The sequence below is a fragment of the Sprattus sprattus genome (assembly GCF_963457725.1).
Source record: "Sprattus sprattus genome assembly, chromosome: 10".
In the NCBI taxonomy this organism is placed as follows: Eukaryota; Metazoa; Chordata; class Actinopteri; order Clupeiformes; family Clupeidae; genus Sprattus; species Sprattus sprattus.
In genome coordinates this window covers 16,876,486-17,020,664 of record NC_137908.1, presented here as the reverse complement: position 1 = coordinate 17,020,664, position 144,179 = coordinate 16,876,486, and the positions used below count along the sequence as shown (strand labels likewise).

The following is a 144,179-nucleotide window of genomic DNA, read 5'->3' as shown; positions in this document are numbered from 1 at the left end:
AGGTCATTGGAGCAACCTGAACAATACAGACAACAATAAAACAGAAGATGGTGCTTTACATGTTACATAACCGTTACATGGTCGCCGGAAACCGCTACACCTTCAACTCCCTTTTCAAGAGGTGTTTATTGTTATTCTGCAAATGTTGTTTACCCTTTTGAATGTCAGGAAATAGCAATCCTTTATACAGCAAAAACTTTTTATATATATAGCATCCACACTATTGTGCTTGTCTGCTTCCCATGTTGTTTGTACCCATTTGTCCATGGATACAATGGTCCAATTCCATGGATGTCTTTATACCAGGGAAGCTGTTTTGCAATGAGGAGTGGGTGAGGGCACTACCGTTCAAAGCACAAAAGTTTTAGACTTTCCAGGTCAGTGCCCTGTAAAAAACCTTCTGGGTATTTAGCACATAATGGGGGGAGGGCTTAAGACTGAGTGGGTGTCTTGCTGGGAATAGCTGTACTTCTTCTCATTGTGATGATGTCAAAAGGACAGGCAGTATAACAAACCTTAGTGCATTCTGCCGACACGTGACCCTTAAATGCCTCAATGAAGTCCAATCAAATTTCCATCCCAATACTATTGGAAGGTAATTGCATGAATCAGTCCAAGCAAAACATTTATATTTAAATCATTGCAGAAATATTTAGTATACTCCTTACATGAGCAGAGGTCTATTAACAAGCCATAATATTGTATCTAAATCAGTTGAGCAGGTGTCTTCATACCTCAAAATGTACAGACTTTGTTTCTTTGTCAAACACTGTTAAATTAAATTCAAAATTTTAATTGCTCTGTGATTGAAATGGCAGAAATGATGCTTTAGCAAGATATACAATGAAAGTGATATAAATAACTACACCAACTAAATTGTAGTCTCCTCTACACTTTCTCAGTCATAACTAGTTCAAAACCAAGCAAGTTCAAACTTGTTTGTCGTAGTTACCACACCCTAACGAATATTGTTAGACTATAAAATGATTTCAACCTACCTCTTCTTGTACCATTTTGAGGCTATCTCGACTTTCCAGTCTAGCCACCAGAACCAAATGAAGCTCTTCAACTTTATACAGCATCACAGAAACATCAATGTCTTAATAACCCTCCCACAAGACTTGCACAATAAAGTAGAATACTTACAGCAGCTTGTTGTGTCCATGAATGAAAGAGTCGGCCACTTCAGCTGTCCCACTGCTTTATTTTTCGAAAGAGGACTAAACAGACAATGTGTACTGCTGTGCTTCCTTAAGCCACTTCTCAGTCTGACGCTCTGTGCATCTGTTCTCTCAGCAGGACTTCCAGTATTTATGCAGGCAGGTTGGGGGGAAAGGGGTGTGACCCAACTCACCCCAGTCTCATGACTTTGTGGTCATTGTAATGAGTTTTATTTTATAAACATATGCTCTACAGCACCGTGCCAGCCCTTGCCCACAGCTTACTGTCTTTAAGTGTAGATGATCCATTTGGCTGATAACAAAGAAATATTGTTCTAATGTGGTCGTTTTTAAAGTATCCGCAAAATCCACAAGTTTATGTGAGTAAATATTTGCAATGGCATTTTTAGAAAATTGGTCCTTTAGCCACCTGCATGCGGATTCTGCCGTACCAAATCTAACCGCTTTTGAACAGCCACCCTCTTGAACAACTTGACGAATGAGCCCCTCAAGTCTTGTCAGTGAAAAAAACTGCACTTTAAATTAGCTTGGTCGAGTCAGTGTAGAACAGAAAGGAAATTGCCTGTGTGCTAAAGGGATTCTAGAGTATATCAAAAGCCATTCTATGCTACAAAAATGTAGACTGTGATCTCATAGATTGATAGGGTTCCTATCATGAAACAGGGTATTCTGTATAAGCAGTGGGAATTGCTAAGAACTAAAACAGTATATAATATCAGTGACTATCCATATTGAAAAAGACAACTGGCTAACAACACACTTTGCCACCCAGAGGAATGGTTCTCAAAGACTATTTTAAGGTCATGCCATGTAAGAGAAAACTGCTATCCTTGGCCGTTGAAAAGCCATGGTTCTAGGAAGCACTAAGAAGGGAAAAAAAACATGTGGCACTGTCTCCTGGAAAAAAGGAAAATATGAGCCAATAAGCAGAAAATTGCATGCTACCAGTGAGTGAGGCTTTTCAATAAGGCAGCCACTAATTATGACGTGTGTTTGTTCTTTTTTTGGATTCACAGACCTGGTGCCTTCTAAGGCAGGGTATTTTATTCATTATAGCCTGCACTTTTCTGCTGCATCACATGTTCTGAGGGGTTAGGCAAGTGAAGAGCCCTGGAATGTATATCCCAGCAGACGGCCGGCCACAGGGTGGGTCTTGGTGTTAAGCGGGCGCTTTTCAAGTCTTGCCTCCCCGCCACTGTTCAGGGCAGTTCCCAGAAGAGCGTGAGCACCGGGGGTGATGTTCCAGACCACCATCCCTGATCACTGCTGCTTTGATGTACAACGCACATGTCAGAGTGAAGACTGTTTCCAACTGACCCAGAAAAAAACCTGACTTGCAAACTGAGAAAAGGGGGGCAAAACACTGCACAACTGAGAAGGGATTGAGTAGCTTTTCAACAGTCATGCTTTCAATTTGGCTTATTGTAAGGGAAGAGTCAAACAAAGATGTTACCACACGGGCAATAAAATATGCACAAAGCAAGAAAATACATTAAACTAATTGTAGTTTTTATTATTTATAAATGTTCTTTTACATTTACACAAAACTTCAGTCAGCAAATAAACCAGTCGCATAAAATGAAAATCAGTTTTAGGCAGGATTGCTTACATTCAATATCAATGGTATACTGATTTAGATATTAAACACAAATACAAATAAATATGTAGATACAGCAGTTTTACATTATAAGTATAAAAGATAGTGTAAGGCACACTGAGTGCCAGTTGTTGAGATATTCAGACAGCATTGATTGTTTGACCCCCTGGATTTGGGTTCCATTTTTTGTTTTGCTCTAACTTTAAACAACGGTTCCATGACTGACTTCTTCCGACCAGGGTCACAGTGCCCCACTCCTTTTCGCCCCATGGCCACCTTTTTTTTAAGTGTAAATTCTCGATGTTAAAGGTGCCTTTTATCAAAGTTGCTTGACAGTGAGCAATTTATCAGTCCATCACTGCCTCAAAATCACCCACATTTTTTAAAATTCCCACAGCAAATTCAGTCACTTTTAGCTGCAACATCAAAACAACAACAACAAATCTGTGCGAGACCCTGGTCTGAATGTACTCTGGTGGTCCTCTTGCTTTTCACTGGGTCATTCCCTCTGTGTTGTGGGCTCAGGTATGTCCATGCATGTCACCAACATATTTGAAAAGAATACCTGCAATATGGTCATCAGTGCCATCTTTCATATAGGATTCAGCCCACTGGACTTAATCAGTGTTCCAGGAACTGATGGGTTAGTTGTGATTGAAATAAAAGGTGTTAAACAAACCAGAATATGTTTTATATTTTAGATTCTTCAAAGTAGCCACCTTTTGCTTTGATGACAGCTTTGCAGTCTTGGCACTCTCTCAATCAGATTCATGAGGCAGTCCCCTCGAATGGTTTTAAATTAGCAGGTGTGCCTTTTATTTGTGGAATTTCTTGCCTTCTTAATGTGTTTGGGACCATCAGTTGTGTTGTGAAGAGGTAGGGTTGGTACACAGTGAATAGTCCTGTTATTACTACTACTACGACTAATGTATTAATGATCCATATTAGGGAAAGAACCACTCAACTAAGTAAAGAGAAACAACAGTCCATCATTACTTCAAGTAGGTCAGCCTATCTAAAAAATGTAAAGAACTTTGGAAGTGCAGTCATGCAGTCACGAAAACCATCAAACACTAAGATGAAACTGGCTCTCACGAGGACCGCCCCAGGAAAGGAAGACCAAGAGTTACCTCTGCTGCAGAGGATAAGTTCATTAGTTACCAGCTTCAGAAACAGCGAATTAACAGCACCTCAGATCAGAGCCCACATAAGAGTTCAAATAGCCAACACATCTCAACATTAACTGTTCAGAGGAGACTGCGTGAATTAGGCCTTCATGGTCGCATTTCTGCAAAAACTCCACTACTGATGAACAACAACAAGAGAATTGCTGCATCCAAGAAACAGACATTGGACCCTTGGAAATCTGTACTTGGGCTGATCCCAAAAGTCATCTTCGTGCCATCCCATCTGGTTTGAGCTTAGTGGAACCATCATTTGTTTTTCAACAAGACAATGACCCAAACAAACACATACAGGATATGTAATGCCAAGAATGTGCAATGATGTCATTAAATCAAAAGGTGGCTACTTTGAATAAGTATAAAACTTTCTGTTTTTTTTTTGTTTACTACATAATTCCATTTCTGTCATAGTTTCAAAGTCTTCAGTAATCTAATGTAGAAAATAATAAAAATAAAGAAAAACCATTGAATGAGAAGGGGTATCAAAACGTTTGACTGGTAAAATAAAATAAGTAAAAAGTATATAAATACTCTCCCCAAACACTTTCCAATTCCATGATTGCTAGTAGTAAGATAATTAGTAGTTAAATCTGTATATAGGCTTTATTCTTAAAAGGTGGTCCAAGGGGGGGATAGCTGTGACTTTGATCAGAAGAGGTGCAAAAGGGTTGGTTTCTGAAGTTAGGTCACCATTCCAAATGTCCAAAAATGTAATCGAAATCCATAGCGGTCAACAATCCAACCTCTCTTTCTTTGCCTGTATTTCCACCTAAATGTCTCTTAGTAAAAAACACACACTGGTAACTAGGCCTACTTCTTTCAATACGAAACTTCTTCTCATTCAACTCACGCAACTGCTGCTACTACCTACTAGCCTAATAATATCAAGTCCTTGCTTTGCGACTGCCAAATCCAAAATAGGTGTGGAAAGAATAATGCTACTGTTCTGACCATTTTATTATGTGAAATTCTACAGTATCAAAACTAGAAAAAAGGTGCATCAATCCGGTGTACATGAAAACAAAAGTTCCCGCCTAGTGCCACTCTACATATGGCCACCGCTCATTGACAAATACTGTACAAAACAGTGCTAAAATTAGCGCCTGCGCATTACCTAGGCCCGAGTCTCCGATACAAGATGGCGGAGACGGTGGGGAGGGAGAGGCGGAGGCGGGTCCGGATTGAATAGTGCAAAGCCTATACAGGATTCCCGACAAACCTCAGTAAGGTAAGGGAATTATCCATGTAATTAGTAAAATAAGGGTATGTACATGTGGCGGAATGTACAGGGTATCACACTATTATATCAAATGCTGCACGTCGGCCCAATGCACAATAAAAATAAACAATAATCTGTGTAGGGGGCGCAGCAGCTTTGACTGGAGAGCGCGCGCCATCTTGTCTAGTGTTTCCCGAAACCAAAGTGCGCGCCTAAAATTGTGTATGCGTTAGCTCGGAAAGAGGGCTTCAACTGTACTTCCTGAGATACAAATTCAAGATTTGACCTAACATATATGTACTACTATTGTTTTTGATCATTTCTATGTAAAATTATCCCAGACTTAACCAGTATCTTCTCGAATTTTACCTGATATTCTGCGTATCCCCAGCCCAGGTTCGGCGGTGCTGCTGGTGGCTTTGTTGTGTAGCGCAGCTACCCAACGTTTTCCCCTCCTCCTTCGTGTTTGTTTTCGGGCGGCTCGATCTGGGGTGGGCGGTATAGCAGGCGCATGCGTGTCCTCTCTGTGCTCATTTGAGTTGTAAACGACGACAAAGACAGAAAACATTCACCGCAAATTTCGATTATAATGTTCGTCATGTAACCACAAATAAGAGATAATTTCCCATACCTTTGAATGACCCTTCACATTACTTGGTACCTTATGGCGGACCAGATCAAATAGCTAAAATCATACTATCTAGCCTGCTGGTTAGCAAGCTAGTTAGCGAGCTGCGAGAACGTTTGTTTGGCTAGCTGGCTGTGTAATCCTCAGTCTGACGTTAGCCAGGATATGCAGTTTTGACGGACAACTGACTCATTCAAATAGCAAATACTGACGCTGGGTTCAACTGTCAGTTTCAATGTTCAGTTTTTCTGTCACATTTGATTAACACGTTCAGCTGGAGAAGAAACTGATGTTAAAACGTTAACCTACAATGTTTTATATCGTACACATACGAGATATAGTGGCTATCCATAAAGTCACACGGAATTAGTGTTGTGAATGAAAGAGCTAACGCCGCGTCTAAAGATATGTTGTATAGGAGAATGCGCCTGTCAATTGTCACTTTGTATGAATGATGGAATAAATACACGGGTTATAAATGTCATGGTTTGATTATCATTTACCCTCTTTAATGGCTGGGTAATGTTACCCAGGTCAAAGAGCTTCTTTAAAATGAGATGTGTCATTTCAGGGCAGGACATATGAGGAGAAATGACAAGCGAAAATCACAACACAGTGAAGGCGGGGGAGTCAGCAGTAGTGATGTCTCCCACTGGGTCCTCATCTCAGGGGCCACCACTCCTGCCCTCAACCAGCAAACCAACCCAAGAGTTACCTGGTATGTTAGTGCAAAATTACACTGAAGCACAAGTTTCTAGAGAGGGATAGAATATAGACTGATCAAGATGCTGTGGCTATTGGTTATTGTGTGTTTGAATCCCTAGTATACTATGTTATATGCAACTACATAATTAGATTAACTGTAACTACTGGGTTTGTAGCTTTCTCCTCACCTACTCTTCCAGACTAGTTGCAGTGTTCCTTAACTTAATTCAGAAGTCATTAATACGTGATGTGAAATGTGATGTGTACAGATAGCTTGTGCTTAAAATGACATCCAAATATGATTATCTTCTTAGATGAACTGATTCAGGCTGGTTGGTCAAAATGTTGGAGCAAGAGAGAGAACCGGCCATACTACTTCAATCGCTTCACCAACCAGTCGTTGTGGGAGGTGCCTGTTCTTGGGCAGCATGATGTTATTGTGAGTAAAGGAAGAAGGATGTTCTTGCCCAGTCACCCCCACCTCACCCAGCATGTTGTTTTCACAACTGCATCCTCTTGGGCTATTTCCCTAACCTGACCTACATTTAATGTTTTATACTGATGTGTACAGACAGGCCTCATGGAGGACTTAATTGTTTATTTCTGCCTCTGTAGTCTGACCCCCTGGGTTTGAATGCAGCCCCAGCCTCTGAAGAGGCGGCAGGTGCTGCTGGAGGGGCCGGCGATGCAAGCATGGGTAACGGCCAGCGCAAGAGACGCCCTTCAGAGGAGGCTGCTTTAGGGGGTCCGAACAGCTTCAAGCGGCCCAAGGTGAGGCTCAGCATTAGATTGTTCCGTTGTTTTTTTTTAAATTATTATTTGATTCAGTGCTGCACCTAAATCTTGTGAAGGCCAACAGTATGAATGTCTTTTTTTCATTTTTTATTTGTTTGACTTTTCATGATCTTTAGGTGGACATCCCTGCAACTCCAACCACACCTACAATTCCCATATCACCCAGCACTCCAGGTGCCAAACCATGGAACTCCTCTTCAGAGGACAAGCAGGCACAACCTGCTACAACTACTCCCACTCCTGCGCTTGTGCTTGCACCTGCACCTGGAACTGCTCCTGGAACGGCACCTGCTCCAGCTCCCACCCCATACCGTCCATCTGTGTAAGTACCACCACCACTTCAGCCGCTCCCCCTTTGCAGTAGCACCACCCCCTAGCCATTCAAATGCCAAACCTGTTTAGTAGAATATACCTCAGACATTTTCATAAGTCAACATCACTCAAGGCCTTCATTTATCAGAAGTGGTCTGTGTAATGTGTAACTGGAGGACAGAAGGTACTCTCTAGCAAGTGATTCAGTATGGTGTCTATGTGCAGAGTGTACTGGGACCTGGATATCCAGACCAATGCAGTGATCCGAGAGCGAGCCCCGGCAGACTACCTGCCACCCCATCCGGAGATTGAGATGCAGCGTGCCACGCTCACCACCAAGCTTCGGCAGCACTACCATGAGCTCTGCTCTCAGCGGGAAGGTGAGCACAGTCACAGTTTTCTCTCTGTAATGTCAATAGGATATGCTTGTAAAAAAAAAAAAAAAGAAGTTTGTGATCTGACCACTTGTTGTGATGTAATGGAATCATTCTGCCAGGCACTCTGTAATGCTGAAACCTAAAATAATACATTTTTAAAAGCAGTGAAGTTTGTCATTGCTCAGTTACTAAGTTGTATAGTACTGGAATTGAAATAAATAATAAAAAAAAGCAGTTTGCCATTTTTGAAGGATCAATTGTCTAGATTTATAATTGCCAACATAACCGCAACATTAATGCTAGTTATAGCAGCTTATGAAGATGAAGCAGTGCATAAGGAGATGACCGCTCAACTGCTTGTTCTCAACTCCTGTCCGTAAGAAAAGGTTCCTTGTTTTTAAGAAAACTGATGAAGTCTTACGTTTGTCACAGGTATCGAGCCTCCCCGTGAGTCTTTTAATCGATGGATGTTAGAACGGAAGGTGGCGGACAAAGGTGTCGATCCCCTGCTGCCTAGTGAGTGTGACCCAATCATCTCGCCGTCCATGTTCCGGGAAATCATGAACGACATCCCCATCAGGTGAGCGGTCTCCGTCTCTGTGTAGGTCTGTTTAATCTGTCATAGAAACTTCTTGGCTGATGGGGCAAGACGATGATCCTGCTGTACTCCTCTGTTCGCCAGTGAATACTCTTCACAGTAGTCAACCAAACAAGTCCATGGGTTAAACCAGATGATCTGCAATCCATTGGTTTAAATAAAAAATAGATTTCCTTAACATCCAAATAAACAATCAACCGGTTAGCATTACAGGCATACCAGAAAGCTGAGAATAAATTAATCTAAGGGTAAAAGAATCTTTCTTATAGCCAAGACAAGGTCAAGAGAAGCAGACAAGCAACTTTGAGACCCTTGGATCATTTATAGGACTGAGCATGAGCAGTATGTTATTGTGGTGGGATCACTTTGGTGAGGGGATAAAACACGAACATTAGACAAACAATTCCCTCAAAACAAGAAGAGAAAAACAAACATTGCAAGACCTTTCCCCTCAAAGAAAACATAGACTTCGTCCACACAGAGAATGTGGCACCAAAAGGGGACACTGACACCATGCCTCTTGGAGTAAACTATCATGATGACGACAATTAATGATAACATGCTGATACACCTTCATTCCATAAACATGTGTAATGCATCAAAACCCAGAAGGTATTACAATGACCTTAAACCACAAACAAAGAAGAGGTTAGACAGGACAGTGGTACTCGGACACACACACACACACATACATACATACATACACACACCTGCTTTACTGATATGTAATTTTACCTTTATAATCAAACATAACAATTTATGTCATTAATAAATCCTCCTTTTTCTCATCACTGCTTTAAGATGCAATTTAGCAAATGTCTGTATGAAGGTACTAGTGAAATGAAATAGCACCAGGAGATGGTATTGGTATACGGCCATATTTTGTCCACGTCTTGTCTGCTTCATGCTGTGTTTTTGCTTACAAAGCCGTGATTGCTTTGTATTGTGACAGAAGTGTGTTTAAGTGAAGTTGTGTGTTGTAGTTAATATGTAATCAAACACAACTCTCAAGAAAGGTAAGAGCTATCTATACCCTTCTAAGTGTCTCTCTTGTGTGGTCGACAGGCTAGCTCGGATTAAATACAAAGAAGAAGCCAGGAAGCTCCTGTTCAAGTATGCTGAAGCTGCAAAGAAAATGATCGACTCAAGGTACATTAACAGTGCCCCTGCACCTTGAAAATACCACTTAGTCTATTGAAATTAACTGAAAATTATTTTAAGTTATAACACGGGTAGATGAAATCAAGCATTCTGAGAGTGAGTTCCGGGGTGTGCCTTAATCGGCGATATAGTAACTGTACGACCTGTTTACATCTACCTGAGCGTTCCGTATCAGTGCGCACTCAAAAAAAAAATTCGAACCAAGATGGCGGCGTGTTGGAAGCCTGTTAGTGAAAAATCTTTCATGTGAATTAAGCTATCTACACAACTTTTTATATGTCTACATTGACTCGGGTAGTTGTTAATGTGCTACACGTATGTTGTAGAGTATTGTAGGTCTTGACTTAAGCTCTCGAATATTAGTTGTAGGTTGTTGCTATCGCTTAGACGAAAAATCCATTGAAACACATAGTAGCTAGCTAGCCTCGCTGCTAATAGGTATAACGTTGCTCTCACACGCCTCCCTCAGAGTTAGTGGCGATATACAAATCAATATAAACAAATATTAACAAAGTTGAAAGTGTCCCATTGTCGTTTTTGTTAATTTAATGGCAACTTTATAAAATGAGCAATGTGAATGAATAAAATGGTGCGAGATCAATGTCGATCTCCTAGCTAATCATCAACAAACTTGGTTCTAGTCTAGGCGAACAGACGTGACGTTCCTTCCCAATGCTGTTTGTCTGTTGCATAGCAACAGCCACACAAAGGGGGACTATTTTCTCTAGGCTACTGAAATGCGATCCACAATGTTTGGTGGCTACAACTTTTTTTGTACTGAAAGGCAGCTTACTGTTTATAACTTAAGGTACTCGAGTCAGTATTGTATTGTCAATAATGTACTTGTTCGAGGGTTTGCCGGCCCTCCGCTGCGCGTCGGGCCTAACAACACCCTGCAACAGTACTGCCTCTCGAACCTTATTGCTTAATTGTAGACAGCTGATTGTTGTAATGGAATTCTGGAAAGTCATGAAAATGTGGGAACCCCACATTGGAGTTTTTGCCAGCTCTCATATTCACTTGGTGCTCAGTGTGAAGGTTACTGGACACCGTGGTAATGCGTGCAATTTTGCCAGCTAGGCACAAAAGGTGCTGCTGGTCTGTAATGTTGCAAGACTTATTTATCTGGCTGGTCAGTCTCCTAGTGTGAATTATAGTTTCTGGCTGTGTCTTGACCCACCACATAATATGAATAGTCACATTTTTTTTTGTATGACCTTCATATATGTTAGACTTCTACTTTTCTAACATTGTTTTTGCATCAGGAATGCCACACCAGAGAGCAGGAAAGTGGTGAAATGGAATGTGGAGGACACCATGAACTGGCTAAGGAGAGACATGTCAGCAAGCAAAGATGACTACATGGTATCTCAAGCATGACCTTTTAACCGTAGTTATATGCATACATACTAAGAATATATGTGAACTATACTACTAAATCTGTAAAGGTAAACTGTATTTTTATCTCTGTATTTAAGAAGCAATCTTAATCTCTTTCTTTCAGGACCGCCTCGATCACTTACGGAAACAGTGTGGGCCCCATGTGACAGCAGTTGCCAAGGACTCTGTGGAGGGGATCTGCACCAAGATCTACCACATCTCGGCAGAGTATGTGCGGCGCTTGCGCCAGATTCACCTCAACCTCCTGAAAGACTGCAACATCACAGGTCTGTAAAGCACTCTGGAGCTTGGCCACGGCACTCTCCCTATGTAGAAGGGTTCGGACATATCTGTGTCTAACCCCAAAAAGACCTTTACTGTATTAGTGAAATTCTGTACATCATGTCTGTAGCCTCAGAGATTAAAGTTGTTACCTAATGTGAGTCTCTTTTTAGTGGGAGATGGTATCACCAGGCTTTGAATACCGTCTGTGACTTAACATTTTTTTGTCAGTTTTACAAAAGCCTTGTCCACATTTACATATGCATCAGGTCATCTAATACATTATACACTACCAAAGCTGCACTTGGCCATTGTGGAAATACACCTACACCGAATACACCATGAGCTTTGTGCTCCAGAACAGTTCAGTTTTAGGGGCAAACATTTCAGTTGGACCACTACTACCTCTTCTGTCAGACTGCGATCCAGGGTCAGTCCCTAAGCGGGTCAGAACCCAAGTGTGGACTCGCTCACTCATGCTTGACCCACTGCTCTGCCCTCGCTCTAGTGGACGGTGCAGAGACTCCAGACGTGCAGGACCGACTGGTCTACTGCTATCCCATCAGGTTGAACCTCGCCTCGCCGCCCCAGCCCCGCGTAGAGCTGCACTTTGAGAACGACGTTGCGTGCCTACGCTTCAAGGGTGAAATGGTGAAAGTCAGCCGCAGCTACTTCAGCAAACTGGTAAGGATGACTCCTGAAATGGGCAAAGAACGAGGTACAGGTGTTTGGCTCGCCTTCATGTCGGTTTAAATGCATGCATTGGTTATTACAGGTAATGTAACCATAATGTCTTTGTGGTTCCTCTATTAGGAGCTTCTTTATCGGTACAGCTGTATTGATGACACGAGGTTTGAGAAGTTCCTGTCGCGTGTGTGGTGCCTTATAAAGCGATACCAGGTAACCAGCACCCACCCGTCTTTCATAGTAATCTTGTGAATGTGACCAGTTGCAGAAGCTCATACTGTTATACCTCCTTTGTTAACTTACCCATCTGATAATTGCAACAGAAGAGGCCAGCTGCATCGTCATTTTAGTCAGAAAATATAACCTGAATGAAATGACCTTACACGTGAAACTCCACATGGGATTTGCTTGTTGCAGGTGATGTTTGGCTCTGGTGTGAATGAAGGCACTGGTCTGCAGGGGGCTCTTCCTGTTCCAGTGTTTGAGGCGCTCAACAAGCAGTTTGGTGTCACTTTCGAGTGTTTTGCATCGCCGCTCAACTCTTACTTCAAGCAGTTCTGCTCGGCCTTCCCTGACATTGATGGCTTCTTTGGATCCAGGGGGTAGGTGGCCTATTGGTAAAGTTTGTTTGCAGACCAAAGCTTCAACTGGCAGATGATAGAACTAAAGCTGTCTGTTTGCTTTTTTTAGACCTTTTCTGAGCTTTTCTCCAGCCAGTGGGTCATTTGAGGCAAATCCCCCATTCTGTGAGGAGCTGATGGACGCAATGGTGAAACACTTTGAGGTAAAAATTACCTTTCTTTCTTATGACTGTGTGAAGGGTTGTTGCAAGCTTTTGCGAAATTTGACTTGGTATGATTCCATTAAATAGTTTCACGTGTACAGTTATGTATAATGATTTGCTGTCCCCAGTGCAATGCTTTTTAGCTGTTCCTAATGTGGGATATCTATCCATTGATTGCATTTTCATGAAGTATATCACACTCTTGCTCCCTTCTGATCTCCACAGGATCTGCTTGAGCGCTCCAGTGAGCCCTTGTCCTTCATCATCTTTGTGCCGGAGTGGCGTGACCCCCCAACCCCCGCCCTCACACGCATGGAGGCCAGTCAGTTCCTGCGGCACCAGATCAACGTGCCTGCCTTCGAGCATGAGTACCGGAGCGGCTCCCAACACATCTGCAAGAAGTAAGTCAGCACAGTGCCGGAAATGATCACTTCTGATTCCACACAAACAAAACCTACCAGCTGAGTTACATCAGGGTGCAACAGGGCAGGATCCTTAACTGGGTGGAACTTTTCTATTTGCCCCTATGTGGTATATGGTTTTTCCGGTGTCACAGTTCCTTTTTGCTGATATACATTTTCATATATCTTTTCAGTTGGCTAGTTATTTTGCTTTGTTGGTTTAATCTTCTAAATGTGTTGGTGCATTTGAGTTACTTGTAAATGTAAAAGTATTGCGTCTGACTGTTGCAGAGACGAGATGAGCTACAAGGCCGTCCATGGAACTGCAGTGCTCTTCCTTCAGAATGCAGCCGGCTTTGCTAAGTGGGAGCCCACCGCTGAGCGCATCCAGGAGCTCATGTCTGCCTACCAGGTCTCCACCCGCCCACTTGCCTCCCCAGGAACGTCCTCCTCTTCTTCCTCGAGCGGAGGTGGCAGTGGGGATAAAGACTCCAAGGCAGGGCCTGAGCGATCTGTGAGCCTGGATATACCAGGCAGCCAAGAAAACAGCAGTCCACCAGAGAAGACCACACCAGATGCAGCAAGTGTTTAAACAGAGGACGATTTGGAAGTAGTGAGGAATCATGTGTTGGGGGGTGTGTGTGTGTGTGTGTGTGTGTGTGTGCGTGCGTGCGTGCGTGCGTGCGTGCGTGCGTGCGTGCGTGCGTGTGTGTGAGATTGAGAGGTGCAACTCTGGAGTGCTGCTGAAGGAGTTTGTTATCGGGACTGAGTCTCAATTCATTAGCACTATGGGGGGAGTCTAAGATACATGTTTACTTTCTCTGCCTCTACTATTTAATATAAGTTGGATTGAGTTACAATTTTATTATTGTCTTTTTTTAATAACGTAGTTGTCTATGGTGTTGGTTGGCATTACAGTTGTTTTAGATTCTGATCTGTCATTCTGGTAATTGTTCCTTTTCTATACTTGCTGACGTTGCAAGTTTCACTGGCTGAATTTAGGCGAAAAAATCCTTCTGTAGAAGGAAGAATTTTTTGTTTTTTTTGTTTGTTTGTGTGTGTTTCAGTTGCCTTTTAAGGCAACAGAAGGGAGACGTACAAACCCTTGATTTTTGGCAGCTATGTTTTTGTAACCCCCGCCCCCCTCCTCAAGTGTGGAGGAGTAACATCGGTTAAGCCTTGTACACATCACATCCCTGTAGAACAATAGACTCTTACATTGTGCATAACTTAGCCGGTCTACATGCAACAGAGACATTGTGCATTACTTAACCGGTCTACATGCAAGGCGGTGCTCTCTGTCCCCGTCTCCAGCAAATAACTGGATTTAACCTTGTGTGAGGAATTCATGTTTCGTCTCATGGACAACCTCTTGAGATGAGAAGTCCTTTTCACTGCAGCTCTTGGGGGGGGGGGGGGGGGGGGGGGGGGTTCAGGAGGGCAGCCCCCGCTGAATGATCAAGTCCAGATTCGCAGCTCTCCATAGTGTCCAGGAGCATCAGGGTGGGGTGAGAATTTTTGTTCTCCTCACGCGCCTTTCAGGATGCAGTAGAGCAGCTTGTCTTCTGAGTTTCTTGTTTTTGTTGGGATGGCCTGGTGGAGAAAGCTTGCTCACACAGAGATGAACTATCAACAGAATGCTTGACTCAGTCTTTAACCCGTTAGTACTGATGTAGAGGGTCAGAACACCCTCCACCCCCAGCATGTCCACCAATGGCTCACTTTGATGAGCACTGAACATCACCCCCACTCCCACCCCACCTTAGGACACGGTTGCCCCATCTAAATACATTAAATACCTGGATCCAAGTGAGATAACAATCAGACTGTATGTAAAGACAGGATACACATGGACTTAACAAAAACTTAACAGCCAGTTGTTTTGGTTTGAATAAGTTGCATGTACCATTGAGGAAGGTAAGTAGTCTTTCACCCCCATCCCATTTCTGTTGTGTCTGCTTGTTTGGGCTGTGATCACCTTCTGTCTGATTTGGCAGTCACTGTCTGAGAGGGTGAACTCTGGTAGGGCAGTTGCCGATATTTAGTGCACCACTTTTTGTCATTCATGTATCCTTCTTTTCAAAATCAGTCTCAGACAAGGAATTGCCTGTAAATATATAGAAACTAAGAAAACCCCCATGATGCAGGACAATTTGTTTGACCTAACATTTGTCAATCAGGAAAATTTGATAATCTCTCAATTATCCCTACAGTAATTGAAGCCATTTTAGACCAGGAAATATTGCCATCTAATGGACAAGAAACTAATAACAATACATTACAGTTTAAAGTTGTTGTAGCCATTTTTATTTTATTATACCATGCAATTTGGTATAGGAATATACCAACACAATTTTCATAATTAATTTGCCCTTTACCGAAACCCTCCTGTTTATAAAAATACAGTATATACATTTGTCTGTGTGTTACATACTGATTTTTAAGCAGTAGTCCTGAATATAGATGAATACACACAGATGAGTCCCTTAGTGAGGTGCAGGAAGTTCTCAATGCTTCTTATGATTTTAAAGTTTTTATGGATTGCATGCCTAAAAACCCTATAAACATACATTTCAATTTTGACTATTGCAAACCACTTGCTGAATGGACTTGCTCTCAAGTGTGATTCTTGCCTGTTGCTGCATACAAAGTAATATTTGTAAAATATTTGCAGATTCATCCCTAAAAATAGGCTTTCTGTGTGATCCATTGAGTCTACCTCTTGGTGAATCTTAGTTGTCTCAAGTTGTGTTGGGACCAGCCACACCTGAAGGGGGCATGATATCCTGTTAGACCTCATTAAAAAATATATTACATTTTAGTTTCACATTGATAGATATATGATAATAAGGCCTATAGTTTTATCCTATTTTTAAGTTGATTCTTTGTTAATTTTTAAATAACAGCATACATTAAGGCTTAAAATAATTTATGACGATTATTTTGTTACATTATTTGATTTTATTTGAAATGTTTACACCTGTTTGAGATTAGAGCGCATCACTAGGCAGCGTAATGAATGTAAAAAAATTAAAGCAAAGCAGAAGGTCAAACTGCGTAAAGGATTTGAAAATATATACAGTATATATAAATATATACATACATATTCTGTTTGGCGCAATATAAAGTGTTGTAGATTCTCTTCTTGATATTCAGTTTGGCTTTGTTATTGTAATTAGTGATGACACTACAATGACTGCGTCTCATGGTAGCCCAAACACCCATAAAATGAGCTTAGATCTGTAGCCTCACAATGTCCCCCCATCCACACTCTTTGTATATAATCATAGTGAAGGTTTCCTTCTCAGTTTTCTTCCACAGTTAAATGTCATGGTCTCCATAAGCCAGTGGCTTTGGTATAGGCCAACGTGTCCATGCAGTTGACATTGTGCTGTTCTTGTTTGACTCATGAACAGAAGTTGTAGTTGTAACCTCTGACTCTTGAGGGCAGTAACCTCAGTTGTCAAGATTCTTTGTTTGAGCGTTGAGCACCTGTTGGATTAAGATCCCTGTGTGCTTCTGTCACCAGCAAAAAGAGACTGTAGATATTGTACAGGAAATTGGTATGAAGTATGTGTTATATTTCTCTATGCCACACAGTTGTAATGAGCTCTTTTGAAAATCTAAATGTATTTTTGTCGTGTCTCCATGCTTTTTTATTTGTTTAAATGTTTTCATTTTTTTTTTTCATTTTTTAACAAGAATCTGTTTATAAATTATACAGTTTATGAAACAGATCACATTTTAATCTAAACCAAAGTGTTATTAAAAGAAGAATTTATCTTGTAAGTACACATAGAATTATGTATGATTTGCATCAGTAATGCACAAGGTGTAACTGGCAAAAGTACCCCTTGAGTTTATTTTTGTAATTTGCTTTTTTGTGTTCTATCAAAAGTTATGTTTTTTGGAATTGATTGTGCATGAACTGATATTTTCACAATCTAATATTATTAAATGTATGTATTAAATTAGCTCATTGACTTTGTTTTACTTAGTCATTTTTCTTAAGAATTTTATTTTCATACATTTTCAGATGTCTCTGACTTTACCTGATTTGTTTACCCTTACTTTCATTTAATGTGTAGATCTGGATACCAAGAATGTTTTTATTAATGTACTTCCAATGGGCAAATATAAGGTGAATGTAGATGCTGCGTATTGGTGTTCCATTTGGTTTAAAAAAAATAACATTTTATTTGATCTCCCTTGTTTTCTGAGTAGATGAACAATGTTATGACATTCTTTTGATCTGAATCAAGACACATACCTCCACATCCGCTCCTAGTTAAATGTGCGTACCATGTAGGCTAACCTTCTCTGCCTTTCTAATAAATTCACCTGCAATAATGTAATTGTCAAGCTCGTCATACAAAGCTATACACAGCGTTCTGTGTATATCTTAAAATGTCGAAAATCACCAAATATATAAAGCCTACCATTTAAAACCCCTTAAATGAGGTGACTTCCCATTTTTATTTTATTTTTTGATGAGCAAGACCCTACAAAGATGGCCGCTTGACCTGTCTACATGACTGCGTCATTTCGACACGCCCAGTTTCTACGATTTCGAGTTGTTGAACCATTTTCACACCCCGTTACACCAGGTGGCACTGTAATAACGAATTGAATGATTCAATGAGCCACAACATCAGGCACGCTAAAAGACTGAATGAAATTCTCATAGACATTGATGCAATTCTTTGTAGCTAGCACAGCACAACCATCGAGGTTATTTTATGGAACACCACCCCCAACAAGTTGTCAGTGTGATGCGGAGGCGGATTACTTTTTGTGTTGCATTTCTTGTTTGGCCAAATAAGTCGTAGCGTCGTCTGTACGACAGACATAGACATTAGATGTTTTAATTAAAATGTGTTTGAGTTGTAAAATATTTAGGGTTCAGCAACTGTATGCGTTCAAGCAACCTTACCTGCTTTAGCCAGGCAGATAACTTAGCTAACGTTAGCTAGCCTAGGGTATCTTACGTGAAACGTCAAATCGATCGATTTTTTTTAGGCCGACACTGGTGCTTCCGTGAAGACAGAAGAAGACATTGGTCATCTTGTCCTAATAAGTGAAGTGTTCCTGGGTTATCACGTAAGTGTTGTTTTGGAAATGGGTGCTCACCGAAACGAAGGGCGCAGCAGAGATTGGCTTCAACAAGATGCTACAGAACAACAGGTACAATCAATGGTAAGTGGCAGCGTGACCAGCAATTTTACAAGCATTCGTGGCGGTTGCATATATGTAGTTTTGCATTCATTGTTGGTCACATAGAATGTCATATTTAATGGCCCATATATATCAATGTAGGTGGCCGACGACAACGCTTTGCAATGGTCTGCTTAGTCGAAACCTAGGCTATAAATGCGTTCCGAAGGTTTTTAGCTGAAGTACAGAGTCTTGCTTTAGTCGAGTGTACCGGATGGCGTAAATAACTTTCTCTGTGTAGCCAACAGTTTTTGTTGCCTTTGAAAAAAATACCTACGCTTTTGAAGTATTTGGTAGTTTCTTCTACATGACAGCCTATGATGCACATGTCTACCTGTAATGTTTCCTGAATAAGACGTTGTTAAACGTTTTAGATGATGCCCATGGATACTGATTGAAAAATGTGTACATTCTGTTGAGCGTTTGTCCTAGCTTTCTATATAACAGCAGTAGCAAGGCAAATGTTAACAAGGTGTGTCACATGACCCATGGAGCCTAAGGTTGTTTCTTTCCCTGACTTGATTTTAGAATCCATGGAATATAATGATAAAGCACAGACAGGTTCACCGCAGAGGTCGACGGTCGCAAATGACTGTAAGGTATGTTTACGAAATGAGTTTCACAACATTAATAGATGTGGTGAGGTGGCAACATCAGTGATGGAAATATATATACATTTTCAATACTTGGAACATTTAGCCCTTTACCTATTCAATAACCTATGGTTTGAAAGTGAACTCCTATTCACAGGGTTTCAGACCCTTCACATAGAAAACATCAAATAACCTGGCCCTGTCACATCCAACCAATCAATACAATAGGTTGGCTATCAGCCCAGTCCAGCACAAACCTCTCCCTGAAGATGTCACAAAATCTCACATGAAGTTGTGTCATGGGATTAGTCATCTAAACTTCCATCGCAGAATGGATAGGCTACTAATGTGTCTGTGTGCTTATGGCCAGTCATTATTTGGATTGCACGTTTGATTTATTGTCTTGAAGCTGCAGCATCAGAAGGCATAGGATTTTGAGTTTTCAGACTGTGTCCCATCCACAGTAAGGCCATCCACATGGCCTTGAATCAGTTACATCCTCAAAGCTTTGAACCCCTTCAAAAGTTTTTTGGTCCCCTGAAGTATTTGGTTAGTACTTGGTTGATTTGGAAGGGCCTACCTTTGTGATTGTTGCTTATCCAGTCCCGGTTTAGTTTGATGCCCAAGGTCTAATTCTCATCAGATTAGTTTTCCATTCAGTCATTTCCACAGTTATTGTGTGCACCCGCTTTGCAGGTGTAGGAGCAAGGGATTGCACACCAAGAAAAGATGAATATTCCATGTTTGTTTAAAAGACAAGGTCTTCTGAACCTCTCACATTGTATAAATAAGTGAAAGTGGCCTTTGACTGATTGGAAGACTGAGGAGAACAACAATCAGATCCATTTGTGGTTAGGTTTATAGTCATTGGTCCATGGTAAAAGTGTTTTTTAACGGCCTTCGGCCTACAGAAATATCCTGCTCCATCAGATTAAAACAGTTCAAGACTCAAAATATATTACAACCAGGTAGATTTAAATAACAATTATGCATAGCCATACAAATGCTGCTTTATGTAAATCCTAACAAATTATTCAAGCATATTTAATGGTAGCCACATAGGTTCAGTGCTATGCAGCGAGTAAACATCACTCCCTGACAGTCTAAGAGACATGCTACCGTCAGACGCTAGCACCCATGGGTTTTAGCCATGCTAGCCTTGCTAGCCGCCTCACATACTGAGGTTGCAAGTCCAGTGCGGGACTGTGCTCCCTGCCTTATATGATGTGATCCACAGCCTTTGAAACCCACTTTATGGCTTTTACACTATGTAGGTTCTGAAGTTCTAATTTGTTTATTGTCTGTCTTTACATTGTGCATGTGGGGTATAAAGTCATCATACACACAATTTTGGTATTGTGGCGCTCACATGGGCTTTTAGAGAAATGGCCGGAAAATGAAAATTTGTCTTTTTCTCATGCTTGAGGGTAATATTATTTGAAATGTTCCCCTTTGATACTGCTGTACTCTCTGTATACTATTATGAACATCGTGGGACTGGGCCCCAAAAATGTTACCAGACATTAACAGCTGACATAAACTAAATGCACGCAGTTCAAAGACACAGGGTTAGAAATGTTGACCTCGAACACTAAATAATAGAGACTAAACTGTTGTTGGGGTATAAAACTGTGGTCATGCCATTTTGTAACCCAATGCCACTAATTTTCAGGTCACTGGTGTTGTTAGTAGCATGCCTTTTTTTTACTTTGAAACCACACTCAGTGGCTTTCCTTCTCTTCAGTCATAAGTAAAAGGCTTGTATGCCTTGAACTGAAATAGAATGAAATAAAGAGGTCTTTGCTTACCCTGTTGACCTTTTATGTTGTGTTTTGACCTTTGGGAAAACAATGGGCTCTGTTGCACATATATTTTAATGAAAATTGTAAAGTTAATTCTGCGTTGCTGATGTGCTGTTGTTTGTAGTTACACTGATCCAGTCATATCCATGGATCTCCTGAGAACTGTTCTGCAGCCCAGCTTCAATGAGGACATTTTGGGGGTTTTCAGGAAATATATGAAGGTCAGTGGATGTTTAAGTAAATACAATGTAATTATCATTCCATCATAAGTGAACATGGAGAATACCATGTTCTGGTGTGAACAATGTCAGTTAGGTTTCTCTTACAGTGCCGTAAAGTTACAGCAACAGTTCTACATTGAGAGTTTTTTTTAAATTTTGTCATTTTAGTTCTGCCGACAGTAATAGTTTTGTTTTAGCTCCAGCAACAGCATCTACTTTCACTAATATAATACCTGTTGAATTTGGTGGATTCAAGTAGTTTGGAACTCAATAGCCCTTTCCTATTCCCTGAACTGAGAAATGTCGGAGAAAGCAAGCTGAAATGTACTGCTGTTCACCATTTACGCAAAATTCTCTCATTGGCTTTCACTAGATGTGCCAAATGTCTTGTTTCAGCTTGTTCAGAGGCTATAGTGAATATTGTTTTGCCTGGCTATTGTGCAAATCTGCTGGTTTATGGCTAACAGAAGACCACTGTGTCTCTCAGTTTTTTGAAAAGGCAGCCAGTAATGTAAAGGAAAACATTGGTGAAGAGGTCCAGACCGATCAGCTGATCAAGGAGGCTTGCAGAAATTGTCTCGAACATGTAAGAGTACATTTAAACCCTTTAAAAATAAAAATAAAGGAATGATGCATTTGAATATCATGTGAACAGAATTCTTGATTTATATTCTGACTTTATATAGGCAAAGCGTCTCTTTCCTGAAGGAGAGAAAACAGCCAGTAGACCAGGCGTTGAGCCCCCAGTCAAGGTGATCTTTGAGGATAATTTAGCACATTTGAGAAATGTTTGGAGCCGTCTCTTTTGACATTTGACAAATTGTTGCTAATGCTGGGTAATTAGCTTCCATTATAAGCGTCAACCAAGTGTTCCTTCTGCTATATTATAAGGGGAAGCTTATTCGTTGATTGTCTGTGGTTCATCACTACTGATGCAGTAGATGGAGATTAAGATCCTATATTGAAGGAAACACATTTCAAACACTGCTCTGGGTTCAGTAGAAGTATGCATATATTTATAATTCTTTTTTTTAATTTGTATTATTATTATTATTAATTATTATCATCCAATTACATTTAGAGAGCTAGACAGATGGAGGATGATTCTAGTCAGAGGGGAAGTCCTGTACCGAAAAAGGTAGATAATCTCATTACCAGTTCTCTTATACTCATAGATCTCATGTTGGACTTTATATTCATTATGAGGTATTCACATGGACCTTTTTGTTTATAGCGGAAAGGGCGCCCCCCAGGACCTGCCATCCCCTACGATAGACCAGTCCAGTTCAGCACCCCGTAAGTGTGTCCATGATGTCCTTTATGTTTTTTTGCCCTGAGAAAGCTTTTAAGTTTTATGGAATTTCCATCACTGGCTATTTTAACAGCAGACCAATGGGATCTTTGACCTTTGTTTTGTTTTAGAGCCAAACCCAAGGCGTCTGAGGCCATCAAGCGGGAAGGACCAAAGGTTAGTTCTCCGTCAAACATGGATTCACTTTTTATGAATGATCTTGCGTCATAATTACAATGCTTCTGCTGTCTGACTATAACATCCTTGTCACCAACGTTTACAGTGGGATCCTTCAAGATTAGATGAGAAAAGCACATTTGTTTTAGGATCAAGAGCAAACAAGTAGGTTCAAATTGAGACTATAAAATGGAGGAGGTGATGTAAATTTTTCCTTTTTATTTGAGTTTATTTCCTTTTATTTTTCTCCAGGGCTTTAGGGATGGGTGGCACAAGGGGAAGGATTTACATCAAACATGCAGACCTTTTTAAGGTAGGAACTTTTAAGAATGTCATTAAACATCATGTTAAATAACTGATCCTTCAATTGTGATAAAACCTGAAGTTGAACCTTAGGCCAAGTTTACACAGAGCCTAGATTCACTGAATCGGGTTCATTTTTCACACAAATCGAATCTTTTATTTGCGTAAGGATGGATCCTGGTAACGAGAGATTTGCGTAAGGACTAACCCACCCGATTGGGATGAACCGGCTGTAGTACATACCCCATGCCTGAAAGAACGTGAAAAAACGTAGAAGAAGACAGGAGGACACGGGTAAACAGCCAGTAGACAAGCTACAATTAGCAACGTTTAGCCTAACCGCATAGCATACATTTAATCTGCACAGTAATACATTATGGTGGTTAATAAAATCAGTGGTCAGAGCAGACTATAGGTTATGCGAAAATGAATTCTATTTTCTATTGCCTGATAATAAAGAGTTTGGAAAAGTGCAACATGACATGTCTGTCATCTCATTTCCCATTCTACATTCATTTATGAACAAAAAAGCTAATTAAATCGCTGGCCAATTTATATATGTGGTCATGAAAGTTATGGTACGTCTGAATAAAAAGAATTAGATCAAGATAGGAGGCTAAACAAAAATCAGTAGGCTGGATTAATGAGAGTGAGTTCGAAACACACCATGAGTGAGATGTAAAGAGACAACAAGTGTAATATATATTGGTTGGAGATCACGATTTGTGATCACGAGGGACAATGACATCATCAGGTTGCGTGAATCCGTGCACACGAACACCAGCCCCCGTACCGATTCAAATCTACTCACTTTCTACCCCCGATTCGAATAGTTGCAGATACCGTGTGCGGATAGAGAGTGTTAGTCTAAATGATAGGGCTATCTGTATTAGTTTCAGCTCGGACACAGACAAACTCGACTCCGTGTAAACTAGGCTTTAATTTATGCAGAGCTATCTGGCAGTGAAGATTTTTTTATGTATCCACCCTGTTTGTTACAGTGTTTTTTGATGGATAATACATTGCATGTTGCATGTACACTGTCAAACTGGAGAGATTCAAACATCTCAACAAACAATGCTAACCTATGAGTGAACATATGCTGTGCATTGCAGTATGCTGCAGATGCCCAAGATAAGCACTGGCTTGCAGAGAAACAGCATATGAAGGCCACCGGCGGGAAAATGGTGAGACAGTCATTGGTTGTGTGTGTGTGTGTGTGTGTGTGTGTGTGTGTGTGTGTGTGTGTGTTTCTTTTATCTTTTTGCACTGAAGTAAACCCCTCATTGTAAACCTCTCAAATGAATGCCATCCTTGTGTTTTCAATTATTGAAGGCCTACCTCCTTATTGAAGAGGATGTTCAAGGCCTTGCCATCAGTGATGACTATAAGTATGCAATTTTAAACACCTTTGATAACTTGTTTCATAAATACTGGTTTTGTCATTTCTCAGTTGCTATTGAACAAGCATAACAGTGCCTATTAATGTTGTCTATCAATCATTAGAGATTGTCCTGACCTGAAGATGGATGAGTTGAAGCCATTTGCAGTGCCTATATGGATGATTGAAAAGATGCAGAAAGCAATGGACGGCCAGAGGTCAGAAAAGAACGAAACTCTGGGCTGATAGTCACAAATAAGAAATAGCTTGACAACTAGCTTTCACATTTATTACAATCATAGTGCATTTTCCCAAGGCTAGATCTCATAGCGGAATTGCGTAGTCTCCTATTCAGTCAGTCTCCTGACTGGCTGATAACCCATAGAGAGACTCATGGCATTTTTTAAATAAATGTGGGCTATAAGAAATGACTTGCATTTTGTCAGCTGTTGTTCTCGTTGCTGTAATGATTGCTATAATGTAGTTTTTGTCACAGATATAACATATATTCTACATTTGCCTGTGTGCATTATTAGGAAAAACACAGGAAGGCACTTATTTTATTATGACAGTAGATTAAAGTTCCTCAGGTACCATGTCAGATTAGGGTGTCACTTTAATAACAATATTTGACCGCAATTTAATCAGGCAGCCACTTCTGAACTTGGTAGTATTAACTTGCACAGTTGCCCTTACACAAGTCCAGTAACTGTAGGAATATGTGTGAGTGTGCTTGTGTGTTATTTTGCTTGCCAGTGCTTTATTCATCTTGTGTATTTCATTAGTTTTACCAACATCAGGCATCACCTGTTGTATTACCTTACTGTATTTTTTAAGTTTAATGCTGAATATGTTGAACAGTTTTTCCGCTCACGGTTTTCTTTTTCAAACCTTTATTTTAGACATTCACACAGGTGTGTATGTGAATTCACTCTGTAAGTTCTTCTATTCATGTCTATGCAGTTATCTGTTGCTCACGTACGAAAAGGGAATTTTATACTTGCATTAGTCCCTAGCACTGTTAAAATGTCCAAAGCTGATGTTACGAAATGACTGGAAACAGTGTTCTTTCTTTTCTCAAACAAATGTTTCAGTGTAGACTATTTTGTGTTTTGGAATGTAATTTGGAGACCTGCTTAATAGTTTTATGAATACCTTTACAAATACAAATTGTAAAAAAAAAAAAAGAGAGAAAGAGAGAGGGAGAAGTACCAGATGTTTTGTTTCAAAAGATTGTTTTGCAATTACTATTAAATGTTTTTGTTTTATATTACCAGCAGTCATTCTGTCTTATTATCTTAATGGATATGAAACATACATTGTGGTTTATGTGAATTCAGGAACCACCACCACCAAGCCCAAAGCATTATGGGGCCAACAAATCACAGTCATGTCAGTCACGTCATCGCACAGGAGTGTGCAGTACCCTTCCAAGCTACAGTGATCTGGCATCAAATTCAGGCCGCAAGGCAGACTGTAGAGACAACCATGAGGTATTTCTAGACCTCGCTTATTCCGTTGTATCGATATGCAGCATGTCTATATTTAAGGAATTCAAAGCATGTAGTGTCATCACTCATTTATCTACTCCCATACGATATCAGCATGTGTTTGGTACATGATCACTTTAAACGGACTATTGCAATGCAATTTGAACTTACTAACTGGCTTGTAATATGAACATATAGCCACAGTTTACACCAAGTTCTGATGTCCTACTTCAAGCTTTTCTCAGTTGCTTCGGTACATTTCTCGGATAAGAATTACAATTTTCAAAACTCTTTAACCTCCACATCATCAATTCACTTGTGCACATCATAAAAGCAATTTATCATGCTTTTGCACATTCATGCAAAAGGCTATGTACAATCATCTGCTGATTAGTCTAGGTATCTGTGTAAGTATCAAGTCACTAGTTATTTAGATTGATTAGGATAGCTTAGATTTGTTGAAATTGAAAACTGCATTTTCGGGTGCCTGATAACATTTGGTCGACCCAGCATCCTCTACGCTCATACTGCAGACGTTACATTTAGTGTTTGTTTGGGTCTTATGTAAAGTAATTATAGCCAAAGGTGATGACGCAGGTGTACTTGTCATGGTGTACTGTAGTAGTGCTTGTACTGTCAATAGTGGCCGCGCGCATCAGATGCGTTCAGGTTTACGGGTGGTGAAAGAGGAGGGAATTACATCCAGCTCGTCAGACCATGTTAATGCTCTAAAAAACGAAATAAACATCGTTCGAGAAGTCCCAAAATCTTGAGTCCAAGTCAAGAGTCTTTTGAGGACGAGTCTCAAGTCAAGTCACCGTGTGTTTTAGAACATCATCTAGTGCAGTGTTTCCCAAACATCATGTATGTACCAGATGTACCACCATTTTATCAAACATTTATCATACAACTATAAAACATTTAATTTTCCTCAATGTAATCTTTCAGTAGGCCTAATCCATCACCTGTTTAAATACTTAAGTATGAGCATTGCTGTCCCGTAACTACAGATAGAACAACAAGTTAAAACATCACTTGGAAAACAAGAATATTTTACTTGCTCAAACTGATGCCAACTGACAAACCCTATATAATTGTGCTGTTAGATTATATAACATTTAATTACACTTAGAATAATGTTAGAGCTAATGGGACACACACATGTAGCCAGTATTTCGCTATAGTATTGTACAAGCGGAGGGGTATTTTGGGATGTAAATTTGGTTTTCCTTTCCATAGACAAAGTAGTCGTAGTCCTTTCCATGATAGGTGTAGAAGGCATGGGTGAGAGGAACCAATTCTATGGTCTGCCGCTGTGAAGAGATTTACACACACATTTACACTTATTCACACCACTCTGGATTCTAAAAATAAGCATTCTGCTGTGAACACCGGGTGTTATTATTACTTATTGTCCTCTTATAGTCTAAGCACTGTCATGAAATAGCTTAAGCTCACTTGAAATCCGTACTGAGGTCTGTGAATGTTCCCTTTTAACACATGAAACACGTGCATAAATAACACTAAAACAAGAAAAAAGATTATATCTGCATTTAGAGATCCAAACCCCCATTTTTTTCATAAATTACACAAATAGGCACCAGTACCCCTTCAGCCTCAGAAAGGATCTGGTGTGTTAAAGTTTTTATCTTTTAGTGGCATCTAGTGGTGAGGTTGCTGAATTGCAACCAGCTGAATACCCTTCCCCTTTCAAGCATGTGCGAGGACCTGCAGTGTCCATTAAATGCCATACAAATGCGAATCTCAAGCCAGTGTTTTGGTTTGTCCATTTTGGGCTACTAAAGAAACATGGCGGTGCAACATGGCGGACTCTGTGGAAGGCCACCCACTCCTTATGTAGATACAAAAGGGTCATTCTAAGCTAACGAAAACACAACTAATTGTTGCTAAAGGTAAATGATACACTATACAATACAATTCAATATACAAACAAAATTATGAATACTAAATTCTATATCTACTAATAGATGCCACTAAAAACTACACCCTGTACCTTTAAGAGCTCACCTGCTGTAGGATACGGCTGATGGAGGAGAACTTGCTTATGTGCCCCTCAATCCCTTTCTTAGACATCTCACAAATCTCCTGGTCAGGGAAGCCCACGATGGGATAGACCTGAAAGCACAGTTCCATCACACTCCGTAAACAGAGACAGACGTCACTTTATACAAACCAAACTGACTTAGACTTGAAATTACGCCTTGAGTGAAACAAATTAATTGTATGACAATGCAATTTTACTTCGTACAAATTACAAATTGTGTCATGTGCTTTTTAATGAAGGGACACAAGGAAGAACGACAAATTACCAAAAGGTTTTCATCTTCAAAAAAGTTATCTCCAGACACTTTCTCAAAATTCTTCAGTGGAAACTCAGGCAGCTTGTCTGGGATGAACGCCATGACTTGGTTCTTCCTGGAGGAAGGCATTACATTCATTGCGGCAGTTATTACCTCCAAATTTCGTTGTATGCAAATTAGTGCTGTCAAACGATTAAAATATTTAATCACGATTAATCGCATTTTTGTCATAGTTAACTCAAAATGAATCGCGATTAATTGCACATTTATTAATCGCAAATTTGTTTCTATTCTAAATGTCCCTTCAATCATTTTTTTTTTGAATGCTCTTATCAACATGGAAAAGTGGATTGGCTTGCTTTATGCAATGTTTTATTTTATTAAAAAACAACATTGTCAAACAGGGCGGTACAAAATAAAATGATAAAGTGCACATTTCAGATAAACAAGGACTCAGCCTATAGTGCAGTTAAACCATGGCTTAATATTTTCTTTTTTTCAAGTTTGCTGTGAACATAGAAGTCAGGCCTCTTATTTCAAAAACAATGATCCTTAACAGTTAGGTTACCAATAAAAGGTAAGCCTACTACTTCTGTGCTTTCAGCCAACAGCCTGTTAACATTTTCAGACAACGGTGAAACTCGCTTTTTTTGTACACCACAACTTTTAAAGGTCAATTTTCTATTCAGAAGCTTTTTATCATCCATTTCGCGGTATCGCACTCAACATTCACTCAAACGTAACGTTAGCCTACTACACAGTTTGGGAGAACCAAAAGAATGTTAATCTAAACCTTTTTTTTTTTTACAACGCGTTAATCGTGCGATAAAAAAATTGACGGCGTTAAAATGGGCTTGCGTTAACGCCGTTAATAACACGTTAAACTGACAGCACTAATGCAAATACAATGACAATAAAGGCTTTTCTATTCTATTTCTATTCTATTAATGTCATTAATTAAAGAACATACGTTTTTTAAATCACCTAAATCCCATTAGTGAGTGAATATGTGTAACAGAGAGCCTCACCAGGTGACCGTCAGCTGGATGAAGTGTAAAAGGTTCCTTTGCCCTTGGCAGGTGGGACACACTTTAATACCACGACCGTGACACTGAGTACACCTAAAATAGAAAAAAGTATGACATAAATATGATACATTTAATTGCAGTTGTTGTAACAGTGATCGCTGTACTATAATATACCAGATTTCTAAACGTATGTTTTTTGATTTGCAATTTGTCTTCTCAGTGAAAGAAGTTATCAAGTAGCAGCACCCACGAGGGACTGTCACTGAACCTTACACAGCTGTGATCTGGTTGAAGTGGCTAGTTGAAAGGGGCTTGCTACTGTTCATCATAAATTCATCGTAACCTCAAGTCTTAGCTTTTACTTCGCTTTCATATAGTTCTTTAAAGTAAGGGTAGGTGCAAAGCAACTAAGAAATTAAAGCTGTTAGCAAACTACCAGGTCAAAAATGTCATAATGTTAACAAATAATAACAACATGGACATGACACTTTTCAACTAGACTATGTGGCTGAAATTACCTGACCAGTTACATGAAATGTGTTTTTAAGGTTGTTCAAGGGACTGGCATTTGTACCTTTTGTGTCCACGGCCAGCACATAAAGTGCACATTCTTCGGTTCTTCCCAGCACCCCTCCTACCATGACCGTGACAATGCAAACAGCGCACCTGAATAACAAACACATTACTTATGAACTACTTTGGGTTTGGCATTCTACATTTAGTCAACTACAACACTTGATTGATTGATCCCAAAACCTGTTTGCCTCTTTTTACAAGACTCACTGACTGAGGAGGAAAGCTTAATGCTAGAATGCTAAAGAGAGATGGAAAGAGAAAGGAAGGATTACATTATTCTCACCTTTCCTCGGGAGTGACAACGTGAGCAGCGCACACTCCCAGCACACTGACATCGATAGCACCCCTAAAATCAGTCAAAAGACTTGAAAGAATAATATATATATAGAATATATAGACTAGGACTCGAATGTCCAGACTAAACAAACTAACAACCTGGAAACACACTCATAATTCCTAAATTAATCATGAACATGAATAAAATCCTAATTTGATAACTGTAATAGTTATTAATTGCAGTATTTAAAAATTATTAAGAACTAACATTGAATACATTTGATATTCATTTAGATGTTTTATGTTCATATAAAACCATTATGTGTCAATGTATCGTCTCCACTACACTTAAAACACCAATGTGTTAGTTCACATTAAGAATTAAGACATTTAAATATTTAAAAAAGTTCAGTCATTGAAAAAGACAAGAGAAGACCTAGAGTCATACCTTAATAACAGCGGAGTGTGGCACCCTGACTTTGAGGATCACATCTGTATACTTCTGAGGATACTCCACCTGGACTTCCCATGGTGGTGGGCTCATGCCATTCTGAGGCCCATCCACATACTGGCCTGTGTGAAAGACAAACCCAGCTCACTTATGTTCTTCCGTTAACAACTAGAGTTGAGTAAAGTCTGTGTGGTCACCATGCTCTCCTAGTCATTCCAATTGTGTACAGCAAGAAGTGGAATCCATGAATCCACTTATTCTTGTTTGAGCAGGTGGTGTAACATTGTACTTCTGCCAAAATGCGCAAAAACAAATGAAACATTAAGTATTACTGAAGTGCACATTCTGTCATCCCTTCTTTACTGATGTCAGTTCATCAAGTTACAAGTAACAAGTCTTTTTATTGTCAGATGCACAGAGTCAAAGTGTGCACTGGAATTCTTAGGACAAGGCACCGCACGACAACCTACCATAACATAACATAACATAGTACAACATAACGTAACATGCCATACATTCTGTACAAGTACTCTGAACATAATTTACATGTAATAAACATATAAGAACAGTTCAGTTATAATATTAATCTAAAATATAGTCTTTGCCACTCTGGTCCCCACCTATTGATACTACAATACCCTTTGTGCTCTTTCAGTAGCATAATGAACTGCCGGTGCAGCTGAAGAGTCAAAACATCAAGATCAAGTTGTGCTTTTTTTTGCCAATTTTTAAATATTATTCAGATGTTATTTTTATGTTTTTGAGCTGGATAGCATGAAATTCAAAGCAAAATAGTGTTGTCAAAGCAAAGAAACAAAGAAAAACATTGAATCAGAAAGTATACAATCATACAACATAGGAATCATGAACACTCTCTCTCTCTCTCTCTCTCTCTCTCTCTCTCTCTCTCAGTATGGATAACAGTACCAGAATATGGCTCTGACTCCCAGGCGCTCGATCTGGACTCTGTGTACGTTTCCAAACGGTACTAGAATAGAGACAATAGAGTAACATGACCAGCAGTCCAAAGGCATGCCTTGACTCACAGACACATGAGGAAATCATAACTTATATGATGGCCAAGCAAAGCAGCTCTACTCAAATCTACTGAAATGCATGCAACTAAGGGCAGGATATGTATAGTCTACCTGTGATATCTTGACATGCTTTTGTGGAACTGCATTAGACAGCAATATTTAATCTTTTGTTTTGTTTCCATTTTAAAGATTTAACTTAATGTTTTACATAATTACAATATATCGAGGAATCGTCTATAGGGTAACATCGCAAACTCTATCATTGGGAAAGAACAGACTACAGTGAGTAGATGTTGCATCTACCCTGTATACTGTTAATGGCCTGAGGTCCTTGAAGACTAGGTGTTTGGCCGGCTTGCTGCTGTAGCTCCACTTCTTCTCTACAAACTGCAGGAGAGCTTCACGGGCCACATCCTCTGACACGGTTGGCAACCTTCAGACATCAAACATGCAGTATTAGCATCAGGACACCCTGATGGAAACAGCCTCTGGAGTATGGCTGTGATCTGGAGTGGGTATGCCTGATGCATGCAGGGTCAAGGCTGTATCCATTATAGATTCAGCTGCTGCTGTTGACATCACGCAACATCTGGTACATGTACTCAATAAGCTTGGCATTCAAGAAAACGTGATGCGTCTCCATATGCCGCAATAGTTTTGACGGCTTCATAGCTTCAGTTGACAGTAATGTTGAACACACGAAACACAGTGGTACCTCCTCACCTGCTCTGTCTATCATCACTGTAAATCCGTATTTGATTCCTCATTGTCTTTTCTTTTCCTTTGTTGACTTTGTTTCCCTGTACTCTGTGAAGGTGTACCTTTGTCGTGGCAGCCTGTCTCTCTCCTCACTAAAAACCGATCCATTTGTGCTTCTGACCAGCTAACTCACGTTAGAACGAAATGTTAGCTAATGTTTAGTCGTTCACCAAAAGTATTACTTTTCCGACTAAACTTCAAAAGCACTCAGAGGCTAACTGCAGATGCTTGTCAACTTCGCGCACGCAAGACTGTACGTTATTAATAATATGCGTATGACATATCAACGCAATGCATTAACATCAGAGAAGCACAGGCTACCATAGACTGGAAAGGTGCAAGGCTACATTCTGTCAGCATGAATCTTCTTTATATTATTTTTGACATATTTTTCTTATTTCAGACATTTTCAAGAGTAATCTGGAAATGCGTTGAAATATCAAAGCAAATAAAAAAAAATCAATGGTGAGCTGATCAACAGCCGCGGACCCCCGGTTGAAAACCCCTTGGCTAGTTGAACAAACAAATTCAACAGGAGGCATCTACACGTAAGATACGTTAGGTACATCGCAACGAAGTTACGCCTAAAACGGGCGTTACCGTGTACATCGGTCCCTAAATGTCAAACTGTAAATGTAAGTACTGTAAAATGAGAACAGAAATATGAGATATAAATAATCACTATTAGGTGTTTGCTCAGGGACCGAGGCTTTGAGAGACGAACTATAATTACCTCACATTGGGGACGAAAGCATTCTGATTGCTGTCTGGAAGAGCATAGGGAGGTGGAGGATGGTAATTCTCATCAGGATTTTCTGAGAGGAAGATTTTAAAATATCAGTATAAGCTCAAATATATATTCAGGAATAACTATACAACTCATCATGCTAAACTGGAGAGTGCAGATGCTGAAATCTGAATTCATATCATTTCAGAAAGTACTGATAAATGTCTGGAAAATGGGAGGATTAAGGTACAATTGGCGCAATACTCCCGTGGAATATAATACTTGATGGATCCCCTATCTTTTATAAAACGGCTGTAAAGCCAGGCAGAACTGAGGGTTAGTCCTTACCTCCTCCTTTGGAGTCTTCATAACCCGTCACGCAATCAAACCAGCCAGGTGGGGGCGCTGATGGGCCCTCCTCAGGAATGCTAGGGTCAATCACCACTGTGGCATAAAAAGAAACACCAGTTACAACAAGTAATTAGCTTACAGATATCAGAATTAATAGCAATTAGTCTAAAGCTAATCAAGCTACAGAACACCAGGAAGCTATACAGCGCCTCTATGGCCCTATTAAATGCACTGAACATGTCACAGATGATTCACATTCTCTAAATCTCACCCTTCCAGTGCCATGTTTGTGGTACTGGACCCAAAGCAAAGGAGTATGTGAAATATAATACAATATCAGAGAACAGCAAAGAGGCCAAATCCAACCCAGTACATGAGTCAATAGCGTGCTTTTCAAACTCCTGCTCATTTGAATGGGCCAGAGAGGAAACCTATAAATACTACTTATGGAGAGCATGTTATGCCAACACACACAATGCTGTGAGCTGGGGATAAAAATACCCAGTGCGAAGGAGTTCCCCTCAGCTAAGATTTATCGTCAGATTGAGCGCCTTATGAAGACAGAAGAACGCAGGAACATAAACAGCATTACGAACACAATGCGAGTCAAACTCATTGATGCATTGAGTAGATTAGGGTGCTACCATCACAACCTGGTTACGAATAACACTTCACACAAACAACCTGTTGCTGACCGCTTCTCAACTGAACTCAACTGAAGTCTAGAACAGGCCTTGCTATCACTTCAAAGTCCACATTCATCTGCGTTGAGAAGGGATCTTAAAAGGGGAGGACTTCAGTCACTAGCCGATAAAACTTTCATCAGAGGGTTCTTAGTAGATACTTTAAGAGAACTCTGTAAAAGTTCACCTGAATCAAGTGGCCAATGCCACAGTGTACTATACGTGCATTAGTAAATGTTTATAACATCTTACAATGCTTTATGACATTGTTGACATAATACTGTTAAATAAGTCTTTTTTATGACTTGTTAGACCAGTGATGTTATGAAAAAGCAGGTATCCTTTTACATGGAAGGTTTTTCCACTGCTTCCTGTAGATCTCACGCTGCTGAGCCTGACCAAATATAATACTCTCTAATACGGGCGGTCAATATATATACATACACCTTCACCAGCAATAGCAGTGTCTATCACCATTAGGGCTGGATATTGGCACAGATGTGATTCCATGTATGTATTCCATGTATGTATCACAAGCTAACAATTCGATTCAAACCTATTCCATTAATTTCAATTCAATATCGATTCTATAGGAATGAGATATGAAACACTACATAGCACCCTTACATATTCGGAGAGATCTAATAAAGCTCTAAAGGGAACACAAATTCACAAAGGCGGAGCCACTGGAAACAAATTGTGAAAACCACTAAAGAAAAGGATTGTATATCGTATTTGAGGCACACATGGGTGTAGTTGCTCTCAAAAACAAAACCAACCTGTCTCTTTCATAACCCAAAAATGACTAACCAGGCATTAGACTGAAAAGGCACGCTAAAACAATGATCAGGTTACTTTCAATTAAAGATATGTGTCAAATTCAAAAAACACTTTTGAATGTAACATGTGCAATGAACATTGGCAAAGAACACAACATGAAATTGTGTATAACAAAAAAATGCATATGGCCTTAAAGTTCAATGCATACATTCTACAGATTAATGTAAAATCAGAGAATTGCAAAAAAAATTATTAATTGAAAAAACTATATTTTTGCACATCCCTGATTGTCATTAGCTGAGATCAGCCCAAAACATGCATTATATAATTAAATTCTGTTTAGATCACTAGGCGCCATGCAGCAACATTCCCTCAACATTGTCAACTCCAGATGCATCAAATGTTCTTAACCATCCAAATCTGCTCTGATGAGTCCTACTTTATCATAAATTGGAGGCGTGTGGCCAGTTGTTTGTTATTAGCATAAGTAACGCTTGGTAAGAATACTCTGCACAGTCGTTAAAAATGATCTCTTTCCTAAAAGAAAAATAAAGAAAATCTTGGTGAATCATAGGTTAATCAATGGGTACTAACTAAATAAGAACAAATCGTGGATGCAAACAAAAGTAAGAGGACATTTGTTTGTATATGGCTTCCTGCATGAGGCCCATTGTCACAAATGTACCATAAAGGTGTTCCACTGGTCACCTAAAGGTGTATGAGGTTTAACTCTGCTGACCTTAGCAGATATGTGCAAAATCCAGAGGGAACAATACTTCTTGTGGTCCATACCGTGTACTACCACTTCATAAACCATTTGTTATTGTGGTTTGTCCAGACTATGTGGCACTATAGAGTAACAATGGGGGTAGTATAAAAATAAAATTCAGGACCCTGGAGAGAAGAGTCCCTCATGAATATGCTAGGGCCCTTGCACAATGGTTGCTGATGACAGTGGCAAAGAAATAACATACTCCACAGTTAAAGGTAGGGTTTTTTAATTGTAATCCAATGCACTTTTTGTCAAATCTAGGGAATTGCTCCTTGTGGTTATCTAGCCATCTGTTCAGTATGTGTGCTTTAAAATTAAAATAAAAACTCTGTTTATACGTACACAGTCCCGGCTCTGTAAATGGGTGTGATTTGATTGTCTGTTGAGCTCAAATATTGACAACCTTTTACCAGAATCATGGACTTTAGAAGGGTGTGAGGCTTACTCTCCTGACCTAGGCAGAGCTGTGCAAAAGGCAGAGGGAACAATACTACACTAGCCCATACCGTGCATGCACTACCACATCAGAACAAATTTTGTTAAGGGGGTTCGTCCAGACTATGTGGCACTGTACAGTTACAATGGGGAGGGTATGAAAATAAGACTCTGGAGAGAAAAGTCCCTCATAAATATGCTACGGCACTTTGGCTACCTGCTGCACAATAGCCGCTAATGACCTGGGCAAAGAAATAACATACTCCACAATTAAGTATTAAGGTGGGGTGTCCTCTATGGGATGTGAAGTGAAACATGCTCTTATTGCACCCAAATGCAAAAAAAAGGCTGTGCTTTGGTTTGGATTAGCAGGGTCTACTTAGTTTGCATGGTAATACAATGCCACTGAGCTATGCATGTAAAAGCCAGAGCTCACAAATTTGCCTGAAAAGATGCCACAACAGCACATAATGTATGATGGGTAATGTGTTTACTTCAAGAGGTTGTGTATCCCTAAGGGTATTACCTACCCCTAAACCTCTTCTGATCTCTTGTACTAAGCACATTCTCATGAAGCCAATGCCTGATGTAGGTGCACAGTGCTTGCTGTGGCCAAATAATGTGATCTCCACATGCCCTGCAAACTAGTGCATATAGTATAAGAGCTTTAAAAACTGGCCTATTCATTTAACCTCACAATCACCTTGTACAGCTGAAGGACTCGTTTAAACTTTCTGGATTTTGAAGAAACAAATGACAGAAATATTTAAACGATACAGAAATACCATACTGCATCAATGTATATCCTACAGGCATGAGTCATTTTTTTGGTCTGCTACTTGCTAGACTGCACAGTAAGCGTAGGTCCCTGAGTGAAGTCCATATCAACATAAACTCCATACGATTTCAAATGAGTTAAATCACTACTGGGAGGGTACAATTAAATGTACAATATACAGCAACACTTGACTGTTCCTTTATTAATAATACATGCAGGTGACGCGCTTTCCAGATTATATTCCGGTTTTAAATCATGCGTCAAACACTACATTTATGGTGCAAGTAACAATAACTCAACTTTACTGTATCTCTAGGATGCATAACGTTAACCAAACACTCTCAAAGTGCTGACTATGCTATATCGCTGCGAAATACTTAGCTAGCCATGGTAATCCGAATCAGTACCAAAACATAAACTAACTAACGGTGTGTTACTATGCAACGACACTTCAAATGTTTGAAACCATTGAGTCCGAAATAACATCACGTGGTTGATTTTCATATTGAACCGTAGACCTCCTCACCATGAAGTGGAACCAGGCTTTCAGCTGGCTGGCCGCCTACACACTCAAGAATATCAACTAACCTGATTCACAATGAAGTATTGCAACTTACCAAAATCTTCCTTTTCGTCCATAGCTTCCCAGTGATGTGTGATCAGTGCATTCGGTTGGAAAGCTTCTCTTTAAACTTTAACCTCAGAAAAAAAACTCCCTCTTGCGTAAAAAGAATGTGAGTCGACCACGCCCAGCTCGGACAAAATGTCTTTATTCGCAACATTGTGCAGCCCGTTGCTCTTGGGTCAGAATGAAGGCGTGTAGGCAAACACATTTAAATACATGTTCATACTTGCCATAAAGCATAGTTAATGTTAGTCTTAAATGCTCGCGTTCCAATGATCTGTTGATCTATTCGCCAAAGACACGCACTGCTAACACCTCCGCCCCAACACAAAAACACATACCAAATGAGATTATAAGTATATTTTATTGAATGTTGAAGAGTAGTACAACCCCAGATTTACATCAATAATAGATGGGTGTACATGTGAAAAAGTAGAATAAAATTATACGTATATTTTATGGAATGCCCAATTTCAATTGTAACTGTAATATCAAAACATGGCAGGCTATAACTTTTCAATTCAGCAGCAGAGTTTACACTTGCCTATGTAAACAAAGGTGCAACAGTACAAATACAGCAATAGTAGATCTACAGGGATAAGTCCTGTACAACAGCGCTGATAGCAGAAGGCCATTGGACCACTGGGGGCAGAGCTGGCAGTCCGTGGCCCTTTTGCACATCAGTTTTCGGACAGTCCACTGGCGAGTTTGGTCACTCGTTTAAAACATTTTTCTTTACTCATTTATACTCCTTCAGTAATTTTCACTAACCTTTAACAGATGTTACCAATGCCTAACATAAATTCTTAATTGTTCACCTTGAGAGCCTTCTAGAACCATGAACTTCTTTTGTTTAGTGGCTGATATTTTAAATAGACCACCAAGGACATGATTAAGAAATTCCAGGAATTGCTAGTATTTTTTGCTATCTTCTTAATATCCACGCCCAGATAAACCATAGAGTATTGTGGTCAGAGAGCGGACCAGAAGTGGCACACCTCCAGTGGAATTCCGACCAAAATCCACCGTTTGACCGCTAATGCTTGTTATCCCAGATCCCAAACAAAATGTAAAACATAAATGTCCTTTACTCCTATCTGTCCATTTCACAATTTTACATTTCTAAGTTACATATTTGTGAAAGTCGTTAGTCTGCAGAAACAAGGCTATATATAAACATTACATAAGACGTAACTCCATGACACATGCACCCACATGTTGCAAAAAGCAGAACCTAATGGATACCTCTGAAGTAGTTCATTGTCACACGTAAGGATTATTTCTCTTTTTTATGAGATGGAGCAGCAGCATTTGGCTGGGTAGTCTTTGGCGTAGACCATGTGGTCGGCCCCGTACACAAAGTAGATGTGAGTTTTGTCCCTCCAGGTGAAGTGCACTCTGGTGACAGGGATCAGCTCAATGGTCTGCCTCTAAGGAGGTGAAAACACTAGGTCAAAAACGAATTTTCAAACATATACTGTACATACTACAAATAAACATTTACATCTACATTTACAGATACATGCATATCTTTAAATGTTAAATATACAAGTACAAAAGTAAAAGATGTTTTAAAAGCAACAACCCTCTACCGCAACCATACCGCAACCATACTTGTTAGTCAGATTGGCTGCCACTGTCAGGTTGTTTCATGGCTTATCCTTACATTTTTACATAACAGCAGTTAACAATTCAGAGCTTGTAATTTTGTTTTAATATTTCAAAACAGGTTTTAAATTAAATGTCCGTACACAAACAAAACAAAAAAAAACATAAAAAAAGCTGATCAGTTTCCTTTCATGAAAAAGCTAAGCAGTTTCCTTTCATGAAATGTCCTAAATGAATTTTCCTCTTACAAAAAACTGTCACCTGATGATTGCTGTAGTTGCTCATTCAAACAAAAAAAAAAACATAAAAATGCTGATCAGTTTCCTTTCATGAAAAAGCTAATCAGTTTCCTTTCGTGAAATGTCCTAAATGAATTTTCCTCTTACAAACAACTGTCACCTGATGATTACTGTAGTTGCTCATTCACCCCGTGACAGGTGTTAAGTGATAAGTGCTTTGCTGACCTCTTGGAACAACTCATGGAGGACTTTGTTGCTCACCTATTACAGGTGGGATTCTCTCTCTCTCTCTCTCTCTCTCTCTCTCTCTCTCTGAACCCAGGGGAAAGCTTAAGGGATGTACTCATTTGTCTCAAAAAAGCAAAACTGCACCAAATACTCATGGCTGCAGATTGTACTTGTATCTGCTGCAGGTAAAGTACCTGTCACAGGTGTTTACCTTTCATAGGATGTGGAAAGTGGTGAACTGGGGAGCAGAACGGTAAGAATGTACTGAAAGTACTAAACCCGCGGCTGATTGCGTAATCAACGTATGTCACCATCCTCTCCACTGTAATGTGTGATGCCACTACTGAATTGTATAAATCATGGGTGAAATTCAGTGGAATCATGGAACCCCTGACTGACATTAAAAGGAATTCAAAGATTATCGATCAGGAAAAAGATAATATACTGTATATGCTAATAAGGTGTAATAAAAGTGATAATACAGGGCAAAAATGAGTAGTATAGCAGGATCCTTCACGTAGAGAAGTGGATGAAGTGAAACAGTGATGGCAAGAGCTAAATATGCTAAAAAAGTAAAGGTTGCTTTTAACATGGTACAAATAAGCAAAACATGTGCTCACAATACTGATTCCATTGTTTCTGGATTCCATTGTTTCTCCTACACACATAATCTAGAGTGCAATGGATTACACCTGCTTTTAAAAGGTAGAAAAATGACACCGCAAAACAGACGTGTGCTGTCTCCAGCAGTATTCATACTTTCAACAGAATAAGTAAATCAACCGTTCCTTGCGCTTCTCCTCCCATAGTTTTGCTTAAAACTCCCATATTTCCCATGACCGCCCACAATTGCATTTGCAGAAGTCAAAAGAGCTCAACTTGTCATTCTGCACTCCTGCAGGAGGTGTAATGTTTGTTTTGCCATGTGTGATCTATTCATACATACCATAACGTGTTAGTATGGCTGCCCCTAGGAGTAACGTTTACCTGTTGAAGGTAAGGTTCCTGTCAGAAGTGTTTACCTGTTGGAGGATGCGGCAGGTGGTGGAGAACTGCGAGTGGTGCTCCTGCACGGCTTGTTTAGATGCAGCATTCACTGCCCCATCTGGGAAACTTTCCACTGGGTACACCTGTCACCATCAAAAATATACTTACTTATTTTTGTTTATATAGTCAATGAATAAATATATCTTTTCATTATAAATCTGACAGTAAAGAAATACCAGAAAGCATGTAAATTAAAATAATAAAAACTGCGTTTTCTAATATAGGAGTGTTGGTATCTGTTTTTTTAATCACATTTAATTGATTGTATTTTCTATGTTCTCTGAAGTAAGGAATGAATGTATTTAAATTAACGTATTGATTTATTTTCACAAGAAGAAACTATCTCCGTTCTCACCCGCTGGTTCATGTCAGTGAAGAGCATCTCCCCCGCTGCATCTTGGAGCATATCTACAGGAAATCCAGAGCGCTTGTCTACCACATGCACACTGATGTGGTTCTTCCTGTGGACAAATGAAAACAAACATGCTTCAAAGACTATAAAAGATTGTTTCCCAATTAAAAAAAAGAGGTTTTCTCAAGACTCCACTTCCACTCTGACCCAACAAACTCCGCCAAGCACATTCCCAAACACTGGAACGCCAGCAGTTGGATTCAGAATTCTTGGAGAATTAACCGTCATTCACCCTATAGTAATGTCCATAACACTATTGCTGTTAAATGGCTGTTGGAGTTTGTTGGAGAAGTGTGAATTGACCTTATGAGTAATCCCTCTAAAGGAACTGTTATCATACCATTTGACTGTGAGCTTTAGGAAGCACAGGAGCTGGCCTTTGCCTTGACAGTTGGGACACTGTAGTGAGCCGGCACCACGACATGGACTGCACCTGTGAATGAACAAAAAAAGTTGATTCCGAGACAAATTATTGATCAATTAAATTAAGAGAAATTAACTTCAAACACAAACAATGTAATTGTTAACAGCTGGTGTGCACTAGATGCTGAACAAGGTGTCGAACCACATGTCAGTCACTACCTTCACAAACAAAATTAAAAATTAAACAATAGAACTGTGCTGTAACCAATCTAATATGAAATGTTTTGACACAAGCTAACACAGGCGAGAGGGAGTATTTCTCCTACTGGACTCGTCCAGATCCTCTGCAAACGGAGCATCTGTTGTCGGAATGGTCTCTGCCTGATCCACTGCAAGGACTGCACTGAATCTGAGGCAAGGAGAGCACGTTTACATTTCTCGTAAAATAAAACCCGAAAGCACCTATTGCACAACTTCAAGCCTCTGACAAAATCACATGGGTTACAGAAACAATTTAAAGCACTCACCTGTCCTGATGTAACACATTTGTTACAGGGGGATTTTCCCAAAGTCAAACACTGGTTACAGCCCTGAAATAGAATTGCAGTCCTGATTAAAATACACCTACATCACCCTACAAAGAGTCATGTGCCCATGGCCAAAGTTTTACAGAAGAAGATTGAATATACCCTTTATCATATTATGCAAAAATAATATGTTCCGCAGATTGTAGAAAAGTATCCTGTTGTGAATTTAGTTTCACAATTTCAGTTGAGTGAACAATAATATCAAAATGAATATTTATTGAAATGAATACAGACATCACAGACATCTATATTATGCTATGGGTGCTTAGGGCTGATATTTTGCAGACTCTTTACCTTGATAGAGGATGAATGGGGGACACGAACATCTCTTTGGCAGTCCTGAAACATGGCAGGAATGGGCACAGGTAAGTCCCATGGTCCTGGTGCCACACCACTAAAGCCATCCACAGGCTGGCCTGAGAGGAGGTGCAGAGGTGGACAAACTCAATATGGCATCACATCACACCCAAGGCTTCATTCATTTACGTATACTACATACTAAACCAGTTAGAGATGGATTCGTTCAATTTGGATTTCATCTCCATCAGCAACACAGTAACCAATAATCATCATCATCATCATCACTGCCACCATCTTCATCATTGTTGTTTGAACACTGCACAACAGCATGTGTATGTGACATGCAAACAAAACAATGAATTGCTGCCTGGCCTTTAGGAGGGTTTCATCCATTTATGCTTGCATAGCTGTGTGCATATGGTGCGCATAGCCTACAAGAAATCAGTGTCCACGTACTCATGGACTGAACTCTATTTTCAGATTGAAACAGGCTCAGCATTTACCGTTGTAAGGCTCACTGGCCCACTCTGTAGATCTGGATTCAGTAAAGGTGTCTAGACGATACTGTTGGAGAAAGAGAAAGACTGATGTTAGTGTAAAACCTCTGCCAACCCCAGATGCCAACTACCCAGGGAATTAGCATGGATCTGCCTGGAGTAAGGAGACAACAGTATGAAGAAAACTCATTGACTATAACAGCCTTTTTGCTCAGACCCACCCCAACTACTACTATTTCCCTGTACTCTCAGCCAAAGACATTTATACCTCCTTCAAGCCTCACCTTTAGGCGAAATTTAGGTTGGTTTCATGAATTCATTCTTAACACTATTTGTTTCTGCCCACACTACTCAACATGTCACCATGGTAGTCTTCAGGCCGACATATTAAGCCATGTCTGACTACAAGAGACTACAGTCCCAGGTACTCCAACATGGCATAAGGAATTCCCACAGCTTACCCACCCTGTAAGTGTTGAGGGAGTGCAGCTCTGAGAAGACCATCTCTTTGGCTGGCTTACGACTGTAGCAGCACCTGCTGGCCACATACTCAACCAGTGCCTCTCTGGCAAGCTCCTCACTGATGGATGGAATTCTGGTCAAAACACAATGACAGTAGCACCACTTAGTGGACAAACCGGAGTAAACAGGCTATTACTAATTACAAGTAACAAATACATTATGTCTGACTGTTTTTTTCAATACAATTAAACAGACATGGTTGTCTTTTTGGAAAGGTGTACAATCAGTCCATGTGAGCTATTGTATTACGAGAAAATATGACTCGAAGGCCTGATGAAGTGCAATAACGGTTCCAGTCTAGTTTGCCAGGTGGGCATGTTGGAGGTTCAAGTAGAAGATGAACAGCAGGAAATATTTTCCAACATCACATTATTTCCTGATACCTCTAATTCCCCTAAAACATGTGTACTTACTGGGCACTTCCTCTGCTCTCCTGGCACTTTTGTCCAATTGACAGTATATATTTCTTACAGCTTACTTCATAGGTCTCTTAAAGGAACCGTGTATAGATTTCAGTGGCATCGATTGGTGATGTTGCTGAATTGCAACCAGCTAAATACCCTTCCTTAACAAGTGTGTGAATACCTAAGTTGGCCGTCAAATGCCATAACAACGCGAAAAGCCACTCTCAGGCAGTGTTTTGGTTTGTCTGTTGTTTGTCAAGTGAATACATGCAAATGTATCAAACTCACTCCCAGTGGGGTGCATGGGGTCTGTTTGGCCGGTGAGGGCTGTCTGCGTATGGCGGTGGCAGGTCTGAAAAATATCAGTGCATAAATCCTAAAGGGTGCTTATCAAACCCACCCTCAATCCATATCCTCATCAGTGTTATATTCTCAGTAATACATGTACTTAGACCAATGCAATGCACCTATTGACCAATTACACAGTAATTACAGGATTGCAATGATTCATGGTAGAATAATAGGACTGAAAAAGGATAGTTCAAGTCGTCCTACCTTTGGCAACACCCCCTACACCACTTTCAGGAAATGTGTTCACCTCATCGGCTGGAGGCGCTGTAGCTCCAAACAAATCTTTTTTTTTTTTTTTTTTTTTACATCAGAAAGAGGTAAGAAGCAGGATACAAGGTGATCGTAATGCATTCACAAAAACATGTTTTGCGAATAAACTCGTTAATTTAGAAAAACAGGACATTTTCATAAGTAAATGTAGTCTAAAAACTTCCACACGATTCACTTTTAATTACTTAGGCACACTTACCTTCTTTTGTTACAATTAAATGTCCTTGCACACCCTCTCTGGTTCATCTTGGTCACTGTCAAAGAAACAAGAACCAAAACAGGAATCTTACCTTATTCTTGCACTTGTAGGCTATTAAACTGTAGCCTAAATCTACACAATAAGACAGTTTTACAGTAGGCCTAAGCATATCCAACTACATTTCTAACATTTTAACACCTCAATTGGCGCCTGTTCATAGAACGATGAATCTTAAAGATTGTCAATGTTTTCCCAAAGTAAACATTTAGAAGGCCTAATATGCTGAAATGATAATCGTTTTCGGCTCACCTAAGTAAATGAAGTGTATCCATTCTCCCCCGTGCCTTTGGATGGATACAATGATAACGTTACTCGACTAAGAACTTTTCAGTTTTCAGTTTCGATTACCTCACTCTGTTCGTACAAAACGAAACCGTAGGGATCAGTTCGTTTTAGGTCAGTGTAGGCTACTCTCCGAGCGTTACTACACATTTATCGAAAGTGAATGTAACATCGATAATCGCGTGCACACACATGTTAAAAAAAACACACACACACACACAAACTCAAACCTACTGGAAGGGCGCATGTTGTGTTGGTCATTTCTTTACTGTATCTGTTGTTATTGTTGGAAAGATTTGTTGTAAGGTTCCTTATTTATGGAAAGCCAAAAATGACATAATTAAAAATAAATACATATGTAAAAATGTGAGTCATAAATAAATAAAATGACTAAAAATGCACCAAAGAAAAGCATTAGAAAAAATATATCATGCAGTTATGTGAATGGAAATGGAAAATGAGTCCTTTTTATTTACTGTTACATTTATTTACGCTTACATTTATTCCCAAATACATTTCTTCCTCCTTTTATTTTTCTATTTATTTACACATTTTTTACCGTACTATTTCCCGTACCGTATTTATTTCTTCTCGCGCCTTTTTACATTTCTTTCTCCTACATTTACATTTCTGGCTGCATTTATTTCTGGCTGCATTTATTTCCGTATTCATTCTTGTCTCAGTATGCAAATGAGGTGGGCTATCATTGGCCAGCGCACCGTGTCGCTCATTGGTCTCGCTAGGCCTCTGGCCTAAGTGTTGGTGAGAACTGAGAAGCTGTATGGAGAGATCGGAAGAGATTGAAAGCTATTTTGATGCTATTTGAATCACAATTTTTTTTTAATGAATCCACCGATCACTTGGAGTATGGTGGCGAGGGAGCTTCGAGGCTTCGCAGAGATGGCTGAGCGTAATAGGATGTCTATGCGGCTGAGACCTTGACTCCAGATTTCTTACCCTGCTCGCTCGCTACAATACGCCATACTCAAACGAAGATGCCCGCTACCTGTTGTGCAGTGGGATGTAGCAACAAAATAGGGGACGTAAACGTCTCATTTTATAGCTTTGGTGTATAGTACTTTCATTGTAGATGCACGACAGTTCATTTCCACGAGGGATCAATAAAGAGACTATCTATCAACTTTTTGAGAAAGTTAAAGAGCTGCACACATTGCATTAGAGTTATTACAATCCTCACGTTATGTGTGGCCTGATTTCATGGGTTTGGGTGACAAATCCAGCGATTTTTTTCTCACTTGTCATAAGGGGGAATATTGTGTTGACAAAGCTCTGCAAAAGCTATCACGTCCTCGGTTGTAACCGAGCTGACGAGAGCGGACAAGGATCTCAACTGCTGATGTGCACTGGTTGTGGTTAACTTGCTTAGCTTCTGTTAGCTAAACTAACGGTGCACTGTTTAACTTGGTTAGCTTCCGTTAGCTAAACTAACTGTGCACTGCTTAGCTTCCGTTAGCTAAACAAACTGAACCATGGCAAGCAAAACGATAAACCTCATACGTTAAGGTTGACAGCTTGGGTATGATCAGTGTGTGTGAAGGTGACTAACGTGAGTTAGCTGGTTAGCTTGCATAGCTTTGGTTATAAGAATACAGAGCTAGGGGAGAGTGGGGTAAGCAGCTCGACCAATGAGAGAGACGGTGCGCTGGCCAATGATAGCCCACCTCATTTGCATACTGAGACAAGAATGAATACGGAAATAAATGCAGCCAGAAATAAATGCAGCCAGAAATGTAAATGTAGGAGAAAGAAATGTAAAAAGGCGCGAGAAGAAATAAATACGGTACGGGAAATAGTACGGTAAAAAATGTGTAAATAAATAGAAAAATGAAAGGAGGAAGAAATGTATTTGGGAATAAATGTAAGCGTAAATAAATGTAACAGTAAATAAAAAGGACTCATTTTCCATTTCCATTCACATAACTGCATGATATATTTTTTCTAATGCTTTTCTTTGGTGCATTTTTAGTCATTTTATTTATTTATGACTCACATTTTTACATATGTATTTATTTTTAATTATGTCATTTTTGGCTTTCCATACTTATTAGCCTATGAAGTTCAAATTCAAGGTTGCTCTATACTAGCATGACTACACACATTGGCCACAGAGTAAAATGATCATTTATAGCACCTAACTGCAAACTAATGATGGTTAACTTTATAATTACATTCAATTTAACATTGCTTTGAAATAATTGAGCTAACCTTTCACAACTGTCCTTTCACAACCTTTCACAACTGTATTAATTCCATCTGTTATCTGTTCTTTTCAACTTTCCTTTCTCCCTGGCCTCTCCATCCTCACGCCGAAATCACATTTTTACACTGGCACGTTGTGTGATCTGACTGAGCTGCGTCCATTTAGAGGTGGTCTGACTGCTCGAACTTGAACTCACAAAGAGGGCCTGCTGACACACATCAGATTTCAGATTCTGGTAGGCCAGGGGTTTTCAACTGGTTTTGTCCCAGGGACCACCATTCTGACTAGAAAGTAATCCGCGGCCCACTGATGTGCCTGCGCGCTCGCGTGTGTGCGTTCGTTCGTGCATGTGTGGGGAGAGGGGAGACGTGTCAGTGTAATATCTGGGCATGGTGAAGTCCACACAGCCTGTCTATTCGTGGCGAAATGGTAGGGAGCGACAGTCTCATATAATTATCTTGCCCTATACTTATTCTTCAAAAAAAAAAATGCTCTCACACAGGTAGTTTGAAAGTTTGCAAAATACACCTCATTGCTTTTGCAGCAAGCTCTGGAAATTCGGTCTGGCAACTTATCCAGAACTTAGCACAGGCTGACTGGATAGGTGCAAGGCTACATTCTGTCAGCGTGATTCACCTTTATATTATTTTAGACATATTCAAGAGTAATCTGGAAATGTGTTGAAATATCAAAGCGGACCCAATCGCGGACCCCCTGCAATACCGCCGCGGACCACCGGTTGAAAACCCCTGTGGTAGGCCATCAGACTCTGCGAAACGCGAAACAAAGAAAATAGGACGTTCACCCTTTATTTAATCGTCGCTCGACCTTCATTTTGGGTACCACTAAACCACGTGATGGAAATGAATGCTGACTTTTTGTGTAGCAAAGCATACTACAAAAGGCCGGTTTCAAATACACAAGTAGAATGAGGAAATATGTACAGGCAGGCAGTGAGCAATATAGACACAGGTTTATCACTTAAAACAAGAAAACTCTGTGTTTGTAAAGAGAATACATGATCATCCTGGAAAAGGCAGGCAAACAAACCCCCAAATAGCTGGAGAAAGAGTACTGAACCTGAGTACTGAGTACTGAGAGTCTTAAGTTAAGGACAGGAATGTATAACCCTATGCACATTTCAGCATGCACATGCAAAACAATATAATCAACCATTGCATCTTGTGACCATTTAATGCCTCACATGGATTTTCAAGAAGAAAGGGGCAGAAAAAACCTGACAATCTATTATGTGACTGGAAATGCACATGGTGGGTTGGCATGAAATTACCCCAATATACTGTTTTAAAAGGCATGTTGCAATACATTCACATATTTCTCTATGGTCTGAGGAGGCATATAGGGTTAAACATATATTTTCTCAGCTGACTCAACCTCAATTCTGAAATGGTGCAGACACTTTGAATGAAGAAGCTGAAAAATTATAATAACATAGCACACATCATTATAATTGTCACTTGAGGTTTTTGCCTAGAAGCAGTACATGCTACCAGTCACAAGTAGTTGTTGAGAAGTGAAAATCAGGCATCCCTTTAATACATTTTTATTGAATCATTCTTTCATGCCATTAAGCAAGTTTGTGAGTTACAGTAATAATGAGTGTGTTCTGGATCGAACAATGTTTTTAGGCAGGCATGTAAGGCAATAGATCCTCCAGAGCAACACAATTAAAAATCTTTGACTTCTTTTGACCTATTCTATCATAACAACAGTTCAATTCTTCTCACTAAGTATCCATTAGGCTATTCAACAGATTTAGTCGATATTTTCAATTCACTTTGTTAAATTTGACATTTTGCTCAAGAATGACCAATGTGGTGTTAAAAAGGAATGCTGTCTAAATGTATAAGCATCAGTCCTAACATGCCTGCAGCTATGTACATTTTAAAAAAGAGATTAAAGTGTAAAACACAACTGAAACTTGTTTTGATTATTTTAAAGTATGTTTAATAACTCTAGAATCAAAGTTTAAAGTTGCAGAATAGTATGTAACAATGAGCAAAGAGATAAACTGAATATTGTGCAAAAATCAACCATTTCCCCATATTGAGCTTGTAAAAACGTAACACTATTGGGTTATAAACTGTAAAGCTATTGGTTAAAGCTATATATACTGGTGTAAAGTGGAAAGCTATTTATTACTAGACGATGAATATAAAAGTGATTACATATTGATTACTACATTATTGGACAAAAGTAACTGATTCATAATGAATAAGAAAGCTATTGACTGAATTAGTATTTCTGTATTGCTGTGTCTCATGACTTTAAGTTCTGAATTTGTCTGAGATAAGCAAGCCGAAAAGCGTGTCTGACCAGGGTCCTGAATTTACGAGTTCCGAAGCAGGTAAATCAGCTGAAGAAAACTGAACTTTTCTTGCTGAATGCTGAATTAAGGCAACATCACATCACAGACTATGGCACTTAAAGACTTTGAGGTAAAAGTATTTCCTGTGAAACGGTAACTTGTAACAAATCTTCAATATAACATAGTAGACAGTATGAAACTCACAATGACATTCAATCGCTATATTAACTACAGGTTATACATATATTCCTCAGACAAAGTCACAAAACACAGCTAGGATTAGTGGTTGAAAGACCCTGATTCACAGTGAGTGGACTTGCCATTTGCATCTTTATTTGAATTCCGTAAAAATTCTAAACCTTGACGACATTATGGTTTGACCCACTGAGAGCACAATACTGAAGAACATATTTTTATAATGCTAGTGGCTTTGGATACAATAATCTGCTAAAATGGATACATCTAAAAATCATGACAGTGTGGCACCAAACCTTGCATTGCATCTTTTCAGAAGAAAGTATTCTTCTACAGTCTTCTAAGCACTTATATCTGGACAGCAGTACTATCAACAATTGCATAAAGTTTCAGAACATTCCTTAAAAAGCGAATACTTTTTGTAGTAGCATTTACCACATTGTAGGCACATCAACTACATTACAACACAGCAGCACGTTGCTGGGTAGTCAGCACTGACTTTGGATTCATTCCCAAAGACATAGTAAAGGTGGGAGTCGCCTTTCCATTTGTAGGACACTTTGGTAATAGGAATTAATTCAATTTTGTGTTGCTGAAAGGAAGAAAACAGCTTTGTTAGTGTGTGTTCATTTTAGATAAAAAATCAAACAGTCAAACAAAAACTTGAGTCACTACCTGAAAGCACATGCTCAGTAATTTACATTTGTGTGTGTGTGTGTGTGTGTGTGTGAGGGGGGGTTTGCGTGTGTGTGTGTGTGCAGGCCCGCCGACAGGGGGGGACAAACGGGTACGTTGTCCCGGGCCCTGGACTGGCCCTGGAATGGGGGGGGCCCATAACTGGACCCCCATGAAGTTGGGATTAATTATTGTGGGCCGGTCCACATTTCGGCGTGCGAGGGCCGGCCATCCTTCAATCATACCGGCCCCATTATTTATTATACGACCGCCTTACTGACCTGACAATACGGATAACTAGAGACCAAGAAAGACCCTAACGACAAATTGTTTGGAAGGTGCATCCAGTATATATAGCGCTTCCTTGTCATGAAAATGCTTTCTTTAAACTAAACTACGATGTTCTTATATTTGGCGAATTTATGTTCGAATATTTTGCAAAAATATGTTGCGGTGCATGATGGGATTATAGAGCTAACGTGTGCAGTAGTTGGCTGTACAAACTCAAGAAAACACCTGAACGAGTGGTTAGATAGAGAGTGCTTTGACCACAAACCAGCCTCCAAGAGACAATGTTCATGTTTTTTCGCAAGCTTGATGCGGAATCACGGGCCTGGCATGTAACCAACTCTCATTTTACCCTACAACGGATTCTCTCTATTTTACCCTACAACGGATTCTAATGTGAATTAGCAATGCAAACATAATCCATTGCTTGCTAGCAGGGCTGTCCGGGTATGTTAAACCGTGTGGATTAATGTGGAATAATTGCAACTTGCAAGAAGCCCGCGATCAAGACAGCGTCAAGGTAGGCCGTTTGGTTTTTAATTGTGCCCAAAATGCCAGGGCCGAAAATCGTTCCCAGTCCGAGCCTGGGCTCCGCCTTGTTCCCCAAACATTCTCTGGAAGTTCAGCGGACCTACACGCGGGTCTGGCGATACATTAAAGTTCCCTTGACATGATTCCCCTTTGTCAAGTGAAAAATGGTCGATGAAATGTGCAGTTAATGAGCACTAAGTGAATACAATAGCGTGAGTTTTATTGTGGTATGATTCTGAAAGCCATAACTTCACTCAGTCCATATCCATAGCCTATCCAATTAAGTTGTAAATAATCCTTTTGGTTTATCCGTAATAAATGGGCTTGTCATCCCGACGTCATGTGTTTGGGAGCTGCACAAGGGAATTCTGTGGTTGTATTTTTTTGGGGGGGGGGGGGGGCCATTGAGATAATTTTGTCCCGGGCCCAGCCAAACCTGTCAGCGGCCCTGTGTGTGTGTGTGTGTGTGTGTGTGTGTGTGTGTGTGTGTGTGTGTGTGTGTGTGTGTGTGTGTGTGAGGGGGGGTTTGCGTGTGTGTTAGTGTGTGTGTGCGTTTATATGAAAGGGAAAGGGGCGTACCTGCTGGTGAATGCGTCCAGACTGGGAGAATTTGCTTTGGTGTTCCTTGACCAGTCTGTCTGATGCCTGAGATAGATTTGGATCGGGGAAGCCATACACTGGGTATACCTGCATTGGATACATTGTGTTAAGTCGAATTCCAGTCTCATTTAAAGCGAATGACTATGCTCAACTACAGACCTTACCAAAACACATAGAAAGGTTAATTATTTTATACAAATGTTTTACAAGACAGATTTCTTCCTGGAAAACACAAGTTCTTTACAAAACATAAGGTTCATTCTGCTATTTCTGTTGCTATTTCACACAACTAAATTCTCCCTGGAGAAAAAAACAATCATACTATTTTACTAGGCCTTTTCCTACCATGTATTGGGCATCATGAAAGAGCCTATTTCCAGTTACTGAGGCTAGATTCTCAATCTCAATGCCACTAGACTGCTGAGCCACGTAATCCTCCAGGTTGTTCGTCCTAGAAGGCGCAGAGAAAAGACCAGTTGTTAGCATCACTTAAAGTTAAAGTTTGTGATTTTGGTGAAAGGTTACTGATACTAAGACGTCGTGCACACGAAGTCTAGTTTGTTTGCATCCGATCTGTTCATAATACCGATAGCCCTATCATACATACGAACACTCTCTATCCGCACCTTGTTTCCGCAACGATCGCAGTCCGGGGTAGAAAGTGAGTAGATTTGAATCGGTACGGGGGCTGGTGTTCGTCTGCACGGTTTCACGCAACCTGATGATGTCATTGACCCATGTGATCTTTTCGCGATTTCCAACCACTATATATACAACTTGTTCTCCCTCAAAATCTCACTCGTGGTGGGCCTCGAATTCACTAACATTAACCCAGTCTTCTGATTTTTGACTAGCCTCCTATCTTTATCTAATTCTTCTTATTCAGACGTAACATAACTTACATGACCACAAATATAAATTGGCCAGCGATTTAATTTGCTTTTTTATTCATAAATGTATGTAAAATGGATGGAGCGAAGCATCATGGGAAATGGGATGACAGACATGTCATGTTGTACTGTTCCAAACTCTTTATTATCAATAGAAAAAATTATTCATTTTCGCATATCCTTTAGTCTAACCACTGATTTTATTAACCATCACAATGTAATGTTGTTAATTGGAGCTTGAATGTCTTGTGTAATGTGTTTATTCGTTTGCTGCTTCCTTTACCTTGTGCTTTTGAGTCTCTTCTTCTAGGTTTTTCACGTTTTTTCAGTTGTGTAAATAAAGCGCTAAAGCGCCACCCACAGGCGTGGGGTATGTACTACAGTCGGTTCACCACAATCTGCTGCCTCCGTGTTTACGCAAATCTCTCGTTGCCAGCCTCCGTATTTACGAAATTAAAAGATTCGATTGGTGTGAAAAGTAAATCCGATTCGGAGGCCCTAGACTTCGTGTGCATAGCACCTTAGTCTCAACAGCCAATCAAATGACACCCCTCCCTTACATGCTCCTGAAGGTACGCATTGATTGGGATTTGGGACTAGATTAATGGTAACTGTTGTGATACTTATTGTTTAAAAACTTTAAGAAGTGTTTAAAGAATCACTCTACAGCACTTGCCATGCTAATTTATTTGCTACAACCATGCAATTTGTAATGCAATTTTAGCTTTGGTATTTGGTATAGTATGGTAAAAGTGCCTTAAACTTAAGCACAAACTTGATAGTGACTGACTCACCATGTAATCTTGAGGTTGATAAACATCAGCAGCTGCTTCCTCCCCTCGCAGGTCGTACATTGCTGTAGTCCGTTCCCATGGCACTCAGTACAGCTATGGAATGGAGGAAAGAAGATGCAGATTCACCCAAGGCCGCCATGCCAACATCACATCCCATTTTTAACTCAAAATGGAACTCTTTGACTGATAGAATGTTTGTGTGTGTGTGTGGTTAGTGTGTGTGTGTGTATGTACAGTAAGTATGTGAATGAGAATTAATGTCTCTGTGTGTGTGCTTGTTTGTGTTAGTGTAAGGAGAGAGGGTATCTTACTTTTCTTTTCCCGATCCGTCGCAGCTGTCACATGTCTCCTGAAATCTTTTCCCACTGCCATCGCATGCAGAGCAGCTTTTCTGAAGGAAAGTGAGATTATGCTTAAGCAAGATGCACTTCATGCGTTGTATGTAAAAGCAACATTATACAGACATTTGCCACTTTTCGATGTATGCTTTTACAGGCAATCAGTTAGCACATTAGCAAACTTTTATCAGTGCCAACCGGGCTGGTGTTTGTAGGGTTTATGAATGCCTTTTAGGTAGTTGGATTGTAGTTTCAGACTAAAATCCCTTACTGCTGCTTTAAGGGTAATCAAACAAATGCAGTTACAGTAATCAAAAAAGTGCAGCAAACTGTACTATTGTCTGCAACAAATTAATTTGACAACTGACATCTATTTGTTGTTATCACAGACTACCAATTATCAAACCAAACTGGACATACCTTGCCAGAGCCAGTGCACACGTCACACCGGGTTTGTCCTGTCTCTTTGCAAATATGGCAGTCCTGAGGAAGTTACAGATGTATTCCATTAGTGTATGATCTCATACATACAACATAGAGCACAGAATCAGAGGCACTGCCCCAGTCTGTTCTACGGCACAAGGCCCAAAGGAGCAATTTCATTGATCAGGTTTAAAAACAAGTGCATTATAAAGAATTCATAAGATTGAAAAGATTGATGAGGCTGAAAATATTTTAACTAACAGATTGAGCTTCACATAGAGATTGAACGGATCGTCATAGAGTACCTTCACAGAGGAGGTATTGGGCACTTTGATGTTCTCCTCGTGGTCCTTAAACAGGGCGGGCGTCTGCACCTGAATAGCCCAGGGAGTTGGGGCTGTTTGTAGGCCGAAATCCACAACTTGGTCTGGTCATGGCAGTCAAGAATATAAGAGAGGGAGAGCGAGACAGAGAGAGAGAGAAAATAGTCACACATTTTATAAACACATTCCAATAGCAGGACGAAAGAAGGCTTTCTTTCATTTCCTGTTTATGTTTATGCTTCTCTCTCTCTTTCTCTCTCTCTCTCTCTCTCTCTCTCTCTCTCTCTCTCTCATTAAATGACAGAACATGATTGAGGGAGATCACAATGTACCTGTAAATGGTTCAGTCTTCCATTCAGTGATTCTGGCTTCAGTGAAGGTCTCCAGTCGATACTACATGAGAGGGCACAACAGCAGAGTTGAGGGAGTATACCATCAAACCTCAGCAGCTAACTCCAATCATCTCTTGAACACCTTTTCATATTTATTAAACTAATGTGTCTAATTATGCCATTCCAGAACTTTATTCTACGCAACCTCCATACCAATAGTTTGAAAATGACTGGTCTACAATGTTTTTCTGTGCCAATATTTCCTTTTACCACAGATGAATTTTCTTTCAGTATGGTTTAACCTATTTCCATTCCGAAGCATTAGGGAACATGGCCTTTGTCAGAAGGGGTCAAAAAACAGTTGCCTGATCTGCTGTGGTGAAACCTAGTACGGCGCTTGGTTGAGAGACCCCGCATGCGATCCTGTTCAAATGCATCTGTATGTCGTCTCTGTGTAGACCATAGACATATTATATCTCTAAGATGTGTCTGTTGCTATCCCTCTGCTACAGTGAAAAATAACTGAAACCCTCAATCTGGAAAATCTGAACCCTTTCCCCCCCAGATAGCCACCTTCATGCTATCAACCCCCCCTCATTAGATTCTATCAATACTTCACTAGGGGGTGCAGATTATTAAGCCACTATTGACACTGATCAATAGCAAAAGTGCCAAACTTATCACCACAGAATTCCGTTCCAATAGTGCAAATCTTATCGCCACAGATATCCGTACCAGTCACTCTGTTTTTTTCTCTTCTACTACATACACTTTAATACAATGATAATACAACATTTTGGTTTTTAAGCTAGCAGTGAATAGTGAGTCAAGTAGCGAAGCACTGTACAGATGATGTCCACGTACCCGATAAGTGTTGAATGACTCCATGTTGGTTATGACTCCATCTTGAGCAGGGGCTTTACTATAACAGCAGTTGCTGCTGGCATACTCCAGAAAGGCTGTCTGTGCTGCATCCTCAGAGATGGAGGGGATGCTTAAACATAAAACTGTCGTTAGCCAGGTCAAGCAAGTAAGCACAGTAAGTACACAAGAGGAGAAGTCTTTGATTCCAATTCGATACACTTTTTTTTCAATTCAGCTAATTGCTTCTCACAGTCCTCTAGCTGTCTGTTCAGTGTGTGCTCTCAAAAAACATCTGGTGTTCATACATACTCCTGGCTCTGTAAATGGAAAATAAATATTGTGGTTGTACCAAGCCATAAACAATTCCAGACAGTCAAAGCGTTGTTTGCAAGAGCACAGAATGGAAGGGTGCAATTTGATTGGCTGTTGAGCTCAAACATCAACCACCTTTCCCAAATCATGTTTAAACAACACATTGGCTTGGGTGTTCATATAAAAGACATTAAAGAAACAGTATGCAACAATAAGCCACTTTTCGAAGCATGTCTCTATAAACAACTAGTTCTGGTATCATCTTCATAATATGGACACAACAGAACCTCACACCTCCAGCGATTCCCAAGCTGTGACATTTCATCATCAAACAATGCACTCACATCTGATGTCTGTGGCAAATTTCATGAATTTTTAGGCATTGGAGGCGCTATCTTACTGTTTCCACATGGTGGCACTGTAATGCACCTGTGTCCTTGCCCATGATTTTAACTTGATTACATTTACACCTGGTTTAAATACGTGTTTCCAGTGTCTACATTGAGATTGGAATGGAATTGATTTGAACAGTACGACATTGCCACTATATCACCAAAAGACATAATAGCAAGCCTTTCATCAGTGCCAACTGTGCTGCTGTTGGTGTTTGTAGGCCTTTCAGTATTTAGATTGCTAGTTTTTGACCAAAACTCCTAACTGCTGCTATTAGTATAGATATTAATGTTGTGCACAGAGTTTTCAAACAAGTTTAAGTATCTACGTATGTGACAATACCTTGGACATACATTTTATTTAAGTAATATAACTACACTCATATGAATACCAAAGCAACGCTGAGTGCATCCCCTGTAATTGTCAACAGACATATTAAAAATTGTTTTGGACAGGTTGGAAAGCACAGACATTGTGTAGAACAAATGTACAAAATAAAACAAAGGTGAGCAGGACCATAATCAGTAAATTAATCTTACTTCCAGTCAACCTGTGATGGCTGAGTATCTGGTGTCGGCAATGGATGAAGAGGAGCAGGAGGAGGAACAAATCCACCTGCCAAGTAAAACAATAGCCCACAACAGGTTAAGATCCACAGGTAGTACCTATTACTTTATCTACGGTCTTTAAATTAATGAAAAGCATCTGAGTGGGTCCGTTATACTACGTGGCAAATTGGCCAGAGAATGTTTTGGAGTTAGAAAGCTGCCATAATGTCACAAACAAAATAAACCTGGTTTACAATTACCAGCATGATTTGCAAATATGCACACCATACAAGACACATCTATATAAAAAAATTTTGCTTTGAAATAAAAATGCTACTTGCAAACAAATGCAGGACAGGTAGAATGGAAATAGAGAAACAACATTCTGCATATCTGTATGATCGGTTTTACATTACATTAAAAACAATTTGCACCATACAACCATGTCATTTTTGGATCACTTGACTTTTGGCACTGTTATTACGCTTGTGCAATTTGCAAATGAAAACACACCAAAACAGGACGCGGCGCTACTCGGTCATCTGTCTTCCAGTCAGCTAATGAAATAGCTTAGTATAGATGGTGATTCGTACGATGAGAGAAGAAAGTTAATTTGTCGTATTTTTACATTAGTCAGAAACAGTTCTGATCTTTATGATTGAAATGTGGAATGTAATCCTTGCATCATAGGAATTTTCCACAATAAGTAAAGCTATATCTCATAAATAGCTAAACATTGTGTACTAACTACAATGCAAGCTACATTTCTATAATGTAAGCTAGTTCGCCCAGGTTAATAGTAAAGCCTACAATAGCCAAACAGTGAGTCTACAATCCAAATGAAGCGCTTTACTCTTCATAGTTATATTTTCTGTATGGATGCACAATAAAGCATCAGTTTGAGGAGCTCAGTCTTAGTAGGATCTTTCTCAGTTTTTCAGCCTTTGGACTCTGAAAGGTCTCTAGTCTAACATCAAGATTCATGATCAAGCAGCTGCTGTGACCACCACAAGTTGGCCAGCAGAACACCCAAAATGGTTATCTTATCATGGTTACAAAGGAAAGGTCCCCACACCGGATTTTCTCAGACACCTGGGGTCAGGAAGCAAACTGAAGTGTGAGTGACTGCAATTAATCATAGTATGGGAATGGGGGAGGCCATTGAGAACCATCTCAGACAGAGAAACCAGGGGCCGTATTCACAAAGCCTTTTATCTTACCACTAGGAGTGCTCCTAACTCGCGCTAAAACCTTTTACGTAGGAGTAATTTCTTAAAAGTGATTCACAACGGTTCTGAGACCTACTCATACTAAGGATAATACCAACTCCTAAGCTTAAGATAAAAACTCTGTTGCTATGGATGACATCCATTCTCATGCACGAGTTTAGAAGCGGTGCGTACGGTGATTGGTTGCTGACAGGCGCTCTCATTCAAAACTCAGTCCTAACATCCCCCTAACGATCCCACTAAATCAACAGAAAATAAGAGAATAACCTAGGCTTCAAATGAAGTCATATTTAATAGTTATGGATAGTGCACTTAGCAGAATGCACACGCATGATGACAAGTTTGTGCATCCAACGAGAATGACGCTTTGCACGTTAGAGAAAGAGAAATTGCCGAAAAAAACACGGAAATTGCATGAAATCAAGGAAGTAATAATTAAAGCTCCCTGCAAACTATTAGGTAATCGGCATATTTCCAGCCCTTAAACACTTCAAATATCAGTCCATACGGCCCTTTAAGTCCTCCTGTCATAATGGACGAAACGAGGGCGAGACGTTAGAGAAAGTCGAACTGGTCCCAGGACCAACTGTCCATGTTGGCCCAGAGTGTGCTGGAGAGGAATGGAGTTATAAAAGCTAAATTTGGCTGTGGGGTGACCACAAAAAAGAAGCGTGAGGCATGGGAGGACACATGTGTTAACATAAATGCTTCATTCCCTGCCGTGTGTCGCTCTGTCGATGACTGCGAGAAGCGGTGGTATGCGCTCCAGTCACAATGTAGGATGGAGATTGCGGAGTGGACTACAGGTATTGTGTCACCAAAATAGGCCTCATGCGTATACTTGCATGTTGTAGTTCAACTGTGCTCCCGGTTGTGGATTGAGGAAGGGTGTCAAAAGCCATGTCTTGCATGGATGGCCACTGTCACCCAACAAGTGGCATCCAGCAGGTACATGGTGCCGCTCAAAAACCTGGCGCAGACCGCTGTCCATTAAAATGCGCGAATCGTAGAGTAGATCCAGGCCACTTCGCAACAATATCTATGATTGTGAAATTTTGATCAAACACTATCTGTGTATTAATTGAATGTACCTTTTTGAGGATTACAAAGACGTCCTTATTATTACAAAGACGTCCTAATTATTTTAATGTGTGTTCCATCGATGGCACCCACGACACAGGGCATTCCTGCAATCGCCATGAAATTGACCTTGATCCTTTGAAGTAGGCGAATGTCCAAAGGGAACCGGATAAACTGTTGAACAATGTGTGGTCTACAGAGTGCGGTGATTGTTTGATGAATGAATCGGCTTACTGATGATTGCGATATTCTGTAGTCGTCTTCGTTGCAAAGTTGCATTTTCCCCGTAGCCAAAAATCTTAATGTTATCAAACGTTTAACTTCCGGACTGATTGGGTTGTTTCGATTAGTTGGAGACGTGATGGCATCCCGCACTAATTCTAGTAAAATGTTGATTCCTTCACGGTTTAAGCGATATCTTCTCAACAATTCAGAGTCGTTCATTGTCTCCAATACGTTGCGTCTGGCTTCAGCCATTTTAAGACTTTTTGTGAATAGGTCTTAGTGACTTAGGAGTCCTCATAAGGAGTTTTAAGCTGTCCTAGACTTAGGTGCTACTTTTAGGGATAAAATATTTTGTGAATTGCTCTTAGTAAAAAAAAATAGGAGTCCTACATTTAAGACTGACACGCCCATTATTTTTAGGAGTTTCTCCTAAATTCGCCACTTATGAGCTACTTTTAGCCCTAAGATTCTTTGTGAATACGGCCCCAGATTTACATATAGAACAACAAAAGGTTGCCAGACCTGTTTGCATTATAAGCCTAGCTCATTTACATTAGAAGCCTAGGAGGGGTCTTAAAGCAGTAGGCTATATATGACTAGAATTGTAGATGCTTGTGGTTCAGTCCTACACCGCTGAATCCAGAGTATGTTGCTTCGTCACTGCACTTTACTGGAATAAAGATTGCTGCATCAGAAACAAAGAAACTTCCTTCATTTCACTTAACGGCAAGTTGGCTTAAACCTTCCAAAGAGGCGTGGATTTTGGATATAGTCGTGGCGACATACAGTATACTTCTCTGACTGAAAACATTTGCATGTGTAAACAAACCATCACTGGCCAATACTGACAGGGAGCTCTGTAAATTGAAATTTAGCTCCACATAGCTCTGTGTACGTTTGCATGGCAACTAGAAGTCCATTCATTCCTATGGGAACCTCAGTGATCTCCAATGTGTTTGTGAGACTCCTTCCATTGTTTTCAGTCCAGAATTTGCCCCAAACACATTGGGAAAAAAATATTTTGCAGCAGATTTAGGAGAGAACATGTGCACGGTGTGCCAGGACATTAATGGCATTGGAAAAAAACAAGTTAGCTAACTTGTCTAAAATTTCTTTCAATTCAGTTGCTAAGCAATGTTGATAGTCAAATTGTGTTATGGTATGATTTAAAAGAAACTAGTTTAGATAGTATAACAAATTGAAAATCTGAACAGGTTGTTCTAATTACAAATACAATAAGCCTTACACCACCTATCTAAGTTAAATAAAAGGCAGAGAATTCATATTTTAAAGAGAGAACTTGTGTAATCAGTCAACCTTTGCATTTTATTGCTATTTTAATTATTGCCATTTCAGAAAGGCTGAAAGCACTCTGGCCATAGAAATGCATTTACCTCACACACACTCAAGGGCATATTGCATTTACATTTTAAAGAGTTACGGGCAGGAAACATAACTGTGTGGAAACAATACATTATTGTGCATCTAGATATCAAAAATAAAACAATTAAGAAGAAATAGCTGTGTTTGGATGTGCTGTAGCCAACAAACCCAGAGCAAACTAACATTATAGCAATACAGCTAACATGAGAGCAAAATAACAAGCAATATAGTTACTTACATCTCTGAGGTGTGTAGCCACCTGTGCAATACACCTTAACTAAATGTTATGCAACTTAATACATACAATAATACCTGATAATCAAGATATAAAGAAAAGTAAAGAACCAAACCTAAATAATAATAATAATAATAATATGACAATCAACTTTATCAACAATCTAGTCATATGACCCACCATCCGTAGACGGTAGACGAGCTCTGCCACCACCATTACTAAGCTATTTCATGAGCAGTTGAAAATATTTCTAAGTCCACACTGGTTAACCATGGGTAGAAAAATTAAAAAGTTGGAAATTTTTCTAAGTCCAAACTGGTTAACCATGGGTAGAATTTCCGTAGGCTGCACGCCACTGACTTAAGCCTCAGAGAGGGGGTTTAAGGCCGGTTATGGGCTTAAGGGTGGACCGGTGCTTAAGTCTGGTTAATCCTAGGGAGGCGTGTCCCCTGGAGGGGGGGTGCCAGGCCAGGGAGAGCCCCGGAGAAGGTGCACTCTGGTGGGGGTGAGGTGTGAGGTGTGGTGGGGGTGGAGGGTGTCCCCGGGTAAGGTGCACTCTGGTGGAGGGTGGAGGGTGGAGGGTGTCCCCGGGTAAGGTGCACTCTGGTGGGGGTGAGGTGTGAGGTTGTCCCAGAGTAAGTGTGACTCTCTTAAGGTTTTTCTTTTAGCTCCTGAGCCTAAGTCCTGGCTCAGGGGCTTTTTTTTTGCGAAATTTCCATAAGAGAGTCATAGTTACTCCTGACTGAGTATGTGTGACTCTCTTAAGGTTTGTGTGACTCTCTTAAGGTTTTCTTTAGCCCCTGAGCCTAAGTCCTGTTTGGACTTAGGCTAGGGGCTTTTTTTCATGATAAATGGAAGACAGATGCCACTGTAGTGCCAACTGCTGTTTTGATGCGTTTGCATTTGCAACTCGTAAGTTTTTAAATTTGCAACTTGTTAAGGCGTAATAACAGTGGCAAAAGTTACATGATCCCAAAATGATGTGGTTGCTGTGTCCTTTAAAAAAATAGTTTATACACATTTTATGCATCGATTATCGGTATACACACATGCAAAAGATTGCTTGTTTCTTTCCATTCTTTCTTTACTTTTGTGGAACTTGTCCTGCTTTGGGGCCGTATTCACAAAGCCTTTTATCTTACCACTAGGAGTGCTCCTAACTCGCGCTAAAACCTTTTACGTAGGAGTAATTTCTTTAAAGTGATTCACAACGGCTCTGAGACCTACTCATACTAAGGATAATACCAACTCCTAAGCTTAAGATAAAACCACCGTTGCTATGGATGACGTCGACTCTCATGCACGAGTTTAGAAGGGATGAGGACGGTGATTGGTTGTTGACAGGCTCTCTCATTAAAAACTCATTCGTGACGTCCCTCTAACAATCCCACTATATCAACTGAAAATAAGAGAATAACCTAGGCTTCACATTAAGTCATATTAAATAGTTATGGACAGTGCAGTTAGCAGAATGCACACGCATGATGACAAGTTTGTGCATCCAACGGGAATGACACTTTGCAAGAGAAATAAAAAACGATCAATATAAAATATGGCAATTGCATGTAATCAAGGCAGTAATAATTAAAGCACCCAGCAAACGGTTAGGCTATTATATTTCCAGCCCTTGACCACTTCAAATATCAGCACATACGGCCCTTCAAGCGAAACGAACGTGAAACGTATAGCGAAAGCCTACTGGTCCCAGGACCAATAGCCACTGTCACCCCAGCGGCATCCAGCTGGTAAGTTCTTAAAAAACTGCTGCAGACCGCTCTCCGTTGAAATGCACGAGTCGAAAACGTCCTCATCTTTTGATGGGGCAATTATTGTAATGTGTGGACATTCACGGGACATTCCTGCGATCGCCATGGAATTTACTTTGATCTTGTGTAATTGGCGATTGTCCAAAGGGCAAAGGCAACTGGATAAACTGTTGGATGATGTGGGGTCTACAGTGCGTTGATAGTTTGATGAATTAAACGGCTGACTGATTCCCAGTGTCGTCATTTGCGTTTTCCGCGAAGCCAAATAGGCTATATTTATGTTTCCAAACATTTCACTTCGGGACACATCGTTGTTTAAAGGCGTCATTGCATCCCGCGCTAATTCTACGACAATATTAATACCTTCACGGTTCAAGCAATGTCTTTTATCAATTCCAAGTCGGCTGCAGCCATCTTACGATTTTTTGTGAATAGGTCTTAGTGACTTAGGAGTCCTCATGAGGAGTTTTAAGCTGTCCTAGACTTAGGTGCTACTTTTAGGGATAAAATATTTTGTGAATTGCTCTTAGTAAAAAAAATTAGGAGTCCTACATTTAAGACTGACACGCCCATTATTTTTAGGAGTTTCTCCTAAATTCGCCACTTATGACCTACTTTTAGCCCTAAGATTCTTTGTGAATACGGCCCTTGATTTGCAAGAAGCATTATTATTTGCAAAACACATTGTATTTGTATTGTTAAAGACAAGGTGTGCATATTTGCAAAGTGTGGGGCATTTATGAATCATATCCTGTTTGCTTTTTAACTCCACACAGTAGCCTATATTTCGTGGAGGATAGGAAAGGCTCTGTTGGTCTAGTTCTGCATAACTATCTTTTATCAGCGGTAGTCCCAGTTACACAAAAAGCACTTCAGGAAAACACCCCTGGTAATCACACCCTGTACTAAAGCACTTCATGTTACTAGATTATGAGATCTGTAGCAGATTTTGTTACCCAGTGAGCACAAAGTGCAAACGTAGACCAAGTGTCACCATGTCTGAAAAAGATCTTACTGGTTAAAGGAAGTCTGGCAATGCCTCGCAATGTTTCACATTTCCAGTTAGAGTGAGACTATTTCCCCAACCACATTACAAACACTGCTCAATTAGGCAAACTCAGAAATAAAACAGGTGACAGCTCACATAATCACTGAGAAATCGCTACGGCCAGAATAAAAATATAGACCGTAGTGATGTGACGGCAATCACCCTATAACAATGTAACAGTTGTTGTTAATTGTTAAAGTAGTCTACTTATTCAAGGATAGGACCAAATAATGATCACAGAGACTGATTTTGCTAATAACCAAGGAAGTTAGAGATCTCTAGATTGTAAGGAGACAGAGAAAGGGCCTTGAAGCTGCATGGTCTGTGCCAAGGGCATCACCTGTGACAGGGATAATTGGATAAACAACATTTGGTAGGGCGTTCATCAATCCTCATCTTTTTAATGTTTTATATCTATTAGTCTTCATACTGTGAAGTTAATACTTACTTCAGGTGACACTGAGCACAAATAAAAACTGCTATGACACCATAATATTATTATTCTGTCTATTATTCTGTTATTATTAGCTTTAATGCTCATAATAATGTCACACCCGTATCTCTGCTCCTTCAACTATGTTCACGTATTAAACACCTTGCCTGTAGCAATGGACACCAACACACAATCATCCTGGCATGCACAGACAACACCCCCTTAATGCACATACCTGTTCCTCCAGCCATGAAACCCTCGTAACCAGGTACATTCCCATACACTGGTGGGGCAGTGGGGTTAGGCTGAGCATACATAGCTGAAAGGAAGAAATACATAGATTTTCTTTGAGAATTTTAAATTAAATAGCTAAACCCATCAGGCAGAGAGAACATATCTTTTGCATATTTTATTGTACTATAGTACTTTTATACATTAACATTTGTATCCATCGTGTAGTTGGAACTGTGAAACTGCATAGAAAGGTCACTTAACAATGCTACTCTGCAATCAGAATATGCAATCATTTCCACTCTGATTCCGTCCACTCCATGCTATACTTTAAAGAGGGTAGTTGTTTCCATTCCTCTTGATTGGTCCGGTTGATTATTTTCATCAATCCGTTTGATCTGTTTTTAACCTTTTCAAATGATTTAACTTTGCTTGTGTTCTTCAACTTAAATTAACAAAACAGCAAAAACTAAACAAGAAATAGTGGGACAGGGATGGTGAAGTTATATATATCCTACCACTTATATTGCAGCTGTCGTGTCTCAGATTTGTAACATGACTAATCCTATACAGAATCAGAACAAGCTCAGCTCACTTTATTTGAAGTTAAAAGCCTAAGAATTCAAACGATAACGTTTAAGAGTTCATCGGAAGCGGAGTAGCCTGTGATTGTCACAGCTATGATTGCGTGCATTCATTAACTGGATTTATATGCATTTTTTATATTAGCCTACTATACCGTCAATCAAAGCAAAAAAATACGCGAAAAGCGATTAAAGCGATTACTTTAATGTAGCCTAGGGCTATATTCTTTATTAGGGGGCAACTTTACATTGCCTGTCAGCCTGATCTCCGCCTTTCCGTTTTAATTAATTAAACCTAATCTGTCTCGTTTTGTCTGGAAAAAAGAGCCGCAACAATCTAGTAGATTCTGCCTATGGAACAATTACGGGGCCATAATATGCTAGGATTGCAAAGTTACGTATATAGTTCCAATTGTGCTGTGCACATTTACAGTTACACTGACGGCTATAGGCGTGGCTGGCACAGCTTGGGTTTCCCATCATGCCAACCTCAATTAGACCTACATTGCACAAGTGGGCTCAGAACTATGAGAAGAAAAGAGCTACTCACCCACACCTCGAGGTTGAAATATGGTGGTTCTGAAGGCTCGACTTCGCCAAAGCAATCCTTCGAGTAACAATCACAGTGCGAAGAAGGCTTATAAAAGAAGAGTGGAATGCAACCCTTTTTCCTGGTGGTCTACGCCATAGACATGTATAGACATCTATACATGTCTATGGTCTACGCCCCCAATCCCAACAGCGCCCCTCTGGATAGCAGTAGCCTATGGCTCAAGGCTGATTTATTTGTTAAGGCTGATTCATGCTTCCTTACGTAAGCGTAAGCGCAAGCGCAAGAGGCCGCGCAAGCCCCTTGCGCGACCCTTGCGCGACTTCTTACGTCTTGCGTGCGTCGGCCCCTTTTTCTAGACTTGCGTCATTTTTTACGTAAGCCCTTACGCGAGCCTCGCAGCCTGCATTCTATCAACGAATGATACGAGATGAGGTTACTAAAATATTCTGCATGTCTACTCAGTTTTACAGTGCTTCCCAAGTAAAGGTTTGAAAAGAACTTCAAGCTTCAGACTTTCTGTTAGGGAACCTGTTATCTATCTGCAGAGCAAATGTCAGGCTCATACAAAAACATTAACGTGAATTACTTGATGCTAATACCTAGCGCGGTGTCTATAGGATTTTCCATATACGTTAGCATTAAGCTAACGTATTTTCTACCACAGTTAAACATGCAATACTATGTGATTGTTTTTAGAAAACGAATGTTACGTGATGAGATTACTCAAATGTAGTATGCATGTCTGCTCAGTTTAACAGTGCTACCCAAGCAAAGGTTTGAAAAGAACTTCAAGCTTCAGACTTTCTGTTAGGGAAACAGCTTTGTATCTGCCAGGCAAATGGCAGGCTCATGACAACACGCGCAACCTTTGGGAGCATGAACTGCACCGAGTAAATTTTGCGCAACCGTTAACCCCCAACGCTGTAGCATGCAGCCGCCTTAAGGCTCGTTTTAGACGCAGAGCCGTAAGCACGTGATCACACAAGGGACTTGTTTTAGACAAGTTTTGATTTACGGTTGATTTACGTTTTACGGTTGATTTACGGTTCCTTAAGGTTCCCTAAAGATTTTGCGTGTTGCAAAGCAAATTGACGCCAGAACTGTAGATTTATTTTGAGTGAAGTTAGCGTATTTATTGCAGCAGGACAAAGGAAAAAAACTTACCGGACACATGAAAGTGTAGTGGGCGAAAGGCTTGATTTTATGAATACATGTGTTACACAAAATACAAAGGTTGGCAATTCAGTACCAGTGGCGAAAAAGACAGATCACATGACGCAAAAGTTTGTTTATTGACACATCTTTAAATGACTGCGACAGGCTTTAAAACGATGTGTTTATGAGTTACATTATTCAAAGATGAGAGGTAAACGGCGAGAGAATCTCATCATGTTGTCAATGCTTGTACCTACAATGGTGCTGGCCACTATGGAGGATTATCGGGGCCAAAACTAAATAGGCCTAACTAAATAAATAAATGAATGAATGGTTAAATACTTGGATAAATACATAATTAGATAACAAAATTAATTAGAAAATGCATTTCCTGAAGGAAATACCAGTGCATGAAATGCAAAAGTTAAGAAAGGAAGAAGAAAAGAAAGAAGAGTGAAAGAAGGAGCGAAACAAGGAAATAAGATAAAAAAGAAGGGAAGAAGGAAAGAAGAAAAGAAAGAAGAGTGAAAAAAGGAAAGAAGAGTGAACGAAGGAAAGAAGAGTGAAAGAAGGAAAGGAGAAAAGAAAGAAGAGTGAAGAAAGGAAAGAAGAGTGGAAGAAGGAAAGAAGAAAAGAAAGAAGAGTGAAAGAAGGATAGAAAAAAGAAAAGAAGTGTTGAAGAAGGAAAGAAGAGTGAAAGAAGGAAAGAAGAGTGGAAGAAGGAAAGAAGAAAGGAATGAAGAGTGATAGAAGGAAAGAAGAGTGGAAGAAGGAAAGAAGAAAGGAAAGAAGAGTGAAGAAAGGAGAGAAGAGTGGAAGAAGGAAAGAAGAAAAGAAAGAAGAGTGAAAGAAGGAAAGAAGAGAAGACAGAAGAGTGAAAGAAGGAAAGAAGAAAGGAAAGAAGAGTGGAAGAAGGAAAGAAGAGTGAAGAAAGGAGAGAAGAGAGGAAGAAGGAAAAAAGAGCGAAAGAAGAAAAGAAAGAAGAGTGAGGAAAGGAAAGAAGAGTGGAAGAAGAAAAGAAAGAAGAGTGAAAGAAGGAAATCATAGTTGAAGAAGGAAAGAAGAAAGGAAAGAAGAGTGAAAGAAGGAAAGAAGAAAGGAGAGTGAAGAAAGGAAAGAAAAGTGAAAGAAGGAAAGAAGAGTGGAAGAAGGAAAGAGGAGTGAACAAGAGTGAAACATTATTTGGGTTTGGATGTCTGGATGGCTGGTAGATATGTTTAGTTTTGCTGGCATTGAGCATTTTGATTTCGGTTGTGTTCTGTTTGCCGGGGCCGTACATGCATCCACTCAGCAAACAGGAAACACATATGATGTTGCGGTACTAAATTGCAAGTAATATTTTAATTTAGATTTTTATTCAACATTATTTGGGTTCGGATATGTCTGGGTGGCTGGTACAGCAGATGATTGGTTTTTTGGCGCGATTACTTTTGGCTATAGGATTCACTAAAGAGGAATGTCTTAAGTCTTGATTTGAATATAGGCACGGTGTCTGCATCTCTGATGGAGGCAGGGAGATTGTTCCAGAGTAGCTTAAGGCCCTGCCTCCTAGTATTCTTGGAATTACCAGGAGGCCTGCACTCTGGGAACGGAGCAGCCTTGGAGGGCAATAGGGGACGACTAATTCCTTGAGGTAGTTTGGAGCCAGGTCGTTTAGGGCTTTATATATTAGCAGGAGTACTTTGAAATCGATTCTACTTTTGACGGGGAGCCAGTGCAACGAGGCGAGTACCGGTGAGATGTGTTCATATTTTTTAGTTCTGGTGAGTGTACGAGCAGCGGCGTTCTGTATAAGTTGAAGGCTCTTAATTGTGTTAATGCTGCATCCGGACAGGAGAGCATTACAGTAATCGAGGCGGGAAGTAATAAATGCATGGATTCGTTTTTCTGCATCTTGGAGGGATAGAACCTTTCTAATTTTGGCAATATTGCGTAAGTGAAAAAATGATGTCTTTGAGATCTGTTTTATGTGTGAGTCAAGTAGGAGGTCTTGGTTGATAGTTACGCCAAGGTTTTCGATGATAGTGTTGGGTGTTGGGAAGCCATTGAGTGTGGGTAGATGGGTAGATAGTGTAGTTCTCAGTTGATCTGGGCCTACAAGCATAACCTCAGTTTTATCAGAGTTGAGGAGCAGAAAGTTGTTAGTCATCCAAGATTTTACATCATGGAGGCAAGCTTCTATCTTGGGTAGATGTACAATTTCATCAGGTTTCATTGATAGGTAGTGTTGGGTCTCGTCAGCATAGCAATGGAAGTTAATGCCATGTTTCCTTATGACAGCACCTAAGGGTAGCATATAGAGGGAAAAGAGCAGTGGTCCAAGGACAGAGCCTTGTGGGACACCGTAGCTTACTCTGGTGTGATTTGACGACTTCTCATGGACATGAACAAATTGATGGTGATCAGAGAGGTAAGATCTAAACCAAGATAGGGCACAGCCTTTGATGCCAACGTGATGTTCAAGTCTCTGTAACAGGATCTGATGATCTATAGTGTCGAAAGCAGCACTAAGGTCTAGGAGAACTAGTATTGAGGTGCACCCATGATCAGATGCGATTAGTAGGTCATTTAAGACTTTGACTAAGGCCGTTTCAGTGCTGTGGTGGGCCCTAAAACCGGATTGGAGGGTTTCTTCAATTTTGTTTTGTTGTAGAAAAGAAGTAAGTTGCTTAGCAACTAGTTTTTCAAGTATTTTTGACAAGAAAGGGAGGTTAGATATGGGTCTATAGTTAGCGAGATTATCGGGATCAAGGTTAGGTTTTTTCAGAGATGGTTTTCTCACTGCTATTTTGAAAGATTGTGGGACGTAGCCTGAGATTAGTGAATTATTCATTACATTGAGTAATGTCTCACTTAATAAGGGAAGTGCATGTTTAAGTCATTTTGTGGGGATAGGGTCTAGTAGGCACGTCGATGATTTAGATGAGAGAATCAAGGAGTTTAGTTCAGGCTCTATTCGATCCAGAGGGATACCGAATTTTGGCGTTTATGGATGCCAAGCGCCAGATTTAGTTTAATGAAAGTTATTGAGCATTATTTAAACTAGACGTAGCGCAAAGCGTTACAAAATATGACCGCCGAACTGTTTAGTAGGTTTTAACACAGAATGAGTCATGGTTGTCAGTGTGTTTGTGTGTTTTTATGTGTTTTGTGTGTGTACATTGGTTTATGTTTCATTTTTATGTATTAAAGGTGCAATAAGGATCAATAGCTATTCACTAAAGGTATGCTAGCAGCTAAAACTAAAATCTCTTGAAATGTGCTGACTTTGACATTATGACAAACTAGTTACTCAACGACTGTCCTTACACAGTCAAACATCAAGCAAGTGCAACACAAGACTAAGCAAGACGGCAAATAAGCTACTTACTAGATCGGCAGAAGGTAAACAAGTCAGGTCGGCGGGCTGCGGCAGGCGAAACTACAGAACGCAGTTATATGCCTATCGACCCTGCTATATTTTAAGGTTAAACTGCTTATCCTAACCCTAATCCTGAAGCATAATTGTTGCATAATGCACCTTTAAAGGAATTATTTGTGATAGATTTTGATGATTTGGTAATGTAATGTTTTGTGTACTACTTTTTTGTGGATTGTTTTAGTATATTTTTCTTTTGCAATGTAGTTTGTTAAAACAGGTCACATAAAGAGGTGTGGAAACAAAGTGAAGTTTCCAACCACCAACAGGTGGCCCTATAGGTGATATCAGTCAGGCATATGTACAGGCATATGTACGGGTTCGGGCCAGTGTCCACCCTAAGACAGTTTGAGGGTCTGCCACGCCCACACCTTCCGACTAATGAGAAAATCCAATATAACTTTTAGTCGCCCATGGCTGAAGAGTAACCTGACCACATTTCAAGGCGTTACCATTAAATTTGTCGGAGGAGTTCGATCAGATGCGAGGTGTGCAAACGCCGTCAAAAGGCATCTTCCACTCAAAATGAAAACTTCCTGTGCCCCCATGGTGTCGAGAGACTTTTTGGTGCGTCCAAGCATGATGAAGACATGTACCGAATTCCGTCAAGCTACGTCAAAATAACCCCAATGCACAGGGTTTTTTGCAATGTTATAGGGGGCGCTACAGAGCCATTTTGCTCCATCCATGGACAAAAACTCCGAAGATGGACGGTTACAGGCTTGATGTCCCTGGCAAATTTGGTAATTTTTCGAGCACTTTGACATACAATTGAGTTATAAGAGACTTTGTGTTTTGTGGCAAGCACTAACAAGTTGGCAAAGTTTGAGGGTGTGCCACGCCCACACCTTCCGACTAATGAGAAAATCCAATATAACTTTTAGTTGCCCATGGCTGAAGAGTAGCCGGACCACATTTCAAGGCGTTACCATTAAAGTTGTCGGAGGAGTTCGATCAGATGCGAGGTGTGCAAACGCCGTCAAAACGCATCTTCCACTCAAAATGGCCGACTTCCTGTGGACCTGCCACCATGGCGTCAAGAGACTTTTTGGTGCTTCCAAGCATGATGAAGATGTGTACCGAATTCCGTCAAGCTACGCCAAAATAACCCCAATGCGCAGGGTTTTTTGCAATGTTCTAGGGGGCGCTACAGAGCCATTTTGCTTCATCCATGGACAAAAACTCTACCGAAGATGGACGGTTACATGCTTGATGTCCCTGGCAAATTTGGTAATTTTCCGAGCACTTTGACATATATTCGATTAAAACGACATAAATTCGATTCATTTTTGCTTTTTCATTTTTTATCTAGGTGGTGCTATACATGTAATGACTGGTTATGGTATGGGTTGACATGGCCCCTTGAAACAAACATACAAGAACAATTTGGCCCTCCAAGGCCCTACGGTTCTCGGGATATTCGAAGAAAACTGTGTCGCGCCACCTACAGGCCAGTTGGTGTATAATCATATAAATCAATTTATTGCATGCCACCCCGTGAACAGAATTCCACGAAACTTAACGTGCAGTCAGAAAGTGTCATAATGATCCCACACCTCCGAATTCGTGCAGTTCTGACCTTGTCAACTTACAATTAAAATGCTTTACAACACTCCATTTTTGCTTTTTCATTTGTAACTAGGTGGCGCTATCATGAAATAAGTGGTAGTGGAATGGTTGACGTGGCCTCTTAAGACCAACATACAAAAAAAATGTGGTCCTCCTAAGCCCTACTGTTTTCGACTTATTCACAGAAAACTGAATCGACCCACCCTCTCTAAAACGGGTCCAGTCCGACGGGGGTGCAACGGATCAAAACGAAAATCAATGGATCCACGCTCATCTAGTGGGGATACATGCCCACCAAATTTCGTGCACCTCGGTGTTTCAGTGTCCCTGGAATCAGTTGACAGAAAATCGGCAAACAAAAAAAAAAAACAGAAAAAAAACTCCGACTAAACCTAGCTGTCGCACGGCGGTCATAATAAATCAAGATACCAGAATGTCCCAGAAGACATACCCTCAGCTGCTGCGTTAAGAGGCCCTCAACTCGTCTACTACTAGTAGTAGGCTAGTAGTATTTCTAGTAGTGTTATGAAATGTTGGGTTTAATGTGGCCTTAGCCATGGGTGCACTGGCCGATCGAGTAGTAGTCGTAGCGCTGTCGTTACCCCATCACGTCTATCTCTTCTTCCATAGTTTGCATCAGGCTGCTATTAGGATGTTATGCTGTAGCATGGTTCTTATGTCCTCTTATGTATGTAAGACCACATTTACACATAGAATAGAGTAATTACAGTAATTACAGAATGCCCCTCCGTTCAAAAATAACGTCGTACACACAAGGTCGTTTTCCAAAAAAGTTTCTGAACATGAACCCGCATATACGCCCCCAAGCGCCATCATAACTATGCCAAACCTGTAGGTTTGCATAAGTAGGCTGCTAATCCATTAAATTGGCTATGAGTCCTAGATATGTGGATCCTTTACGTTTATTTTGCTACAAGAGGTAGACAAGAATGTAAAACTCGTAGTCCACTGGTGGAAGTGCAGGGGATACCATTGTTAAGGCCAATAGTCAGTCACACACTGGGGAAGGGTTGAGAGATTCAGTTATATGGTTGAAAGAATGCAATCCTGCGTTTGCATTAACGTATAAATGAGCACTACCTTAACAGCATCCATGATCAGTAAGCAAACTAACTGTAAATATAGGACGCTCACATGACAAATGCATTTTTAGGCGCATATGTGACATTTGATAACCTAAAACTCCGTTTGACCCAGTGCACACGCAAAAACTGAGATTTCCTGAAATGAAAAATATATACGTTTTCCCACCGTATAAACGGGGTCTAAGTTCAGTTGAGTTCTGGATTTTAATACGTTTATCAATCTGAAGATTGGGAGAGAAACCCAGACCTCTGACAATAAAAAACAACAGAACACCAGGCTTAGGTCTCAATCATGTCTCTCTCCGCTCTGAAGGCCGGAGGACCATCTTTTATAGGGCACAATAATGTAAACATAGATAGTGACGGTCAAGCAGTAATGACGTTACAACAGTCTCAGAGAGAGAGATTCAAAGCTCGCCAACACATGACAACTCTCAGACTAGAGAGTTAATAGTTGGAGCTCTCCTTTTAGTCATGACAAGGGACGTTTACCTATTACTTTCTCCAGACCCCGAACATCTATACCCCTGACACAGACACAGTCTACTCTTATTAATACCTGATACCACTCTGCTGTATTTGTCGCTTGATAGTGCGCTTGTACACTCGAAAAAGGTTCGCAATATCTTGTATTTTCAGGCCAGAGAGTGCGAAGTGTTCAATTGTGCCAGCCGAAGATCAAACAGAGTACGACCACCTCCAGGGTTTATCGCCTGTATCACTCAGCCTCATCTGCTGTACCATCTTGCTGAGGATCGTGAACACATTTTCATCTATGTCTGTGTCAGTCAGGGCCGATATCGTTGATATAATCTCAGCGAAGCCCTCAATATGATTTAAAAAACAATGTGAATTGTCAGTTGCCTCCATCTCCTCAGCTACAGCCAACATTTCGACTACTGTAGCATGCAATATTCCATTTATTGAATCCACACCAGGTGTATGGAATCAGATCAATGCCATAAATATTTTGTAATCTGTAATATAGATTTTGTATCTGTAATATAGATTAAGTATCTGTGAAACCATCTACACTTTCAAAACCTATCTACAGATACGGATTTCAAATACGAAATGTATCTACACTTTCAAAAACTATCTTCACTTTCAAAATCTATTTACAGATACATATTTCAAATACGAAATGTATCTACACTTTCAAAAACTATCTACACTTTCAAAAACTATCTTCACTTTCAAAATCTATCTGCAGATACGGATTTCAGTTACGCATTACGGATTTCTGTTACGAATTACAAAATCTTTTTGGCACTGTTTTTACAGCCTTTCTAAAGAGCCAATCAGAGCTTTTGGCAGATTTTCTAAAGCGCCAATCAACACATTGTATCCTGTACTGACTAGCCAATCAGTGCTAGCTTGCTGGCAACTGCTGGCCCGCTCATTATTATTCAATACTTATAACCTAAATCTGCCACCGCCCTGCCTACTGTGCCTAGGGAGAGATCTGGGGTCTCCCCCGCATGGTTTGAATAAAATTCGGTGTACGAACGCCTTGGGGGAAGTTTAACAAGCATGCCTTATGTCTGGCCCAAAGGGCTGATGAACACCTGCACTATTTAGTTAATCTTAGGCTCTGGCGATTCAGAGATCGCTTGGGTGCAGAACGCATTGTAACTAAGAAATTGGTCTCGCTTGCTGCCTCCACTGAGACGCTAGAAAACTCGCTTCCACAAAAAATACACAATAAAGAAGACTTCAGAAAATGGTTACAAATAGGCTACCCCAAAGTGCCATGAAAAGAAACGAAAATGACATTGCAAGGTGGTTTTGAAATCAGGCTGGTCATTATCCAGTTGTTGAGGATGCACTTAAAGGTATACCCCCACCATCACTTTGCGTGTCTGGAGAACAAGACAATAGCAGTCTGTCTGCTAAATGTTCTCATCGTGATAATGGGTCATATGAATACTGTTCATGGTTAACTTAATAAAATGTGAATAGGAGATCAATCACGAAAATGCTAACGTTAGCTTTCGTTAGCTACCAAAGCAGATCCTAATATCTTCCATACAACGACAGGGATCTTTGAAACAGGTGGAACGAAGTGTGGAGTGCAAACCACTGACTGATTGTGCGTTTTACAATGACTTTATTAACAACTCCAAATATAGGACTTCTTACTTGTGCCATTTCTCGGTCTCTGATCCATGACAGCTGCATACACCGTTTCACTCAACTTTCCCAGTTCCCAGCAAACTAGCGCTGATTGGCTAGTCAGTACAGGATACAATGTGTTGATTGGCGCTTTAGAAAATCTGCAAAAAGCGCTGATTGGCTCTTTAGAAAGGAAGTTAAGACAGTGCCAAAAAGATTTTGTAATTCGTAACAGAAATCCGTAACTCGTACTTGAAATCCGTAATGCGAACTGAAATCCGTAACTGAAATCCATATCTGCAGATAGATTTTGAAAGTGAAGATAGTTTTTGAAAGTGTAGATAGTTTTTGCAAGTGTAGATACATTTCGTATTTGAAATCCGTATCTGTAAATATATTTTGAAAGTGAAGATAGTTTTTGGAAGTGTAGATACATTTCGTATTTGAAATCCATATCTGTAGATAGGTTTTGAAAGTGTAGATGGTTTCACTATACAAAATCAATATTACAGATGCAAAATCTATATTACAGATTACAAAATATTTATGGCATTGATCTGATTCCATACGGGTGCTGCCATCTTGAATTAGTCAAAAGCAGTCAATTGAAGTTGAACCAAAAATCAGAGGCTTTAACCCGCCCCCTGACTTGGTGTCGGGGGATGACAGATTTATTTTGCTGCAAGCAAGTTACACCGTGGATAAATGTAAGTATAAATAAATATATGTAAGTATAAATAAATATATGTAAGTATAAATAAATAAATGTAGGTATAAATAAATAAATGTGAACACATGAAAATGTAAATATATATATACACACACGAGTACATGTAACATTTTTATATTTAGTATCTCATTTTATTCATTTTGTTATCTAATAATGTATTTATCCAAGTATTTAACCATTCATTTATTTATTTCGTTTTGGCCCCGATAATCCTCCATAGGCCACAAGTTAACGCCACGTTAATGTTAACTTTTGTATATGAGCAGACCGGGCTCATTCTATCAAACTCGCGGGTGCAATTGATTGATTCACGTCAATATGAACTCAATGAATGATATCACCATGACTCACAAGTGGTGAATAATGAATAGGCTATGAAAGTATTTGTTCGTGAATTAGCACATTCTCTCCAAACTATCGCGGGTGAGAATGGGATATTCTTCTTCGTCCTTATAAGTGTTTAAAGAGGGTTTGTAAAGGAGTTCATGTCTTCCGACCTCTTCTGTTATGTTTGTTCATAATCCATAAGAAAAGGCTTGTGAGACAGTCTGCAGGGTATTCATGATTTAAAAAAATTATGGGTCTAAAAAAGACTGTATATGATATAAAACCGGAAATGTGAGACTCTGTGAAAGGCTGTGGTTAGCCGGCCAATCACAGTCTTTGCGAGCTGCGTAGGGCCGGAGTGTTTTAGTCACATAGTCAGAAATTTTGGGCCACGCACTTAAGCACGTAAGGGGGGGGATTTTAGTGCGCAAGGGGGGGTTGTGTAAAAACAGAGCATATATCACCCTTCAGTTAGTAAAATGTCGCACGTTCTATAATCCTGCTCATTTTTGGTACATTGAGCATTATCATGGGGGAAAAAGCAATACAATATTCAAATGTCACTTTTTCAAACATTTAGAGAGAAATTCATGTAAATTCATGCAATAACCTTTTCAAGGATAATGTTTATTGGTTTAAAGTTAGTAATTGCAACAAAGTTCCATGGATATGATATTGAGGATCATAACATCAAATCACACTTTTTTCATGTAGCTGAATTCAGATGGTAACTCTAACATTAAGCCCACTAGAACGTTTCCTTCGATTTTATCAGGCAAGATAATTGATATTAGGTCTATATGTGAAAAAATGAACTGTCCAAATATATGGTCTATCATGGAAGAGTCAGCAATCACCCTCACAGTAACAGAGGGCTGTGCAGTAAGGCAGCTTTTTTGCACTTGCACTTCTTAACACAGCCCTTCGAACATTTGCAGGAGACAAATGCCTGCTTAACAGGCTTCTTTAGGGCCGCCTTTGTTGGGGGAATTGACTGCACATTGTGCCGTTTCAAAAAAAAAATTCTTCTAGCATGGTCTATTTTTATGAATGTGCTGGATCGGTCATAGCAGGATGATAAACATTTCTATTGTTGCCATTACCTCCTGTGGAATGTCATGTCGGGCGGAACGTAGCTCTAAGTCCACCATTAGCAGCTATAGCTCAAGCACAATTGACCAGTAGACTACAATTGTGGGGTGTTTCCCACTCTCTGTTTTCCACTCTGTGTTTCCGACTCTCTGTTGGAACCCCATCAGTCTGTGTTTGGCAATACTGGTTATAAGCTCGATGCTGCAAAATGTTCAGAGATGCTGCAGTGATTTGATCAGCCCTCCTGGTGCGAGACACATGGACTGCTTTGAGTAAGGAGTCAGCTATCAGCACAGATGTGGTAACACTTCGACCCAACCACTTCCCTGCAACCATCCCCAGCATTTTCAGAGATGCCCTCTCAATATGCAACCCTCCAAACATTACCACCAATTTGTCTTCACTATATCCCACATATTGTCAGCCTCTACCCCAATCTAGGAGGAATGCTGGAGTAGAGACATTGCAGTGCCATGTAAAGAGTCCCTATGGTCGAACACGTCAATGGTCAATGTTGTCTACAGCAGCGGTGAACACCTTAATGTGCAACTGTGGAGGGCAAACCACTTTTGATAATGCCTGCAGACGCTGTTCCCCATCTGAGTTTACAGTTGAAGTCAGTTCCTTTGTTTGTGTGTGTTATCTCCTGTGTAGTACTGAGTCTGACAAACCCTGTGCCTGGTTCCCGTTTGTGCTTGACACTGTTGAATTGAATAATCTGAGCAATTGCCAGTGCTGAGGGTGATGATGTCTCTGCCATCTGATTTTTTATGTTGGTCCCTCTTACACCATGCACAAGGGTCAGTATTAGCTGTGGAACAGAGTCCTCTTGGCATCAATGATGCCTCATCAAATATGTGATGACGTACAATTTGTGCAGCACGTGCATAACATCTTTGGTGTTGTCCTGTTCACAGGCTTTGGCAAGAGCAATTCCAAAATCATCTTCAAGGGCCATCAGGATTTATCTTTCCTTTGTATAAGCCTGAATATCAGGGAACTCAGCAAGAAGCCCTTCCTTCAGCCGGGTAGTGTAAACTCTGTTATTAAATTCCACTCCTAGCTGTTCCATTCGTGAATGGTAGAGCTGGGCAAGTTCAGCTAACTTGAAGACTGGTGCTGTTTCCTCATTTTGCCTGGTCTATTCGATGTAAAGGACCAGCTCAGCAAACACAATTGCAGAGGCTGATGCTACTTGGCAGTCCTCTTGTAAGTCATGGTTGGCCTTTCTGGCTCGATTGTAAAGACCTACAAGGCATCAGGTGTGATATTTAGCTTCAAGAGGCACCATGTCCACTGCACTAAGTTTCCTTAAAGTTCAGTGTCTTAGAAGATTGCACAACCTACCAATTCAAACTGGCGTTAGCATGTTAACTATTTATGTAGAACAGAGTATCAATAGGGCAGAAAAATATTAAATGTGATTTTCTTAATTTTAGATATAGATTCAAATTGTATCTATTTACTTGTAAGCCTATTTAGAGCATGTGATAAATATGCACACAAGATTTGTTGCAACAGTCAAGTCATATCTGTCACTTAAAAGCTCTAAGAAAATGGCTTTGATTTGTGAGAACAAAACGGATTCTGAGCTAATGTTACATTACTGATTTTAATTCTGCATCACAAAATGAATGAGCCAATATGGAAATCATCCAAATCATATGCAAATATGATATTCATATACAAATTTCATGCTAATCATGGCTACCATCTTGAATTTGTATTGCTTTAAAATGTTTTAAAACTTCGAAAAACTATGTTAATAAATGTAACAAGATCATCAACATCATATTATATCCCATAATAATAAGAGAATTGATCTGAAAACTCCTGCACCGGTGGCCATCTTGTAAAATGGCTGCTAATCAACAACCAGTATCCCTCACATAATTAAATAAGCGTACATTAGATAGCTGGCCCAGACACCTCGCAAATCCCCTAAGATGTATTTTCCAGTTACAATAACAGGATTTTTACATTGCACAGTGTCTATTCCTAGGTAACTTTAAAAAAAATCTAAGCTAAAAAAGTCAAACAAAGAACTTTTATGTACAAATCAACCATCTACTAGTTTGGTCCGCCATCTTTTTTTTTTTTTTTACTTGCTTTGTGACACCCACCAACCGAAGAAGTGTCTTTTGTTTCTTTATGCGTTTTAGGTAGCTGTAGTTCTAGAATCCTCACTGCTTTAATGTATTATTATTGCATTTAACACTGAAAGATGCGCAGAAAATCCCCCAGGTCAGAGATTGTTAGGAAGAAGTCATCTACCAATCCTATATCACTGAAATGGCGTTTGGCACTGAAAAAAGGCACATTGCTGCTACTGGCTGGTTAGATTTAGAGCTGCTGTCAGTGGGTCGCAGAAGAAATGTCTTGCATCTGACTCGGGTATTGTATGATGCAGTGTAAAGGGGGTATTCAGTGATGTATTCTGTGTCTGTTTTGTGTGTGTACAGTATATGTCATCCTTGTTAAATAAATGTACAAACCATTGTAAGCCCAATGCCACCTGACTGATTCTAATGCCCACTGCCTACTGGTTTGGATTTATCTGGAGGATAAATACACGTCCTGTAGGCGTTGAGTACTGGATCATTCATATCTACTATTATGTTTACCAATCTTCTGTCCATATCTATCTATCTATCTGAATCATGTTCAACTATCTGTCGTCATTTTCCAAAAAGAGTTCTTTGCACTGCCAGGATGTGCCTATTTCCCAACATGTCAAAGCAAGTTCTGGGGATTGGAACAAAGCTCAGAGACTGGGGGCAAATACTTCATAGGTCAGGCTCACATTTCAGACATACCTCACAGTGTTTCGGTGCACCTTCTTGACATTTGTATTTTGCCACCTCACGAGCCTATCCTCTGTCAAAGTGGTGCCAGTTTGCCAGTTGGTATCCTGCTGTTCAAATGTTGAGATGGATTATGTTTACCTACATTTCCATAAGACTCTCCTGATGAAGCCTTACTTATTTAAAAATTTCAATTTGTATAATGTTTTGATGTTGAAGTGTGTCTGTCACTCACTAGTGATCTGGCCAATAATAAAGACAGATGCATTGTCTCCTATTGATCTGGGCTTTGGTCACCCATATGGCATAGCCTAAGTAGCTAAAACCATTGCCTCTTGGATGTGTGTCCTGAAATGAAGTGCTTGTTGAAGCGAAGATGGCGATGGCCAAGATGCGGACTGAATGCACAAGCTGAGCACTCGTATTGAGTAGAATGTAATATAGTATATCATTTCATCACTCTCTGATGGTCTGTGTAGCATTTTGAGGTAAATTCATCACAGGATAGATTTGGGATTAGGGGTTGTTTTCACTTTAAACACACTGACACATTTAAACACTTAAAAATAATACCATACAGTTAGCAAAGATTCAATTAATATGACTCAAAACTGATTATCCTGGATTGTATTAAAAGTCTGATCATAGTCATTACAAAGACATCTTCTTACCTGAATATAGGTTTATATTAGACTAACAGAATTATAGTTTTCTATAGTAATGGTAGTATAAGTCATGGTAGCCTACTCGTATAACTGCAGGGGGAAGCTTAATGTGTTCAAACTTCCCAGCTGCCACCAGATGACAAACGGCTTGTAAAGTTTATCAAGTGTAGTATACTCTTCCCTCCAAAAGAGGGCAACGACGTGCGCATAGGCTATTATTGCAACCATCGAAACAACCATTGACACTTAGCTGTAAAAATTCATTGTATCCCTTTTGAACAATGTTGTTATAATTAAGTCGTGAAAACTGAAGTATTAATTGATAAGAGGGACTGTCTAATTTAAACTATGTTGAACACAGTATTTTAAAATATTTTTTCTTCACTAAGTGAAGTTAACTTCCGGTGCCATTTACAATTTCCCAGGCCTCCCTGCGCAAGCTCTTCCTTTTTCGTAATTCTGTCTTCGGTGGAGACAGCCCAAACGGTGAGCCAAGTAAAATCTTTAAACATCTCTTTGTTTATCAATTCTATAAGCGCAATCTTCTGTATTTCACTCGGTTATTTAGAAAGTCGTCCCAAAAGTGACGTTATTTGTGTAGTTCCTTTAGAAAAGATGAATTATGAAGCTACACGGGATATGGCGGTCCTCAATGAAACCCGATGAAATGAGCGCTGCGGTGGACTAAGATGTTGATTAAATACGTTAACGTTATAACAGTCTTTGCAATTAAGCGCACCTTAAACATGTTAGCGTGAACAATAATGTAGAAATAGTGTGCCAAAGCTGTAACGTAGCTAACCGCGGCTAACGTTAGCTAAACAAACCTTGTATGTGCTTGCATGCTGGCTAGTTATCTTCCACGCTAGTTGGCTAACTTGCAGCATTCAGTCTAAGACACTGTTAAATCATTTTTGTAATAGTTAAGCATAATTATTTGGTAGCCATTGCGGTTATCAGTTGCCGTCAGCCTGGTGGTTTTTGTTAACCAGTTGCAATCTATGTAAGGTGACAGGTAGCGTTAGGCTCTTCCCTAGCTGTGTGCACGTTCCTTATAGTAGGACATCTTGTCCATGATATAAAACATTTTCCTTGTCTTGTTTACAGTCACCATGGTGTCCCTCAGACCCCTCACGAAACCTAAAATTGTGAAGAAGAGGACAAAGAAGTTCATCAGGCATCAATCTGACCGATATGTCAAAATCGCCGTAAGTTGAGAATGCATCCTGACACTGAATATGCAGGTGTCATCTGTTTTGCTTTAAGTTTATTGTCTTTTTGAACCTGTATACAGTTTTAAGGATGGCTGTGTTTCCTTTAGAAAAACTGGAGGAAGCCCAGGGGTATTGACAACAGGGTCCGCAGGCGCTTCAAGGGTCAGATGCTGATGCCAAACATTGGTTATGGTAGCAACAAGAAGACCAAGCACATGCTGCCCTCCGGATTCAGGAAGTTCCTCGTCCACAATGTCAAAGAACTCGAAGTTCTGATGATGAGCAACAAGTAAGTGTGATGTTTCAGTAGAGCTTATACAAAGTGAAGTTGTGAGCTACCTGAAGGGTTGTTTACAATGGGCATGGGGGTTGTACTGCTTGTAGCTGTTACCTTGAACAGTTTGATGTTGTACCACATTAGTCATGGCAGTCTTCCAGTTTTTGTGGATACTGTTGTGATATCGTGCTCGGAGTAGTGTTAAGGATGGTTTAAGTAGGTTTTAAGTTCTTTAAACTTGTTACTCCATTTAAATTAAATATAATTTGAAACTCCAGCTGATGTACAGAAGAATTGTGAAGAGTGGTGGTTGGACTTTTATTTTCTATTGAATTTAAGTGGTTAAATTGTCTTTCTCCTCAATCGTACCTGCAGGGTTTTCTATACTCATGTCAGGTATTGACCGAGGAGGGAGAACAGCGCAGAGATACCCATTCCAGCTTAAGCTTTTCCCGTAGCTCATAGCTGGAAGATAATCTGCAACACATGAACATGTTGAGATTATTAGTAATCATGGGATTTAATGCGCAATTATTGTGAGCAGCATGTATTGGATGTTTTGTTGTAAATTAAAAGTAAGCAAGCAGTTCTCGCTGACTTCTGGCAAGACTTGGTTGCAGTGGTGATGCCCTCAGACATGTCTCATCTAATCATTTAGAATGCATCAGTCTTTTTTTAAATGTACTAATTGGGTAATCTCTACATTGAAATCGTTTTCATTACACCAGAATCCTTTCAAACAGAGGGAAGCTCCTGAAACGTCTTCCCCCGCATTGCTCATAGCATGCATTCTGGGGATGGCTAGGGATGCAAAGATCCTCTTTAATATACAGTGTTTAGCTTTAACCATCTTTTATAGTCGTTGTGTGGCACTTATCTGTGTTAACGATTCCTTCTCTCTGTAGGACCCACTGCGCAGAGATCGCCCACAATGTGTCCTCCAAGAACAGGAAGCTTATTGTGGAGAGAGCAGCTCAGTTGGCCGTCAAGGTTACCAATCCCAATGCCAGACTGCGCAGCGAGGAGAATGAATAAACTGGCCATCGATGTGCGTTGTCTTTTCAATAAAGTAAAATGTATAAAACCCAGTACTTTATGTGTGGGCTGCTTTTTTGCCAGAGGTAAGGTTCAGGGTATTGTCCTGGCATTGATCTAAATAAGTTGTGTGTAGCATCTTTATTCTAAGGTCACACCCCCACCCATCAAATTAACATTTAAAGCAGGAATTAGGTTCTGCTCTAAAACTAGCAAGCTAACTACCTAAAAAGTATGTATAAACCTTGAAACCAACCAAACGGCTCAGTTGATACTGATGGAAGCTTTCCAACACTCTAACTGGTGTTTTTTGGCAGTATAGCTAGCAATTTCATGCTGTGAAAGCTTTTCTCCCATTTTTATAGGGCGTTCCAGCCGGGAAGACAACTACTTAGGGCATGTCCTGGCTAAGGTGGTGGGAAAGGCACAGGTGTTTATCTGTCCTTAACTGCTTATCTGTTCTTAACAGGACCGTATGCCATGTCTAATTAAGTGTCATTGTTGCAGTGTAATGTGGCTTTAAAAACTTGACATTATGTAGATATGCTACAACAAAAACATGCCATCGTGGAATTGTAGAAAAGCTTAACTTTTCAGGAGTCAGACAAGCTCAGGACATCTGTTTTTGTCAAACTACAGTTAGAACTGCCATTTTCATGAAGTCCCTTAACCGTCCTTTTATCTTTGGGGTCAATTTGACCACATTCAATGTTAAGCGTCTAAAAAAAATGATTGACAATTTTTTTTTTTGCTACATATTTAATTATTTTTCCTTATTTAATCGAGACAACTGGGTAAACATTAAATTAACATGATATGTTTTCAATGCCCCGTACACCAGCTGTACGCATTGGTTTTCATCAAGGTCAATTTGAACCCAGGCTGTTTTAGTTTTTTTGCATTTTTGCTATTCTTGTTAACAGAACAATTTGTTTTATTCCAAATATTATAGATAACAATATGTACTTAGAAATAATATAAAAGCCATGAAAAAACTAAAAAGATATCAATTTTAGGTCAATCAGTGAGATTTTATGATCATCTGCATGTTTCTCCATATTCACGTAGGTATTCTGGAAATTTAAGTTTTTTATTTATTTTTTTATTTTATTGAAAGGGCTTTTTAGGTAGTCAACAAACATAAAGTACCTGACACATAGACTTTGGTACACATTTTAATTATAATGTTCTTAAATTGCTGGGGTCAAATTGACCACAAGGATAAAAGTAATTTTCAATTTAACAGGAGGGTTAAGCCCTTTCAGTGTAACCCACGCCTGAAATCCTCACGCGAGTGCTTTCTGTTTTGAGTGGTGAAAATCAAATTGTTTGAATCTTGTGCAGGAAGTTATAAAAATTCATTTCAGTAAGTGCTGTAAAAAGTAGTCATTCCTACTTTGATCTACTGTGTGTGTGTGTGTAGTATCTATGGTTGGCTACTACCCTGGCTTAGGTCTTGGCACCTCGCTATTGCTTCATATATATTGCTGAACCTTTTGAGACTAGAAGTGATCAACCCATTCGACTTGTTGAGGCCTTTAACTGGTATCCATGGCTTCCACACCGCCTGACATGACGTCTCCTTGCACACTCTCAAAGATGGTGGCCATCTCTGCATTGGAGCGAATCTGGTTGGCAAAGTCTGCCATGGCGGGACTCTTCTCAACCTCACTGATGGAGAGGAGGGCAGCCACAGCACGCATGGCAGACCGCCTAAGCTCCTCCTGCTTCTCAAACTCCTGCTTCACTGATCCCGCCTTCACCTGGAAACATTAGGGGAGGATGAGTGGTTAATACATTTCAAACTCCCTGAGTGGTTTCAAAATAAAGTCATATTAACAATGTAACAACAATACCTCTAGAAACGGTAATATTGCAAACTTAAGCCCTGACCTACTTGAACAATATTGCTGTCAAATCAGCTCTGCATTATATTGCAAATATGCCAATGTAAACAATTTTTCTTCATGGAATTTGAGAAAAAAGCATGAAAATATGAAGTATCAAGGGAGGAGTTGTCGCATGTCGGAAACACAGTAGGAGGACCACTCGGTGCTATTCTAAATCATTGGCTACGTCAAAAACGCCTTCTAAATAACTTGTTTTACTAGTTGGCATTGCAGATCTAAGTATAAGTCGAGGAATTGTCCTTTTGTTCTGCCAGTTGAATATGGGGCTAGAGGAAAAAAATAAACGTGTGAAGGTCCGGGATTAATAACAGCGGGTATCTTTAAGGTGTTCAATTGTGTCACTTCAGAAACATGCACATCATTCAATTTGGCTATATGGCAAAAACAGCTTGGAAAAACCGTAGGGCCTCTGCTGAGTAAATACAGTCTCATAATGACTAGGGATGGTACCTTTGTAGTGCAAGTGGCCCTCAGTGGCTCCACCAGTCGATCCAGCCTCTGCACTACTGCACTGGGGCACAGAGATGACAGCCTGGCCAGCATGATGAACGTCAGCATCTGGAGAAAACAAGTGTCATGTTCAGATTACATACAATAGATTTTGTAGATCACTAACAGTCATTTTGTCTCTAGTACAGCAATGTCACAAGTGTACTAGAGGTAGCATCCTCCTGAGACAGACAGAAATGTATTAACATTATCATCCAGGGGAACACGAGGCCCACATTGCAGTTGACACTGAAGTGCACTAGTGTGACACATGAGGCTCCATGCCAAATCAGAGTAGGATTTGTCCTAATATCTGCAGTGGTTCAAATTAACCTTCCAGAGGCTTATCACTAAGGAGGTGTCCCAACTCTTTAACAGTTAGACCATGATAGACGGTGAACTCTAATCAGTTTTATAATCATGAAGTTGCATACACTTTAATCTTGAGGTTCACTACAGACTTAAACAAAATACAGTACAACTTGTGGCTCACCCTGATATCATAGTGGTCCTTGAGCCCTTCCTCCACGTGGTTGAGGAATTCTAAGATATCCAGGCAGTCGAGACAGCTGTCCAGCAGCGTGTACATGCACTCAAACGCAGCTTTGCGCACATCCAGACCGTCATCAACTGTGTGCTTAAATGGTCCCATCTCTACCTGTGGAAATGTAGAGCACAAATAAAAGAGGACCCATTATGCTGATTTTCAATGTTCATAATTCAATTTTTGGGCTCTACTATAATTGGTTTACATGCTTCGATGTTTCAAAAGCGTATATATTTTTTCTCATACTGTACATCTCTTTTCACCCTCTAAATGAAACGCTCTGTTAGAGATCCTGTGTCTTTCAGCCACCTCCCTCCCCTTCTGATGAGCCTATTGGGCTCTGATTGCTCAGCTAGATGGGCAATAAGGATTGTATTACAAGATTGCATCATTTTGTAATATAGTCCATGGGCCAGACCACATATTGGTACCATCTGGGTGGGCAAAACTTTACCTATACTTAGTTGTTTGTAGGACTGATATAAGTCTATTAATATATGATAACCCTTGCACAATAGCAGCTTTCCATATTTTTGGGCTTAATTACCGTTCACAGCACTTTAGCAAAATGTCCCCAAATCGCACATCAATTGTGCATTTTGTGATAAAAGCTGTCATTTGGTACACATAATATGCCACATATAATAGCCACAGTCTGAAAAAAAATAGATATCGGGGCATCATGAATTTTCAACATGGCGGCCATAGCAGCCATTTTTCAAGATGACCACCAGTGCAAGAATTTTCAGATCAATTATCTTATTTCTATTACATATAATATGATGTTGAGGATCTTGTTAGTTACATTTAGTCATCATACATAGTTTTTGGAAGTTTATACATACTTATGAACTTCTAAGGAAACTCGAAGCTAAATTATCACACCTGATGCCTGATGTACGTCATCACACATTTGGTGAGGGCAAATGTTTAAATTGATTCCCTAAAAGATGCCAGAAGAACTCTGTTCCACAGCTATTACTGACCCTCGTGCATATGCTGTTAGAGGGACCTAGCATAAAAAAGCAGAGATGACATCACCCACAGCACTGGCAATTGCTCAGATTATTAAATTCAACAGTGTCAAGCACAGACGGGGACCAGGCACAGGATTTGTCAGGCACAGTACTACACAGGATATACCAGTTCCTTTATATGTATAGAGCTGATGCTGCATGCCCACACACACAAAAAGGAACTGACTTCTACTTTCAACTCAGATGGGGAACAACATCTGCAAGCATCGTCAAATATACCATATTCCGAGTTTGACCACAGCTAGGGACCTTTTCCATGGTACTGCAATGTCTTTACTCCAGCATCCCTCCTTTGTTGGGGAAGTGGCTGACCGAAGGATAGGATACTTGCTATCACGAGTAGAGAACTTGTTGCTGTTGAGGGGCGTTACAATAGGTGCTCCTGTGGATACACGCGTAGAGAGTTCTGATGGAATGGAACAAGGAAAAAATGCAGAAACACAGTATGAGGCAGCAAATAAACATGCCCATGAGGAACTGCTTGCGTATCAGGAATTATCTTTTTTTCCAATCCAGAGATGATACCGATGACAGATCTGACGTCAAGACAAGTGTTATCAATGGACTATCTTGGATTCAGCCAGGTCAAAAACTCGACCAAGAAACATCTTCGTCGCAAGTTGGAGACTGATCTGGCAGGGTCCATCCACATCTTATCTGACTAGAAGGGAAGGTTACATCTGTACTGCCTAACTATGAGTGAGCTTGCCAAAGCCACATACTCCTTGAAAATGGAGCTGCAACATGCCAGGGCCATGAAAGCTGGAAGTGGTTTCTCTGATGCCCTGCTTGGCATGCATGCCTTCATTGGTTGTGACACCGTCAGTGCCTTTGCAGGCCGTGGGAAGATAGGTGCCTTGAAGCTACTGACAAGTCTGACAAGGCCTACCAAGAGGCTTTCAGTGAGCTTAGACATTCTTGGGATGTGTCTGATGAGCTTTTTGAGAAGCTGCAATAGATCACATGCCATATGTATGTGCATTCTACCCGCACAACAGATGTGAACACCCTTTGTCACCAACTCTTCTGTGCTAGACGTGGCAAAGCAGAGTCCAGTCAACTCCCACCGTGTGAGGATTGCCTCTTCATGCATGCCATGTGTGCCAATTATCAGGCTGCAATATTGAGGCGGTCTCTGAGGACCCAACCCTCCGTGCCGGATCCCAAGGATGAGTGGACCAAAGACGATGATCGGAAGCTGGCGATTAAGTGGATGAGTGGCTCCGGGGCACCCGAAGCAGTGCTGCAGTTGCTCACCTGCAAGTGCACAAGGTCATGCAAACTGCTATAGTGCACATGTCTCACCAATGGCCTGAAGGGCGCAGATATGTTCAAACTGCAAACCTGTTCTAATCCACCCATTGAGGAAGAACCCACTGTCGAGTTAACAGACTCAGATGATGGTGACGGTGGTGAGTCCCAGGTTGAGGGTGAGGGCCTAATGGGCGCAGATATGTTCAAACTACAAACCTGTTCTAATCAACCCATTGAGGAAGAACCCACTGTCGAGTTAACGGACTCAGATGATGGTGACAGTGACTGAGTCCCAGGTTGAGGGTGTGGGCCTAATATTTCCTGATATGTACAGTTGTAATTCTAATTTCTCCAACAGACAATGTTAAATAGCACTACTAATCAAGCCATCAGTATTATTGTTGCATAGAACATGCCAATTGATGTTACGTCAGCATAGTGTACAAGTGTAGCATCATCCAGACACTTTCAGACCACTAATTAAACAGTTGAACATGTTAACATGTGTGTTTTATAGTACTGGTAATAATACAAAAAATAAAGAATATTTGTTTTACATGCCACAATGTTGTTTGCCTGTATTATGTGTAGTTTCATCATAATTATTGTGATTATATAATAACTGAGGGACTACTATTTAGTTCAATTTAACCTATTATTGTACTTGAAGAAAGAACCACTAAATAGTATTATTTGAAACTGCAAATTTCGCAAAAGTAGGCTTTATATCCTTATAAAATTGAGAATGTAAACTGTTCCAGAACATAGGAGGCCATTAAAATAATGTATTGGTGGTTTAAATTCAATAGAAAACAAGATAATATTATGATGGTGCAGTTATACATGATGACTGGAGAATTCATCTTTCTGCATTTGCCTGGTAGGGGTCTCTCTGTTCAAGAGGTGAAAACCACTAATAAGCTGCCACTCTGAAAGAGCTATCACATCAAAACATAATCTAGGGATGTATAACAATTCAAAAACTAGAATTTGCCAACCCAGATAGTACCAATATGTTAAATTTCAGGTTTGGGCCCATGGACAAACAAGGGAAAAGGGCTGGAATTCCGATAAGCTATTTTAGGCAACTGAAACAAGTGGTGTCTGTGGGAGAGTATTACTCCCTCTAGTGTGTACTTTAGGGTTTGTAACTTAGCAGACCGTTTACATGTACAAAAAGCCTTTCACAGGAGCAAAACTCTTATTCCAAGAGGACCTTATAGGTACATCATTAATTTCTTAAAAGGTGGGATTTCTATTGATTCTCCACTTGCTTGAAAAAGGTGATTGAGGTCTGACGTGATTGATATATCAGGATTTTCATGATAAAATACATTGTACAAAATATCACACTCAACTGAGTTAACGCTTCCCCAAAACTCCAAACTCCAAAACTGAAGTAATCTGCAACAGAACATCATAACAGTGTGTGCATCTGGAAGGTATGTACCTCTCGTATGAGGTCTTTTCTGATCTGTGTCTCGTTGTAGAGGTGGGGGAGCACTTTGCTTAGGAGGCCTCGAATCAGTGCAGGCTTGTTGTGGGCTGCTGAGTTGAGCATCACCAAGGCAACCCGCCTCACATTCAGATCAGGGTCCTGCAGGGTCTTCAGGAAGTCACCTTATCACAAAGGCAAACTTATGTATTTGTGTGCTGTTTTACAGGACAGGTCATATTGAGATGTCAGGTTTCTTTACATATAAAACAGACCTTTGCGATGGTAAAATAGAAAAGACACAATATATATTATTTATACATTCATCCAAATAAAATGCTTACCTATGCAGTCTTTCAGTAGTGAGTCAATGGGCACTGGCTGATCAACAATTGTGAATTTCACAGCTGTAACAACGGTACTGCGTGCGAGAGGGGACCCTACAACACAGAGTTCCGCTTCTTGTTTTTGACTGCAATGTTTCAATACTGAGCATGCATGCTTCTAATCGTGGGCATACAATTGTCAAGATGTGTTTTGGAGTTATAATAAAATATAATACAAATCATAAATATCATAAACATATGTATGTACTGCCTTATGTTACACCTTAAAACAACACATGAACCATTACTATTATGAAATAGGAAAGTAATTAATACTGTATAGATGTACAGATGAACTGCTTCCAAAAAGACCTATACCTCTGATCATGGTGTTAGTTGCATTATTTCACCTATAGGAGGAGCGCACAGACTGTAGTTACCTGATGACAGCTGCTTCTTAAGCCGAGGCAACAGCTCAGAGGGGTTGGACAGTGTGAGCTTCCCCAAGCACTCAGCCACCACGTTCCGCGTTCCCTCCTCAGGGCACTCGCAGTTCTTAAAGAGCAGTGCCCAGACATTCTCTAGATGGGGCTTAAGGTGCTCGGCCGAGGAGGCGCTGATCACCTCCTTCAGGGAGTGCAGCAGCAGGTACTGCTTCTTGGGCTGGCTGCCAATCTCCGTCAGCATGAAGGACAGGTACTCCTCCAGGTTGCCCACGCAGATGTTCCCCAGGGCGCAGGAGGCGGCTGATTTGATCTCCTCGTTCGGGGAGGAGAATGCCTCCAGGATGACGTTCTTCAGCTCCTTCTGCCCGCTTAGGTTCATGGTACGGCCCACCTCACCCAGGCACAGGAAGGACAGGATCCGCACCGACTCGGATGACTTGGAGCTCTTCACTTCCTGGATGAGGTTGGTGATCATTCCAGAAGCTTCTTTGGTGCATGCCGAGGACAGGGCAGCCACACACTTGGCGACAGAATAGTAGGACTGGCGATGCATGGGAAGATCTGATGTTTTAGCTCCATAGAAGGGTCCTGTTAAAGCTTTCAGCAGATCATTGTAGCTGATGTTGCTAGACTTTGTCAGCACCAGGGCCTGCAAGAAGTCCAGGATGGATCTGAGAGCCCCTCCCTGGAGCAGCGGGGAGTGGACCAGACGGAGCACCTCAGGTAGGATAGTGCCACTGATCTTGGAGAGAGAAGAAGGGCAGGCTTTAGCCATGCAGGCCAGAAGCGTGATGGCCACCTGAGACACGTGCATGTCACTCTCCTGGATGAGCGCCGGCAGCTCTGCGAGCACGGCGTCGATCATGGGCGGCTTGAGGCTGTCACCGTAGTTAGTTACGATCATGTTGAGAGCGGTCAGTGTACCCAGCTTGAGGGCTCGTTGCTTTTTCCGCAGGAAGGAGGCCAGGATGGGGATGCCCTCTGTGAGGATGGGACGCAGGTCGATCTTGAGCGGGGACGCTGCAACCAGTGTGATTGTCTTCACGGCCGTGAGGCGGGTGATCTCGTTCTTCAATCTCTCGAGGAAGATCTGCAGGGTGGGCTGCAGGTCTCCACCCAGTTGGTCTCCAAGATGGCTGACGATGTAGCCCATACAGGAAATGGCCCTCTCCTTCACTTCCTGGTCTATGTCTGCTGCCTTCAGCCTCTTTACGGTGGCAGAGAAGATGTCTTTCACATAGGGTTTGCCGTCAAAAGAGCAGGTTTTGTCCACTGGTCGAATGATCTTCACCACCTGAAGCGTGACTAAAAGGGCTTCAGAGATGATTTTGTAGAAGGAGTCGTCCACACAACGCACAACAGGCGGTAAGATGACGATGATGTGGGGGTGAAAGACTTCAGGGGCATGGCTGGACAGAAGAACATGGAGGAAGGCAAGGGCGTCAATCTTCATGTTGGACGAGGTGGATTTATCAGTGAGGGAATACACAATACCTGCATGTTGAGGGAGATTTCAAAGAGTAAGAAAAACGTACACTCAAAATGTCTGAACATAAGCCTGCCTGCTTCAAAACATTGTGAAAGCACCAAAAAGCACTCATGAATTGCATGGAGACATGAGCAGCATGATATCCATAATGTGTCATGACACTCTAACTAATATGATGAGAGATTGGAAAGATTACAAAGCCTATGTGGCAGACCATGAGCATACACCTGAGGGCAATGTAAGCGGCAATGAACAGACAGTTTAAGACCTAATGAGCGTTACAAATCCTTATAAATGTTGGCTTTATGCATTTGAAATTTGTAAGGATTCATTGAACCAAAAACATTATTTTGAGAGGATTGAGATGCTTATGATAGCCACCAAGACCTCAGGGGACAATACAATTATTTCTGACAATATATGTTAGTATAATGGAGTGTGACATCACCGGGTATGAGTGCAGGTATGTGTTCTCCCAGGGCTCCGGGGAGCACGTTGGCCAGCTCTGTGAGCAGACTAACGCAGCCCTGTCTTGACTTCATGCTCTTCTCCTTCAGTTGCTTATGCAGGGCCTTCACCACTGTGGGCACCTTAGAAGCCAACATCGTATAGTATTAGTATTTGTCCTGAACAATGTTTTGTATAAAATGATAAGGATGTTTGGGTTTGTCGTACACAAAGCAACAAATAAGGTAGTTGTTTTCAGAAAAACTGTTTCAAGCTAAAATAGTCAATACAATAAGTTGTATCTCAAATTGTATGGCTGACTTATAGAGCCTATAATGCTAAACACACACAGGCCACAAATTGATGTCAGAATTTATTGGCGGGCCCGAATAAAAGTTGTAGAGGGCTGTGTTTGGCCCACAGGCCTTGATACTGACATGTGATTTAAGCTACCTAGCGAACCTACAAAAAAACTTTCCAATTCATGTTATGTATTTCAGTATTACATTTAAAGGCTTTTAGTCATCACAGTGAGGTTCCTGCCTAAGATCTTAATCAAATAAATAATCAAATCTATCCTTGAATAAATGCTGATATTCAGTGAAAGTTATCAATCCTACTGCGTTATTGATTTTGAAAATCAGAGGCTATATTCCGAAGGAATCTGCACTATAAGTGAAGAATTTCTGCATGAAACATATTTAGGAAAACTGCTGAAGAAACTCGATGTGAAGGTGAAGGTGGGGCTGACCATGTCGCTATCAATGATAATAGCCTATGTTATGCCCGCTGTTATTTTACATCATATGAAGATGTTCAAATCATTACTCCATTTTTACTCACACAGTCACTTACTGAAGTGCAGTCTTACTACACTAAGGGAGGGAGTGACTTTAATTGGTATTTGAATGAGTCAAAGAATTTTCCGCCATACCTGTTTCTTGAGCAGGGTGACCGCAGGCGCCTCTTTTGCCCCAGGCTCAAGGACAACTGGTCCCCCCGCTACTGGGTGGGTCTGCCTGAGAAGCGCCACAAAGGCCAGGAAGATATCCGTTCGCACGTTCTCCTCGCGTTCCTTGAAGCAGGACACCAGGGTGGGGCAGACGGAACCGTACAGGTCCACCAGAAGGTCACGGCGACTGCTGATCACTGTCTCCAGGCACTTCACTGAGGACCGTCGAACCTTCCAACTCATGTCGTCATCGTCACTGTACTCATCGTCTGCCTCTGGGGATAGATTCCAGATTGATGTTAATACATTATCTATGGGGCACACCTTAGACTCCCTCTCAAACCAGTATTACAATTTTTTTTTTAATTTGTTTGGTGTGTGTGAGTGTATGTGTGTGTGTGTGTGTGTGTGTGTGTGGGGGGGGGGGGACCTAGCCGCAGCACAGGGCAAAAAATATGACTATTAAACAGTACCCTCATCTTCATCCTCTTCAGTTTCCATGGAATCCTCTTGGTCTTCATCGTCCCCATCATAGTTATAATTGGGGTCATAGGTGATGTACTTCAGACATAATTTAATCACTGTGGCAATGTGAGGGGACATTTCCTTGGGACATCTTCAATAAAAGAAAAATATGGATTATATGCTTTAGGAAACAAAAAACACATTGTATGTCTACTTCTTTTAGCTATTATTTGTTGTTTTAAACCGGTGATACATTTCTGCTGTCTTTATAACTCATGGTCTCGATTCACTTTCATTTTAATTCAGCATTCTTAAACGCCGATTTTCGAGTTTCAAATCGAAGTGAGTCCTTGCAGCAGCAGTTTTTTTCTCTGATGGCCTAGACAGCTGAATTACCTGTCCAGATATTGTTTTTTTTTTTTTTTTAAGATTGATGTCCTAGACTGCTGTGTGGCATTAGCCCAGCTAAATACTTTGAAAGGTCTTCTATGATGAATTACCAGCTGTACTTAATTGCTATTCTGTTTTAAATCGTTACACCCCTGTGTTGCTTCTGTATTCCCACTGGTGTTTCTATGATTACTTTTTTGGTATTCTAATGTATAACCAGTCGTGTGTGTGTGCGCGTGTGTGCGTGTGTGTGTGTGTGTGTGTGTGTGTGTGTGTGTGTGTGTGTGTGTGTGTGTGTGTGTGTGTGTGTGTAATGTAGCTTCATTATTCCCAGTACTGCTACCAATTATGTTTACCATCCATACCACCACTGCTGCTTGTTGGATTATTCTACTGTAACACTACAGGTGTTCAAATAGCCAAGACATAGTGCTGCCTTACCTGCGGACAAAGGCCTCAAAAGCCTGAAAGCAGTACTCCCTCAGTTCATCATCTTCAACATTGCAGAACTTGACCACCATTGGCACAATCTTCTCAAGGTGTTCCCCTACAAGACAGGAAGGATTACCCTGTGTGGACTAGCCAGATGTCTGTGTACCATTCTCTCATGCCATCTCTGGTGGTAAGAATTTTCTGTTAAGCAAATTATACAATAACCTAATCATATCATTCCATCTGCATGTTGTCATTTATATTATATTTACACATACACTTCTCTACTTACATAGAACATTGTCTAAAAGTATCAAAGAAACCAAGGCCTATAACCTAAACGCTAAGCTCAAGCCAAGTCCAGTCAGACAATCTTTGCATAAAAGTCTGCATAACAGACATACAGTATTCAAAGGATGAGTCTAAGCCCTCGGCTAGGCGGGATTCTAATACTTCAGCGCAGATATGGCCCTTGGGCAGCTCTCACCGACTCTGTGTCCTCCATGGTGACTGACGGTGGCCAGGCACTGGATGTAGGTACGGGTGTTGGAGGTGGGGGTGCCGCGGGTGAGCTCGGTAAGCAGGTGCTCCACAAGCTGTGTGAAGAGGGCTGGGCTGCAGCTGGGCACCAGGTGGCCAAGGGCGATGATGGTGCGCTTCCGCACGGCCATACGGGAGCTGGTCAGCTGGGGCAGCAGGCTGGTCAGGATGGAGCTGTGGAAGCTGGACAAGGCACCACTCAACCTTCACACACACATGCACACACACACACACACACACACACACACACACACACACACACACACACACACACACACACACACACACACACACACACACACACACACACACACACACACACACAACCACAAACAAATGCTCACACATTAAAAAACACACATATGCAGACACAAATAAAGTTTTGTCTAAGTTTAAGTACACACAAAATGTTTTTTAATGCTGAATATCATTCAGCATCTTTTACAGAATAAATGGCACATAAAGAGTGTGAAAGGAGTTAAATATTTGAAGTTTGCATTTAAAACCCATGGCTCTTTAAAGGGGCGAAGCAGCATGGCTACCTGCTGAGCATGTCTGACAGGATGTCCAGAGCCTCTAGCTGGATGGACACGTCCTCCTGCTTCCCCAGAGCTCCGATCAGCTGAGAGGTGATCTTCTTACACACGTTACAGGTCAAGGCCATGCCTGGGAGAGTGGACATACAGTACATCACAGCACAGAGACAGTAGGACAAAGACAGGGTCAGAGAGCATCACAGAGGAGTCTGTAGACATTGGTGAATTGTAACTGCTATGATAATACCACTGCTTACTTTTTAAATTACTGTATCACTCAATATGCTTTTTGATTGCCCTAAGCGATTACTTTTGAAAATTCTGTAGACTAGAGTAGTGGTTCCAAGTGCCCCCTCCCCCCAACATCCTGTTGCAAAGACTGAGAAACTCATATAGCCGTTTACTATTGACTTTTGGCTATAACAATTCTGTGAGACTAAAGACAGTTGTGGAGTTGGGCATAAATATATACGCATATCAATACATACATATTTTCACCAGTACACGACAAAATAAAAATATAATAGTAACAGTACAGAAAGGACAATGACGGCTTACTTTGTACAGTAGGTTAACTGTTGGAGTAAGATGGCAATCACAAATCTCAAGAAGCTCAAAAACAGATGTAACATGTTTCTTTCCTGTCCAATCAGTTACTTTTGATAAATGCCTGATAAATGTGAATGTGATTTAAATTAGTATCTTACCTGAGGTTGTTGGCGGGAGTTCAGCAATGACTGTTTTCAGCCCCATGCTGGAGATGTCTCTGAGCTGCTCTTTGTCTGACACCATATTACTGCAGAGAGTGTCCACCATGGTCTCCACCTGGTACTCCTTCACCTTGCTCACGAGGGGACCAAGACTGCAGAACCCCATGTTGGATGTCAGGAAGAGAGAAAAAAATGTATTTGAACTTAAGAATTTTCAAGACCAGGGCAACCTTCCAATAATGACACTTTTAAAGGCAAAAACTATCTGAGGTATGAAAACGAATGAAACTTGTGAAATGTGTAAGAGCATGTTTAGTAGAGGAGCTTAAAAATAGTAGATTGAATAGCTAACAGTGTTATACAGGAGATAGAGAGCCCTCTCACCATTTGACTGCCAAATTCTGGACCTCTCCATTCTTGTCCTCTAGTAGTTTGAGCAGCATAGCCACCACCTTCCTCTCACTGTCCTCGTCTAGTTTTATTGAGTCCTTCTGCAGCTCCATCATCAGGTCGTTGGTGGCCATGAACCTGAAGGGGCACATTAGATATTCCATGCTACACATTCTACTGAGGCATTCAACACCACCCTTCCAAACCGTTGGTACATTCCTGGTAAGGACTAATATTACCTGGATGTGCTTCACCCTATTGATAGATGACTACAATAACAATACGTCACTCAACCAAGGGGTTTCCTGCACAAGAGTGAGAATGTTAAGGATGTGAGCATTTGCATTGAAGAGGGCTTTTGCAATCTCACAGAAGATTTAAAAGTGTTTTTATGATGATGTGTGTCTTCAAATAAAATAGGCTCAATAGGGTCATCAATACAGCACAAATAATCACTGGCTGCTCACTGCCCTCCCTGGAATCCATTGCCCGCTCCCGCTACCTTAGCAGGGCCAATCACATCTTAAAAGACTCCTCTCTCCCAGGCCACCACCTGTTTGCTCTCCTGCCCTCAGGCAGACGGTACAGATCCTTTAGAGCAAGGACCACGGGTCTTAAAAACTGTTTTTTTTCCAGACGGCCATCAGAACACTAAATACAGGCATGCACTAAACACTAATCACTTTATTGACTACAAGTCACACATACCATCTTGGTCACCTTACGCATGTGCATAAACAAAACTGTTTCTGTATTTATTGTAAAGCAACCCAGGGAAGTACTGTTGATGTATATATATATAGCCTACTTTAATCTATACCACCGCACTTTGTTGAACTCTTAATATACTGTATATAGAGTATATATATTTTAAAGCTATTCCTACTGTTTTAAGATAGTTGTAATATTGTTGTGTTATATGTTGTTGTTGTGTTATATGTTGTCCCTCGTCAGACCAACAGGGGAAGCACTCCAAATTTCGTTGTATGCAAATACAATGACAATAAAGCCTTTTCTATTCTATTTCTATTCTATTAGGCCTATAAATCCCATTTGTATATTAAATTCAAATGTTCAGACACCATGGCTTTAACTGGTTTGTTTGATATGAGGTTGGTGTTACTTTGTGGGTGAGGAAAGAGGTTCAAAGACTGGATTTATAATGACAGCAGGATCTATGTAGCCAAGATCAAGGTTATTATAATAAACACTGAAACTTTGTTACAAATTGTCAATTCTTGGAGAGTGGTATTTTAACATCGACTACGCAATAACATTCCATTACAGAGACAAAATAGTTACTAACACTGCAAACAAATACAGAAATCACGGCAATCATGATCAAACATGAAACCGATTGCTGTCTTACCGAAAGTCTTTGTCAGTGGATGTCATTTTTTCTAGCAAATTGGAGATGTAATAGGCGACACTCGACATCTTGACTGTTTTAAGTTTTACAAACACTTGTATGAATAATCTTTGTATGGAAAAGTTTTAGGAAATTAGGAACAACAGTAGAACATGACGGGAGAAGGTGGCTGGAATGACGCTGTCAGACCAGAACATACAGGGAAACTTGACACTTGCACAAGGTGATATAAATAGCGAGGATAAATTATTTTTGAACGTTTGCTGCCGCCTAGTGGAACTTTTGCGTTAAACAGTTAGTGCCGTGTGGAACCAAATGTCTGCCCTTGATTCAACGGAATGTATTCGACCTGTACCAGGAAGTTGCGTCACGTTTGAGCGGTCGTGTTGCCACGTCGGGTATATACATCATAGTCCATTGCAACAGCAACTCTGGGCGGCTGCGGCTGTCTTCTCTGTCCTGAGGAATTGTGATAACCGTAGTACATAAACAACTGTAGCTCCCGTTCAACTATGGTAAGAGTCCATGATCTAATTGTATGTTAACTGGTTTGTTGGATGGTTGTCTAACGAGAACTGGTACTCACCTAACGGTAGCTAGCACTCTAGCAAGGACCAGCTATTGTGATCAACCCTTAAGTTAGCAGTAACTATGCACAACTTAATGGATTACTAGCCTGCTAATATAGGAAGTGAATTTGCTCATATAACTTAACACTATCGGAGTGTAAAGACGTGATTTTCCCTTTCAATAGGAGACAATCAGGGTTCTGATTACTAACTAGCTAACGTTAGGTGTCCTCAGACGCTAGCTAGTAGCTAACTGCCAGGCGAATTAACGTTACTTATCTAATCTAAATGAACAGTTACTATATATTCATTGGTAATATACTCTGTTCTTTGGAAGATTAACCAAGCTTGCTTGATAGCCGACTTGACATGGCTGTCATTTAATTTATTAGTGTCATTCGCCGCACTCATTTTGGTAAAGAAGTGCATATCAGTGCTGTTTTGGTTAAGGCTGATGATAACTGTAAGGCGTCCTTTGACGTAAAATAGACTTAAGACCAGTTGTAGTTGTTCTTAGTGACTTGTGTATTTTATTTTATACTATAGAATATTTTAGGTATTATATCTAATGTCTAGGTTAGTAAGTAATATGGACCTGATTGTGTTCTCTCGTAGGTGTCAGTCATTAATACCGTGGATACGTCTCATGAGGACATGATCGTAAGTAATTCAAGTTAATTTCACCTCTCTAAGCACAACACAAAGCCTTATAGTTCTAAATGCACACCTAAGCACACTGTCTGATTATTGACCAGCCTGTCACTTAGATGATCAGATGTGTCAGTTTCCCTCCTGTGCTGTTTGATTGACATGTGATTCCTCTCCTCCAGCACGATGCTCAGATGGACTACTATGGGACACGCCTGGCCACCTGCTCCTCTGACCGCTCTGTGAAAATCTTCGATGTGAAGAACGGAGGCCAAATCCTGCTGGCTGATTTGAGAGGGTGGGTTTACAAACACACAAACACAAACACAAACATGTTCATCAGGTCTCTTAGATGCAGGTGTTCGACCTGACTTATTTAGCCTCAGTAAATAGCAAGCTTACTTACAGACCGTTTTCTTTTATCATGCTAGTCAGCTTAGCATCAGGCTGCTTCATCAGTGTTTCTCCCCCATTATAATCAATGAAAGCACTTCAGACTCCACCATGTTTGAATTACATCATCAGTGTAATTCTGGGTTTTCCTCCACCTTGCAGCCATGAGGGTCCTGTGTGGCAGGTGGCCTGGGCCCACCCCATGTACGGCAACATCCTGGCTTCCTGCTCCTACGACAGGAAGGTCATCATCTGGAAGGAAGAAAATGGCAGCTGGGACAAAATGTATGAGTACACCGGCCACGACTCTTCAGGTGAGACCCTATAGGCCGGGCAAACTATGAAGTTACTGGCTTTTGACACCTCAAAGCAGTAGCATATGGGAATGTGCCACTTTTTGTAGTATATTGATATTGGTTACTAGATTGGGTAACATTTTCAAATTTATTTTGATGGTTAAGTCATGTAAAGGAGAGTTCAAAAGACGTGTCGTTGCCCCTACCTGCACCCAGGCTGTGTAGTGAACGCTGTATGCTGGGGCCAGCCTGTATGTCTTTGGGAAGATTCTGACCTTGTGGAAGTAATTATATTGCAATGGTGACTTGGTTATTTTGTAGCCTAAAACCCTGGTGTGTGTCTGTATGTGTCTGTCTGTCTGTCTGTCTGTCTGTCTGTCTGTCTGTCTGCGTGTGTGTGTGTGTCTGCAGTAAACTCTGTGTGCTGGGGTCCGTATGACTTTGGGCTGATCCTTGCTTGTGGGAGCTCTGATGGGGCCATCTCCATCCTTACCTGCTCTGGAGACGGACAGTGGGACATTAAGAAGATCAGCAACGCACACACGGTGAGCTTTTAAAACTTCATGCATCATGATAACTGGATAAAGTTATTCAAATATTGAATGTTTTTTTTTTTCTTTTATTTATTCATGGTGACTTTAAAGCTTGATATTTTTACAGCAGTGCCAAGGCATGCCTCAGGATTAACTGAAAAAAAGTAATATATAAAAATGTGTTTTAGCTGTAATTTAAATCACATAGAGGCAATGATTGATTGATGCATAGATGCATGGAGCCAGCCACAGGCCTTCCAGGCCATTTGCTGCTCCTGACTGCTCTAGTGATGTTTGTCCTCTCACTCACCCTCTGCGATTCTCTCCCTTCAGATTGGCTGTAATGCGGTCAGCTGGGCCCCAGCAGTAGTGCCAGGCAGCCTTGTAGACCAGCCCACCGGCCAGAAGCCCAACTACATCAAGAGATTTGTTTCTGGAGGCTGCGACAACCTGGTCAAGCTGTGGAAGTGAGCTACTCTCAGTGCTGCTGTTTGATTTGCTTTCTCTGTGATTAACCTCTCATTCGTAATGTAAATTTTATGTGAAGACATGTAATAATAGGACCACTTGGAAGCTTGAACTTAAGTTTTGAATTTTTCTGTTTGAATCTGTTAGCATATTGAGCTGTAGTGGGCTCACAGCTCAGGCCAGTAGTCTGATGGGTTACTGCCATAAAAATGCAATCAGAATCAGGTAGGATTATATAACTGCTCCCGACTGGTTTAATTGGGTATGGTTGACTTATTCCACTGTGTGTGCATGTGTGCAGAGAGGAGGACGGCCAGTGGAAGGAGGACCAGAAGCTGGAGGCTCACAGTGATTGGGTGAGAGATGTTGGCTGGGCTCCATCCATAGGCCTACCCACCAGCACCATCGCCAGCTGCTCGCAGGTCAGTGCCACAGAACTTTCCTGACCTCACCTCCTTTCTTCTCCTCTCTCTTCTCTCCACATCTCTCTACGACTCTCTCTTCTCCTCGCTACACCTCGACTCATTTCAACCCTTGTCTCCTCACCTGCTCTTTTTAAACACATTCTCACCCCGGACAAGAGGTGTTGGTATAAGATATAATGCAGTCTCCAAACCTCTCATGTATGCTCTTTTCCTCTCCACACCACACCACACCACACCTTGCCTCTCCTCACCCATCCCGATCCTTCTCCTCCATCTTTCCTCCCCTCAGACTGGCTCTCCTTTTTCAACCCTCTGTGACTTTGTCAGTAGAACAGCACATAACAGAATTCTTATCTAATCCACGTTGGCCTGACGGATGGTGCGCTGCTACTCTGTCCACAGGACGGTCGGGTGTTTATCTGGACGTGTGACGACCCCTCGGGCAACACGTGGACGGCCAAATTGCTGCACAAGTTCAACGATGTGGTGTGGCACGTCAGCTGGTCCATCACCGGAAACATCCTAGCTGTGTCTGGCGGCGACAACAAGGTCAGGGCTCAAAGCAGGGGTTCCAATCTGGGTCCAGTCAGCCTTTGGCTGGCACATGCTAGTTTGCTGGTAAACATGACCCAGTACTGGTCATGCCAGGGAACATCTCTTTACTTCGTCTGAGGGTTTGGTTTCCTGCATATCCTCAAGTCATGGCTGTTACCTTGTTAGCTCTAGATGAGACGTTAGGCTTGCCATTTCAAGTGTAATTATAGAAATTTCAGTTTCTTTTCTTTTTTACATTTGCATAGCTACTGTAGTACATTATGCATGGGAAATATGTCCTTAGGTTATGTTGAACGTTGCACTGAAGACCAAGAATGGTAGAATATCTGCTCAGTCTCCCTTAGATCAGAATCTAACTCAGCAGTAATATCCTGAAGACCATTATCAAGTAGTGGATGCTGTCATAAGTGGTTTCCTCATCATCATTCTGCTTAATTTGTAGTTTAAATATAATGATTATGGTTTCTTTTTGCGAGGTGTTCACTCGGCTTATTCAATAGGGGTGCACGATTCAGAAAATGTCACGATTCGATTCGATACCGATTTTTAGGCTCACGATTCGATTCAAAATCGGTTTTCCATTCAAAAAACGATTTTCGATTCAAAAACGATTCTCGATTAAAAAAAAATGATTCACAGTATGTCAATGGTAGTGCTGTCAAACGATTCAAATATTTAATCGCGAATAATCAAATTTTATCATGGAAAAGTGGATTGGCTTGCTTTATGCAATGTTTTATTTTATTGAAAAACAACATTGCGGTACAAAATACAATTATGAAGTGCACATTTCAGACTTTGCTGTGAACATAGAAGTCAGGCCTCTTATTTAAAAAACAATGAACCATAACAGTTAGGTTACCAATAAAAGGTAAGCCTACTACTTCTGTGCTTTCAGCCAGCTTTCTGTTGACATTTTCAGACAACAGTGAAGCTCGCTTCTTTTGCACAACACAACTTTTAAAGGTAAACTTTCTATTCAGAAGCTTTTTATCAACCATTTCGCCGTATCGCGCTCACCATCACTCAAACCGTAACGTTAGCCTACTACACAGTTTGCAAAGCCAAAAAGAACGTTAATCTTATATTAATCGATTTTTGGAATTCTATGAATCGATTTTGAATCGGAAGCACTTGAATCGCGATACGAATGTGAATCGATTTTTTTTGCACACACCTATTAATCAATCTCTAAATAGGAATCTCATCATTTTGTATTTGTTTTTCTTCAATTTGAGCCATAATGGCTCATTTGACTAGTCAGTGCATTGTGGGGCTGTGTACCTACCTGAAGTGTGTTTGATCACTAGTGAAGAGGTGTGTGAGTGGCAGTGATCAGTCTGAGTCTGGCACCTGGATTGATGATGGCTCAAAGACTTTAAACTTGCGCCTTTAGGGGATGACGTTCCAGTTATCCAGTAACCGTGACCCAGCATTGGTGAAGACACTGCCCTGTTAATCTTGTGATGACTTGGTCTATTATATATGGGCAAGTCATTATTCTGTGTCCAAACCATAACGTCTGGCTGACATTTTCACTCATCGTCCCAACAAAATATTGTTGTTCGAATGTGATCATCATGCACCTAAGTTTAGAAATGTAATATACATTTATATACATATATGACCGGTAGCAATAATAATTCAGCCTTGGGTGATTTAATCTCCATGTGTAAATTATTTTAATTTGAGTCCTGTTTGCTAATGTGCTAACTATAGTATTGGGCCTGCATGCACCCCTGAGGTATTGTGTGTGATGAATAGAGCTCAGCTGTATGAGTGCCAGTGATTGGTCAGTAATAAGATCTCAGTGTTGGCCTGGCCGCTCGCTCCGCTGCGCTCTCTGGATTGATGAGGGCACTTATTTCTCCTGGCACTGCGCCGGGCACCAGGAGGCCATCGGGCAGGGAAACCTTGCCCAGGATGGATAACTCAATCTGGGACGGGGAAAGAAGGGATTGCTCACCCAGTGAGAAACTCAAACTAATAATCCATTTTTTAAGAAGGCCTGCCACTGTGGCGGCCAGAGAAATGGATTTCTGCGACAAGTGCGCTCGTATTAAGTCCATTCATCAAGGAAAGGCAGATGGGAATGAATGCAGAATGAAGTTTGTGTCTGCAGGAGGAGAGTTCATAACATTACACCTAGCGGACATGAGGTAACCATCTAATAAATTATCTTGAATGGTTTCCCTCACATGTGGACACAGAGAGGCGTGATTAAAAGCAAGCATTTCATTAAGGTTGTCCTTCATAGAGAGCGCTATTACCACCAGATCGTATCTGCTGAAGCAATAGTCGGACTCACACCAGGGTTGCCAGACTTTGTTGTTTCTCTTCAGTTTGTTTTGTTTTGTTTTGTTTATGCCTGCAGCGCCACTAGCAGTGAGAATTGACTCAGGGCTGAACTTGCACAGTAGGTGATGGATGGAGTTCATGATGATAACGATAAGGACTTTGTTTTGATCTGTGAAAAACAAAATGTCAAGGGCGTAGTTTGTTGAATTTCCCTCTTCTACGAATTTGGGTTTGTATTTTCATGCTGTGCTATACATGTTTTTTTGAGACGAGTCTTATAGATTGTTCTTGTTTGGTGTCTGTGGGTTTACATCTGTTCATGCAGGATGTGTAATTGGACCTCATATCAGCGCCGATACCATTTTCAGTACGAGTCATGTTAACGGTGCTTCTTCCTGTTTGGCAGGTGACATTGTGGAAGGAATCTCTGGACGGCCAATGGGCTTGCATCAGCGACGTCAACAAAGGCCAGGGCGCCGTGTCTTCTGTCACAGACGGCCAGCAGAACGAGCAGTGAGGCAGTAGGGCTGGGTGGGGGAGGGAAACCCCTCACATCCACCCTGCTCTATCCCACTTAGATGGATGTGAGGCAAGGCCACCTTCAGTGGAGGATACTCGACTGCCTCAGAGACTTTTCCAGAACATTTGTCCACCTCAGAGTTAACACCCAAATCAGGAAGTGGCCCCAGCCTCTAAGGGATCTCAGTGCTGTTTATATTCTATGTCTCCAGTCCAGCGTTCGTTGTGGCACTCCAAATCAAAGGATGCTTTTTGATGAGGTCGTATAGAGCAGAGTTAAAGTCTTGTTATGGTCTTCAAAATGTATCCCAAATTACCAGTAATTTTGTTCTTCTAATGCTTTTGTTTAAACCTATATTGGTCTTGTAATTTGATTGAGAGAGTGTGTGAGTAAAAGCGCCATGTGTCAGAGTCCGGTCCTAGAGAGATAACACTGACTGGAAGGGGATGGTGCCTGATCTCATCACCTCAGTGGATCATGCTGCACGGGACAGAAACAAATATCACAACCCCCCCCCCCCCCCCCTTTTTATGTGCTTTTGTTTGACTTTTCATTCAGAGAATGAACTTTTCTAATAAGTGAAATGAAATAAAATGAAATCTCCGGCTACTTAATTCAATAGTTATTGAGAAGCTAAACATTTTTGGAATACCTTTAGCCACTGTGTCGATATGCTAGAAGTGTATAGGGTTAAGAGTATAATTCCCTTTTCATCATTGCACTGAGAAATTATTGGCGCAAGTTAACTCTCCTGGTTAAATCTCTTGATATACACCTGGGGCCGTATTCACAAAGCCTTTTATCTTACCACTAGGAGTGCTCCTAACTCGCGCTAAAACCTTTTACGTAGGAGTAATTTCTTAAAAGTGATTCACAACGGCTCTGAGACCTACTCATACTAAGGATAAAACCAACTCCTAAGCTTAAGATAAAAACTCCGTTGCTATGGATGACGTCGATCCTCATGCACGAGTTTAGAAGTGGTGCGCACGGTGATTGGTTGCTGACAGGCGCTCTCATTCAAAACTCAGTCCTAACATCCCCCTAACGATCCCACTAAATCAACAGAAAATAAGAGAATAGCCTAGGCTTCAAATAAAGTCATATTAAATAGTTATGGACAGTGCACTTAGCAGAATGCACACGCATGATGACAAGTTTGTGCATCCAACGAGAATGACGCTTTGCACGTTAAGAGAAAGAGAAATTGCCGAAAAAAACACGGAAATTGCATGAAATCAAAGAAGTAATAATTAAAGCACCCTGCAAACTATGCGTGAGGCATGGGAGGACATATGTGTTAACATAAATGCTTCATTCCCTGCCGTGTGTCGCTCTGTCGATGACTGCGAGAAGCGGTGGTATGCGCTTCAGTCACAATGTAGGATGGAGATTGCGGAGTGGACTTTAAAAGAGCCGTCGCGGCTACAGGTATTGTGTCACCAAAATAGGCCTCATGCGTATACTTGCATGTTGTAGTTCAACTGTGCTCCCGGTTGTGGATTGAGGAAGGGTGTCAAAAGCCATGTCTTGCATGGATAACCACTGTCACCCAACAAGTGGCATTCAGCAGGTACATGGTGCCGCTCAAAAAGGCGCAGACCGCTCTCCATTAAAATGCGCGAATCGTGAGTAGATCCAGGCCACTTCGCAACAATATCCATGATTGTGAAAAATCCAAAAATCTTAATGTTATCAAACATTTAATTTCCGGACTGATTGGGTTGTTTCGGATAGTTGGAGACGTGATTGCATCCCGCACTAATTCTAGTAAAATGTTGATGCCTTCACGGTTTAAACGATATCTTCTCAACAATTCAGAGTCGTTCATTGTCTCCAACACCTTACGTCTGGCTTCAGCCATTTTAAGACTTTTTGTGAATAGGTCTTAGTGACTTAGGAGTCCTCACGAGGAGTTTTAAGCTGTCCTAGACTTAGGTGCTACTTTTAGGGATAAAATATTTTGTGAATTGCTCTTAGTAAAAAAAAATAGGAGTCCTAAATTTAAGACTGACACGCCCATTATTTTTAGGAGTTTCTCCTAAATTCGCCACTTATGAGCTACTTTTAGCCCTAAGATTCTTTGTGAATACGGCCCCTGAACCAATGAATGCTTACACTTATTTATTACAAGTATTGTGAGTCTTTCACATATGTTGTGACAAGTGAAGGCTCGTCACGTGAGCCTATTAATGAAGCTGATATACTTTAATAGGTCTTAAAATGAGTAGACAGAGCCAAGTTGCCTTTTATGTAATTATAGGTTATGATGAATGTTATGCAGTTTGTCCCCCTCAGAGTTAACACACAAAGCAGGAAGTGGCCCCAGCCTCTAAGAGATATAAGTGCTGTTTATATTATATGTCATCAGTCCAAAAATTCTAAATAGGCCTACTTATAGGTGTTCAAACTGAAAACGCCAATAAACACGCAAAACCCAGTTACACCACATTCAGTGACATCACAGTCTTCATAAGTTAGTATGTTTGCAGGTAAAGTACTAATATATAGGAGAGAACAGACAGGTTGAATATTTAAAAAGGTAATCGTATGCACACATTTTATTTCTTTTGAGTGGCATGGTTCAGAATGGTCAATATGCTGATATGAAATTGCTCAAACTCAGGAAAAAACTGCCGTGCTACTTTATTTTCGGCAGGACATCTACAACGTGTTAAACTTAATCAAATTCGTGTTGATACAATTTTCTGGCACAACCCTTTCACTTCATCGAAGCGAAGAATCACTGCATTGGGTTTGAGGAGGCGAACAGGGCTGTATGACGCTCTGGAGCATGCCGACATCCCCTCAGGACCGCATTCATGCGCTGTCAACATGTGTGATGTGGTGAAAAGAATAGCCAAAACGTCAACTCCTGCCATAACGCTTTAAGTCAACCTCACTGCACTTCCAAATTCATCGTTCGATGTCAGTGTGATAAGCCTGCATTTCACAATATATTTGTAATGTCGTCTTAAAACAAATTAACGGTAGCCTATCGTTTTCTTTTACTGAGACAGGCGTATTCTGGCATGAAATGAAAAAAACATTACACACCAAAAAGTGTATGATTTCTGAAGGTGTCAACGGCACGCTTTGTGACTAACGTTAAATCTGTTAGTTCAGCCTTCTCCAGGATCAGCGAGAGTTCGACTGCCGGTGACTTTACGAGGCGCCAGCGTAACTCCCAGGCAGCTCTTTCGTGTGAGTCAGTGATATTAACAAGTGACTCGCGGGTTATTGGACCGACTAGATGGTGTTGTTTGATGACGGGCAAGAGCAGTGGACATCTGTGACCACAGAAGGATCAATACTCTAGCAACAATTCCGTGCGCCTTGGTCTTGCCCCTGAGATTTTTTGTGCGTCTCACCTGTCCTCCTGCCTGCCGCAGCGGGAACTGTACTTCTCACATCACTGGTCACTGTTCCAAATTTACCAGCGCTATCGCTGTGTCGTTGCGTGTGATAGTACTACCGACTTCCCCAGTGTATAGCCTACTCTCAACGAGGATTTTCTTCTGCAATGCCAAGCTGGAGGATAAAACTGACTTTCTGCTTGCAGAGAATGCACGACGACGGTAGGAAAAGCGTTGATGACCGCATTATTCTGTTAATGACGAGGGTTTTCTATTTTGTTTGGTGCGTATATATTTTTTTTTGAGAGGCGAATCATCCTAATTGTTGTGATTGTTTCGGCTCTGTGGGTTTGGAGATAACCTATAGTTAAGGTTTGAATCCAATAACAGCAAATGCAGCAACGTTACAGAACGCACGTGTGTGGTCATGGTTCCCTGACCTCCCTCTTTCCTTGATTTTGTTTAGTATTTCTATATTGGTCCGTATCATTTAAAATATCTCCCCTTGGAAGGCTGGAGTATGACGATTAACTTTTTATTCGCCCTTGGCTTTTTAAACGGGTATTGTGGTTGTTTTGGAGCCTGCTTAAGTTAATGTTGGAGATTACTGTCAGAGAGCAATACTCTTACGACATGGACAGATAATAACCTCTCCATGATTTGCTTTCTCATTTCAGCAGTATGTTACAAGACTCTATACTTTTTGGTCTGACCTGTCAAGTTAGGTTTTTGCAGTTGGGTATTTGCAGATGTTAGCAACCATCTGCATGATTTTCGTGTGAATTTTTGAAGTAGTCCTATTTGTTGCCAACGCATTGTGGTTGTGTCAATGTACTTGGGATGTTTTGTTGTTCACCTTAAGCACATGTGTACAGTAGGCTATTAGTGATCTTCATACGACCCCTAATAGACTCGAGTGCTGTTGATCATTATTGTTATCGAATTCCAGTGTGGTTTCCACCAGCAGTGATAAACTGTCAGTTCAGAATCATTGAGGAGACTTTGTTGTACCTCCGCCGACCGGTAAAGTGCTGACAAACAATGCCACTTAAATTAACCTGTCTCTAAGATGGGTGAAAATTGGCAGCGTTCTGATAGTATAAAAGTGGAAGTGTGGAATACACTCCTTTTCCTTTCCCACTGTTGTTTCTTTATCACCATTTTCTACCATCTGAAATTGATTATTAAGGCGCCACATATTAGTCATCTCATGTTATGTGCCATGTAATAAGTATCATTTAGGTTTTTAAATATGCATCCATTCGTACATGCATATTCTGTGAAGTAAGGAGTCAAGCCGCCATATAAATTTGTGTCCACAAGCCATAGTGTTGATTATCAGCATGAATTTGTCTGCAAGGAGAGTTTTGCTCTGTGGCTGTGTAGTAGTGGAGGTCTCACAGGCGTGCTCTGGTACTTGTGTAGTTCTGCCATACAGACAGGGCTGAGAACAATAGGATGTCAGCTTTGGGGAGAACATTACCATACTGGCGCATTGCCTCTGTTTTGACATTTAAGTGGGTCCTGGCTTGACGTGGTGTTAATTGTGTGGCAATCAAGCTGTTGCCCAAATCACTTTAGAGGGCCCTGTCTCTGTCAGCACAATTCTTTTTCTAATGAGATGAATGGACACTTACAGAATGGATGCACCTACACTGTAGTCATATTTGTAAACCACATTGTGTCTATGTTTAACCTATGAAATGTGCTATGTGAAAAAAAAAACTTGAACTTGAACATGAACTAAGCCTCATACTCCATCCTATGAGGCCTTTCCTTACCATGACCGAGATAAGGTGGAAGCTGTAGGATCTGTGTCACATCACGTCAGGTGTATGCGTGGGTGTGGTGTGTGTGTGTGTGTGTGTGTGTGTGTGTGTGTGTGTGTGTGTGTGTGTGTGTGTGTGTGTGTGTGTGTGTGTGTGTGTGTGTGTGTGTGTGTGTGTGTGTGTGTGTGTGTGTGTGTGTGTGTGTGATGGAGATATACTCTAAGGGGTGTATTGTCGGTGCTCTTATGGGTTGATTGCTGACAATAGACTAGAAACCTGTTGGTGAAGAGGTGAAGAAGTTAAAATGGATCATCAAGACGACAGATGTTTGCTGCACAGGCAAAGCCTGTGATGAATGCATGTGATTGGCAACAACAAGCCATTAAAAACATCAGGGTCATGGGGTTGATTCTAAGGCAGCTCACTCACTCATTCAATTCATATACGTTCTAAGTTCAGGGTGTTGCAGGGCATATGATGTGATGTCAGTAAGTCTATAGACACTTCCTAAACCATTCTGGGAAAGCCATTATCATAAAGTAATCATGAGGTTATGCTGTAGTACATGAAGTGTGCCTACTTGTTAAAAAAATCTGTCCCCTTAAATTTGTATGCAGTTCCAGACTTGAGTTGTGCCAGTCAACATTTAAGTAAAGTAACTCTGATTCTAGCAATTAGCATGAGTAAATATTCAAATAATCATACTGAGTCAATATTCAAATATTCATTCATTGTAATCAGTTTTAACCACTGGTTGACTTCACACTGGAAGACGTGCTCTAAAATGAGGGCTGTGCACCTTTTTGTGCTTATGCAGCTGGAGACTAAACAAAGTGCCCCAGTGTGTGGAGAATCAATTCGGTCCGAAGACACAATTAACCCGAATATTTATGGTGCCTTTCCCTCATCTTGGACATAAAAAAGTCAATAATGAGGTTCCCAGGCCAGCGAAGTGATGATGATGCTATTAAGAACTCTGTGAAGAGCTGGACGACACAATTAAACATCTCTGACGAGGGGGCTGCTTTGCTTGTTGCTTCATTATTCATTGTGAATAACCATGTTTCACACTGAAGTCATCTCCGGCTGTTTTCTGTACAAATTGCCATTCTGTACTTGGCGCTGTGAAGTGAGGCTGAAAATTAACTTCTCCCAGATAGCAGCTGTCTGAGGAGAGGATCCGGCCCAGATCTACCCCCCGTCCGGTGGGTATGGGCCATGTCTGGCCCAGATTCGTTTCAGAGGCATATACTCTCTGAGCTGTTTGGGCACCAATTTAAGAGCACGGCAAACACAACAACAACAAAAAAGCTATTTAGCATTAATAGTTCTCCATTGTTACTTTTTGGATAACCTCAGTTCAGTCTGTCCTCACATATAATAAAGTGCTATTATGAGGCGCAATAGAAAAAATGATTGGCATTTTAGTCCATATTCAGCTGCAAAATGAAAAATAATGCTGTTTTGTCTCATGTCTTGAGTGGCAGGGGCTCTGGAGGCAAAAGAGACATCTGGGCATCAGAGGCTTTATATAGTATGCATGGGGCTCTTCCAGGCTATGTATCAAAGTGCCCTTGGGCAATACTCAACCCAAACTGCTCCCAACAGCAGGATACAGGTTATTGCATAGTCACCTCTACTTCAGGCTGTTAGGTGTGAGGATTTAAGAGTATAAATGCACTGTGTAAACCTCCTGTCAGATTTATGCATTTCCTCAAAGCATTGATAAAGTCCATCCATCCATCGTTCAGAAGGGCAAAATTGCATAAAAGAAAGGAAGTATTGGTTCAGTTCTTCGTCTAACCAAGGAGCATATTACTGTCACCTTCTGTCCACCACCTCTGTGGTCCCAAAGTGGTAGAATGAGGTCCTCATGTCCATTTGATTAATTCAATCTCCCACATTCTTCAGAAATCACCACCTTTGAGATCTCCTTATCTAACACACAAAATCCTTCTACCTCCTGTTGTCCTTTGGATTGCAAGTCCTTTGCAATTATGCCCTTACTTTCTTAGCCCATAATTTTTTTGCACTTCTGTCAAGTGTAATTTATGGCATAAGCATCATGGCAATCATTTTCACTGTGTTCTTTGCAATCTCCTGATGCTTGGGTTGAACTGTTCCTTCCTTACATGTCAGCCCGGATTGAAAGCAAAATAAATGGCCTGTTGCACAGATGAGAGAAATGAACTCGGCAGGTGACTTTCTTCCTCTTGGCCAGCTAAAGAATTGAACATCCATGTCTTTTTTCTTTGATCTTTAATTTATGTAGTTTTTCTTCTGAAGAAAAGTACATACAACAAATGATTGCCTGCTCCAATGAAGGTCTTTATGAAAGGCAGCAGCTTTGCAGAAGTGAAGGGTAGTGAAGCTTATCATGTTCCCTTTAGCTCCGCTGACAGACAGGCATCTCACTGGTAGAACAACATCATCATGGGCTTCATACCCAGGGACCACGCATACTGATCAAAAAGTAGAATAACCATATACTTTGGATGAAAGTGTCTGTGAAAGATGCAGTCTGGTCTTGTATTCCCTTCCATTCCATTTCATCAGCTACATTTTCCTCATGTTCCTTTTTAGCTGTCCATCAAATGTGTGTGCTCCAAAAAAACCTAAAACAATTTCCCCTAAATCTCTTTTAAGTATGATGTCTTGGACATCAACTTGTTGGTTCAGGAGCACAGGACGGAGTTGTGTAACTTGATTGGCTGTCAAATATTAACAACCTTTCACCAAAATCGAGGACTGCACCTCTAAATGTAAATTACTTTTTGGCCACCACATTGTGCTTGGTGCCCAGGCCTCACATAACGCAGCTCAGTGGTTCATGGCTCAGGCCCTGTGCTTGGTGATTGGAAATGACAGGTTATTCCTCGAAGCAAGTCTCTCCTCAGCAGAAGGAGACGCTTCATCACAGGAGGAGTCTAATCGGAGGTGCGTGCAGATGGAAAAAAGAACAGACAAGACAGAGAGAGAGAGAGAGAGAGAGAGAGAGAGAAAGAATAAATATTTCTTTTCCAGCTTAGTAAGGAGAGATGCTGTATTTTTATGTTTGACCTTATGGTGTCCAGTCTTTAGTGACATCAGGAATCAGTACGTGACTGTTGAAAGAGATGCACTTCTTTCCATTCATTTGCTGTTCTTGAGACGAATAGAGAACATTTTATGGTCAGTGCTCGACTGGTGATTCATGCAATTATTGCAACAGTCCGTTAAAAGTTTTTCTAATATTTTCTTTTTTCTTTAGCCTTTAGCCAAATAGATGAAAATAATGTCCCCCCTATAAATACTATCAAAGGCATACTTACAGTATTATTAAGCTATGCTGCGATATTTACCAGAGGTGGGAGAAAGAAATCAATACAATTTAGTACCACAGTATTTTTCAGCATGATGATATATTGATACAGCTGTCCCAAGACATGATTATGATTGAAATTTTATTTTGGTAAATATCTACTCTGCTTCTGAAATCCACAATATGGCGCAAAATCCAATTCTTCTCTTGCGTCACAGCAGAAATTGGAAAGAAAGTCAGAGTCGAGAACAAATCTACAGCGCCAAGATGACTCTGAGTATATCACAGAATTGAATTGCAATACTTGCTGTATCATAACATGTAAAGAATTGCAATTAAATAGTGTCATTGCTCAAATATCGCAAACGTATTGTATGGTCACCTCTGTGGCAGTTCCCATCCCAGATATCTACTTTGTCACATGCCACTTGTGATGACTTTGTTATTGTGGTTTCATTGAATGCTTCAAACAGCTGATAGAGTAGTAATGAAGGGCTCGTTGCTTACTCTATTTTTAGGTTTGAGGAATTATAACCATGCAAAGGATCATGGGTGGCATTCTACTGCGGCGCAGCACTCATAGCCAGCCTTTTTCAAACCTAGGGTAGAGATGGACTGCACTATATATTACTGGTCACAATGTAATCACAAAAAGTGATCAGTTCAATTCCGGGTAGATGTCATCCGTCTTCAGAATGTGTCTTGTGCGTTTGGGGGCAGAGGTAAAGTCACACATTTGTCAAAGGACTCATTTTGAGAAATTGTAGGAAATTCAGCTTTCTCTCGATAACCTGGCAATCTTGGCTTGCTGAAATTGCAGGGCAGTGCAGGCAATGCGTGGTTCCATATAAAAAGGTCAGGTCACCCTGGCAGTTATGTTCCCAGACTGTTTTTTGTGGAAATGTAGTTTCACCACGGAAAACAGATATCTATCTGACAGACATGGAATTATCTTTCCATTCACATATCACTTAAATCTATTCACATCAGTTTGCTTCACATGTGAGAACACCATTTTCATCACTATATTCATGTACGTCCTTGGGCTGGTGACATGTATGCATGTATTTGCCCACTGCTGTCTCATACCCTTCCCTGTGAGACACTGTTCTTGATGGACTATTGATGCACTGTAGACTATTGCCACAGTCATAGTCATTAATATTAACATGACAAACCTGTGGTTTGGTCTGCTTAACCTTCCCTGATCATAGCACTAGCATGTTTTAGGAGTACCAACCTCCCCCTTCTCTCTACTTCTCTCTGTGCACTAAAAACTCCTTCTGCATTGATCAAGATAAGACCTGGGATTTACATAATTGCCATTAGTGCTGCTGTCTATGAGCCACTCAGAGCAGCCGAGACTTTCACTGCTTCAGCCTCTCTCTTGCTCTCTCTCTCTCTCTCTCTCTCTCTCTTGCTGTCTCTCTCTTTTGCTGTCTCTCTCTCTCTCATTCTGTCTCTCTCTCACTGTGGAGGTGTTCGCAAAGCATCAGTACTCAGAGATGTCTTCAGCAGTATGCTTCATCTTCATTTCACACTACACTATGTGTCTGTGTTTGTGAGAGAGTGTGTTGGTGAATGGATACTCGTGTGGGTGTGTGTGTTTGTGTTTTTGTGTGTGTGTGTGTGTGTGTGTGTGTGTGTGTGTGTGTGTGTGTGTGTGTGTCTGTGTGTGTGTGTGTCTGTGTATGTGAGAGTGATTTTGGTGAATGGATACTCATTTGTGTGTGTGTGTGTGTGTGTGTGTGTGTGTAGTGAGAGAGTGTTTTGGTGAATGGATACTCCTGTGTCTGTGTCTGTGAATGTAAGAGTGTGTTGGTAAATGGATACTCGTTTGTGTGTGTGCTGCAGACAGAAAGTGACATTCATAGAATTGTTGTATCGTGCCCTGGTACCTCTGGCTTGCTGGGAAACTCTCTAGCTGGTGCCGGTGAAACATAAATCTCTGCTCTCAGTGGCGTGAGACGCGCTGGCATTGAGACTGGCTCCGAACCTGTTGTGCCAGCGGTGGTGATCACGGCATCTCTCTACTGATTTGTAACAGGAATGATAATTACAGCACAACGTAATCTCTCCCTCTCTCTGGGAATATTGATGACTGTGGCGAGAGAGATGAATGTGGAGTGTGGTACTGGGGGGAAGACAGCGGGCAGGGGATGACTGAAGTCACAATGCTTATTGAGGGGAGGGATTTAGGATGAATCCCTGTTTAATTCCTGGCACCACATTCTTATAACAGATGTAAACATTTGGAGAAATTAATTAATTTATTCACAGATAAATCATGCTTCTGCAGAAACCTAGTCATTACAGAGACACTGGCTTTTATTTTGTTGTTGGTTTGTTTGTTTGTTTGTGGTATACCTGCGTGAAAAATTTCTTAAGAGCTTTCTTGAGGTGGCTGAAGGCACTGGGGTGACAGAGGGCACTGATATTAGGTCTGTCATTAACGTAGGAGTAGAATTCCATTATTCTGGAGACTTACTCTGTGAAATATCCACCTGTTTACCTGATCTCCCATGAATAGAGCAATAAATAAAAAGGCCTGAGTGTATTTCATAGTCGAGGACTTCAGACTCGAGGATTAGAATTTAACTCAGATGCCCTTAACATTAACAAATGGTATCCTATTGGATGAAATCACTGGTTTTGGAGTTTGGGACTAAAGTTCACTGTGTTCAGCAGAGCTCTGCCCAGTGGCGTAAAGTAATCACGTCAGGCCCAGGTGCAAGATTTTAGTGATGGGAAGTTCGGAACATTTCACCGACTCGAATCTTTGAATCTCGTTCAGTAAAATGAACGAATCTTTTTTCGAGTCATTCGTTCATTTCAACGGGGGGGGGGGGGGGGGGGGCTAAATACGTCCACTACAAACACGTATCATATTTTCATGGAGGTTACTGCATGTAAACCAGCAGATTCTAATTTAAAAGAAATTCCTGCATTCAAATAATGTATTATGAGAGTTTGGATGAAATGGTCATTTATTATCACATAAGCATAAAATTATCATAATATAATATCCTTCACGTCTTACTAAACATAGACACTCGAAAGTGAACGAGGTTAATAAGTCCTTTCTGTTTCCTCTTCTGAGCATAAGGTTACGTGAAAAAATATCCAAAGCCCCGTATCCGAAGACCCAGTCAAAATGAACTAAACGTTTCGGTTTTCTCTATCTTCCCATGCTGAGCCTATGCAGATCACGTGAAAAATGATCCAAATACTTGTATCCGGCAGATGACCTAATCGTTCACCTCCCAACCGTCTTTGGATCAACGTTTCGTTCATCTGCCGGATATCGGTCTTTCGTTCAATGATTCGTTCTTTTGCCGGATATCGGTCTTTCGTTCAATGTTTCGTTCTTTTGCCAAACGTGTCTTTGGATCAATGATTCGTTCTTTCGCCAACCGTGTCTTTGGATCTATGATTCGTTCATCTGCCGGATCGGTCTTTCGTTCAATGATTCGTTCTTTTGCCAGATATGGGTCTTTCGTTCAATGATTCGTTCTTTTGACAACCGTGTCTTTGGATCCATGATTCGTTTATCTGCCGGATATGGGTCGTTGGATCCTTTTCCACGTGACCTGCATAGGCTCAGTACAGTCAGCTAGAGGAAACAGAAATGATTCGTTCTTTTTCCGACTGGGTCTCTCGGATACGGGTCTTTGGATAATTTTTCACGTGACCTGCATTCAACAAATCATTTCTGTTTTCTTGGCTTAGCCAATGCAACAGTCCCGATGCACGGTCATGAACGAGAAAAAGAACGAATCTTTTTTTGAGAGGACTCGTTACTCTCGAGTCGTTGTAAGGATTCGTGAACGAATGAACGAGGAAAATGAACGAATCGTTCACGAACGACACATCACTACAAGATATTATGACGGGCCCCCCTGGTGAACACTAGTTACTATCTTAGCATTCCCTACTTCAGCACCAGCGTCTAAAAAAAAACACTAGACAAAGAAGTTTGTTATCGATATAAATAGTGTCTAATTAATCAACCTTACATATTTTCTAAGCGACGGGTGTGTACACAATTTAGGTAACCTGTTGCATGGTTGCTGACAAACCAGCGAATCAGCGATGCTGATCCCAGCTAAACTGCTGCACTGCTGCTAGCAGGGGGTGTCCGTGACGGACTCCGTGGGCTGGCGACGGGCTGGTTAAAAAGCCAAAAGAATTTAATTTAGGCAGCTTTGCCACCTTCACCTCCTGTTTCTTTCTCTCTCTTGCCTTTTTGTACTTCCACGCTTATGCTTAAAAGGCATTGTTACAAGTTAAGTTGTGCTGTGCTCAATGAGCTAGTTTGTCGTGAAATTCTAATTGGTTTAGCTATAGCATGTTGTATCGTCACATAATCAAATAGAGACTGGACATTAGACAACAACATACATATTACCCTGCAATCATCATGGCTAATCACAAGATTACCCAAGAAAATAACAACTTATTAATTTCATTGAATAGTTTTGATGGTTTCTATAGTGTTTGTAGGATAAGCATATGATGTTACTGTAAATTGCTACTATTTTCCCATAAAATAATAAAAACCATGACGGAGATAAGTTTGCCTTTTCTAGAGCATATATTGCATTAGACACTGCTAACAGTGTAATAACAGTTTGTATTTGAACACAAGCATATCTGAGAGGCTAAAATGTTACGCGTTATCTTTGCCGGGTACAGACACTCAGGTGCACCTGCTGCACCTCCTATAGTTACGCCCTTGGCTCTGCCTGATTGTGTTTATGTTATGAACTGCTAGAATTGAGGACACTGTAGAGAATATCTGACTCTGGAACCGATCCTGGTCTTTCTGAGTTCCTGCCTTAACTGATCCATTGTTTTGGGGGGGTTACACTCTTTATCTCTCCAGCTATCAGAACCACATACAGTCTAGGGATACAATGGTACATGGTATATTATCGAACCATTATAAAACAATTGGGTTCTATCGCGTTATTTAGCTGTTTCTGATTGGACAAGAGACGTTCCATGCGTTGGGTTATCCCAGAACAACCCAACCCAGACTTTTCACAGCTAATAAGAAATCACTCCACGATGAAACATTCTATAGTGCGTTGATGATAATTGTTTATTCAAAATTCTTAGAATTCAACCAAGACGTTGACAATGGAACTATTTTTTGTTGCGGAGAAACAATGGCGAAATAAAAATTTTTAAATCAATAACTTCGTGATGAAATGTAAATTGGTTGACTATAGAATTGTTTTATAAAAGCAATATATTACTCGTGCGGCCTCGGTGGCTACGGCTGAACACCACCTGTGGGAATATCCCTTACCTACCCCACTCGCACTCGTACTATATTGCTTAATTAGATATGGCCCCTACGGTCCAATACACACATGTGAGCCGAGGTATTATGGTACGCCTGTCAATTTCCTATAATTTCCAAAACTTGCCTACTGCGCTGCTGACTTCACGCACGTTGTACATTCAGAGCCACATAACATCTCTAGAGCCCGTTACAATTTCCCTGGGGCCTAGCAGTGCTCTGTATGCAGATAGGAGCTGGAGAAGAGGGGGGAAACTAAAAACAAAATGACAACTTGACAATACTGAACGCTAGCTAGGCCGAGAGAAGCAAATTTGGAGAGGCACCGCGTCTTTCACATCCGCTGTGTGGGAACATTTTGAATTCAGCGTTCAATACGAGGACGAAGATAAGAACACTGTAAACACTCAAAGTAGAGTCTGCACCATTGTTGGCTACTCGAATTCTAACATGATGCCTCATTTATGTGGCCGTGACTCAGCTATATCCCAAGAGGAGCAAGAAGAGTCCACTCGTTAGCAAAAACACCACAATCTCTCACTGTTGCCTTCCAACAACAATTTGTGACAAATTTAAGAAAAAAAAGAAAGAAACTAGAAAGGCTCTTGGAGAGCGCAGAGCTCCAACAAGGCCAAATTGCACATTTCGCAATGTTAGCCCCATGAGTCGATCTGCAAAATGTAATGAGTTATTCCCTGGCCCATGCTTCACCCTACTATAGAACTCTAGCCAGTTGTTTTTGCATAATCCTGCTTACAGATAATTTAACAAACAAACCTTGGCAGAGGTAATAACAAAAGCAAAAAGCCCTATTTGCTTTGAAGCAAAAGCCCTATTCTGTGGTTACTGACGCGGGATTATGTCACCTGATTGAAAAATTAACTGCGTGACAATGTCCCCTCCCACGCACACCCTATCTAGCTCTCTCCATTGATAGTTAGACCTCACTGTAGTAGAGACAGAAACTAGGCCTTGTCAGTCATGCTGCCATTTTTCTGAATAGAAAGTTTTATTTGTCTAGAGGCAAAATAAAAAGTTTACTGTTTACATTTTTTTCTTAAATATAAAGATGCAGAAAACATACAGTTAACATGGCCAAAAAACACCAATCATGCTGTGTAGCACGTAATGCCTCACTGCTGTAAATAGGAGAGTCCATATAGAAGCTGACCCTGAAGTGGACCCCGGCACGGTCCGGCTCACATCCGTCTGTTATTTGGACAGTGACGGACATGGAGGCCATAATAGGATGCTAATGCAGGCTGATGACTCACCCGTCGCAGAAGGGATGTTTTCGCCTTTCAATTTCAACAGTCCTCACAGAGATGGCCACCTTCCTTCTTCATCTGTATTAAGTGACTTATTTATGTTTTGCTCACCTCCTGTCTAATTTTCCTTGCTTCAGTTCCACTCTCATACTTCTCTTCGCCAAATCTGCTTTATTTTTTTCACTATTTTATTTCTTGAAGATTATAGACATAATTCCACTTAGTTGTACATATCTTTCTCTCTTGAAGGCTCACACTTCCTCAGGTTTTTTCTTAATTTCTTCCTGTCTTCTCTCATATTCTTTATGTGCACAGCCTTTAAAAAGACCTCCTTTATTTCAAATAGGTCGCTGTCACGTGTGCTAAAGACACAAGCATGAGAGAGACACGCACCAGAATGTGTTGAAAATGAATCCACACCCCCTGTGTAGAATTAAATGCCTGTCCTTCTCAGCTGGGTTTATATAATCATCCATTTGTGTGTGTGTGTGTGTGTGTGTGTGTGTGTGTGTATGTGTGTGTGTGTGAGTGTGAGTGTGAGTGTGTGTGTGTGTGTGTGTGTGTGTGTGTGTGTGTGTGTGTGTGTGTGTGTGTGTGTGTGTGTGTGGACAATTAATGCTTTGTGACAGTTTGTGTGTGTGTGTGTGTGTGTGTGTGTGTGTGTGTGTCTGTGTGTGTGTGTGTGTGTGTGAGAAAGATGATGATGATTATTATGAACATGAGCCTGTGTGTGTGTTTAACATGAATAATTGGGTGGTGTGCAATTCTAGTATGGGTTATGTATGAATGTGTGTCTGTTTGTATGTGTGTGTATATGGCTGAGGATGTGATGTGATTTGACTCTTGCTGATGTGACATTGCAGGATGTGCCACTGACAGACGAATCATATCCAGCAGCTTCCAGGGACTCACTTTTAGTTTGCCAATGCGTGCCTGTTGGGTGTTAGGGTGGTTGTGTCATATGTGTGTACTGTATATGGTGTGTCTGTATGTATGTTTGAGCGTGTGTGTGTGTATGCGTGTGAGCGAGAGAACGTTTTCATGTGGCTTGTGCGAGAGAACGTTTTCATGTGGCTTGTGTGTGTGTGTGTGTGTGTGTGTGTGTGTGTGTGTGTGTGTGTGTGTGTGTGTGTGTGTAGCTGGGTGATCACATTTAGATTTGTAATGTGTGCCTGTTGGGTGGATGTCATGTGTGTGTAAAGTGTATGTGTGTGTGAGCGTGTGTGTGTGAGAGAAAGAGAGAGAGGGAGAAACAGGGAGAGACAGGGAGCTGTTGCCCCTCACATGTGTTCAGCCAATGAACAGTGAAGCGGGTGGATGTCAGAGGGGGGGTAGCACCAAAATCCAGAGACTCTGAGGTGTGTGTGTGTGTGTGTGTGCATATTCAATGTGTCTGTGTGTGTGTGTGTGCATATACTGTATTCACTGTGCATATGTGTATTCATATATATATGTGTGTGTGTGTGTGTGTTCATTCAGCTGCCATTGCATTGCCCTGCCCTAAGTGTCTGCACCCTACAAACGTCATCATGTGGTATATATGTGGTGTTTTTGCACACTGTTGGACAGGAGGCCAGAGGAAGCTGTGCTGTGGGAAGGGATTGCATGTCAATTCACAGTGAGATCCTGTTTGGTCTTTTGAGTAGGAAGATGGAAAGGGATTAAGCCCTGCTATACCCTGAGTTGTTGCTTCAGTCAAACTCACTTCTGCACTTATGTCTTTTAACTTTTTAGAATTTCAAAAATTAAGTTTTACTCAAATTATTCTGCTGTGGTAGCACCAATAGGACTAAAAAAAAAACTAACCAAATAACTCTGGAGAGCATTTTCTGTGTCTGTCTCACTGACTCACTGATTGCATTAGGAGGCGTCCATAGATTTCCCACTGGAGCTGGGCTGGGGAGAGGCTCCTGCCTGCAGTCATCGTTATTCACCCCTGCGACAGTTTCACCTGTCCCAAGCAGGATTTACTAATAGGCCTGCCATGTTGGCTCTGGATCCTTTGTGTAGCTGTCTTGATCAACTGCGTTGCTTAATGGTTCAGATCACAAAGACAACAACTGAGTCTAGAAGGGATTCAGCCCTGATATGGCGTAGATCTGTTCCACAGTCAGCTGCCACGTTCCCTCTAGTGCTGTGGCAAGTATATGCATGTGGAGAGTCATTTGAAGGACATATAAACACACCTGTCCTTCCCACTAGCGGTACAGGCTATGCACTATGTATTGGTTGTGGTTCGGTTTGGAACACCCCACAAAAATGTAAGAATAGCCTTCACAGCACGACGATGGCAGCAGTATCACCAAAAAATACCAGTTTGAATGTTAGCAAGTTTTTATCTGTGCCAACTGGACTGCTAATGATGTTCTTCACCATAGCTTTTAAAAAATAGGTAGCTCTTTAATTTTAGACCAAAACTCCCCAATGTTGGTTTAACACACCACAGAGGTGCAGACATTGAATAGGCATCTATGGAAACAGGACTGTGGAATCCTCCCAGACCACAGCACCTTTTTTTTGCTGTCTTGATCAGCGCCTTTGCTGAACTGGTCCGGCCCCGATGTGGTGTGAATCTGTTTCAGATTCAGCTTCATTATTCACTCATTTCAGACACAGACTAGTGAACTACACTCATCATATGTGACTCCATTAAATGTGCACGCATCAGGATAGCACTGTGTTATCAAGGCATTACATAGGCAGAAGACATGGTTTGAATAAATCATGTAGGTAACCCAAAAGACGAGAGAGAGATTTGTAAAATGATGCCAACCATCTTTTTTGAAGTTGAACTCGTGGCTAAGTTGGTAAAATTACTCCTTGAACAAAGCATGATGAAAGATGTAATTTTATATGATGTCATTATAATTGACATTAACATTGTGTAGCACATCAATAATACTAACTTCAAGCAGAAACAACATTTTGTGTATTTGCATAAGATGTTTGTAGCAGCATTGATTAAGCATTAAAAACAAATAACCCGAGGACACATAATATACATTGGAGCTGGAGGGATAGATTGTGTATGTAACCTATGGCCTGCAGTTCTCTTCTCAGTAACGTTTGTGTATGCAATGGAAACATTTCTGCATGTATTCACTCATCAATAATATTTCCCCATAAAAGCCTGGTAAACTATTACCTCTCTCTCTCTCATCCGCATGGACGCTATCATTATTTTGTTAACAGATTTGTGCAACTCTTTTGGAGTAATGGGGCCGCAAAAATGCTAATGCGAATAATCTGATGGCTCAGCTGGAGTAGTTAAATTCCTATTTGTATAAGTTCTGCTTGATAAAGCCCGGGGTGTTGGTATGCAAGTTATCAAAAGATAAAAAAACACGCTCAGCGATTCGGTTATCTTTTCCTCTCTGTATGGCCGTGATTCCTTCTGGTTGTCTTGGATTCCCAGGCCTTTGTGTGTTAACATCTCCAGTAAGTGAAGTGTTATAAGAGTCTCTGAGGTGAACCGTGAGGGGAGGGGGCAGTGATGTCCCATTTTCCCCAGTGAAGACATGACTTATTCCCCACAGAGCTGCTGCCGCATGTGTGCACACACTCACACACACACACACACACACACACACACACACACACACACACACACACACACACAAAGCTGCACAATCTTACACACACACAAACACACACACACACACACACACACACACACACAAAGCTGCACAATCACACACACACACACACACACACACACACAAACACAAAGCTGCACAATCACACACACACACACACACACACACACAGCCACACTAGAAATGTACAGTATGACAATTTAACATCATGAAAGTAATACATGATGCTGTCCATGTATATTATGCACAATATGTTCCTTTATCATGTCACTAACAACGTTTTATTGCAAATGCTTAATATAATTATGCACAGTCATATTTGTGTAAAATCTTGTAATATTACTCTACCTTGTCAGTCAACATGCTTCTTTGGCTTCTTCCATTGTCTTTGCCAGTTCTATATCTTTCTGCTTGTCAACAAATAATACACATTTACAGGTGTCCTTTAGGGGGTCTCAAAGGGCGATTTGTATTTACTACAGTGGTGTAAAAGTGAACTACATTCCGCACCCAGGGGCCAAGCACCATTAATGATTGAATCCCAAAAATGGACATTCTCAGAGTGAATTCTGTCTTACACCTGCACGACTGCATCTGGTAGACAGTATCTTGGCTAACTTTGTTGATGCTGGACAGTATTGAATGGTTTTAATGATGATTACAATTTTATACGGTAATACTAACCGTCTGGAATTTTGAAAATGGGCCGGGTACAGGCCAGTCGTGGGCCAGAGTCAGATGCTGCATGAGTAGACAGAGGAGGTAACTTCACTCTGCACTCTCCCTGGGAGAGAGAGTCAAGTGGCAGGGCGCCTCTTCAGATGAGTGTTTCCTCTGGCTGGGCCACAATTGTTTAATTGAGGTGAGATATGTCAGGAGAAAAAGAGAGAAGACTTGCTTTAGGGCGATGCTAAGATGATCAAACTAGACATTAAACTATGGGGTTGATTAATTGACTTGCAACAACCTTTGGTTCTTTCTTATAACCTTCTGTATGTTACAGTATGAACACAATATCAGTATTACATGTATTATATTAATTATTAACTTCTGCATGGTACTTTGTATACCCTGCTGTAGAAGATTAGTATCAATTGTATGTCAGTTACACTTTTTGTCAATGTCAGGTAGACATGCCCCTGTGTTCCCACATTCTAAATCGGAAGAGGATCAGATGTCCACAACCACCTCCGCAGGTGGATGAGGAGGTTTAATGTTCTCATTACCAGCCTGCTGTAAACTCATTAAGGCTAAGCATCCTCTAACAGTGCTCAATAATTAGTCCACCCCCAGAAGATACGGTCTTTTTACATGCAAACATGTCTTTGCTTGACTCTACAAGCTTTATTGACCGCAGTAGCGGAGACTAGAATGGATACAATGCATTGATGGTCACGAAAGACGCCCCTTATAGGTACCGCTGCTTGAAAATTATACCTGTTTCATCCAGCGGTATTGAACAGTGCACACCTTATTTTAAGACCAAGTTTGAATATTGGACTAATAAAAGGTTGACATTAAATAATGGATTGCAATTAGATTGATACATCCCTTAAATACAGTAAGTCATAAAAGTAAAGTAAAACTAAATTCAGTCAGTTTGGTTGTTATTGTTGCAGTTTGATGTTATGGTTTATTCAAAGGGTCGGTTGCTTTGATACACTGAGACAGCTTATTCAAAGGAAGATATCAAATGACATGTATGCAGATCACTGCAAACAGATGGTCACTGCGACACAAAATGTTAGCATACATACCAAACCAGCTGTTTCTCGAATATGCACGGCTCTGAGAATATTTTTCACTTTGATGGGCCCAACATAAGCACAACTGATCTTCCTGCATGGTGTTTTTGAAGTGTAGGGGGTACTGTTTATGAGACAAATACGCCATAACATGGAATGTGCATCTGTCTGACCAGGATGACTTTCAAATCAGGCAGAGTTTGGAGTCAGCTACCCAAGTGGGTTCAGCTAATGCAGTTATCTGGAATATCTTGACAGTGTTATGGGAATGGAAGACATTAAAAGGCTTTATGGACTCTAATTGGTAGCATTTATAATCGCCTGTGCTATTATGAAGAGCCTGCCAAGGAACTTCAGCAGTCAATTATCAAGCTGTTAATGCAGTTAATTTTGATGCAGGCGGGAAGAAGGTCAATTTGCTTATGCCATCATGTGTTCTCTTCCATTAAACTGCTTTCACTCGTTTCTATCAATCTGCAAGTTAAATAAGATCAGTTTATCTGCATACGTTCAATGCATTGTTTTCACAGCTTCCAGTACCTCCTGCAGTTGTTTTGCTTTACTTTTGTGAAGGTTAATTGTAACTATTTATTAGTCAGATTTGCACATTTTCTCAGTACCAATAGCTAAATAGCATGTGCAAGTGTAATAAGGCCTTCTAATTTGTAAGTGAGTCATAGTGCAAGAAGAAAATTGACCTTCCAGCTAATAATAATCCAGATAATTGACTGCTGAAGTTCCTTGGCAGAGGTGATTTTGACCTGAAAAAATAATGGACATCCATAAAATGTGACAACAAGACAACTGAGAGTATATCTATGAGGTAAAGCATGACCGCTTTCCTTTTTTTGGTACTTCACCATTCAATGTTATAGGATTCGGGCACTGGATTCACAGGAAGATGAATTGCATTCTGAAGGTTGAGATGCGTGTCATTTCCTCTCCCTTTTTGAAGCCCTCACAGCAGATGGGACTCCGGAGTGTCAGAGGAGCAAGGGGAGCCCAGAGTCAGGAGCACTTTTTTACTCCCCGCACAGCAGAGCAAACCCACTGTCATGCTCCAAAGAGCTCTCTGTGCTCCAAGTGCTGTTCCCTTATTCGCCCTGGCACACTTCAACTGAACCATGATGAACAGAGAGAGAGAGAAGGGGGGAGACAGCGATAGAGAGAGAGAGAGAGAGGAACTGGGGTTGTAAAACACTCTCTGTAGAGTCTTGCAGTGATGTCATGGTTGCACAGACACAGGAAGAAGTTTGTGTGTGTGTGTGTGTGTGTTTGCGTTTGTGTGAGTGTGCACGCATGTGTGCGTATGAGTGAGCATGTGTGTTTATGCATGTGTTGTTATGCAAGTGTGTGTGTGTGTGTGTGTGTGTGTGTGTGTGTGTGTGTGTGTGAGGCTGTATGTGTGTGGAGGGGTTATGAGAAGCTGTGCTCCAGTGGGTAGACAGTGATACACCTTCTCAGGCCAGAGGAGTCATGCTCCACCAGGCGAAGGGGAATATTATTCGAGCTGAAAGCCTGGCCTGTTTGCACTGTCTCTGCTTATCTTAAAATGACTAACTGTATCTACATTCACGCAGCCATGCATATCATCTAGCTTCAATATATATATATAACAAATATATTTTCATTTATTTTCTTTTAAAACCAGGTTGCATGAAATGACAACCAAGTAGGCATTACATGTCCATTTTCCATTTTCTTTACTGGCTATGCATAAATTCCTCTCTGGCTGTTTGTCTCGCCTGAATGCAAGGTGACACAGCCAAATGTCCCTAACGGCTAGTTAGTTGGCTGTGTGAACTTTGCCATTTTGCCGCAGTGACCCAGCGTGCCCCAGTAATTTTGGGCAGCTGCCCGAGGCTGGAGAGAAATGCCCTCTTTAGATGGATGAAAGAGGACAGAGAAACAACACTTGACAGCCTCCAAATGGCAAAGGAGACTGCGAACGCAGCAGTGTTGTATCTGCTGTCTTTCGATCCCATTAAACTCCAATCAAGTTTGATCAGTTTTTCTTCTTGCTGTTGCTTTGAGTTAGATTTTGAAACGTTGGACATATTTTCTCATGTGAAATAAAAAGAAAAAGGGGGATTGAGCAGAAGGTTATCATTAATCAAAACTGCTATGCTGTAGTCAGCGTGAAGTGCAGGGCTTGACGTTTGCATCTGCTCTGCTTTTTGGAGTTAAGATCGCTGTTATTATTCCCAATGTGATGTTCGCTTTATTCCTGACCTCCTAAAGAAACTACAGAGACACTGAATTGACTAAATGTTTTCTCCAGTCAACAGCATCTTTGCAGCATCTCCTTGTTGAGCTATTGATCGTTTTGAAATTATGACAGTGAACGTGCTGATGACAGGATTGCGCCTTGTCTCTAAATTGGGCAATTTTCGACTCGGCAACAAGACCACATTGCCCAGGTGGAGGCTTTGCTCTTGTGTCTGAAAATTATTTTCTTTCATGTGATAGTTTTATTTATTTATTTCTCACACAAGATATTGGACCATCTTTGTTGTCCAGGGCTTACATTGTGTGTCTATTGTCATGAAGGCTGTCTGCGAAGCAATTCCCTCGGCTGATTAGGGTTGGGCAGTGGAAAACCAATACATTGTGAATGGGAGGATTCTCCACAGCAGGTCACCTCATCAGTTTACTCAGCTCCCCACTCTTTCTTTCTCTCTCTCTCTCACACACACCAGGGATTGAGCTGCACCTATTGGAATATCTCTTTAGAAAGAAAGGCACCATCATCTCCCAGAGTAGATTCCCTTTTAGTTGAAAGATGGAGGTAGTTTCATTCCAGTGCTAAGTGCATTGCAGTCGATGCAGATGATTCACACTGTGCCATTTTTCTCTGTTAGAGAGAAGGAGTCTGTGTTGGGTTCTGAGCTGAATTTTTTGTTTGCAACTCATTTGTGCAAATGGGTGCAGTATTTAAGAGGAATATTATGAAGCATATTACATGGTAATGACTTAATAGTTGACTTATTGACTTATTCAATAATTGACTAATTCATGAATGTGTTAGTGGTGCTGTACAAAAGTCACTTATGATAAGTTAACTGAAAACGTGTCAAAACCATTTGCTATTGAGGTTATTAACAGGAATCTTTGTCCTTGCAAAAAAGGATGTACGTACTACTAATAATAATAGTAATAATGAATAGTAGCCAGTATGCAAATATAAAACATGTTTTATTCCAACAACAGAAGATAGAGGCATATGTTAATGTTCACCACTGTCTACTTTTTACATTCTATTTACATCTTGCATCAACACTGATGTGGAATATTCATATTGTGATGGTCATTTGTTTAGCTTCTATCTTCAGTTGTTCATCAGCAGGTGCGTGTGTGTGGGCGTCAGTGTCGGTGTGCGTGCTTGTGTGTGTCGTGCTGTGAGCTGTGCTGTGGGCTGTCACGTGCAGCGATGTTAGTTTTGGCCCTCACAGCTGTGCTGTCACACACCTGGATGAGACATTTTCCCTTTTTTTCTCTTTCTGCACCATGTCCACACATATTCCGGCTGGTGACACTCACACGCACACTGTGCCAACTCAGCCAACTCCTCTCCTGCTTCAGCTCTGGCTCCTGTCTGTGTGTGAGTTTGTGTGTGTGTGAGTGTATGTAAGAATGTGTGTGCGTTTGTGTGTGTGTGCCTGTGTGTCAGTCTTGTGTATTTATATGTATAATCACATGCACATATGCAACATGTTTGTACAGGTTTAAATACATATTATTAGACATTTACATACACGATTATATGGTTGATATAGATCACTACAGCATTGTATTTTTTAAATAATGTAAACCAGGGGTGTCAAACTAAAATACACAGAGGGCCAAAATGAAAAACTGCGTCCAAGTCAAGGGGCGGACATATTCAATATTTATTGAAAAAAAAAGATATATTATATTTTTTAATATGTAAACATGAACTTAAGTTTAACATAGGCCTACTGAATCTGTGTTAAGCAGCTTAAAGCTTAGGACATTTAGTTATTGCCTTTAAACACAGAGATCAAATTTTAAAATATAATAAACATCAGTGGCACTCATTTCTTATTCCTCTCTTTTCTGCACATCGCAGGCGCTCCGTCTGTGGTCAGTCCAACAAGTTTGTCCAAAGGCAGCCCCATTTAATTTACACATTTGGATACATCTTCAAAGAGATCTTTTCCCGTAGTTGTGCCATGCATTGATTTAAATCCCAAAAGTTTATCTATAATGCACAGAATCGAGTCGAGTCCACGAGATCGAGATTGACAGCTGGGCAGTATCAGATGTGTCACTGCTCTCATCCACAGCAAGGGAGTATGCAGTGAAATATTTTCCCCTTCCCATCAGCTGTTGTTGTAGATCGGTGGCAAGGTCACATACACAATCAGCAACGGTGTTTCTGGTCAAGCTCACATTTAAAAATGCTTACCTTTTATCAGGGCACCCGATGTCGCAAACTTTTATCATGCAGTTCTTGACAAATTCTCCCTCTGTAAAGGGTCGGGCTGCGTAAGCGATCTCCGCTACTACAATAAAGCATGCTTTCACAGCAGCCTCAGTTTGTGATTGGGCTTTTACGAACACACTCTGCTGTGACACTAACAATCTTATTCAAATCCTCCTCCTTCTGGAGCTTCTGTTTCATGTCCAGATGTTTGTTTTGTTTCATAGTGCCGTCTAAAATTATATTATTTTATTACAGCCACATCAGATCAACGCACAAGACAAAAAGGTTAACATATATTCTGCCAATATTGGCCATTTTTGGGTTGAGAGCGACAGGCCGCAAGCTAAACTTTGACTTCAGATGATGAGGCTGCAGACAGTGGGGCAAGGGCTGGCACTTGTGGGCCTAAATTGACATAAGCTAACAACGCAGTGGCAGTGCATTGTGGGACTGGCCGTATAAGTGGTGCATGCGACATACCGAAGGCCGCAGAAGGCCAGCTCTGATAGACATTTCATATCATCTGGTTGGCCAAATAAAATTTCACCGTGGCCCATTCAAATCAATGGAACTTTTTGCAACATTCCGAGGAGCTGGCAGGCCGGATGAAATAGTTTGGGCGACCAGCCAAAATGACACCAAAGCGAACCACGAGCAACTATACCTAAGGACGGGAACAGCAGGTATAAATTTCCCCTAAGTTGTGTATGGAGAGAGGAGGTTCTAAATGTGGGGCACACACATTTTTTTTCTTGAAATCTACATAAGTTTCTTAGGATTTTTTCCCACAAACAATTCAGCTCTTCAGACATTAGCAAAATACTAAATCTAAGGGATTCTAAGTTGTGTTTGGAGGGAGGGGGTTCTAAATGTGGGGCACACACATTTTTTTTCTTGAAATCTACATTTTAAAGAAGGATGGCCAGAGAAACCAGATTATTGCAAACGTTCATCCACCTGTGCTGCATAATACTGTAATTCTGAGAGAGAAAGCGAGAGAGGGAGACCGAAAGAGTGGATAAAGAGAGAGTAAGACGGGTAGCAAGAGAGGATAGAGAGTGTGAAAGAAAGAGGGATAGAGAGAGATTGAGAAAAAAAGAGAAGAGAGATTAGGCTTCCACAGTCTATCAGGTACTAATGAAACTCATGGATTCAGATAGGCAGAAATAAACGACAACTACTTTTCTTCACAGAGAGGGTGGTGCAGAGCTGAGCAGCTGCTAAGAACTGATACAGGGAGAAGGAGTTGTGTGTCCGTTTGTGTGTGTGTGACTGTCTGTGTGTGTGTCTGTGTCTGTGTTTGTCTGTGTGTGTTTATGTGTGTGAGAGAGAGAGAGTGTGTGAGAGTGTGTGTCTAAGCGTTTTTGTGTGTGTTGGACAAAGAGGAGGATGCTGTGAGCCTCTTCTTGAGCTAATCTCTGATAGCAGCGCTGCTTCAGTCCTCAACACTTTCTCAGCCAATTCTGCCTCTGTGTGAGGTGTGTTAGTAATGTTTCTTTTTTTAACAGTGTGTTTCCACGTTTCTCTGCTCAGGCGAAGTCTGTCTTTCTTTAACAGGTTCACAAGGCAAAAGGTTGGTGAGTAGAAGTGATAAAGGTAATACACAGAATCTAAATCCGAATCTCAAATAAGAATGGTTCATCTTGAAGAAGCAACATGAAATAGCATCTCATAACTAAGAGCTAGTTGTCACATTATATCATAAGTTTCTTAGGATTTTTTCCCACAAACAATTCAGCTCTTCAGAATGTCCTTTGTCAGGATGAGACAACACAGGCATCAGACATCTTACCATTTTAATTAAGATCTTTCAGTGGCGTGTTGGATCTACTACTTTAAGATAGCATATGGTAATAAAATGGATCTGACATTGATTAGCTGATCTTTCCCTGTGTCCGTGTATTTGATTGGAGTATGCATCTGTCTCTGTGTCAAAGTGTCTTCTTAAATAACCTCTATGTCTCTGTTATAGAACAGTCTCTCATATGGCCGACCACATCCCCCACATACAGAGAGGGTTAGTCTTAACAGCCAGGAATAGATACTCACATTGCCTCTTTTCTGAAAATAAGGTGTAATTCTCTCAGGGCCTGAGGTTTCACTCTACCTTGTTGCTTTTGCTTAAAAAAACTAATGTTTAACACTCTGGCTGATAAAGCTTCTTCAGCTCTCAAATGACTTGCCCTAGTATGTTCAGCTTTTATGAGCTGACATTGAGCTTTATAAGCCCACTGACAGACATTGGCATGTTTCTCAGATTTAGAGGGAGGTTACATCAGGATTTACCAGTCTATATATGATAGACGCTAGTATTTTTTTTTAAGTTTTAGTAAATTAAGAGTGGACTTGACAGAAACCGGGGCAACCTCAGACAGAATTAAAAGCAAGAGTATTTAAATTTAATTTCAAATGTACATTGGACCCTATCAGCATTCATGTCAGCTGGTTTAATGCCACATTATCCTTCATGTATCTGATCAGACTCCTCCATTTGGGACAGGGGAAGAGTTCCCCCTTGAGATCCAGCTCTGCGCTCCCAGAGCCCCCTGAAAGCTTTTACTCTGTTAAAGTCATGGTGGTGTCTCTCCTTTCCTTTCCTATACTGGAAAATTGTTCCCCTGCCGCTGCCGAGGACATTGTGAAAAGTGATTTATTTCTGTGGAGTTTCACTGAGGGCAGCAGTTTTATGGCCTATCAGTGTGCTTATGCTGGGCCCAGAGGCTACTCCAGAGCCCTAATTCTGCTGTCATGGAAGAGTGACGACAAAGTGTCTATTTGTCAGTCTGTTAGGCCTCTCAATTATTTGATTCTGCAAATTACGTGCTGAGTTTGGGTAGGCAAGGAGAAAAAGCTGTTATCTTGCTCTCAACTCAAGCTGTGTTCTCAGATTAACTGGCCTGTGTGGATCCGTGCGTCGTGTCGTTTTTACTGATCCATGAGTTTTCTGTGAAGTCATGTAGAGGCTTAGGTAGATTATTTTCATTTGACATGCATGAAATTGTGATTACGTCCATATGGGAGCGTTTTTTTTTCTTCCCATATGGACACATCCTAATTGCCCATGCAAAGACATCTTCCTCTTGGTGTATGAGATGTTTGGCGTCAGTGAAGACTCTCGTCTGACAGAGGAGGCTACTTTAGCTTCGCCAGATGCAGCGTCTGAAGGGAACTTTTCAGCCTTTTTTGCTTGATTAAACTTGCAGGTCCTTTAACGTCTGCTTGGAGATGGGAGTTTGTGCCAAATTGCAGCAGCTGCCTTTAGAACAGTTCTGACCCTGATCTGACTCCAAGTCTGATGCTGTCAGAGGGGACTCATCAGATACTATCAGACTCTTCAAGGATTCTGATCATGAATTCCAGCGCTTGACCTTATCTTTTTTATATTGAGCTTTAAAACCTGTGGATGTTGTTAAGTGAAGCCCTGGTCTGCTTGTATGAGGAGCTCTTTCCACTCATTTCTGAGTGACCTTCTCAGCAGGTGATTGTTTGTCACGTTAGATCAAGTTCAAAGAGCTCAATCATTCAGCAATGGACATCTGACCATTCCAAGTAAGATAATTGTTATTCATGTGATGTTGACCATACAGTAGGCTATTTAAGCCCCCCCCCCCCACCCCCCACCCCGACCCCGATGCACACCATGTCTTCTGTCTGCCTTTACCCAAAGTATCTTTAAAGTTGAGGCAGATGAATTAACAAAACAAGTAGACATGAATAAAAGGGACAGGGGTACGACTCAAGCATGACTAAGAAGATAGCACTTAAGAAAAATAAAAGCCAACTAAAACATGATTACCCAGCTAAAACTAAGGTTAAATCAAAGTAGTGAAATAGTAAATTAAGCAACACAAAACCAACATTACATATACATTAGACCCTTTCAGCATTCATGTCGGCTGGTAGAACGCCACATTATCCTTCATGTTTCTGATCAGACTCCTCCATTTGGGGCAGGGGGAGTTCCCCCTTAAGGTCCAACTCTGTGCTCTAACTATAAATGTAATTCTTGTGAGCTTGATAGCATAGTATACATATAGTAGGAAATTTGAGCAGCCCCCAACCCTGATGCACAAAATGTCTGTCTGTCTCTACTCTAAGTATCTGACTGAAGAAGAGACCTGATTGGGGTTATCAAGAGCATTGAAATCTCTCTGATTTTAATCAGGTTCACTTGGAGCACTAATAGATAGAGGGCATGCAGGCTGGACTCTGGGAGCAAGACTCAGAGACTCAGAGCCCATGGTCTCATTTATTCATGTCTCACACTGTGACTGAAGATCATTGTCTCGCCTCACTGGAGAAATGCTCATCTGTGCCACAGAGAAAAAGTCATACTGGAATGGATCTGGCCTTGATTGGGTGCCGAGCCATATTTTATGGTTATATCATATCAGGGTCAGGTCTCTTTTGCCAAGAGCATGCTATGACCACTATCGATGGATGGAGACATTTGCATTTTGAGCACTCTCTCTGTTACAATGCTTAGGACAACAACCATACAACCAACCAACAACCATTGGGGAACATTCATAGAATCATTGATTAAGCAGGTTTTGTGTCCATTAGAGCACATCGTTATAATATGCACACATGGTCATGTTCCTGCTTATTGTCCACAACATCACATCTCACAATAAATTATTTTATAGATGTATTTTTATTTAGGAAGGTTTTGTTTTATATAATGGCCTGACGTGATGTCAAGTGTAATATCTTTTCAACCTCTAATATCAATGACTGTGTTCATTTTGGAGGATTTGTGACAATTTGACAAGACATGCAGATGAAAGAGATCCACATCCAAGTTGCCTATGAACTGCTTTGATTAAAAGACCTGGCTGGGATTGTCATTCTGACTGACTTTTGCTCTGTGCAAAATTCCTAAAAGAGAAACAGACCAAACATTGTAGTGGGCCTCCCAGCATGTGGTCTTGCATTCCTGGTGGATGGAGGAGGACTAACATGATGACCCTGAAGGGTGATACTTTATGACGATTCCCACAGAGATACGCTATTAAAGTAATTAGAATTAATTAAAAAAGAAATTGCACAGCGCTTTGAGTGCTGTCATTCAAAAGCACTCTTATCTATATGTGCTTCCTTATCCTCACAGGATGAGGTTGCATAATGTAGAAATTGACTTTTCTGATAACGCATCAGCCACGAGGCTTTGCTAATTTTAAATGAAGTGCAGTCGAAACTTCAGCTGAATGCAAAAGGACACTCTCACTTAATTAAGACTTTCAATTAGAGCCAGCATTAAACAAGAAGACAAATTTCTGCCCTTGTGAATACATTTTAATATGCTTAACGTGATGTTGGCTTAATAGCACTTCACTGTAGTGAGCATGATTTGGTTGTGCGATTGTTGGCCGTTTCCTGGGCAAGTTCCATTGACAATCCTCTGTGTGGTTGTTTGTTGGGTCTTACTTAAGTGTTATGACAGAGTAGATTGGATTTCCCGTCAAGACGGAGGTCTTAAATCAGTCTGACTTCACCGAAGGCAGTTTTGTCCTCATCAACAAGGTCAGAGTGCTCTCCTCCACAGTTGTGTTTTTATATGACTCGAGATGTAGCCACATTCATCCTCTTTTTTTCACTCTCTCTATCTTTTCATTTTCGGTGGGATTCACAAGAGCTCCTAAAATGACATCATCTGTATAAGAACGAAATCTAGAATAAAACCTCTTTCATAAACTGTGCATGGATGAGCAGTGCTTTATTTTCCGTTTTATTAGCTGGGCGTGGAACGTAAATTCAGTGCTGTCATTAACTGAAAAGTTTTGGAGGATATCAGTTTACTATTTCACTGTGCAGTGCATTTGAGCATGTGGCCTTTGGCAAATGTGCAGTACCATTTCTCACACACGTCAGGATTCATAGACGTAAAAAGACGATGCTTGTGTTTCACGGACTCCTACCATTGTGAAGGCAGTGTGTGTGTGTGTGTGTCTGTGTGTGTGTGATCTGGTGACAAGGGTCAAGGTATTGTTTGAATACAACGTAAAGTTATACATACAACTGCTGTTCCCTGAAAGACAGGAACGAGGTACAACACATGTATGGGACATCACGCCCTCGCACACATGCATCAGGCTGTGCCAACCCTCTACAAGCATGAAGAATTCAAAGTCAAACCGGACAGGCTTTGTGGCAGTTCTTCTCATGGAGAAAAAGAAACCCTGAGGACAGGGTCGAACGCATGGTTTTCTTGCAGTTGATGGAGGCAGCAAGTTCTTTCTTCACAACAGTCAGATGGGCTTAACAGTAACTAGTTGGAGATACGCCACGCTTCGAACCTGTTGCAAATAATTCTTAGAAACAGTGTGTCCCGCTGGAAGTTAACACACCAATAGAGCAAGCCGTGGAACAGGCAGTGTGTGGTTGATGTGTTCACAGCAAGGTAGAGAGAGCTTGAGCTGAGTCGGAGCGGGTGGTGACCTGGCTTATGTAGCCAGGTGTGGCCTCCCTGCTCCACCACACATCATCTGCCTTTAAGGCGCAAATAGGGTTGTCTTCAGAAAGATACACAAGGGTGTGATATCATGTTGTACCGTGTGAATCAACTTAAAAGGAACTGAAGTCCCCATTGAATTTGCCAATGCTTTTATCAGAGTGGGTTTTAACACTCTAAGTAAGAACCTCTTACTCTTGTAACACCTGTGCATGGTTTTAAAAACGAATTTACTGAGAAACCTCTGAAAATCAAAGGGGTAAACTGGAGGTGATCCTACAGTATAGGAATTATGTCACTTCAAATGAACAAGGAAAATGTAGAAATACATGAAATAATAATATAATATAATACCATAGGGTACTTTTGTTATAAATTTGATTAATTCATTGTATCACAAATCTGGTGTTGGGCAAAATCAGTTCCAGATTGCAATTGCCATCTACACACTGTACTGTACAGCCTCATGACTCTTCTTGCTGAGCACTCAGCTTTACCTGCCTACAAGGGCAGTCTGCACAGCTATTTTAGTACTTACTGTAGAGGTGTCTAAGGGGGTAATCCCCTTGGCTTACTCCCACCATAAAATATTAGCAGCCCCACATCCATTACTCATATGAAGAGATGCCCCGGTCACTGTCAACTTGTAGCTAAGAAGAAGAATACTGGAGGGAATGCAGTAGTTATTTACCCTAGATTTTGTTAAGCTTGACTCCAAGTGTTGCTGAATCTGTGTGTTTATCAGAGGGGGTTTGATGTTATTTCCCTTTCCTCTTTGAAATATTCTTTGTGGTGCTGAATTTTGCTCTGAGTCTTCAGGGAGCATTTGACTAATTTACTGTATCACCAGATTACGGCAGTCCACTGTGGCCAGTGCAGTGGAAAGAAAGACCCATCTGGCCTTGATAGAGAGTAGAGGAGAATACATCCAGTGGATAATAATGGATGTTAACTACAGTATGTGATTTAATCAGTAAGGCCTTTTGCTAGAATCAAGTAGGGATGAGAACCGATAAGATTTTAACGATTCCGGTTCCTTATCGATTCCTGCTTATCGAACCGATTCCTTATCGATTCTCTTAACGGTTCTTATAATTGGGTAAGGGGTGAAAAAAGAGCACAAACGGGTTTTTTACATTAATGTTCTTTTATATAAATTTCTAGAATGTTTACATACACATTTAAATAAAACTTACATAACTTAAATAAAATGTGTTCTGTTTAATATAAACGTTCATAAAAAGAACAATGCTCCTTCCTTTTGTAAAAGGGTATATTATTAACTGAGCTGCCAAAAAAATTTAACTAGCAGTGGCAAAGACTATTTACAATTTTTGTGCAGAAAAATTTGCATGTCTGCCTTCTCTGGGAGGATACGCGATCGCTCAGGGCTAATTGTGTCTCCAGCTTGACTGTATATTTTCTTGTAGGTTGCTTGGTTGTATTGCTAATAGCGAACTATTATGCTTAACGCTTCTAATAGCAATGTAGAGTCCACTACAAACACAATAACGTACTGAAACATACTTAGCGGAACGGAGTCGAATATCGGCACACGTCGAATATCGGCACCATACCTCGTTGTCATGTTTACATTCACTCTCGTGATCAACTTCGGACACCAATGGAGAGAAACGTAATCTCCCACAAAAATATGGCATTTAAGCTTTACTTGTGGAAAAAATTAACTCTGTAGACCTAATTTAAGCTTGCGAAATAGTGTTTTTTTATAGTGCACTTTTGCGTGTACCTAATAGTGTGGAACACTCAGTGGCGCGACGAATATTTCGTTTGGTCTTTAAGTTGTACCGTCGGATTAGTTCTCTCCAAGATGAAGTTTAACTGTCATTTCAAACTGTCATATCAAATGCCAAAACAGATACCATGACATAATGTAAGTACGGATGCTCACAGAGATCAAATCCGATTACTCTGGTCGTTTAGACCCATGTCAATATGAAAGGCACTAGTTGAGAAATTGGACGGAAGAAGTTCGCCTTCCGTAGTTGCGTTTACAGTTTACCTAAAACAAAGTTGAATTAGATAAAATGTTTGTATTTCCACTAACAACAGTACAATTACAATACCCTTATATTGATGTCTTAATTTTTTATACATAACATACATAATCACGCCATGTTTGTTTTGTGCAGGTTTAAGTGAATAGACTGCACCTACAACTGAATCAGGTCAAAGCAAGCCCACAAAATACCCTAATTAAACTAAAATAACACTATTGAGATGAACGTTTTCTTGACAAAACATATTGTGACTAAGGCATTTGTACAGAAATTAAACCAGGATATGTCAAAGCAAGAGGAAAGGCATTTTATTATCACGAATTCAACGCGGTAAGTGGAACAAAGTGGGAGTGACGATATTCGACTCATTTAAAAACTTACTCGAAAACGTGTCACCGTAAACATTAACAGAAATATTTTGAAATACGGTTTCTTACGGCGTTAAATGAGTCGTACAAGTTGAAAAGGACAAACATCTCTCTCGAAAACCGTTGGTTTGGGTAAGTTTACACCTAACGTTAATCTATAAATAGACATAGTATAGCGATTTCTTAACAAAGCGGCCGATATCCGGAATAGTTACGCTACTTGTATCATGTACAAACTAGGCACTCAGTATATTTAACACTTAGCTATTGCTGCCACTGAATTGGCTACGAGAAACTTATCAATATCGAACTGTCAAACTGAGGGAGCTGCACGCGTTACTATTAACGGAGTCTAATCCTACCCTAGAACCAACAGAGGGGAGGCAAGCACTGCCCCTGCCTCTAGCCAACGGCTGAAAATAGAAGATTCTACAGTTAAGCTAGCCTAGTTATATGTAAGTTATATATAGGCTAATATATGACAATGTCCAACATCGCCCATTCTGTTAAGCAATTCAATGCTAAGTTTAGTTATGGTTAACACGAAAACGCAAACGTTTGCTGATAACACACGAGTAACACCGTTATGACTTAAAATAAAACATTTTTGAGGAGTTTACCTTGGCAAGTTAGGGATGAAGCGCCGACGTTAGTTGAGCTGCTGCTGGCATCGAAAACATGACATTCTTGTAATTTTATACCATGTGTGCTCAAGTGCTTATTCATGGTAGATGTACTTCCTCCCTTTGAGGAAATACATTTTTTACAGAGGTTACAAGTGACCGTGTTTGCATCCGTTCGGGTGAAATAAATCCACACTTTAGATCGCTTCTGTCGAGTTGCCATTTCTGCTGCGGTCTGATTATTATTAAGAGTTCGCGCTTGCGCAAACGGCACATAGACCCGTTAACAGACCCGGTTATGAATTTGGCTAACGATTCCAAAGATTTGGCTCATTGGGAACCGGTTCTAAACAAGACCCGGTTCTCGGTTCCCATCCCTAGAATCAAGTCAGTGATTCAGTAGCTTTATTGAAAAATATCTGATATTTAGTTTCACACTGAATATGAAATATATAAATTGATTTAGCAGTGTCACTAAATAATAGATGCATAGTGCAATGAACTCTTCAAAACAATTTGTGTCAGCTATTCTTGTTGTTCTTGTTATTCTTCTTGATGAAACAAAGTAAATTATTCTGATGAGATACATTTTTCTACACTTGCTGTCAATCTAATTCAATGAATCTAAATCTGCCTTGGTGTTAGTCATGTCAGATCTGAAACAACAGGAGTATGTTTGGGATTTGATTCCCCAATTGTGTAGCATCTGTTTGAAGTGAAGTGAAAATAGGGATGTGTCTGAACGTGTTGTTTGCAAATAGGAATGACAGTGGAAATTACAAAGAAAACCATGATGTGATAATTAAATGTCAACCATGACTGTGTGGATGGTATCATCATTATTTCATGTGTAACCTGCGTTTTTTGTACAAGCACAGTCCCGCCTCAGACTCGAACTCGCAACCTCAGACATGGGCAGCTAGAAAGAAGGGTAAAACCCATGGGTGCAAGTGACTGTTGCTGGTGCGTTTCTTATAATATATCAGGGAGTGAGGTTTACTCACTGCACAGCTCTGTACCTGCCAGCTACCATTATAAATATCAGTTTTCTTTATTATAGGACTCCTTCGGATGTGTGGTAATCGTTTTTTTGACCTTTTTTTACATTTTATTTGTGTTTGTACAGTGTACATGTAATTCCCCAAGGTAGCATTAAATAAGAACGAATACATTAACCCTGTTAAAGGTCACTCATCCACTTTTGCCCTGAGAAAATACTTCAGAACATGTTGCTTACTACAAAGAAGTAGGCTAATGAGCTGGCAGGCAGTGCAGAGGCATGGTGGGGGCGACACATGAAGAAGACATTTGTGGACATGAATGTGCACTCGTGCCGCTTTATTTGATGTCGTCGGCCTGGTAACTGTGCTCAGGGCAGGATGTCAGCGTCTTCAGTGGTGATGTTAACTAGGAGAGACAAGCGGCCACCTTATAGCAACTGAGGTGGTCATGGACTCGGCAGATTGCTCTCTTACTCTACTAGAGAGGCGACAATCTTTATGTGGAGGCAGTGTTGATTGTGAAGGTATCAGTGGTAATGATGGAGGCACACTTTCAGTTTAAGCTCGATTTTTTTTCACCGTCTTACCAACTTGTGTCTTTCAAACTTACTTACAATAGCTGTTTGATGCTGCATGGGTACACATTGAATAGCAAAGTGCTGTCGTTGTCTGACTTCCGTGAATTGACCAGTCAAGCAGTATCTGTTCCCAAAAGTAAGCAAACGGCTTTTCTCTTCCTGCTCTTCCAATAGGTCTATCCAAAAGTTCCATCCTCTCACTGTTTATTGTCTCTCGCTTGGTGGCCTACCGGAGCACAGTTTTTCCAATGGACTTTCTTTTTCATAACCGTCAGTTATACTCATGGTTGTAATAAATCATGCAACACCCATCAACATGAATATGTATTATTCTTTATTTATACCACCTTAACTACTTCTCTCTGTTGCTGCCAAGCACTTTTATGTCCCTGAAGATATTCTGAATGTAATATTCTTTTAAAACTATCATTTATGTTTGACAGTGTAAGGATGCTGCTGTAGTCCTCTCTCTGTGAGACTTTGCTATAAGTGAATGCCAGGGTTAACTGTCTTACCTTTTTTGCATAGAGTTGAATGAGGTGAATTGCCTGCATTGCTGGCACCTCTTTTCAATCTAATCAACAGGCAGAAAAGTCAGTGGATGATTGTTAAACAACTTCCTGCCAATCACTGTCTACCTGAAGACCCGTAAAGGTCCAGCTCAAAATCCAATTAAGTCCACCAGCTACCTCTTTCCTCTTTGAGCCCATTACAGGCCCTGCCAACGATGTGAAGCCATTTTGGTTTTCCTCAGGATGTTGCCTAAAATCACTTCGTCGTCTTGTGAAGGGCTGGTTGCTCACGTGACTCTCACAGGCCTGCAGCAGGATTGCGTGTGTTGTGTGGGTTGAATGGATGAGAGAGAAAGAGCTTATCGCGCTCCTTCACGCGCGAGGCTGTGCCGAGTCTAACAGTTTCTGCCTGCAGGATTAGGCTCTGAAATATCGCAACAATACCTAGAAGCAGTTAGCCACTAGCTCATTGTGTAATTCTCTCCATTGTGATAACATTCAAGTTGCCTGCGCTTGATATAAATAGGGTTTTTCAAAAGCATGCTTTGCATTTCCAAAGCGTCTCAAGGGTTCAAGTCAATATCACCAGCAGGAAACACAAAACACCCCTGGCTGTGGCAAAAGTAAGACCATAACGTGGGGCCCAAGTGCCTAATTGTGCCATGCTGTCAGCCAGTGACTTTGTGCCGGGGATTTCATTTTACCTGATCATCTTTTCATTGTTATTGGTAAGGAGTTAAGGCAGATTTCTCCAGTGTATACTTCAGAAAACCTTTCGGCTGGAGTAGTGTATTACTCAGTGTGAGCCACTTTGTCCTGTCCCTTTTACAGAGCCTGTATGCTTTTACGTTTTTTTTTAATCACACACGCAGTGGACAGCTAGAGGACAGCGAGGAGCGATTCACTGAATTTGTTTTGGGTTGTGATGTTGAATTCATCATTGTATACTTGCATCTGTCTACTTCCTGTAATTCACCAGGGGTTGTTTCCTAAAGTTAAGATATGCCAGTAAAGATAAAGTATACAGTTTATTTTTCCGCAAATTCATAATACAAAAGCAAATCCTATTTAGGCTGCTGATCTTATGATATCTTATAACGCCTTCTGGTGGTGATGGATAGTTAGTGTGCTCCTGAGGATAGCATTCTCATGGTTGGTTGCTTCATTAGAACATATAAGTTAGAACAGCATGTGGGTTGGCCTAAAGTTAGCACCATATTTGAGATATGTTGGCAAGTTAGGATACTTCTGTAATACCATTTTCCGATATGATTTAGAATTTAGCGTCTGTCCTTCTGTAAGTGCTATTGTCTTAAATCAGAGCCTAGCTTAAGTGTCCATGGTTACTAGACAGATAAGATAGTATTTTATAACTAAGGTGTTTCTGTACTATGTGTCCAGGTCTGTTTGATCGTATAGATTTAAGGCCAGCATGAGGCCCGGGTCTTTTCAAGGTCTAACTTATAATGAATGATAATGGAAGTGGCCAGGCCAGTAATGAAGTCTTTCATTCTTACGACTCCTTTGAGATTCACCGTCTGGATTGCCTATGCAGACGCTGTGCTCCATCAAATGTTGACTCTCTAACTAATCACTGCCACAGAAATTGGGTTAAGGATTCCATCTCTAATGTAAATGAAGACTAACGTGCTTACACGCGTCGTTGGAGCTGTGTAGAATGAATACATCATGTGGAAATTTGTGCCTCCAATTGTATTCATGCAAACATGAAGGATGTTCCTGTATAGAATGGACTTTCTTACTCATAATGCTTCCAGTTTTGTGGTCCCAGAATCCTCTGCTGACTGGATTCCTCTGTTCCCTCAAAGGTCATACCTCTTCTTCTAAAGCTCCTCCTCATTGTTTTCAGGCCCTTTCTGTATTTATGAGGTCTCTACTATGTTTTTCTTGGTTCACTGACATTCTCTCACAAAGCCCCTCCCTGAGTTTAATAAGCCCTTCCCTTTATGTTGTCAATGTAACGGAGTTATAAATGCAAATAGATTAAATGTAAATAGAGTTTGAGTTTCGCCATAAATAAGCGTGTTTTATTACTGTTGGTGTTTTGGAGCCACCTTTGGGGATGTGACGTACTGCAGGTCTGCAAGTTATTATATTCATATGTCGTTGTCATAATCAGACAGAAGAAATATGCCTGTCAGCGGTAGGTCCATAACGAAAAATGACCATCACAATTTGTAAAATTTAGATAGCTAGATGCAATAAATGTCGAGAAGTTCGACATGTAATTTGTATTTTCTATAATAAGTATGTAATGTGATGGTTTGTAATGTAAGTTTGTTAATGGGCAGAAAGTTTGATTATATAATATTTCTTGAACACGAGGTTCATTGTTCACACGGAGATTAGCAAGCTAGAACACTGGGAACCTTCCACTACTCACGTTCCGAAGCTAGCTAAATATAGAATAGTATACTAATAGCCATACTGAACCTGACATTTTTTCTATTTTGTTTCACTTGTGCAGATACTCGTATGTCATCCGTTGTTTGTTTATCATCAGGTATGATGCTCCAATGCCAACATGTGTGTGTTATGCGTGCATTGTTGTTTTAATTGTTTGTTTGTGCACTGGTTTGCTTTTGTGTGATAATGTGTATATAGCGAGACAGAAGAAATATGCCTGTCAGCGATACTCGTATGTCATCCGTTGTTTGTTTATCATCAGAATAAAGTTGAAAAGCTGCAAATCCGTCTCCGTCCCTGACTGCAATAGAACCGTTACACTGGTGCCGTGACCCGTCGATCTCAAAGATCAGCCTGAACGCCGATCGCCGTGGATGCTGTGTGGAGATCCAACATCAAGGGTGCAAGATCAAGTGTGGTTCGAATTAACTTTGTATATGGTTGTGCAGTGTAGGGATATGTATATATTGTTCTA

The 144,179-nt window shown here is 40.8% G+C and overlaps 9 protein-coding genes across 9 annotated transcripts in view; 4 read left to right on the top strand and 5 right to left on the bottom strand.

Annotated features, from left to right (window-relative positions):
- The window catches only part of pltp (phospholipid transfer protein), an 8,088-nt gene extending 6,815 nt beyond the window's left edge, over positions 1-1,273 (bottom strand). Inside the window, exon 1 of the mRNA XM_080846561.1 lies at positions 1,147-1,273. Coding sequence (XP_080702687.1) covers positions 1,147-1,165 — 19 coding nt within the window. The 5' untranslated portion in view covers positions 1,166-1,273. The remainder of the gene's footprint in view (positions 1-1,146) is intronic.
- A 3,565-nt stretch (positions 1,274-4,838) lies between these two features.
- Positions 4,839-13,883, top strand: pcif1 (phosphorylated CTD interacting factor 1; the record flags this gene model as incomplete). The annotated part of the gene is made up of 16 exons (XM_080846673.1): positions 4,839-5,190; positions 6,381-6,527; positions 6,829-6,953; positions 7,130-7,285; positions 7,426-7,631; positions 7,847-8,001; positions 8,431-8,578; positions 9,662-9,745; positions 11,023-11,122; positions 11,262-11,424; positions 11,928-12,103; positions 12,233-12,319; positions 12,524-12,708; positions 12,797-12,890; positions 13,116-13,291; positions 13,583-13,883. The coding sequence occupies exons 2-16, from the start codon at positions 6,401-6,403 to the stop codon at positions 13,881-13,883; spliced, it is 2,283 nt and encodes a 760-aa protein (XP_080702799.1). The 5' UTR covers positions 4,839-5,190; positions 6,381-6,400.
- A 4,174-nt stretch (positions 13,884-18,057) lies between these two features.
- LOC308371648 (deoxynucleotidyltransferase terminal-interacting protein 1-like) lies at positions 18,058-25,475 on the top strand. Its single transcript, XM_080846628.1, has 13 exons — positions 18,058-18,487; positions 19,034-19,104; positions 21,025-21,121; positions 21,609-21,707; positions 21,808-21,873; positions 22,203-22,259; positions 22,356-22,417; positions 22,544-22,589; positions 22,696-22,754; positions 22,842-22,902; positions 24,008-24,079; positions 24,228-24,283; positions 24,399-25,475. The coding sequence occupies exons 1-13, from the start codon at positions 18,410-18,412 to the stop codon at positions 24,517-24,519; spliced, it is 945 nt and encodes a 314-aa protein (XP_080702754.1). The 5' UTR covers positions 18,058-18,409; the 3' UTR covers positions 24,520-25,475.
- A 1,466-nt stretch (positions 25,476-26,941) lies between these two features.
- On the bottom strand, positions 26,942-37,424 carry ssuh2.1 (ssu-2 homolog, tandem duplicate 1; the record flags this gene model as incomplete). The annotated part of the gene is made up of 12 exons (XM_080846211.1): positions 37,355-37,424; positions 33,287-33,382; positions 32,945-33,026; positions 31,756-31,885; positions 31,343-31,403; positions 30,413-30,537; positions 29,972-30,034; positions 29,687-29,778; positions 29,113-29,205; positions 28,094-28,199; positions 27,792-27,899; positions 26,942-27,076 (listed from the first exon to the last, which is right to left on the bottom strand). Exons 1-12 carry the CDS (start codon positions 37,374-37,376, stop codon positions 26,942-26,944), a joined length of 1,113 nt encoding a protein of 370 aa, XP_080702337.1. The 5' UTR covers positions 37,377-37,424.
- Positions 37,425-38,346: 922 nt separating this feature from the next.
- Positions 38,347-44,721, bottom strand: ssuh2.2 (ssu-2 homolog, tandem duplicate 2; the record flags this gene model as incomplete). Its single annotated transcript, XM_080845861.1, is given in 14 exon segments — positions 38,347-38,792; positions 40,460-40,567; positions 40,840-40,945; positions 41,237-41,329; positions 41,586-41,668; positions 41,787-41,849; positions 42,141-42,262; positions 42,650-42,710; positions 43,109-43,238; positions 43,858-43,921; positions 44,125-44,202; positions 44,390-44,420; positions 44,423-44,444; positions 44,699-44,721. Coding segments are annotated over 14 exon segments (1,125 nt in total). The 3' UTR covers positions 38,347-38,651.
- A 4,876-nt stretch (positions 44,722-49,597) lies between these two features.
- On the bottom strand, positions 49,598-65,564 carry LOC308371074 (protein SSUH2 homolog). The gene is made up of 12 exons (XM_080845863.1): positions 65,552-65,564; positions 64,422-64,505; positions 56,779-56,854; positions 55,535-55,664; positions 54,671-54,731; positions 54,321-54,442; positions 54,013-54,075; positions 53,566-53,645; positions 53,255-53,347; positions 51,916-52,021; positions 51,550-51,657; positions 49,598-50,068 (listed from the first exon to the last, which is right to left on the bottom strand). The coding sequence occupies exons 2-12, from the start codon at positions 64,501-64,503 to the stop codon at positions 49,931-49,933; spliced, it is 1,059 nt and encodes a 352-aa protein (XP_080701989.1). The 5' UTR covers positions 64,504-64,505; positions 65,552-65,564; the 3' UTR covers positions 49,598-49,930.
- A 15,401-nt stretch (positions 65,565-80,965) lies between these two features.
- Positions 80,966-83,117, top strand: rpl32 (ribosomal protein L32). Its single transcript, XM_080846849.1, has 4 exons — positions 80,966-81,021; positions 81,643-81,743; positions 81,857-82,038; positions 82,932-83,117. The coding sequence occupies exons 2-4, from the start codon at positions 81,648-81,650 to the stop codon at positions 83,059-83,061; spliced, it is 408 nt and encodes a 135-aa protein (XP_080702975.1). The 5' UTR covers positions 80,966-81,021; positions 81,643-81,647; the 3' UTR covers positions 83,062-83,117.
- A 1,106-nt stretch (positions 83,118-84,223) lies between these two features.
- cand2 (cullin-associated and neddylation-dissociated 2 (putative)) lies at positions 84,224-98,400 on the bottom strand. Its single transcript, XM_080846169.1, has 15 exons — positions 98,226-98,400; positions 96,851-96,994; positions 96,464-96,618; positions 95,763-95,886; positions 95,168-95,424; positions 94,690-94,795; positions 93,867-94,009; positions 93,376-93,668; positions 92,443-92,584; positions 90,500-91,999; positions 90,078-90,173; positions 89,749-89,918; positions 85,954-86,118; positions 85,422-85,529; positions 84,224-84,824 (listed from the first exon to the last, which is right to left on the bottom strand). Exons 1-15 carry the CDS (start codon positions 98,291-98,293, stop codon positions 84,600-84,602), a joined length of 3,696 nt encoding a protein of 1,231 aa, XP_080702295.1. The 5' UTR covers positions 98,294-98,400; the 3' UTR covers positions 84,224-84,599.
- Positions 98,401-98,602: 202 nt separating this feature from the next.
- sec13 (SEC13 homolog, nuclear pore and COPII coat complex component) lies at positions 98,603-105,529 on the top strand. The gene is made up of 9 exons (XM_080845852.1): positions 98,603-98,740; positions 99,410-99,454; positions 99,625-99,740; positions 99,998-100,149; positions 100,543-100,676; positions 100,998-101,131; positions 101,434-101,554; positions 101,960-102,106; positions 104,817-105,529. Exons 1-9 carry the CDS (start codon positions 98,738-98,740, stop codon positions 104,925-104,927), a joined length of 963 nt encoding a protein of 320 aa, XP_080701978.1. The 5' UTR covers positions 98,603-98,737; the 3' UTR covers positions 104,928-105,529.
- Positions 105,530-144,179: the final 38,650 nt, after the last annotated feature.

What these genes read in the sequence shown, in the direction of transcription:
- cand2 (XM_080846169.1), bottom strand. Translation starts at nt 98,293, where the DNA reads ATGTCGAGTGTCGCCTATTACATCTCCAATTTGCTAGAAAAAATGACA. An exon ending in ACTCCCGCCAACAACCTCAG is followed by an intron (nt 95,887 to 96,463) that starts GTAAGATACTAA and finishes CCACTCTCCCAG; the next exon opens with GCATGGCCTTGACCTGTAAC. An exon ending in TTTGAGGCCTTTGTCCGCAG is followed by an intron (nt 94,010 to 94,689) that starts GTAAGGCAGCAC and finishes CTTTTATTGAAG; the next exon opens with ATGTCCCAAGGAAATGTCCC.
- LOC308371074 (XM_080845863.1), bottom strand. Translation starts at nt 64,503, where the DNA reads ATGTATGCTCAGCCTAACCCCACTGCCCCACCAGTGTATGGGAATGTA. An exon ending in GACGGATCGGGAAAAGAAAA is followed by an intron (nt 53,348 to 53,565) that starts GTAAGATACCCT and finishes TCCATTCCATAG; the next exon opens with CTGTACTGAGTGCCATGGGA. An exon ending in TTCATGATGCCCAATACATG is followed by an intron (nt 51,658 to 51,915) that starts GTAGGAAAAGGC and finishes TATCCAATGCAG; the next exon opens with GTATACCCAGTGTATGGCTT.
- sec13 (XM_080845852.1), top strand. An exon ending in CTGCTGGCTGATTTGAGAGG is followed by an intron (nt 99,741 to 99,997) that starts GTGGGTTTACAA and finishes TCCACCTTGCAG; the next exon opens with CCATGAGGGTCCTGTGTGGC. An exon ending in CCATCGCCAGCTGCTCGCAG is followed by an intron (nt 101,555 to 101,959) that starts GTCAGTGCCACA and finishes CTCTGTCCACAG; the next exon opens with GACGGTCGGGTGTTTATCTG.
- LOC308371648 (XM_080846628.1), top strand. Translation starts at nt 18,410, where the DNA reads ATGGGTGCTCACCGAAACGAAGGGCGCAGCAGAGATTGGCTTCAACAA. An exon ending in AACAACAGGTACAATCAATG is followed by an intron (nt 18,488 to 19,033) that starts GTAAGTGGCAGC and finishes ACTTGATTTTAG; the next exon opens with AATCCATGGAATATAATGAT. An exon ending in TTAGGATCAAGAGCAAACAA is followed by an intron (nt 22,755 to 22,841) that starts GTAGGTTCAAAT and finishes ATTTTTCTCCAG; the next exon opens with GGCTTTAGGGATGGGTGGCA.
- rpl32 (XM_080846849.1), top strand. Translation starts at nt 81,648, where the DNA reads ATGGTGTCCCTCAGACCCCTCACGAAACCTAAAATTGTGAAGAAGAGG. An exon ending in ACCGATATGTCAAAATCGCC is followed by an intron (nt 81,744 to 81,856) that starts GTAAGTTGAGAA and finishes TGTTTCCTTTAG; the next exon opens with AAAAACTGGAGGAAGCCCAG. An exon ending in GTTCTGATGATGAGCAACAA is followed by an intron (nt 82,039 to 82,931) that starts GTAAGTGTGATG and finishes TTCTCTCTGTAG; the next exon opens with GACCCACTGCGCAGAGATCG.